Source organism: Sander vitreus, chromosome 18 (assembly GCF_031162955.1).
Source record: "Sander vitreus isolate 19-12246 chromosome 18, sanVit1, whole genome shotgun sequence".
Lineage (NCBI taxonomy): Eukaryota > Metazoa > Chordata > Actinopteri > Perciformes > Percidae > Sander > Sander vitreus.
In genome coordinates, this window is record NC_135872.1 from 25545802 (window position 1) to 25651153 (window position 105352).

The 105352-nt window shown below is 39.7% G+C and overlaps 3 protein-coding genes and 1 long non-coding RNA gene across 6 annotated transcripts in view; 2 read left to right on the plus strand and 2 right to left on the minus strand.

The window, feature by feature from the left end:
• The window catches only part of LOC144533671 (gap junction Cx32.2 protein-like), a 3451-nt gene extending 90 nt beyond the window's left edge, over positions 1–3361 (plus strand). The window contains exon 2 of the mRNA XM_078275201.1: positions 1724–3361. Coding sequence (XP_078131327.1) covers positions 1733–2494 — 762 coding nt within the window. The 5' untranslated portion in view covers positions 1724–1732 and the 3' untranslated portion in view covers positions 2495–3361. The remainder of the gene's footprint in view (positions 1–1723) is intronic.
• A 17886-nt stretch (positions 3362–21247) lies between these two features.
• Positions 21248–52136, minus strand: mcm9 (minichromosome maintenance 9 homologous recombination repair factor). 2 transcript variants are annotated; one of them, XM_078275081.1, is made up of 15 exons: positions 52017–52136; positions 50072–50259; positions 48635–48797; positions 47835–47941; positions 46411–46617; positions 46241–46322; positions 43884–44084; positions 43676–43801; positions 42122–42241; positions 41742–41916; positions 40971–41173; positions 39896–40099; positions 33997–34079; positions 24892–25037; positions 21248–24248 (listed from the first exon to the last, which is right to left on the minus strand). In XM_078275081.1, exons 2-15 carry the CDS (start codon positions 50234–50236, stop codon positions 22310–22312), a joined length of 3921 nt encoding a protein of 1306 aa, XP_078131207.1. In that variant the 5' UTR covers positions 50237–50259; positions 52017–52136; the 3' UTR covers positions 21248–22309. The 2 variants fall into 2 exon arrangements, with proteins under 2 accessions (XP_078131207.1, XP_078131206.1); XM_078275080.1 differs by having other exon boundaries at positions 52007–52136.
• A 16515-nt stretch (positions 52137–68651) lies between these two features.
• Positions 68652–85998, plus strand: gopc (golgi-associated PDZ and coiled-coil motif containing). 2 transcript variants are annotated; one of them, XM_078274577.1, is made up of 9 exons: positions 68652–69180; positions 70460–70624; positions 75545–75568; positions 78868–79043; positions 81384–81549; positions 81639–81734; positions 83337–83501; positions 83582–83747; positions 85308–85998. In XM_078274577.1, the coding sequence occupies exons 1-9, from the start codon at positions 68920–68922 to the stop codon at positions 85421–85423; spliced, it is 1335 nt and encodes a 444-aa protein (XP_078130703.1). In that variant the 5' UTR covers positions 68652–68919; the 3' UTR covers positions 85424–85998. The 2 variants fall into 2 exon arrangements, with proteins under 2 accessions (XP_078130703.1, XP_078130704.1); XM_078274578.1 differs by lacking the exon at positions 75545–75568 and having other exon boundaries at positions 68653–69180.
• An 8222-nt stretch (positions 85999–94220) lies between these two features.
• LOC144533716 (uncharacterized) lies at positions 94221–100235 on the minus strand. The gene is made up of 3 exons (XR_013503458.1): positions 99866–100235; positions 98046–98153; positions 94221–97939 (listed from the first exon to the last, which is right to left on the minus strand). It is a non-coding gene; the product is annotated as an uncharacterized LOC144533716 (long non-coding RNA).
• Positions 100236–105352: the final 5117 nt, after the last annotated feature.

Consider the following 105352-nt stretch of genomic DNA (forward strand, 5'->3'; position numbering starts at 1 on the left):
TGTGTGTAGAGTTAATATATCATATTATATATATATATATATATATAATTTAATTTCATTATTTGATTAATTAAGACATTGATTGTTACGTTGACGTGATTAATGTCTTGGGTAGCAAAATGTTGCAAAACCTTGTTATAAAATGTTATTAACACCTAAGAAATATGTCTTTGTAAGTAATAAGTGTCTCGAGATGGTCTAACTGTGATTTCAGATACAATCAGTCTGATAATATTAGCATTGGTGTCAGCCAATCATTCAAAATTCTTATAGAATAAAAAAATATATACTGGCATTATGCCTTATGGAAATTTGGGACTGCAAACAACATATTTCTATCCTATAGTCCTCCTATCTATAAAACTGGTGTTGATTATTTGATTTATTAGGTAGACTGGCTCCTTAGCAACACTTAGAGGAAGTTTCCCTCACCACCCAAGGTTTCTTTAGAAATTATAGTGTGGTCTAGACCTACTCTATCTGTAAAGTGTCTTGATATAACTCTTGATATGATTTGATACTATACATAAAATTGAATTGAATTAGAATGTGTACTTTCATGTCTTTTGTGGTATCTTTGTAACCTATCTAGAAATAAAGTCTTTTTTCTATCTATCTTGCAAGCTACTTTTTCTTGCAAGCTACTTTTTCTGAGAGAGCTACACTGTATTCAGAGGTACTGCTGCTTTGATTTGTGAGACAAAAAGAAAACTACATTGTATATTCTAAATGACAGATGCATGTTCCAAAAGCCTTACTTTAAAATCCTTTAAAATCACAGTTTAGCGATCAGTTATACATTTTTCTACCATATGACCCATGGTATACATATACATATTCCTATGAATGAAATAGCAATGTAACGTTATAGCAATTATTTAATTTTAAAACTTAGGATACATATACCCCAGTTGCCGATAGGGGGGGGGACAAACGGGTCTGTTGTCCAGGGTAGGGGGGTCAAGGTCAAGGTCAAGGTCAAGGTAAACTTTATTATCCCACAAGGGGAAATTCATGTAGTCATTCATTACGCGTCCTTGTCACAATATATTCTCTAAACATATATACACCACAGACAAGCCAATAAGCATGTATAGAGAAGAGAATAACAATGCTACAGAAATGACAGAAGTCAACAATAACAATAAAAAAAAAACAATACTACAAAAAGACAAAGACAATCCGACATCTGACGTTTATGATATGAAAAGAAAAAGACTAATATTATCAGGTAGCTAAAAATTAAAAAAATAATAACTAGGAGTGGTTATCAAAATTTTTTTGATCTACCATCCAGTTAAAGTGCCAGTACGGGATTAAAGTGCCTGCGATTGTGCCTCATTAAATTATGTAATAATAAAAAAATAATAATAATTAAAATAGGCCTATTTGTGGAAAAAATATATAATATTTGAGTTACATAAAAGCTTTTTATTTGTTTTCTTCCTAATTGTCCTTGAAATAGTGGTCAAGAACCCCCCCACCCCCAACACAAAAATGGTTTGGCCACTGATCAAAATTTGATGTTGTCATTTGATTTTTACTATCAAGATTTTTCTTGTAATTCTGCCATGTTATCTCAATGTCTCAATTTTCACCTTGAATTGTGTGTAAAATGTTCCACACAAGTCAAGTTGGCTCACACTGACTTGACTGACATGAATTCTGCTATGTCTTTGGTCAACTGTGTTCATCATTGCCTTCTTTGTCTTCTCTCTCATAGGCTATCATCATGGGGGAGTGGTCCTTGTTGTCTGATTTGTTGGACAAGGTGCAGTCACACTCCACTATAGTAGGGAAGGTCTGGATGAGTGTTCTTTTCCTCTTTAGGATCTTTATCCTAGCTGCTGGTGTAGATAAAATATGGGGAGATGAACAAGCAAACATGAACTGTAACACCTACAGCCCTGGCTGCAGGAACGCCTGCTATGATCGATCCTTCCCCATGTCTCACACACGCTTCTGGGTCCTCCAGATCCTCATTGTCTCCACTCCAACAATCATTTATTTGGGCCACGTCCTGCTGGTGATTCGCAGAGAAAACAAGCTAAGGAGACGCCTGGAGCAGAAACTTGGTAAAAATGGGAAGGTTAAAGCTCCAAAGTATTCAGATGAACATGGCAAGGTACAGCTCAAGGGTATCCTGCTGGTCAGCTACCTGATGCAGCTGCTGTTCAAGATCCTGCTTGAAGTGGCATTCATCGTAGGTCAGTACTACCTCTATGGCTTTATACTTATGCCTAGTAAGATTTCATATTCCGACTATCCCTGTCCATCATCGGTAGACTGCTTTATAAGTCGTCCCACAGAGAAAACCATCTTCATTGTCTTTATGTTGGCAATGACCGTCCTCTCTGTGATCCTCAACATCATTGAGATGTTCTACCTACTGATCTCAAAAATGAAGGAGAAGAAAAGGAGAAGCAGTGGCTCAGAGATGTACTGCCTCAACAAACCAAACCACAATTCAGCTGAGGGAGTTACATGTTGTTGAAGGACTGTGAACAGAGATATTTAGCTTTAAGTTGGATCCGGATCCTTGCTTCTTGCTTTGCTCAAGGTTATTAGACATAAATATTGAGTTAAGTCACATCCAGTTTTTAATTGTCAGAGTACTGTACTGTATCTTATGCACCAACAGTAATACATCATATATTTTACTTTTACTTGAGGCTTTACATAAATCAGGTATGTGGCAAGTACCAGGATGGATTGTATTCAACCATATCTATCAAATTGTACAGAAGTGGTCGATGTGAACATGACATTATCGGATCCAAGAATATTAAATGTGTATGTGTAATTAATTACCAGTAAAATTGTGTTTTTATTTCAACATCTATCTGTTGAGTTACAATTTTTCTCAGTAGCTTTGGTACATTTCTCAGATCACAAGTGACACTCTCAAAACTGTTTGTTCAACTTCACATGATCTAATCACTTGTGCACAAGATAAAGCAATTCATCATTGTTTTGGTCAAATAGCAATTGCTTTTGTACATGGATGTAATTGATCATGTGCAATTGTCTGCCTTTTTTTTTACATGATCAATTGATTATGATATGTTGATCAAAATATAATCTACTGGATATTTGTTGAATTGTCTTTCCCCCAAAACATCTAGGCATAAATTCATTTTTTAAATGCAAAATGGTTGAACTCATTGTCATAATCGGTCAAGCAAGTTTTCCATTCAGAAAAAAGTGTTTCCTGTGGTAACCTTTTCAATGTTGACATAGTATTTTTCTTCTTTGTGCTATAAAGTAGTTTTGTGTTTTTCTTTCTGAATCCCAATGACACTGTAATTTTTGATGAAAACCAAAAAATAAATGTAAATCCTCTCTTGCAATCCTAATCTCACATACAATAATGTGTGACTTTGTACTGTTGAAATGTATGAATTCCATACAGAAAAAGTGCAGCCTTGTGCATTTTCGATTTTTGTCATCAAAAATGTAGCCATAGTGTCCATCAGAAAATACCTAAAGAGTACAATTTTATATTGACAAAACTAAGCATCTTCTTTGTGAAAAATGACAATGACATTCTGATTAGAGTGCGGATCAGGCCGCATTTTTCTGTCCGAGCCCGGCTCGCGTCCGACAGAGCAGTAACCGAGCCCGGCCCGAGTCCGACAGGCATTAAGATATTTATGTCTGAGCCCGACCGAGCCCTACACAGTTAAAATCCCAAAAAAATTCTCATACTAATGATACATGTACGTTTGTAGGAAGGCATTCGGAAATGTCAACAGATGGGCGCATTGGCGCACACGGGGCAACAAGCGCACGTTAACACAGGCGCGTACCTACATAATAAGCTTTTTTAAATTTAAAATGTTCAATGCCTTATCGCGCTGATGTGACCGAGCCCGACCTGAACCCGAACATCATTTCTAAATAGCTGTCCGAACCCGACGGGCTCGGTTCGGGTATCCATCCTCTAATTCTGATGGCACTGACGTGTTCAGTGACATAAAGATTTACTTTGGAATGGACTAGAGATTTTGAGCAAGTTACAGGCTTTTGCCTGTAACGTTGCCTGTAATGTTGAAACGAATTCCTGAAGTCAAATGTAATTCGAAGAGTATCACATAACAACAACAATCGATACTAATCAAATGCTGAAATTACTATTCAAATGTGTATTTTTGCGTTAGCAAATCTCGCCCTTCTCACACCTACCCACATTTCAAAACGAAATGCTATTGTCACATCACTTCTGATGAACAATACAGTTAGTGGGAGTGAGTGAGTTCCTTTACTTGTAATTTTTATGCACCAGCACCACATATAAATTGTGTTTCACACAGCCACTAGTCAATAAAGAAGTCAACACAAGGCATTGTCATATCTTAGGGCACGGAGCTAACTTTACAGTAAAAAGATTGAGTAACGTTAGTAGTACTGTTTTACGTGAATTTAAAATTGATATCCACCAAGTCAAAATGCTTCGGTTTTCGTTAATTAGCTCATTCTTGTTTCCTCAGTCGCAGCTTAACGTTAATGTTATAGGACCTCAGCTGGGAGCTTCATGTAGACAGCTAATGTTAATCCAGCAGTCAGAATCTGCATCAACTTCATATATTAACATCTGTATTCTAGTTATGCTGTGCCTTGGATGCCGTCAGATCAGATTAAGTCTTGTAGAAGATATTAGAAGTACATTGATGTAAAAAAAACAAAAACAATACTGTTCTCTAAAGTATATTCTTCACAAATACTGTAAAACAAAAATAAATTACAAAATGCTCAAAAGTAATTGCAGTATTTAACTAGAATATATATAAGAGAAATACTGGTCACATCTGAGTCTAAATTTACCAACATGAGCATTAAATTAAAACATTTGGAAAGAGTTGACGTGAAATTAGACCCATCGTGGTAACTCTTTACAATAAGGGTACATTAGTTAGCATTACTTAATGCATTAATAAGCATTAATTAACCATTAATTATAGTTAAATAAGGTGTCTAATAAACATTTATTAACCAGTCCCTCCAGAAAAAAAGTGATTATGCGATCGCATAATTCAATGCATAATCAGCCAAAGTCCGCATTTTTTCAAATACGTCGCACTTTTGCTCAATTGCTGATTTCTTTTTGTCATGAGGGTCAACTGACACTACCTGCAAAGTTTCAAGAAGATTGAAATCACGGCCTAGGACAAGTTCGAAAGAATGTAAAACACATGAAAAATGCATAATTAAAAATGGCCGCCTTCCGGTTGGGCGGAGCTAATGAAGGCAAATGGGAAATATGTCCGCAATGATTAGAGCAATATGTGTATTAAATCTGGTGAAGATCGGAGCAACTATGTCCAAGTTAAGGCCTTCCACGCATTAGGGGGCGCTATGGAGCCCGCTTACAGGTGTTTAAAAAGGTGTTTATGTGGGCACCAATTTTTGTGAGTTTTCGTATATATTGAGGCCGTCAAAAAGCTAAAGGGCTAAAACCAATTAGGGTCCCATAGGCCACGCCAACTTTGACAAATCAGTACCTTACTGTAGGGTTGGCCTCATGAGTGGCACTAGATGGTACCCATCAAATTTTGTAAAAATCGGATGAGCCGTTCATGAGATATAAACTTTATGTACTTGTAGCGCCCCCCAGTGGCCAATTTTCGTAAAATGTGTGGGGCACCTACAGAGGGTCATGGCAAACAAGAATTTTAAGTTTTGCGTTGATAGCAATACTTTTGGTTGAGATATGGCAAAGTTGGTGTTTTCATACTTAGCTACACAAATTTGTTTGTGCGTAATATGTGCAATTTTTAGCCTATAAAAATTCTTTGGATAACTTTTTGTCAGGTCCGTCTGGAGATGCTACCTGCTAAGTTTCGTGCAGATCGGTCGCACGGTCTAGGAGGAGTTTGGCAAAGTAGGTTTTCGATACATTGCAATTTTTCATGCATTAAAGTCTAGGCGGAAATGGGCGTGGCCTAATCAGGAGATTCAGCTGGATCCAGGGAACGTGAAGATATATGGTTTTTGAATGTGCGATGTATGGTTTGAGAGTTATAGGGCCAAACGCGTTTTTTGAGTAATGAGTAATTTTTTTGAATCTTTGCAATTTTCACTAGTTGTGACACGTGTGCAAATTTTTTTGAATTTTCGTGCATTCTAACCCCCTCAAAAATGTGACGAAGGAATCGGAAAAATAATAATCTGACCAAAAACAATAGGGTCCTTGCAGTTTCACTGCTCGGGCCCTAATAATAATTCCTTCAGTTCCAATAGGGCCTTCGCCTCTGTCGGCGCTCGGGCCCTAATAAGCATTACTAAACCATAGCTAAACAGTTATTAATGCTCTTTGATAGCCTTATTAGGGGTTCAAGCCCGAGTCTGCAAGAACTGGCGGTAGCAAGAGCTACGCCGTTTGCACAGCAGGGCTGTGGAACCCTATTGTTTTTCTACTGATTAATATGGTGGCCCTGAAGTGCAAATCACAACAGCAAATAGAAAAACGCAACAGCAAATCATAAAACACAACGGCAAATAGGAAAACACAACAGCAAATATGAAAACACGACAGCAAATATGAAAATACGACAGCAAATAGGAAAACACAACAGCAAATAGGAAAACACGACAGCAAATAGGAAAACACAATGGCAAATAGGAAAACACGACAGCTTTAACAACATTCTTTTAACAGGAAGGACAGGTGAAAAACACGGAAACGCGCCTACTTTTAACAGACAGTCCGTCTGTCCAATCAGGAGGCTCCGTCCTCTGCTAGATAGGCCCTACCTTTTCCGGTAGAAATTAATGCCGTTTTGTTTTCCTATTTGCTGTCGTGTTTTTCTATTAGCCAAAATAAATGCTATCAACGCCAAACTTTAGATTCTTGTTTGTCGTGACCCTCTGGAGGTCGCTCACGCATTTTACGAAAATTGGTCACTAGGGGGCGCTACAAGTACAAAAAGTTTATATCTCATGAATTGCTCATCCGATTTTTACAAAATTTGTTGGGTACCATCTAGGGCCATTCCTGAGGCCAACCCTAGAGTGGGGTACTGAGGGGTCAAAGTCGGCGTGGCCTATGGGAAAAATATAAAAATTACACAGGTGGACCACTAGGTGGCACTATAATGTTTTTTTGCCTTTAACTCCCACATTACACATTGCACATTAGAAAACCTTACAGCCACGTGGTCCTTGAATCATGCTGAATCACATGATATAGGCCACGGCCATTTCCGCTTAAATTTTTTTCTGCAATATCGCGCAATGCGCAAAACCAACTTTTTCGAACTTGTCCTAGGCCGTGCGACGGATCAGTACGAAACCTGGTAAATAGCATCTCCAGATGGGTCTGACCAAAAGTTACTCAAAGAATTTTGCTACGTTCACGTATGCGCATTTTACGATCAAACAAATTTTCCTAGCTAGCTACCACACACATATCATATCATATCTCGGCCAAATTAAATGTTATCAGCAAAGGACTTGGGATCCTTGTTCAGCATCCCACTACGATGCTCCGTACCAAATTTGGCAAAGATCAGCCTTTAGGGGCTATAAGCAACGTTTATTTGTTTTGGCCAATAACTCAATGCATTTAAATGATCGGCCATCCCCCTGATCTTCACCAAGCGTCTACGCGCTATAATCAACGTAGACGAGTTTTGGCCCTTTTACTCAATCTATGTTAATGGCATATTTGCAATGGAAATGTACCACAGACCTTGCAGGTCACACTTCTCAATATTTACTGATGTTTGCCTCCTACCATTAGGTTTTGGTTTTTGCTTTTGCTTGCTCCCCTGGTTTTTTACAATAAACAAACTTCTTAACCCACCTGACAACAGTTTCTACAACCTTCACAGTGGACAAATGCAACTCTTTTCGCTCACTTTTTCAGTCCAAAATCAATACCATTCATAGGCGCCGATACTGCGGGTGCTCCGGAGTTCGAGCACCAAAATACTGAGCACCCACGTGTGCCAGACTGCCAGTATACTACATTCATTTAAAATTAAACATTGCAGTTGGTGCTAAGTAGAGCGTCTGTCATGGTGTGATTGGTTATGTCTGTGACATTGATTCTTAATTTCCCACGAAGCTGATCGCGGTTACGTGTCAGTTAAACTTTTCATCTCCAATCCTATCTGTATTTGTGAGAAGTGGCGCTGTCCTGAGATGAAACCTACTTTACCCACGGAGGAAAACATAAATCAGCGCCTATGACACCATTTACAACAACCTGACCACCTCCCCTGCTCCTTCAACCACCACACCTGCCTCCCCCCCTCCACCCTCTCAGTCACTCTCTCATTTGTCTCTGCTGTCCCCTGTGGTCAGGGGGGTTAAGAAGTTTGTTTATTGTAGAGAATTGTTAAAGGTAGTCTGTGTATGCATGGAAATGAACTGTTAACCACTACATTTGCAACAGCAATGTACCGCAGATGTCGCCGCTCACACCGCACCGCGATATTCAAACCTCTCGATATTCACCAATGTTTGCCCCCCCACGTAATGCTTTAGGTCTTTTGGCGCAGCTCCCGGGTCATCGGGGGCGAGTGGCACAGCTTCCCGGGGCGTCAGGGGCGACTGGCATCGGAGGCTTGGACCCCATCATAACTGCTTGCAGTTCTAGTTGTAAAGTTGAGAACATAGGTGTTGAGTACACAGCTAGCTAGGACACACATGTCCGCCATCTTCAGCACACCAACTGCCCCCCCCTCACCACGCATGCGCTAACCTGCATGCACCGGGAAAAACCTTCTGCCATAGTGAACAGTGTAGAGGGGAAATAACATGTTAACAATCTCCCTATACTTTAAGCAATCAAGAGAATACATATATATATATATATATATATATATATATATATATATATATATATATATATATATATATATATACATATAAAACATATACAACAAAAAACATATACAACAAATCCAAATAAAATGTTCAGTGTTTTTAAATGTCCTTTTGTTCTTAGCTTTGTGTCCACAGTCCTTAAATGAGTGCTTTCAATAGCACCACAGTCCCTCACGGAGTGCTTTTAACAACACCAGATTTATCTTCTTACTCTGTATGAGCTCCTTAATGCTGCTTATTTCCAGCCTTAGTAGTTTTTCAGTGACCTGTTTTGTTGACTTGAGGGCATCAAACAGAGAGTGATTGTCCGTCAGACCAATGGAGGAGCATTAAATTCAGCATTTCCACTTGTGAACTCAGAAAAGAGGGTAGCCAGAAAGACATGGCCAGAGTTCCCCTGCAAGAGTACTCCTCACGACATGTCTAATTCTCTTAGATTGTCAACAGAGAGGAGAAAACTTCCCTCCTTCTCCCATGAGTACAATCAATGTACCCCCCTGTGTACCCCCATCAGGGAGATTTCCAAGAGAAGCATCACTGAAAACAATAACGTGTAGAGCATCACTGTTTCCCAAATGCTGAAACCTGAGAGACACCTTTTCAGATTTAAGCTTTCTGAGGACCTTATTTGTCTCATGAATAGACTAGACTGTGGCATCTTTTATATTGGACGCTAAGTTGCTTGCATCAAACATAATGTCTGGTCTAGTTTGTTTTGCAACCCATAGTATCTGTCCTATTATTGACCTTAGCTGCACTTTTTCAGTTTCATTAAGAGAGGCATCTCTCTGCACTGCACGTGCTGCTTGCAGCTGGATAGGCTGTAGGTTTTCAATGTAACTATGCTGATGTACATGAACTACACCATTATTACTAACAAAGTCCATTCCCACATAGACATTTTTATGTTCCTCACGCCCAACATGGAACATAGACTTTAGTGTAGGGATCACTTCTGTTAAGAATGTTTCCGAGCCTGCCCAAAGAAAGTCATTAACATGACATGCGAGTACTCCAGTCACTTTACACTGTTCATCCAACCAATAAAATACTGCTGGATCTACTTGAGACATTTTGCCACCTGTACTCAGCATTATTTCTTTCACCTTGTTGTACCAATACAGTGATGCATCTGCAAGGCCATAGACACATTTGTTTAGTTTCCATAGAACATTTTCCTTTCCTGCTTCAGGAGGGGGCCGGACATAAATTTCTCTGGACAACTGCATGCTCTGTAAGAAAGCAGACTTGATGTCCATAGAATGGACTTGCCACTTGTTTTGACATACTACTGCTTATAATAACCTGAGAGATTCAGAAGTACAGGTTGGGGAATCTTTCTGTAACTCGTGAATATTAAGCTCTTTAAAACCCCTGGCTACGAGTCGTGCTTTTGGCACTATACCATTAGGAGTTTCTTTGAGACTGCAGACCCATCTGGTAGAGACACACTTTTGACCTGCATCATTAACTTCTTCAAATACATTGTTTTTGTACCAACTCATTATTTCGTCCTGTTTGGCTGCATCAAATGAAATGTCTTTTTTATGAGTACATCAGTCTCCATTTCAGATTCAATGTTAAGATTATCAACACATATCAACTGACTCCTTTTGCCCATCACTGCCATCAGGTTCAACATGTTGTAGATTAAACTAGTTTTTGTGCCTTCCAGAAGCCTTGCCTGCTCTGCCTAAAACCTTGGCTCTCTGTGGACGACTATCATCAGGTTTCACAAATGTTACAGTCTGTCCTGTTTTCAACTTTACACCAGCAGAAGAGACTGAGTTATCACACACATTGTGATCTGTTTCAGTTTGTGTCATTGTAGGATGAACCATTTCTCCTGTATTCTTCCCCCTGTCACTGGTGTTGCCTTGTTCACTGTCTGTATTTTCTTCACTATCTGAGCTTTCTGCTACGTTGTTTAAACTGCCTCTCTTGCTTGCTGTCTCTCTACTGTCTTGCACAGTTGGCTTATCCTGAGATTCCTGTGTGTTTACCTTACAGAGCCTGGATCGGTGCACTCTAACTAGAACTAGAACTGTAATGCCATGTCTTACAAATACAACAGCTCCATCCTGACCAATAACTATCCCTGGTCCCACTCAGGACAGTCTGCTCTTTTGTAATAAACCTTGTCTCCTGTCACATACATGTCATCTGTGGGCCTGAGCTGCTTCCTTATTGTCCTTCTTATCCGCTCAGAAGACTCTGCTTCTGTGAATACTTTCCTAGAAGCATGTAAAGCTGAAATGTGTTCTCCTACTGTACTCATGGTGGTACCCTCTAGAGTAGTTAGTTATCAACTAATACAGATGGAAGGTTAGGATTCCGTCCAAACACTAATTGATATGGACTGTAGCCCTGAACATTCAATACTGTTCTTAGCCATGAGGGCCCAGTCAAGGGCAGCATGCCAGTCACATCCATTCTCTCGTTTGACCTTCTGGATGATCTCAGTCAGTGTTTGGTTATGTCTCTCGAGTAGTCCGTTGTCCCAGGTACTGTATCCTGCTGTTGTTTTTGTTTCAATGTTAAAGTTTTCAGCCATGTCTCTGATCTCTTTCTTGTTGAATTCTCCACCATTGTCACTGTACAGCCTCTGGGGGGCACCATGGACACTAATCCAAGTGTGAATGAAGGAGTTGACAATTTCAGATGACTTCTTTGTTTTCACAATGTTTCTCGCACTGAAACGTGTGAAGTGGTCAATGATGTGAAGATACCATAAACCTAGTTACAACTCATGCAGGTCCATGGCCACTGTCTCGTTATATTCCGAAGCTAAGGGCAACCCCACAGCAGGCTTTGGCTTTGTCTTTTTGTACTTCTGGCATACATCACAGTCATATACTATTTGTTGTAAGACAGTAAAGCATTCTTTGTCCTTATTTCCTGAACTGTGAATGAGCCTCTGTAGTCTGTCTGCAGATGCGTGACCAAACTGTTTATGGAGCTTCAGAAGAACTTTCTGTTACTGTTAGGACTTTCTCTTCAGTTGAACCTTTTTCAGTTTCTCTGTCTATGATGTCGACACAGTAATGTCCAGAACTAGTGAATTCAAGAGGTATGGATCATTTTCCATGTCCAAAATGGTCCCTGCCTTTTTAAGGGACGTTTTACTCAGCAGGAGCGGAATGTCCACCTTGATAACTTCAGTTTCAATGTGGCATTTATCAGTCCTATTTTAACTGGTAGTTTCATATTTCTTGTGGAATACACCAAATTGCCATCTCCGAACCGAAATGGTCTGCAACTGGGAGTTTCTGTTTGCATCAATCTGTTCACTTGATCTTGGATGAGGTCATCAATATAGCTTTCCAGCCATTTCTCCCCACACACAGTACGGGTACAGGCAGTGTCAATAATCGCAGATTGTCCAATCGCAGATTGTCCAATGAATCAGTCATAAATATCTCAGTGTCTGACATGGAGGCCTTAGTAAACAATGTAATGTTACATTCCTCTACATTCGCATCTTCAGTTATTCTTACCTGTTCAGTTTTCTTGTGAACTGAACCCGAACTGAGTTTTCCCCATTGTGTTTTTCCTAAACCCAACCTCCGCCATCCCATTATTGTCGCGTGTCCCCCGCGGCCGTCTCCCGGCATGTGAGGCGTCCTTTCCTCGTTGTTTTTTTTGACGAGGGCGCAGTTTTGCACGATCGAGTCAAACAATCTGAGGTACCTCACATATCAGGAACAACACACACAAATCTAAATCAATAACCAAAAACACTATAATGTTGCTTAAACTTGCAACACACACACACGCTTTAGCACAACATGTACTGAGTCATTTGTCTATTGTTTGACTAAACATAGGCAACTACTTGTATAGAAATTTCGCCCTTCTTTCTTTTAAACTGACAAATTTCAATCAGTAATTTCAATTACTCTGGTTAAAGTCAGTTATTTCAGTTACCAGCTTTTTCTCCAATGAGAGGGTGGCTAAGGCATTCAGTCTCTCTTGGGTCATAGTGTTCCTCAAAAATGTTTTGACCCTTTTTAATGTTGAGAAGCACCTCTCAGCTTCGGCAGTGGTCATGAGTATGGTGATGATGATTTTCAGGAGGGTTACAGTCTCTGAAAACACCTGACAGATTATTGTCCATGAAAAACTGGAAGAGATCCAGAGCACCACAACAGGATTTAAATTCTTCCTTGCTGTAGATGAGCTCGGTCTTCAGCTTGGTTCCATTGAGCATTGGATAGGCCTTCAAGGTGGTGTGCAGTGAATATCCCTGGGTTATCGGAGCCCTCACTCTCATCATGGCCAACTATAACGCTCAGCAAAATTTCACAGAGTCTATGATTTTTGATAAGATGTGTCTGTTTTTTGTCACTCCTTCGTTGTGGTTTCTGATACCAACTCTGTAGCCTTTATCTAGCTGTTCCACGATGCTAACTCGTCCAAAAAGATGTAGCTTCATGCTATTATCTAAGTGGCTGCGGCTGCTTTCATGTCTTTTACATTTATCAGAAAGATGTTTTAAGTCCTGTACCCCTGTGGTTGTCCACAACGTTTCTGTTCCAGGACTTTGAAATAACAGACAGGGAGAGCAAAAGAAGGCATTACTCATACCACATCCAGAAGTGATATATCAGTTCCACTATGCTGTGTTCACTTTGTTCACTATGTTGTGTCACTTTTTGTTAAAATTAAAAATTAAAATAAAAAACGTTTGGGGGAAAAAAGTGACAATAGCCGTCCCATTTTTGAGCGGGTAATTTTTGAGCAGGGAAATATTTGTCACGAGTTTACATGAGAAACAGATATGACATACATTAGATTACATACATACACACATTTATTGGACATACATTACATTACATACATACATTATTATTACTTTTTTTTATTACATGTCATTTAGCTGACGCTTTTATCCAAAGCGACTTACAATTGCTATATAGGTCGCATTATTATTATATCGGTTAGCCATATCGGTGGTTTGTGTCTGGTTTTAACACCATGAAGATAAATGAGAACACTTTACTGGAGGGACACAACGCTGTGTTGGTTCCTTACAATGCAGAGCACGTGCCCAGGAGCATGGCAGCCGAGCACACGCGCGGTTCGGCAGGTGCCCTGTGCGTGCTGTCTAACTCGGTTAAAGCCATCAAAAAACCATTTCCATTTTTTAGTTGGATACCTAATGCTGTTTTTATCTTATGTCTGCTTTTACTAACCACACGGCAGCGTTTATCCATCGAATACAATGCCTGTGCTCCGTCATACGGAAGTCAGTGTCTCCTGTACTCTACCTTCCTAAACAATGGGCAATCCACGCTACAAGAAAAAATCAACCCAGCCAGTAAAACTGTGAGACTTTTACATCTGGCATTTATGGTATTGCTGGCAGGCGACATGGAGATTAACCCTGGCCCTCATCCCATGAACATTAACTTCCAGGCTAATTTAGACTCGCAACAGGCTCAGTTGGCCCACTCTTACTGGCTAACGCAGCCGCATATGGCCCTGGGCTCCTGTGGCCAACATCGGTTTGTTAATTCCTACCATCACCACAGTGTTTCCAGCAGCATGTGTGCTGCCTTTGGCAGCTTACCCCATCCAGCTGCCATGGCAAGTTGCAGCGTTTCATCCTACAGAGATGTTGGGCCGAGGGCTCATGTCACAGAGCCGGGTTTCCAGTGGCTGCCCATCTGTAGCAACTACAGGGGCAGAGATGCGGAACCTACCCACCACCATCTGGATGTTGGCGGTTCACGCAGCTGTACTGAGCCGAGAACCAGCTATGCAACAGCGAGAGCCTAGTGAACACCTGTTTCCACCACCCCACCCCTGACCAACATTACAACAGCGGGGCTGCGCCTAGCTGCCATCGGCGAGACAGGGGCACTGCCCAGCGCGTCAGCAACAGTACTGAGCCATGGGCCAGCGATGCGGCAACAGTGTCTGCTGTCACTACCAGAATACTAAAGAATAACTTGAAATGCAATCAGATCAAATAGCCCAGCAACATCACACTAGAATGCATTGGTGTAAAAATCTCTCTTTCGAGAGAGATGTCTCTGACAGTTATCTGCATCTATCGCAAACCTACTGCTAATCTGGATTTCTATGACCAGCTCAAAGCACTCCTTACGTTATGTAATCATAAAAAAGAAATCCTCCTCTTTGGGGATTTTAACATCAATTGGGATAACAAAAAAGACAGAAAAAACCTCAAGCATTTAACAGATTACTTCAACCTCACTTAGCTAATAGAACAACCCACCAGAATTACACACTGTACTCACTCCAGAATTGACTTAGTTTTCAGAAAGAATCACAAACACCCACAACCTGTTAACAGGTCTCTCAGACCATAATGCAATCTTTTTTTCTAGAAAGATTGAATGTTCAGAAAATCTATGTCATACTTCAACCAACCATACTATTAATATGACAATCCCCAAGAACCAACTAGAAAATGTGGATAGAGCTTTGAAAAATATTGACTGGATTGGCCTTATGGATTGCGAGGATGCAGATGCTGGCAGTGACTTATTTCTCTCGAAAGTCAAAGAGGTTATCCTCTCTTTCTCCAGGAGGGGGCGCCATGGGACAAAGAGGTCCAACTGTCTCCCCTGGCTCAACTATGCCTGTTTAAAGCTAATGAAGCATAGGGATCAGTTACTCAGAAAATCTATTAAATCTGGACTTAATATAGACAGACTTAACTTTACAGAAGCCAGAAATAAAGTCTGAATTACGCAAGGCCAAAGCAAACTTTTTTATTCAAATTATTGAAAACGCTCGAGGTAATAGTAAAAACAATATGGCAGAACATAAATAAATTGACAGGGAAGCAACCCAAGCAGGAAACTAAAGGCTTGTAATTAAAAATTAACAATCAGCTGGTGAGAGAACCTGTTGTCCTGGCACAACAGCTTAATTCCTTCTTCATTAAATCAATAGAAGATTTGGTGAAACAATTCACATCTTTCGAGGGTTCTGATCAGCAGGTTCCTGTTCTTTCTGACAGTGCTTAGTCCAAATTTTACATCCAAGAAATCACAGAACCAGAAGTTATTGATATCGTTACGGCTTTGAACAATTCTAAAGCCAAGGATACTTATGGGCTTGATACTAGCTTTATAAAACCACATAAGGAGGCTGTAGCACCCCCAATCATGCACTTGGTTAATTTATCTATAAAAAATTAAATTGTCCCTAAGGTGTGGAAATTGGCCTCAGTAACCCCAGTATTTAAAGCTGGGGATAAATCTGACATGAATAACTATAGACTAATCAGCATTCTACCTATAACTTCTAAAATAATTGAAAAATGGGTTATTAAACAAATCATGAATTCCTTAGCAATAGCCAAACATCTTTACATCCCATGCAGTTTGGGTTTCGGCCACGCCACTCAACCGAGACTGCATTGGCTATGTTCATGGAAAAAAATCAAATGTTAGCTAGATAAAAATGGATGTGTTGGTGTCGTATTCCTAGAGTTAAAAAGAGCTTTCGACACCGTCAATCACAAGGTGTTGCTATCTAAATTGTCCCGGTTCAATTTTTCTGCTCAAACTATTAATTGGTTTCACTCATACCTGTCTCACAGAGAACAATGCACTATGGTGGGCGGGACTAGTTCTGCTTACATGGGTTGTCCAGTAGGAGTCCCCCAAGGGTCCATACTGGGGCCCATTTTATTTTCATTATATATTAATGATTTACCTGAATACTGTTTACATGTTGATGTCCAGCTTTACGCCGACGATGCTGTAATTTTTACTGAAGCAAAAAATTCTGAGGAGGCAGCACGTGTGCTTCAACAGCTCTTGAACACATACAAACATGGCTCAATAGATTGTGTCTTATCTTAAATGCAAAAAAAACTTTTTGTTTATATTTGTCAAAGCAACCTTCTACTACTATGCTTTTTCAATCTGGGGTGTTCTTGGGCACAGAAGAGTTGGAAGTTGTTAATGAGTTTAAATTAGGGCTGTCAGCGATTAAGGGCCGACGCAATGCGATTATTTTTTTTAATCTCATTAATTGCATTAATCGCATGCCGGCATGCCAAATGGCTACTATTTTGACCCTTTGGTGCTTCCGTACTTCTTCATAAGACATCTTCTGCTACAGAATGCAGGCAGGCTGCCGGCATGGAGAAAGACAGCAGCAACACACTTCTGAATGGCGCTTTTCTTTTAAAAAAACTCCCGGACGGCTCAGTAGACAAGTCGAAAGCCATATGCACATTGTGTAAAGCCAAATTAAAATATAACCGAAGCACGTCAAGCTTGAGCTACCACATACAAGCTAAGCATATTAACGTGACGCAGTTTGAGGCTAGCGGGCTCAGGCAAAGCAGTATTTTGGAGAGTGTTACTTGCCGACCTGTGCATGAAACCAAATCCAAAAAAATTACTACAGCTCTTGCAAAATGGGTGGCAACTAACTGCAGACCTGTCAGCATCGTAGAGGACTCGGGTCTTAAAGAAGTGCTACGGTTGGCATGTTCTGACCCATCTTATACATTGCCATCGAGGGGGACAGCCTGTATGACACGGAGAAAGCAGGTAAACTGGAACTGCTGCCAAGTGCAAACGCTGTCTCATTAACCAGTGATCACTGGACTGGATAATCACAATTATTTAGGAGTTACTAAACACTATATTGACTCTGGCTGGACTTTGCACTCGTTTGCCTTAACGGTGGTTATTAGTGTTACATCTCAGTCAACTGTTCTCAATCCATGTTAAAAATGTAAAGGTTAAATGTCCTGCTGTGGCATCTGGTTTTTGGACCATTTTGTTTGTACTGTATAAGCAAAGTGTTAGTGTTACATCTGAGTTAGGTTAGGTACTTGTAGGAATTGTGCAATAATGACAGATTCACACATTTGTTTACAGTAAATAAATAATAGTCAAGTTCATAAAGTCACTTTCTTTGCATTTGATTCCCAATCAAGATACACTGGTAATAATTGCTTTCCATTGTTATTATGTACTTAAAAACAGTTCTGAAATGCAAAATAATAGAATTTTAATTGTGATAAAACATGCGATTAATCGCGATTAACTATAGAACTTCAGCGATTAATCGCGATAAAAAAAATTGAATCGTTTGACAGCCCTAGTTTAAATACTTGGGCGTGATTATAGACTCCAAACTCTCTTTCAAAAATCATGTTAAATTCAATCTTTGTAATTTTAAGCAAATCAGAGGATCTCTGTCAGATGCAGCTGCTCTGATGTTTCTGCACTCAATGATATTTTCACATCTGAACTACTGCATCACCAGCTGGTCTATGTCGGGTTCTACTATCCTAAAACCAGTTGAGCTTTTGTACAAAAAGGCACTCAAAACTCTAGATAAAAAAACCTTTCTCTTATCATCATTGCAAGATCTTAGAGAAACATAACTTACTGAGTTTTGATAATTTTTGTAAATTTTCCTCAATATGCTTAATTTATAAAGTACTACATGGCTACACTGCTAGAGTTTATTAAATACAGACAGACTCAGATCACCAGAGCTGTTGTAAACAGGGACTGTGAGAGTCCTTTTAGAAAAACCTCCTTCAGCCATAATGCACTATCTATTGAAGGAAGTGCATTATGGAACACACTACCCCCAACTATAAGGGAATGTCCCACTCTGGCCACCTTTAAGAGCCAGGTAAAGGTGTGGCTTAGAACTAACCAAAGGTGCAATCACCTCTAACTGCATGCTGTACAGTATTAGCCCAGTAGAACATGAATTGTGTCTCCGTTTCAACACTTACTAATTAATTGTCCTGTTTTTCTTTTTCTTTCATCCTGTTTTATATAGCAAATGTTACTACTGTATATCTTTTGTCTTAGAGCTGGCTTAGAGCTAACCAAACGTACAATCACCTCTTACTGTATGCTATACCGTATTAGCCCAGTAGAGCATACTAATGAATTGTCCTGTTTTTCTTTTCTTTCTTCCTGTTTCTCCCTATTTTATATAGCAAATGTTACTACTGTATATCTTTTGTCCTTTTTTATTAAAAATAATTTTCATCAGAAGGTCAACACTTTTGATGTGCAAGATGCATTGCATATACGTTGTCAACCACACCACCACACATTTATTAATTTATAGATAGATCAGTTTATATTTGAATGTGTGATCTGCTCTAATGCAATAACAGTTCATGTTAGTAATTGATACCATGCATTTATTAATTTATAGATTAATCAGTTTATATTTGAACGTGTGATCTGCTCTAATGCAATGACAGATCATGTTAGTAATTAATTAACAGAACACCTGCCGAAATACAACTGCACACCACAGGCAATGTTGGTCAGTCAGTCACTGAATAATGTTAGTTATGAAGTGCACCAATATCACATAGATTATTGTGATTTTACGGTAACGTTTCATATTTTATAAAGCCAACTTTTTTACAGGTGTTTATATAGATAGCCACTACCAAATAAATCTGTGATATCTTTATTATAGACCTATAGATTACTTTATTTTATAATCCAAACTAATACAGCCTACTATTTTTTTCCAAACAAAAAAACACCATAGAGGTGGTATGTGGACCTAGCCTGGTCCTACCAGACTCTCTACCAGAGAGTCTGGCCACTCTCCATTGACAAGTGTTAACTTCCTTGAAGGCGGGTACTATTGGATCTGCCCAGAGCCACTCTGGATCTGCCATAACCAATCGCCAACGTTTGGTCGTGACGTCGGCTTAGCATCGCTAGCGTTCACCAACTCCTTCACTACTAAGGGCGTGAGCTGGAAAATCTAACTTTTCCCGATCCCCATGGGGAGGAGGGCCACAACATCATGGCCACCAACAAAACTCAGCAAAGATTGTTCTTGCTCAGGCTTTAACTTCTGGATATTCAGCAGTGATGCCACTACGGACCGAATGGCTTCGCTCGCATCTTTCTCCGCCGCCATTACGGAACTACAACTCAAACTAGCGCACAACCCAAAGCCCGTCTACGGAAAGCCGTTCCACTCCCTATTCAGCCCCATTGTACCGAATTTGGTTGCAGTTCCACCAGAGTTCCACTGTGGGTGATCGCGGTCCAGTGCTAAATGAATGGGACTCTATGGAGCTAGACGGCTAAATTTGTCTCTTTTGCCTGATTGTCGTTGAGGAATCTCAGATTTGATTGTAGTTTTTGCAAGTTCAACATGGATTATAGGTCAAAAGTTGAATGAACGAGTACTTTTTCTTACAGGTTGAGTCGTTGTTGCCCATATCACGCTAGCATTCTGCTAATGAATGCTGATTGGTTAGTGAAGGACTGATTACGATCGGAGATCCCGCTTGACGGCATCCAAAGCAGAACCAGAATGTCAGAGTGAATATTTCGGCGTGGTCTTTAAAACATTAGCAAACCTCTTTCTAGCCTGTGTATTAACAGGGAGAGCCTAACCTGTCAGCTGTGTTGTCGATGCTTCGAGAGAACAAAGGAAGCGACTCAGAGCTTGCCGTAAAGCAGTATCTCTGGCCGTATATGTGTATGACGTTATTGACATTTTAAAAGGCTTTTTAGAACAAAAAAGCCACTTTAAAAAAATCTAACACCCAGCAGTGTGTATTTTCTTAGCCTCCCCTTTCGAATGCAACATTCAAATTACTAGACAAAAAATTATATCCTGAGAAAAGTGGATTTTGAGGGGTATAGCTCCATAGAGTCCCATTCATTTTGCACTGGCCTGTGAGCGCCCCCTATATGGAACTCTGGTGGAACTGCAACCAGTTCAGAAGCCAGAAGTAACAAGAGAGTGGAACTTCTTCCCTTATTAGAAATTATTTGGCACAACCTCAATGTCATCGTTCTCAGCCACTCCCTCTGTTCGCTGATTGGACCTGTAAAGATTTGGGCGGAGAAAACCCACTAATATACCGCAAACCCAGACGTAGTACTGAAGGAAAATGAAAATTGAGCAGAAGTACGTAGGAGGGACTCTTAATACATCCATGGTGTGGACCTGCAGAGGCTGCCACCATTTTTAAAGATTTTCATAACAGCAGTACAGGGGCACACTGTGGCCAAAAAAACAAAACAGGGATGCCATCAGCAAACGGTTCTACTGGCCTGGAATGTCAGATGACACTTGCACTCTGCACATTGTCCGCTTAGGCCTGCAGCTCGTAGTTTGGACACCCCTATATAATACTCTTCTGTGCAGAATGGCATAGTATTTAATAATTATTTTTAAAATGTACTATTTATTCAGTAACTTAGTATTACCTTTCAGTGGTCAATACATGTCACTAAATTTATTACATACTGCGTTTTATTACATAAATGTTTGACAGTTGGACGACATGAAAGGGGAGAGAGAGGGGGAATGACATGTAGCAAAGGGCCGCACGGCGGAGTCAAACCTGCAGCCACTTCTTCAAGGAGCAAACCTCCATATATGGGCGCACGCTCCACCAGGCACCCATGAAGTATATATTTATTACATTGACGTTTTATTACATAATGCATTGTTACTGCAAAATCCATTGTTACAAGGTGTCCAGGCAATATATCCTTTTAATGTTGATTTCTAAAAGCATGCTGAACAGAATATGCCAATACCAATTAAAGAAAAAAAAAAAGGAAATTTGTCAAAGAAAGAGGAACTGTTTAGTATTTAGTTTAGTATGTACAGTGAAGCACCTTTGTGTACATCAATTATTTATTTACAATTATACAGTACAAACAGTAGAACATTATTATTTATACAATTTTAAAGATACATTTGAAGAAATGTTTTTGATTCCTTGATTATGGAAATTCATTCTTGATCTTGGATGGTCTTTCTCTGGCGACGGATGTGAATGGTCTCCTTGACATTTCTCCGGTCACCCACTGACTCCTAGTTGACCACCTTTGACCCCTTCCTAGTCAATGCTTACATTAAACAATGCAGATATACAGAATATGATGTACTCTTTATTGTAGTTTATAAGTAAGTAATAAACCTCGGAAATAAAGCTCAAAACTATGTGCATGTGTGGTCCAAGACGGTTCAGTTAAACCAAAAGTGGTTATGCTGGTTTTGCTTACCGATGCATAATATGCCATCATGAATATCAGTAGCGATCTGCAGCAAACAACACTTGTTTGGAATAATTGTAAAGTGGTCTGAATTCAAGTCATGAACACTAATTGTTACTAGACTAATAAACAAGGTTAAATTCTTGAGCTGCTACCCTGATTCTTAGGAAAAGCACAATGTACAAAATCCAGTAATGTAAACAATTTGTAGTTAATAGACTTAATAATGTAGAGACCCAGAAATGTTCTCTATATTACAACAAATGTATACGTTTTTGGCCAAAACATAAAATTGCTTGTCATGTTGCTAATTAATTTAAAAAAGCACAAAAAAAACAAAAACAAATTCCAGTACAATTTCAGGATCAAAACCTAACCATCTTGAATGATTCAACAGGTTTATTTTCAGACTACAGAAATCATACATCAGGCAAATTCTTTTTTTATCCACACATAAGTCAGCTTTGACTTCCAATTTTGGCTTTCTTTGAAACCTCTTTGTCCCAGTCAGTGTCGAAAACATCATTACCTAACTCAACAAAGCCAGACAGAGACAGTCCTGAGAAGGGACCTTCGGAACCACCAATACTACTTAGTGGAGGACCCAGCTCAAAACACTTTCTTTTTTTCAGAATGGCAGTGGTTCCATAGTCAACAGGACCATCATTCACCATGTTTACACTAACATGGTTGGCAGCATGAGTAGGATCTGTCTGCTTTGCTTTGCACTTGGTTTCAGTTGGTAACTCTTTCCCTTGTTCATGTTCCTGTCCTAGTGTGAGCTCTGTGGCTGGGGCAGGTAATATGTCCTTTACTTTGCCCACAGTGATAACAGTGTTGATCTTCCTTAATAAGGGACTGTTTTCAGGGGGATTTAGAGTTTTCTTGTCTTTGGAATTTGCTCTTGAGCATTCAGCACCATGTCTGTTAAGTGGACTTTTTCCCACTGCAGTAGGATTTTTTTCCACTTTCGTTTGAGCTGTGATCGGGAATTCAGTTGTGCAGTTGAACGAGAAACTTGAGAGTTTAGCCAGGGTTGAAAGGGCCAGAGTGGACTTGGTGTGGCTTGATTTGGATGGTGCTGGATCATTGACGCAAGTGGTTGGTTTTAAAGGTCGGACGCAAGTAAAGATACCTACGTTAGTCTCATTGCAGGTGTTGACTCTGGTTCCTTGTTTTTGACACACATTTTCTGTATCATCACTCCCCTTTATTCTACCCACTTTTGAGCTAAAAGAAATACTGGCTTCAGCCCCTCTCTCTCCACCCTCACTGACCCAGCTCAGCTGCTTTCTGCCTTCCAAAAGATTTTGGTACTGGCTCTGTCTTTTCTTTTTATTCTTCTCTGTGTTTGTAAGTGGGACAGCTGAGTCATCATGACTATCTGGCTTCTGTTTACTTATTCTGCTATCTTTGTAGGTGTGAGGATCTCTGCCGCCTGGGTTACAATAAGTTTGGAACTCTGTGCGGACATCTGGGCTTGCATTAAGGTTGTGGTTATGGACAAAAGATCTCATCTTCCTTGGTTTGAATCTAAAGCCTGATAACTTTGCATTCAATTGTTTTTCTGTTTCAGCTTCCGCTGCCATCTTTTCATTCAGTACAGTACTGATGTTCTTGGTCCTAGCCTGGTCCCTCTCGTCTTCCTTCTCTAATCTACTTTCTTGGCCAGAGAGCAGGTTATCCCGAACTAAGTTATTTGAGAGGCAGTTCTTAGCTGATGACAGTGTGCTGCTGGAGTGGGAATCTGAAGTCGTATTCAAAACATCAGTCACAATTTTACTTGTATCTCCAGACACCATCCTCTCTCCATGTCCTTCTCCTCCTCCCGCTTTGTCAGACTGCTGGTGATGCAGCTCCAGCTCCCTTCTTCTGTCTCTCAGATTCTTAGAGACTTTCTGAATCACACACCCCATTGAATCTGGATGTTTTTTATCTTCTGGTTTCTTAGATTGCTTTATCTCCTTTTGGTTTAAGCTTTTTACTTTGACGTTTTCATTTTTCTCACTTTTTCCCTTTTCTTCTGAAGCAGAGGTGATTGTTTCAATAGGATTTGAAATTACATCGGGGTTTAATGATGAGCCAGTGTTACTTGGAATGTCCTTAGTTTGACAGTTTGGCTGTTTAGTTACTGCAGACATTTCTGACCAACTTTGTTTTCCATTTAGGTTTTCTTGAGCTGATGTCATTATGGATGATGTAATACCATCTGGCAACAGTGATGGAGTGATGGAGAGGAACCAGTCCAAGCCACTCTCCACCGTAACATCACCCTTGCAGTTATTGGTGATGTCAGGGCAGTGTGTTTTGTTGATGACGTTTGTGTCTCTGGGTTGATGTTGGTAATTATTAGCTGGTGGGTCAACTTGGGAGGCCTCTGAGGTGTTGCTCTTCAGCCTAGTGAACAGAGAAAATGCTGATTAACTCCTTTGGCGTCATGTCTATAGCCTATTAGGATCTATAAACACTTCTGTGTCAGAGAAGTCCATGGTAATTAAAAAGCTACTTAAAACACATTAAACATGACAATGACACTGTGCACCATTGCCAGTTGCATGAAGAAATTGTTTCCTCAGATTACTGCAAGTATTAAGATTGTTACGCCTTTCCTGTTTTGGGCTCCCAGACCGTAGTCAGTAAGCACAGGGGAGAAGTTCCCTCCAGGGCCGATGCTTTCGGGGGTAACACCCTTCACTTTACCGGCAGAATAAAGAGCAGATGAAGCCACCGTGTCTTGAGAAGCTTGTTAACTGTAGGCCCACTTTACAACATCTTTGCTAACTCTCTTCCTTCTCGCACTGCTTTTACTCGTACGCTAAGTCACTCTCACCAACATCGCTGACGCTCGCTCTAGTTTTTTTTCTTACTCAACCACTCACTCATTGACGTCACTCATATAACGCACGTAGCATTCTTGCTCTAACTTACACTACTCTCGTAACAAGATATTATATTTTTTTTACAAGATTTAATAAAAAAATAACAAGAGCGGGAGGTAACCCAGCATTAGCATTAGAACAGACTCAACACAGTTACTCACTTGGCCTGTCTGTCCATCTCCTTCTGTAGAAGCAGTGGCAGGTTCAGTCCTTCCAGCAGTATCTGACACTGATTTTGATACTGCTGACTGGGGTCGTCAGGGAATGAGGTGAGTAATGCATTTACATTTCCAAGCAGAGCACCGCCCTAAAAGAGGATCACAGGATGGTGGAAAACAGAGGCATGAGCCAAGAGCAAGATGAAAAATGTTAATCGTCACAAGTGTGTCAATGCCAAAATGTATCACAATAATTAGGTAAATATAAATCAATAGTGTTTCTGCTGAGCTTAAAAAGTAACTTTACACTAGATTCTGGAAGAATAGCTATCTGGCCTCTACAGGTTGAAAGATACGTCTCTTGGACCTCTGACCACACCTAGCTGTGATGTATCATATTTCGCAATACAACCCTGCTCCAACAAGGAGACGCAAAGACAAAGTTTTTTTGTGATTGTTGCGGGCAAAAATCCTTGATTATGCGGCACGTTTTCTTAAAATTAGATTGAATATGAGGGATATTTCTGCAATTTTATGCAATGAAATTGCGGGAACTTGCAAAAACTGCGGTTTCATCATGGCTTCATCGCGGGGTTTGCAGCTTTTGGGTGATGTTCACGTCGCGTAATTACGTCACTTCATAACATTCCCATGGCAACAGGGGAAAATGGCTGCTCTTGTGCGAAGTAAACGCAACATTTCTGCTAAGATATATGTGACTTTTTTGCAACGAAAATGCGGGGATTATGAAATCATGCAAGCCCCGCATATTTTGCGCGGAAATCAGCATTATATGCGGATTTTGGCCGATTATGCATTGAAATCTCATTTTTGTGGAGGGACTGACTTTATGTGGATGTAGTGAGCAGTACAGTATGTGTGAACTGTCCAATTGTATGTCATATCATAGAGGGACTGCGCCACATAAATAATCATAACTTGTTACATATAGGGTTGTATAGATTCAAATACTCCAACTCTTGAATAGCAGAGAGGTGCATTAAAGGTGATCTATTATATACCATTTTCAGGTTCATACTTGTATTTTGTGTTTGTACTAGAACAAGTTTACATGCTTTAATGTTCAAAGAACACTTTCTTTTTCTGATTGGTCAGCAGTCCACATCTCACTCCTGTTGTTGACGTACAGTCGATATATAAAGCTGTAAAGCAGGACTTTGTATCGTGAAAAACACCAATAAAGGCTTATAAACCAAATATGACACAACCAGACATGTTTCAGCAGCAGTGTGACCCGAAATTGGGGAGAAATTAACAACATTGGCAGCCAAGATTACAGGTTTCCCTGGGGTTTGCACGCAGCTACCATAGTTAGCAGTGCACAGTAATGGAATATAGCAGAACTTTCTACCGTCAAAAATCACAGATTAAAGCTTCTAAACCAAATACTACCTAACTATTGTAAACGTTTGTGTCCCCGGGGGCACGGCCAGCCGCTGACCCTGTGCTCACCGTTTGTTTGTCTGTGTTTTTAGACTTGTTTTCTATGTGTTTTTATTAGGGCTGTCAAACGATTACAATTTTTTATTTTTAATCGCTGAAGTTCTATAGTTAATCGCGATTAATCGCATGTTTTATCACAATTAAAATTCTATTATTTTGCATTTCAGAACTGTTTTTAAGTACATAATAACAATGGAAAGCAATTCTTACCAGTGTATCTTGATTGGGAATCAAATGAATGCAAAGAAAGTGACTTTATGAACTTGCCTATTATTTATTTACTGTAAACAAATGTGTGAATCTGTCATTATTACACAATTCCTACAAGTACCTAACCTAACTCAGATGTAACACTAACACTTTGCTTATACAGTACAAACAAAATGGTCCAAAAACCAGATGCCACAGCAGGACATTTAACCTTTACATTTTTAACAAGGATTGAGAACAATTGACTGAGATGTAACACTAACAACCACCGTTAAGGCAAACGAGTGCAAAGTCCAGCCAGAGTCAATATAGTGTTTAGTAACTCCTAAATAATTGTGATTATCCAGTCCAGTGATCACTGGTTAATGAGACAGCGTTTGCACTTGGCAGCAGTTCCAGTTTAGCTGCTGTAACTCAGTGTCATACAGGCTGTGTATGGTGAAACTACTGTCCCCCTCGATGGCAATGTATAAGACGGGTCAGAACATGTCAACCGTAGCACTTCTTTAAGACCTGAGTCCTCTACGATGCTGACAGGTCTGCAGTTAGTTGCCACCCATTTTGCAAGAGCTGTAGTAATTTTTTGGGATTTGGTTTCATCCACAGGTCAGCAAGTAGTACTCTCCAAAATACTGCTTTGCCTGAGCCCGCTAGCCTCAAACTGCGTCACGTTAATATGCTTAGCTCGTATGTGGTAGCTCAAGCTTGACGTGCTTCGGTTATATTTTAATTTGGCTTTACACAATGTGCATATGGCTTTCGACTTGTCTACTGAGCCGTCCGGGAGTTTTTTTTAAAAGAAAAGCGCCATTCACAGTGTGTTGCTGCTGTCTTTCTCCATGCCGGCAGCCTGCCTGCATTCTGTACCAGAAGATGTGTTATGAAGAAGTACAGCAGCGCCAAAGGGTCAAAATAGTAGCCGTTAGGCACGACGCAAAGCCGAGTGAAGTGTAAAATAAAGTAATTGCATGCCGGCATGCGATAAAAAAAAAATTAATCGCATTGCGTCGGCCCTTAATCGCATCGCGATTAACGCGTTAACGCTGACTGCCCTAGTTTTTACAGAGCATTCCTTCAGTTGGATATGTATTTCACTTGCTAAAAATAGCATCTCACTATGGACTCTATCGTCACAAAAATCACTTTTTTATGGATACTACTTTGCCTATCGGCGTTTGGAACTGAGTTGCCTGTCAGGCCGTCAAGACTACCTTACTTACACCCGCGAGCCCCTGCTCTCCCTACGCCCAACTGGTGTAGCCCCACCACTTCCTGCTGACTGTGTGGAAATCCGACGACCTGCTAAATGGCCAGAGAGGAGAAAACAAGGAAAAAGAGAGGCTCAAAGGGAGGTGTGAGGCACCGACTTTGGAGACGCCGCAGTATCAGAAAGGGTTTTATTGCAAAGTACGTTTTTTAACAAGGAATTTGTTTTGGTGTTGTTGGTGCACGTCACACATGAATATGAAACAATATAAGTATAGGTACAAACAATATAAGTATATTTACACAGTATGTATAAATAAAGAATAAATAAATAAATAAATAAGCAGAGAGAGTGGCATGAAGGTAGAGAGTATGACTGAAACGATTCCTCGAATAATTCGATTACAAAAAATCCTCGAAGCAAAATTCTTTGCCTCGAAGCTTCGTTAAATCAATGTAATTAAGGTTGTACGGCTCACTGTGTTTCCGCACGGAGGATAATTACTAGCGCACACAACAAGTTGACGCTTCTGTGGACACAAGACCGTTTATATACTGTCTATGCACGAGACTGACGGCCCAGATTACAAATGAACGAAGACGAAAATAGCGAGGATCTAAGAGAAGAGACAGGCGAGAGAAAACGACAGAAAGTTTGGGATTATTTAAAGCTGCAAACATGCTACCACATCATCTCTGTAGAAAACATCCAGTGTACTCATCCATTCCACGGAGCGAACCCGACACCAGGTAGCTAACTAACGTCTGCTGCTCTCGTCCACCGCGCTGTTTTACACAACTAGCCTACAGCATGCTACTCTGCAAATAGCAATGTATCACCAACAAGCTAAAACGAAAGCTGTTGGTTTGTAGTCTAACTGTTTATTAGTTTGCTACTAATCTTTGGAAATATATTATTAAATTAATTAGGCTTCTGAAAATGTGTCTCCCAGAACAGTGTAGTTGAATAGCCCTGCTGTAAACTTTGTACCATTACATTTACCCTCTGGTTAGTGAACAGCTATTTTGCATATCCAGTGCAAAGAGCCAGAGGCAAGAAGGGGAAGGGGGTGAAAAATATTAACATTTGGGCCACCAAAAATGTACTTGGAATTTGGCAATAAAAAATGTTGCTTTTTCTGTTTCCTTTTTTTTTTAGTACACAGCAATAATAAATATTTACTATTGCTGTTTACTAAGTATTTCTTATCCGATTAATCGATGGAATAATCGGTAGAATACTCGATTACTAAAATAATCGATAGCTGCAGCCCTAGTGGAGAGTCAGGGTGGTTTCCGGGCCTTGTTAATAAGGCTAGTGGCGGAGGGCAAAAAGCTGTTCATGTGACGTGAGGTTTTGGTCCTGATGGACCTCAGCCTCCTGCGGGTGGGAGGGGTCGGCCATAATCTTTCCAGGACGCTTCAGAGTCCTGGTGGCGTATAGGTCCTGGAGCTGCGGCAGATTGAACATCTGCTGAGGAGCAGATGTTCAGCTCCCACTTGAGGTCCTGGGAGATTTTAGTTCCCAGGAAGCGGAAAGACTCCACAGTGTCAATTGTGGAGCCACAGAGGGTGATGGGGGCAGTTGGGGCTGGGTTCTTCCTAAAGTCCACAACCATCTCCACTGTCTTTAGAGCGTTGAGCTCTAGGTTGTTTTGCTTGCACCAGGTCACCAGGTGGTCAGCCTTCCACCTGTAGGCGGACTCGTCACCATCAGAGATGAGTCTGATGAGGGAGGGGTCGTCGCAAACTTCAGAAGCTTGACAGACTGGTGACTGGAGGTGCAGCTGTTGGTGTACAGGGAGAAGAGCAGGGGGGAAAGAACACAGCCCTGGGGTGACCCAGTGCTGATGGTCTGTGAGTCGAGACGTGTTTCCCCAGCTTCACATGCTGCTTCCTGTCAGACAGGAAGTCAGTGATCCACCTGCAGGTGGAGTCAGGTACGCCTAGCTGGGAGAGATTCTCCTGGAGCAGAGCCGGGATGATGGTGTTAAAGGCAGAGCTGAAGTCCACAAACAGGATCCTGACATAGGTTCCTGCGGAGTCCAGGTGCCGGAGGATGTAGTGGAGGGCCAGGTTGACTGCATCGTCTACAGATCTATTGGCTCTGTAGGCAAACTGCAGGGGGTCCAGGAGGGGGTCGGTGATGTCTTTGAGGTGTGAAAGCACAAGGCGCTCAAAGGACTTCATAACCACAGAGGTCAGGGCGACAGGTCTGAAGTCATTAAGTCCTGTGGTCCTTGGCTTCTTGGGAACAGGGATGATTGTTGAGGTCTTGAAACAGGCTGGCACGTGGCATGTCTCCAGTGAGGTGTTAAAAATGTCTGTGAACACTGGAGACAGCTGATCAGTGCAGTGCTTCAAGCTGGATGGGTCCATCTGGTCCAGCAGCTTTCCTGGGGTTCTGTCTTCTAAAGAGTCTGTTGACGTCCCTCTCATGGATGGAGAGTCGTCACTGAGGTGGGTGGGGGGGGATGGAGGGGAGACCTTTGTGGAGGGCATTGGTGGGGAGGCCCAGGGCCCTGCTGAGGTGGGGGAGGTGGAGGTGAAGCACAGTGTCTGTAGGGAGGTGTCGTGGGGGATGGTGTCAGGACTGTCCTTTTGTCTTTCAAATCGACAGTAGAACTCGTTCAGGTCGTTAGCTAGTGTCGGTCATTGAAGGAGTGGGGGGGTTTTAGGCTTATAGCTGGTGATCTGCCTAAGTCCTTTCCAGACAGACGCAGAGTTGTTCGCTGAAAACTGGCGTTGGAGCTTCTCAGAGGACCGTCGTTTAGCCTCCTTCACTGCCTTGCTAAACTTGTACTTCGACTCTTTAAATCTGTCTTTGTCCCCACTCCTGAACGCCTCCTCCTTAGTCAGCCTTAACCTTCTGAGTTTGGCTGTGAACCAGGGTTTGTCATTGTTGTAACTCACCCTGGTGCTTGATGGAACACAGCAGTCCTCACAGAAGCTGATGTATGACGTCACAGCCTCTGTGTACTCATCCAGACTGTTGGTAGCAGTCCTGAACACATCCCAGTTAGTAGAAGCCAAATACGACTGGAGATCCTCCACAGCCTCACTGGTCCACTTCCTTGATGTCCTCACTACAGGTTTGCAGAGCTTTAGTTTCTGCCTGTACGCGGGGATCAGGTGAACCATGACGTGGTCAGAGAAACCCAGTGCAGCAAGGGGGACTGCGTGATAAGCATCCGTGACTGTGGTGTAACAGTGCAGTCCAGAATCCAGAATGTTCTCCTCTCTGCTTGGGCATTTAATATGCGGTCTATATTTAGGGAGTTCATGAGTGAGGTTCCCTTGATTAAAGTCTCCAAGGACAATAACTAGGGAGTCCGGGTTGGTCCGCTCCACACACAGTATCTGGTCGGCGAGCATGCGTTGAGTGTCCTGCACGTTGGCCTGCGGTGAGATGTAAACACCGACCAGAATGAATGAGTGGAACTCACGGGGTGAATAAAAAGGCTTACAGTTTATGATGAAATGTTCCAGGTCAGGAGAACAATGCTGCTGGATCACTGTCACGTTGTTGCACCAGCCGCTGTTGATGTAGAAACAGATTCCTCCACCTTTAGTTTTGCCGGAGAGATCCGTCTCTCTGTCCACTCTGAAAAGCTGGAAGCCTGCCAGCTGCAGCGCAGAGTCCGGTATTAATCCACAGAGCCACGTCTCCGTGAAGCACAAAAACAGCAGATGAAGAAAAGTCCCGGTTTCTCACCAACAGCAGTTGTAATTCCTCCAGTTTGTTGGGCAGTGAGCGCACGTTAGAGAGGAATATTCCGGGAACGGTGTGCGTAATCCTCGCTGGCAGAGACGCACAAGCCCGTTTCCCTCTCCTCCGGCGCCTCGCTGCGTGAGCAAAGGTGAGCGCACCTTTGACCAGAATGTCCAAAATTTCCAGTGAAGGGAGAAGAAAAGTGGGAAATAAGTCCGATGGTGTTGTTCCCCTGAAGCTCACGTAAATCCATCGGAGGGGGGCTGTGTTTATTTGTCGACAATCATTGGCCTGCACAGTATTGCGTTCGGGAGCAGGTGTGCACACCGGACTATGAGATATTGACTGTATCCTTCAGACTATTCTACCTCCCGCAAGAGTTCGGTGAAATTACTGTTATTCCTGTGTATGTGCCCGGACCGAATGACGAAGCAGCAGGGGAAAAAAAAATAACAGAGCTATAATGATGCGCTCGCCCGCTTTGCAGACCAGCCCATCTTCGTCCTCGGGGACTTTAACTCATGTAACTTGTCTACACATCTTCCCACTGTTCATCAATATGTTGACGGTTAAATCCCTGAGGCATATAAAGCGGTGTGCAGACCACCCCTCGGGAAATCCGACCATAATGTAATTCAATTCCTGCCTAAATATAAAGCTATGATCAAAAGGACGAAACCAGCCATCAAGCAGATACAGATGTGATCTGAAATAAACAAAGATCAACTCAGGGACTGCTTTGACAACACAAATTGGGACACCTTCTTTGAATCGGTGCCTAAACGACCGGTATCTGCCGGACCGAACTGCAACGCGGATTTCGGTGCCACTTAAATGTCTTCTATGCTGCTCTCTGATGCTCTGAAACAGACATTAGAGGCAACAGGAGCATCGCTGCACCTGACGCTAGTTAACACTTGACAGCAGGTAACGTTAGCCTACCGTTAGCTAGCAGCTAGACTATTCAAATATTCCCAAATATTAAACCCTAGGTTTCTAAATAATTGAAAACCTTAATCTTAATGAAAGAAAGATTGCCTTTTGCTCAGGCAAACATTTAATATAAAAACAAGACAGAGTAAAGCGGTAACATAAAACAGGCCTGGGAGGGTTTAAACACTTTAATGGGAAAAAGACTCAAAAAAAGACTCAAAAAAAGGTGACAGTCTTGTAGCTTGTAGTCAAAGTCTTTTAGATGAAATGAATAAGTTCTTCTGCAGGTTTGATGCTGTGGATGATAAGGGTGAGTGTGATGACATCTGCAAAAATCTCCCTATAGGTTCACCAAATATTTATCACAGAAGATGCTGTTGCCAAAAGCCTAAAAACTAAACTAAAGCCGAATAAGGCCACTGGCCCAGATTGCCTGAAAGCCTGCTTATTTAAAGATTGTGCCCCACAATTAAAAAGTGTTTTTTCAAGGCTATTTAACTTCCTCCTTGTTGCAGGTGTACCCACGTCTTGGAAATTTTCTTTAATAAAAAAGGCCCATACCTAAGAAGCCTGGTGCAAGTAAGCCTGAAGATTTCCGACCCATAGCCATCACTTCCATATTGTGTTTTGGTAGATCTCCTGACCTCTCAAGTGACCAGCGTGTTAGAGCTGCTGCAGTTCGCTTATAGAAGTGACAGAGGGACTGATGATGCTGTGCTGGTCCTTCTAGATTTCTAGTCCTATTCCTAGACTTTAGTGCAGCTTTTAATTCTATGAAGCTACACATTCTCCTGCAAAGACTAGCCAATATTAACATAGATAAGGGTCTGATTCTCTGGATCAGAGACTTTCTCTCCTGTTGCCCTCAGAGGGTATGTGTAAATGGCATTTTGTCAGGAGTGCATACCATCAGTACAGGCTGCCCACAAGGCAGCCCTCTTTCTCCTTTGCTTTTGTCTCTATTCACAAATGAGTTTTCTATAAATAATAGCACCTTTAAATTGATAAAATATGCTGAGTACATGGCCTTAGTAGGCCTCTTACCAAAAAAAACCTTGGTGAGGCCTCCTATCTAGCACACAAAGGTCCTTGAAGTATGGTGCAACGATAGCGAGATAGAGATCAATATGGCAAAGACAAACGAGTTAGTCTTTTGCAAAAAACAAGACACAACAACAGAGCCAGTTTTACTTAATGCCCTAGCAGTTGAAACTATGGGAAACTTTAAGTACCTAGGTATGGTTCTTGACAACCATCTGAGTTTTTTAGATAACAGACTATATTTATAAGAAATACTCACGACTCAGTCTCTTCAGAAGACTGAGCTGTCTGGGCGTCAGTGATTACTGAGCTAGTATACACCACACACATTGAAAGTGTTTTAAAAGGAGAATTCAGGCCAATTTTTACCTGAATCTTGATCGCTATCTATCTCAACTAACTGTGTGCATGTTTTTTGTTTTGTTTTTTTGTTGTTTTTTTTTTAGAGAGAAGAGGCTGTCCTTTATCAAAAGACAAAGGGAAAAATCATATTGGTGATCGTTGTTCGTGTAGCAAAGTAGGTAATTTTGTTTTCTCCTTACCTGCATGGAGCACTCCATGACAGACACAGCTATGACAGCATCTTCTATGGTCACCATCTCTCTGTACATGAGCCTGGCATGAGCTGTAAGGTTAAAACAATTCTGTGTCAGTGGTACAGTTCTGTTGGTTTCAGCTATTTATAAAACAATTCAATTCAAAACATGTCAATTTGTTTGGCCCAAAACATCACAAGTTCGCCATTTCAAAATGTACTGATTATTTTATTTATATATCTTTATTATTTTTATTTATAGTATACCAACAAAAATGCAGTAATGTATGGAGTAAAGGTTTCAGCCACATCACAACACAATACTGTGCATACAGTACAGTAACAGTTGACTGGGTGCTTCTCTAGTCGAAGCTTTATGAGAGTGTAAAAAGGAAAACCACTTGAATTACATGATATCTTGGCTATATTTTGCCAGAAGGCATGTTGAAGACTCTAAAGTCAACTGGAAGAAGGTACTATCCCTGATGAGAGCTTTTTGGTGAGACTAAACAAATAAATGAATGCAGCACAATACAGCAAAATCCAGAAAGAAACTTGATGGGAGTCTGGAATAAATCTGCCAGTTTGGATAAGATATTTTTTCAAAAACAATGAGCCCAAGAACAAAGTCAAAGCTACACAGGAATGGCTTCAAAACAACAATGTTAACATCTTTAAAAGGAACACACCGACTTATTGAGACTTTAGCTTATTCACCGTATCCCCCAGAGTTAGATAAGTCCATACATACCCTTCTCATCTCCGTGTGTCGTAACTCTGTCTGACGCACCCACCGCTAACCTAGCTTACCACAGATCATGGAGGTAACCGGCTCCAACTAGCCTACTGCTCTAGCCTGGTTGACACTAGACCCTTCTCAGTTGTAACTGAGAGTGGGTCTGGGCAAGCTTCATTAACAGCCCATTTCCAAAGGGGCGTGACCAACGGACGTTGCTCAAATGCCTCTGGGCTCAATTGGATAGTCCTTCAACCAATCAGACCAACGATCCGGGTGACGTAGCAGCGACAGCGGCATCAACGGGTTGCTGCCGCTTCGGTGGACATCACGCTGAATGTAAACAAAAAGCTGCTCGCCATCGCTGCGCTATAGTCATCGTGTAAAGCCCGCCTCAACGGTTGTGATTGGTTCCTCGATTTGGAAAAATTGGAAATGGGCTTGAATGGGCTCTTTGCCAGACTTGCAGAGCAAATGTCAAATTTGCCGGAAGTTCGTCAGGGTTTTCCCAGGCTACTACTGCTGCTCCCAATAAGTGACAAAACAACACCAACATTTCCCAATTTCATTGTTGTGATTTTTATAGTCACATCGTGTACAAATAACAAGGTCACATGAGACACAGCCATCTTCTAACGGTATACATATTGGGAACTATTCTCCACAGAAGGCGAAGCACTGCTACTTCTGCTCCTTGGGCGGAGTGATTTGCTCGCAGCACCTGAGAAGCCCCGTGGTGAGGAGCAGAGTGTAACAATGGTGCTTTTCAGGTGTTGCACTAATCACTCCGCCCAAGTAGCAGTGCTTCGCCTTCTATGGAGAATAGTTCCCAGTATGTATACGGTTAGAAGATGACTGTGTCTCATGTGACCTTGTTATTTGTACACACTGTGACTAAACAAAATCCCAACATGTAAATAGGAAAATGTTGGTTATTTTGTCATTTGTCAGGAGCAGTAGGCTAGTTGGAGCCGGTTACCTCCAGGATCTGTGGTAAGCTAAGCTAGCGGTGGGTGCATCAGACAGAGTTACGACACGCACGGAGATGAGAAGGGTATATATGGACTTATCTAACTCTGGAGGATACGGTGAATAAGCTGAAGTCTCAATAAGTCGGTGTGCTCCTTTAAGTGGTCTAATCAGAGCCCAGATCTCAATCCAATCCAGAATTTTTGGCTGAATTTCAAAAGGGCCGTTTACTCACCATCCACGTGCAACCTGAAAGAGCTCAAGCAGTTTTGTGAAGAGGGCCTTTCCGACCGGAGGGATTTTTGCAGTTCTTAGAACTAAATGTTCCTAGAACACTTTTTTCGTCGTGTTCCGACAGGAAAAATGTGGGGATTTTTAAGTTCCTCTGGCTGCAGTAGCGTACTTTTTTAGCTCCTGCTTCAGAGCAGGGTCTTTTCCCTTTTCCTAGGTGTACTTGATTGGTCGAACTTATAAGTCACGCCCACTGCCAACTCGGAACTTGCAGACAGAGCAACAACGGGACATTTTTAACAATTTTCACCATCTTATTAATCATTAAATTCACTTCTGACAACGTTTTAGGCGAGAAATTATCAGTTTAGAGTTCGAATATAGGCAGTCTTGCGAAAATTGATGCCGAATTGACAATTTGCTTCGATGTTTTCGGAGTTGAGAAGCTCCATGAAGTGAGGCGACAGCCAACAAGCGCCTGGAGGTCTCTCAGACCGCTCTCGTAAATAAGACGCTTTTATTTCACCGTTGACGGTTCGTTTGTTTAAATATCACAACACATGTCCATCATAAGATTAACGGGAAGCTGTGGTTAACTGTCTTTTCGGAGTTAAACTCCACAAGCGTGTCCTGCAGCTCGCCGGCCGTCACACACACAGTCACACACACGTCCACACCGCAGCTTGCGTCACTTCCTTACCCCTCCTACCAGTCCCTATGGCCACTTGGCCAGTGGGAATGCAAACGGAAAAAAAGATTTTGGGGGAGAGTAGTTCTTATAACTGCTTAGAAGTGTACTTTTCCCTCTAAAAAGTACAAGTACTATCCGGTCGGAAAGCACCTTATAATAGTGAAAACCTGCCGTAAAGCTGACAGAGACCTATGCACACTAAGCTCAAGGCTGTAATCCTAAAGGTGCATCTTCCAATGACTGATCTTGAGGGGATGAATACTTAGTGTATGTGTGTGTGTATATATATATATATATATATATATATATATATATATATATATATATATATATATATATATATATATATATATATATATATATATATATATATATGTGTATATATATATATATATATATATATATATATGTATATATATATATATATATATATATATATATATATATATATGTGTATATATATATATATATATATATATATATGTAGTATATATATATATATATATATATATATATATATATATATATATATATATATATATATATATATATATATATATATATATATATATGTGTATATATATATATATATATATATATATATATATATATATATATATATATATATATATATATATATATATATATATATATATATGAAAATAATTAGTCCTATTAACCAGAAACTCAGCTTAGTAGTGTCCCATGCACGAGTAACTTTTAAATCCTGTTAATTACAAACCAATTTTCAATGGATCTGACACCTGATGGGCTATGGTTTTTTCTGACAGTCACTCAGCCTCCCTGGCTTTCCTGCTGCTACCAGGGGACGGCTACCAGGAGCTACATTATGGCAGCTAACGCTAATGTCAACAATCAAGTTTCCCTGGTACGGAGCCTCGCCTCCAACACAGCAAATACACAACAGTTATTACATGTACAATTATTACATTAGGAGGCATTGAGGCTGAAACGATTTGTCATAAACTGAGTAACCATAGTGTTAGCCACGATGCTAACGGCATCGATTACTAAGCCAAACAGTGATGTCACTACTATTTTAGTTATTTGTAAGCAACCCGTTTCTTGCAGATTGTCACGTTACTGAGAATCCAGCTGTTAGAAGGTAATATATGAAGTGGAAGCTAACTCTGACAGTTGTAGGGCAGCTAACATTTTTAGCTGTCCATGAAGCTCCCAGCTAAGCTCCTATTACTCGCGACGCAGTTAGGAAACCAGAACGTGCTAACTAATGATAACATAAGCATTTTGGCTTAGTGGCTGTCGATTTTAAAGTCATGTTAAAACTATTTCCCATTCTTCTTCCGATTTCCAGCCGCAGCCTGTCATCCCCCCTGTACTAATGTTACTCGCTACGTAATGTTCTCTGTGATCTTAAAACCTCACAATGCCTTGTGTTTTCTAGTATAAATTTTTTTACTATTCAAATTATATTAGACTTTCGGAATTCGTTCCAACAGCCCTAGTGCCTACGTATTTCACAATGTCATTTTTACGTGACAATGATTCTGCCGCGTTTACATTAGTAGAGAGATACATTTCATCAAGCCAAGTGCCCCAAGCTGCATCAACATATGACGAAGTGTGTGTTCCTCCACATTAAAAACTGCACAGGCAGAGGGGGGCAGGACATCAATGTAAATACATTTAATGAGTAAGAGAGACAGGAGTAAAAAAAACAGTGAAGGAAAAAACTTGTATCTCCCCTCAAAGTGATCAATGCTACTTAACCAATAGACCATATATTATATACCTAAAATAGAAGTATTTTAAACTAAGTAAAGCTCTGTAACATGAACAGTCTATAGTTCCATAGAACGATAAAATCTGAGCGGCAGTTACTGGTTGTATTTAGCCGCTACTAAGGTTGGGCATCGTTTGGATTTTAACAATTCTGATTCCAATTCCGATTCTTCCTTTCGATTCCGGTTCTTCTCGATTCCAATTCTTTGAGGGGTGGAGATGAAACGGGTTCCATGCTTATTTCACAAATAAGAGGAAAGTTTTATTTTGATTCAATGGTGGGTTGCAGTTTTAACGAGCTTTTTCAACGTAAAATAAAGCCAAATCCTCCAAACAACTCCAATAAAGCAACGATTCCACTGGAATCGTAATTTTTGAAACGATTCCAGGCAGGAATCGGTTCTCGATGCCCAACCCTAGCCGCTACAGAGCTCCGCGACACTGGCTACCAGCGCCAGATGTTTAGCCGTCAATAGGTGACCGTGTGTCTTGTTGGAAAATACCAGCACCACCATTCTGTGTCACTGAACAACAGTGGATAACGATGTATGCATGCGCTGGGTCTGTGTCGTTCAGACATGACTTTCTTTATGAACTCTGTCATACATGGATGTCTACAATGTGTTAAGTTAGCCCAAAAAGTCAATCTTGAGTTTTCTTATAAATGACAGCAACATGCTCAAAAAGTTAAAAATTCACATTTGTAATCTCTCTGATCTTCCTTCTGCTTTAAGAAAAGATTAAAAATCCTTCTTAACACAATGTCATGGATTACCTTTATAACATTTGTGTGGCAGAAGAAACTGTCAATGGACATTCCAAAGCCAGATGTCTGGGCCTAGGCCAATAGTAGACAAGTTGTTAAAATGTTTATATTGAGTTTAAAGCTCAGTACAGACCAAAGATCCGTGACGAGACGAGTGGAAACTGTTGAATCTGCAAAAACACATTTTATTTCTCTAATTCACGGCTTTGTCCTAGGCACTACCTCTCTTCAGTCACTCTCTAGCTCGACCGTACATACCGTGCTTGGGGCGCACGTTGAGGCTCCGACAATCTGCCATTTCAACAAGTTAACAGTTTGTAACTGACTTTACAAGATTACTTTTCTATTAGCTATTGAAACAGGTGACGTCCCTTACGTTCTAAAACCAGCCACTGGTGACTTGACCAGCTGAGTCGCAGGCGCCAACATCAGGTGGCTTGGCTCAAGCTGAGACGGGGCGAGTAGACCCCTGCAACTTTCCTCTGCCGTTCTAAAACGGTTTTGTCTCGTCGCAAATCTTTGGTCTGAACTGGGCTTTATATTAACATTTTAGACTTCCGATCCTTTTAGTTTGAGAAAGATTTTGTAGTACAAATTAACAGTGGTCAACGCGAAAGGCAAATACTTCAGGAATTCACTATTAGGACATTTTAAGAATTGACCACAACCACTAAATATAAGGCTGAGATCAAGTCAAGATTTAAATTGATTTCAAATGAATTAAAATTAAGTCAAAATTCCATCCTTACCTTCAGCCAGTCTGCTAAGACTCTCCAGCATGCGGATGGTAGTGCGGGCAGCGTTGCGGCCGTCACTTTGTCTCTGCAGCTGGTAATAACGTGTCAAGATGCTGTTGGCCTCATCAGACACCTGCGGCTGCAAGCGTTTAATCACACTGAAATAAGCCTTAATTTTCTCCATGGACCACAGGCTGGCAGACTCAGCAGGCAGTCCTAAACGCAAAAGAAGAGGACTAACATTTTACCACTTTTATCATGAAGCCCTTCAGGGAAGGGGTGTGTGATGGGACAACATTACAATTATCGTTACGTTATAATTATCACAGCATTCCATCATTATTGCTGTTACGATATAAATTCACAATAAAAGTATTTAATGCCTTAAATACAAAAACAATATTAATAATGAATCCTTATCCTACAGAGTATTTTTTCAGTGTTCTGCCAAAAAAATATTTTGCAATTTTTTATAAATCTATGATCATAGGCATTGAAGATCTTTTTTTAGTGCATGTATTTTACACTGCATTTATAAATTTAATCTATTCAGCTATTGATTTCCTTGGATTGTGGTGGCACCGGAATCGTGTTTGCAGCTGCTGCCGTGGTCCTGCTCAACGCCCCACTACGCTCTGCTACTATTATTACTAGTCATGGTTCTATTACCTTTATTGTTACTATAATTGCCACGGTCACTTTCTTTGCATTCATTTGATTCCCAATCAAGATACACTGGTAAAAATTGCTTTTGATTGTTAATATGTATTTAAAAACTGTTCTGAAATGCAAAATAATAGAATTTTAATCATGTGATAAAATATGCGATTAATTGCGATTAACTATAGAACTTCAGCGATTAAAAAAAAATGTAATCGTTTGACAGCCCTAGTTATTGATATACTGATTTTTACCTGGGATGATAATGTACAATCTTTTCACTATACCATTGACATACATAATGCTAATGATAATACTGCGATAATTATCACATCAACAATCATTAAAATATTAACACCAATATTCATTTTCTAAATTAGTCGTTTCGCTTTTAGCATTTCATATACAAATTCAAATAATCCCCTACCTCTGTCCTCCAGAATGAAAGAGGAGATGATGTGGTCCCACTCTGCATTTCTGGTGTCCAGCAGAACTAGCACCAGGTCAAAACGACTCAGCAAAGGGCTGGCCAGAGCTACATTCACAGATAGTGGCTCGTTGGGATTGTACTGGCCTTTAGGGTTGGTAGCTGCCAGGATGGTTGTTCGAGTGTTCAGCTTACACACCATACTGGAGAGAGGAGAAAGAATTGTCATCAGTTGTATTTGCATGCACATAATACATTGCTATTCCCTTATTTAAAAATCAGTGACCCATGTAGTTTTTGGTAAGCAATTAAACTCCTTGTTGTGTATAACGTTTTATGTAAAATGCAAAGTGTTTATCTGCATCAGCACAGGTTTTCTACAACACAATCCCCCTTTGCTGTTCACTCTAAATCCTGCCGTTCAGATAACCTTGATGACATGCACAGTCTTGTAGCAGTTGGTAGTTAACAACAGCTACAAGAGTCTTTGACTGACTTTATTTCTGACATTGTTTACTGCAAATCTTACAACTTCACTAAAATAAGTTTAGAGTTAAGTTAAGTTTAAAATACATTTTTTGGGGTCACCTTATTAGTGATCACCATATTTTGCCATCTTTGATCTGGTGAGGGGCAGTGATGACACTGCTATTTTCAAAGACCTTACATACCTTATTACCCCTAATCCCCATTAAAACTAGATGATGTTGTATTTCTTTGACTACACTGGAATTCTATGAGCATGTGAACATGTATGGATGGCTGTCCTACCCAGCTTTGGCCACACTAATAGACTGTTGTTCCATAGCTTCATGGATGCTGATGCGGTCATGTTCCTTGATGCTGTTGAATTCATCAATGCAGCACAAACCACCATCTGACAGGACCAGGGCTCCTGCCTCCAGATGCCAATCACCCCCATCTTTAACCGCTGCTACTGTCAGTCCTTTGACAAATGACATAATGTGTTAACAAATTCAGTTAATGCAGTAATACATAAACTGATTAGATATGTTGCATGTAAGCATGTAAAATTACTAATCATACATTATATGACAAAATCAAGATATTTATGACAAATTCCTGATAAATGGCTAATATGTGGCACTGAAAACAAACTCCTTTAACCTGAGAGCTGACAGTGAACCTACCTGCACTTGTTGATCCAATTCCAGCTGTGAGTACAGAGCGAGGCATAATCTTAGCTGCATACTTCAGGAACTGAGACTTCCCTGTGCCAGGGTCCCCAACCAGCAACATATGACACTCACCTAGAGAGGGCAAGATTAAAGGGTAACTTCCGGGGGGGTTTAACCTGGACCCTATTTTTCTATGTTTTTTGTGTCTCCGTGACTGATGGGAACAGCAATCTTTGACATTTGTCTAGTATTAAGCAAGACCGCTGCACTCGGCAGTCAGCGAAACAAACTACAATGTAAGTTATAGGGCAACTGTGCACCTTCTATTTACATTCACAAAAGTGTTTTGCCACTGACAGGCTCAGATTATTATTCTAAGTGTCTGACAACATTATGGAAAGAATTTCTAAGGAGGTCGACCTTTCTGTTAAAGAGTAAGATCCTTTTTTTATGCATAAAAACATCCGCGAAATTGCACTGGCTAAAGCCACCAGATTTTTTTTAGATCTGGTGGCTATGGAGATATTTACCTCCATGTAAATAAACAGTAATTTTAGCATTGTAAAATACACTTCATTCACAGTCAACAGAAACTAAATAAAACTATGAAAAGCCATTTGGATCGTCTTTCCACTTTTCCAACAATCGGAACTCTACTCGTTTGAAATAAACACATAGTTTACCGATTTACATGTGATATGTTCAAATATGTTGGCTCTATACACGCTAAAAGTATTGTTGTTTTTAATTGAGTCTGGTTGGTTTGGCGTTAGCGATCTCAGCGCTGTTTCTGGTTAAACAAAAAGGTCTTAAAGGGGTTTTAAAAAGGCCTATATCTGTTCTATCCTATAATGTTGTCAGACACTTATAATAACAATCTGAGCCTGTCAACGGCAAAAACAACACAAAAATTGACAAATGCTCATTTGTTCTATAGGGTTACATTGCAGCTCAGTTTGCGGCTGCTGGTCACAGCATTCTCGCTTAATACTGGACCAATTTCAAAGATTGTTGTTCCCATCAGTCACTTACACACAAAAACATAGGAAAATAGGGTCCAGGTTGAAAATCCTTTAACTCCACAGTGAGACTGCATTCCACAGAGAACCAGTCTTTCCACAAACCAACATACAACAAACATTTGTCACAGTTTCCATATTGTCACAGCCACAGGTTGTCACTTGTTTCTGATTGGTTGTAGGGGTGTCACAATTTCAAATTCTAAATTCGATCAAAATGAGCTTTTCAATTTCAAACATTGAAATCAAACACTGCAGGGACCGAGTGGAGTGGTGGCGGAAAGCTAGCAGAGGTCACGGGCATTTCAGGTAGGCCTGCAGTCTTTTCTTGTTAAAGTAACACAGGCATTCAGGTATCTTGTGGCCTGTTTGTAGCAGGTCTGTGGTAATTAAATCCCATGGACCTAAAACAAATTATTTTACCAGTACTACCTGTGCCATGACAATATATTGCATAATAAATATGTAATTCTATGGCTTGGAAATCGTAGAAATTTAGATAGTGGTATCAGTTGCTTAATTTAAACAAATAAGAAATGAGAGATACCCCTGATCTTGGTCCCAGAAGAATCTATTCTTTGCACCCCGCCAGCCAACACCATGGCCACCGCCAGTTTAATCACATACATGCCAAATACCTGTGGGCACAGGCTCAACAAGATCTGGTTCCTACCTACAGAGAGAGGGGAGAGAATAACATTTAAAAAAAAAAGCCTAATATATCTTTTTGTGTTATGAGGCAGATTCGTACATACCAGCTATTGGATCGTGTTTGTAGCTCATCCAGAAGTCGTCGAACTCTTTCTGAACATCGTTCATAAGAAAAGAGGCAGCAGCCTGCTGGTTGTTCACTTCTATGTTGTTAGCTTTGAGGACCAGCTCCGTATCACAGCGAGTGCCATCATAAAAGGGCTTCCAGCGCTGACACATCACCCCATAAACAGTCACATCATCTCCTAGAAGAGCATCAGCATACAGGACTTATAAAAGTATTTTGTATTTTTGTCACAGAAATGTGAACAGCTTTTTATTTAGTCGTCGTAATTAACAAAACACAATGCTGTTTTGGAAAAGTTGAAATTATGTATCCGAATTAGGGGTGTGACGAGACACTAAGCTCACCAGACGAGATGAGACACAAGATTGAGCTCACGAGAATGAGACTAGCAATAAGCAATAAGGCTGCACAAATTAAACCAGGATGCATCCTTACCATCAAACAGGGAAAACAACAAATATAATGGGATTAAGTAGGCTAGTCTAAACTGTTGTGTGCATGTGATAAATCTTTTCTGATTTTATATTTGTGATAGGCTAGGTCTATTTATTAGCTACACGGCCCTACAGTGTAATGTAATACAAGGTTAACCAGAGCTTTTCACATTTTGACTTTTACAGGCCTGAGTAGCTGGAGAGATTAGCTGGAGCCTAAAATTGAAAAAGAAAGCTAAAAGCGGGGATATTGCCAGCTTTTTGCAAAGAAAATTCAATAGTGTAAAGGAGGAAGAGAAGGGGGAAATAAAGAAGGAGAAGGCAATAAACTGGAGAGACCAGGAGGGTCAGAGCAGGAGAAGGCCACAGAAAGAGATGGAGAAATAAGTGAAGGACAAGAGGAAAAGGAAGAATTGACTGAGGGATGAAGAGGATGCTGCAGATTCAGAGAGAGGGTCAAAGGCAGGGAGTGATCAGGAGGAGGCAGATGATGATGACAGGGAGGAAGAGGGTAGGCCTGCAATTCCCCCTGGACCACATGGTATGTTTTACAGTTTTTCCTTTATTTGCCATACAAACCATTTACACATGAGGGTTTCCGTGTACCGTCTTCCAATGCCACCCTGCCAAGACCTTTCGCCACCCCATGTAAAATTTTCTAGGTCGGCCACTGCAAATAAGACAGAAGTGCTCATAACTGTATGTTACTACAACTTTCAAAATTGTTGCAACTGACGCACGGAGCAGCCATGCTGGATTTTTAGCTTGGGGTACTCGGTGGTTGTCTGAGTTCCAAGTTCGGAAATTCAAGGTCAGGGGGCGTGTTTCCGACTTTGACCTCAGAAAATCCAACTTCTGAGTAGAAATGTAACATACTGTAATTCCGCACTTATATCGTAAGACAAGTTTTCACCTCGACAAGAAATATCATGTTTTAATATCGCGAGATCTCGTCACACCTCATTAGAATGTTCTGTTTCCTGATCACTGTAAGGTAGTTGGTGATGTGACTATGGCTTTCCACAGCATCATTACAGGCAGTCAATATAATTACACAGCCTTCTGTTTGATTAGGTACACGTTATGTGAAGATGATGGTTATAAAATAATAAAAAATAAATTACATGTTGCAGTTTAATTTGACCTAAAGTGAAAACCAAATCAATTCAACGTTCAGTCAGGTACAGAGCATGGAACTCTCTCCCAAATACTATCAAAACAACAAAACACTCAGTATGGTTTATAAAATTTAAAAAATAAATAAAAAAATAAAAAAAATCACTTAAGAAATATTATCTTCAAAAGAAATTTCAATATCTAATACCAATTTAGAGAGTGTCTGCTATAGGGCTTTTTTTGTTATATCTTATCTCTTAAAATAGATTTATTCGGAGTAGCGTAATGTCTTTTCTTTTTTTGATTAATTGCGTCAACTGTAAAATTTAAATACGATTTGTATTTTGGAATGTTGTGTAATGTGAAGTAATGTCTGTGTGTGTATGGTGTGTAACGTGATGTCGTAAATTGTATCGTTACATGACAGGTTGTAGGACCCCAGGAAGAATAGCTTTTAGCTTATGCTGAGGCTAAAGGGGATCCAAATAAAACAAACTTACGTGGCCCATTGTAGTTTGGCTTATTTAAAGTAATGTACTTTTATGTCATTCTTGCTGTTCTGAGTTTGTACCTTCATGGTTGAATGCACTTATTGGAAGGTGCCTTCGATAAAAGCGTCAGCTAAATTAAATGTTATGTATGTTTGCGTCCGATTTTAAACTAGGCCTTCCTTTGAGTTGCAGCCACATTATTGGCTGTTTTGAGGAGCTGGTAGTATGTTATTTGTTAAAAAGCAAGTGCATCTTATCAAACCTTGGTATTTACAGACCATTTATTTTCTTACCAGATTTACAACTGTCAACAAGGTCATCCTCCAGAACCACCACCATTGAACGAGGAATACTGCCCACTGACAGCCTCTGCACCTGTGGTGGGAGTGCAATTTTTACACTGACCAATAGTACAATTTGCTGGAAAAAACAAACAAAACAAAAACACCCATAACTGTCCTACTTGCTCTTGTATCTTGATCTCCTGGAAGTCCCTGCAGGCATCAGGCTCAGATCCTCCAGACAAACAGCAAAATTTGTATGAATTGCAGCCATCAGGATTAGGACAAGCCACCGGTGGGACAAAGGTATAGAACTGGTCAAAATCAGCCTGCACGGTGAAAATGTGACGACACTTTGCACACATGTAATCTCGCTCGTATTCCAGAACCTATAAAAAGGTGGAGAAGGATTCTAAGTAGGACTCAAAAGAAAAACATGAAGATGTGCAGGAACTGATTATAGTTGTTTTCACTCACAGTTGTTTCCTACAGACCTATTTACAGGTGTGCATTACTTTTATAATATGCCCGTCTATTTTTATCTTTCAGTGCCCTGCTAGCTACTAGTACTTTATCAAGGATCCCTTCATAAAGAAACCATGTGCTTGCACAGAAATCCTATAAAGTTCTACAGTGAAAATGCTAAAAGAATCCTTCTTTCAACACATTATGATATACTAGTGCAGTGCCCGTTGAAAATGTGCCTGTTTGGAACAGGCCGATTGCTTACAGAAGGACCAAAAACCACTTCATATGCAACTCCCCTTTATACCCTACTACTAACTTACTGATTTACCTGACAGAGAACTTTGCAGATTCAGAATGTAATCACAAAATACCACAATGAAATGTGGAGTAATCAGACATTAGCCTCATGGACTCAGGACGCGGAAGTTTTCCTCACCACTCGAGGTTTCTGCCTAAAAGGAAGTTTTTCCTCACCACTGTTGCACTAAATGCTTGCTGAGTGTGGTCTAGACCTACTCTATCTGTGAAGTGTATCGAGATACTGTAACTCTTTATGATTTGATACTATAAATAAAATTGAATGAATTGAAAGTCAGTGACAGATTTTCTCGTTTATAGGGCTGACCCCGCTTTGCTGCAATCCAGAAAACCTCAAAAACCTGAAGAAAAAAAAATGTCATTTCATTTCAATCCCTTATAATATTCTTATATCTCTGTCCAGGCTTGGAACACATGTGGTACTGTTTAGTAACTTTAAAACTGTTGCTCTTTATGTGTAACCAAGAAAGCTGTTGCTCTTATGTGCAACCAACTAGTCATCACCCTTCTGACATCAATCATCAATCATATTTGAGTGGCTACAACTCAACAACCAAGATCACATCAGTGCTGCGGATTTATAAATGTGTTACAATAGTAGTGTATTAACAAATAATGTAAATATAATGAACAAATGGATTTAAATGTCTAATTGATTGCTTCATTATTAAATAATGAATTATAAATGAATGTAATAACGTTACCAACTTTTTGCTAGTTGCTGCTAAAAGATGAGTAGGAGAGGTGAAATAGTGTGACAATCAGCAATCAATACAATTTCAGCAAATTGATGAACACTGAAGATGTGCCATGCTGTTACCTTGGCAACACTGGTTCGTATGACAGTACCAGTGACAGACAGAAAGTGTCCTACATCTCTGGACCTGGGAATGGTGTCTCTGGTCAACTCTGGACATACTGGCAGACCTGGGCACACATACAAGTGTCAATAAACAACAGAAAAGTAAAACAAATCAATTCAAACAGGCAAATCAGCAGCAAACACTTAAATGTGCAATCTGTAAAAACTTGTATCCAACAGTGGCAACATTTACAATGTCTACATCACACCTAGGTTTTATCATGTGTGCAAATAAACTATAATAAATATAACTGCAATGTCCCAGGTTTGTTTTAGGCCAGGGACCTTTGTTGTATGTCATTCAACAACTCTCTCACCTCATTTCCTGTCATCTCTCTACTGTCTGCCATTAAAACAAAGCATATAAAATGCTTAAAGAAAATATTTAGAAAATAAAATCGATCACTACTCAGACAGTTTGATGATTTTCTTAATATTTTCCATGTTCTCATGGAACCGATTTTAAAAAAAAACAAACAAAAAAAAACACACACACTTCACAAACACCCCATTTTAAAGGATGATTCTTCTTACATTAAAACTAATAAAAAAACAGCTACTAATGACATTTGTAGACAACTAAGTAGACTGCAGATGAATATATTTTTTTAGCCCAAAAATGTATTAATGATATACAAGGGAAGCAGAGAGGAGAAAGTTAACGTACATGACCATCTGAGATACCATAATTCCTCACAATGCAAGCTTTGAGAAACATCTGGTAACATCTGACCAATATTTACATTTAGAGGTCTAACCTGTAATGCGGACATGAAGAGTGCGTCTCATTCTCTCTTTTGTTCTTTGTCTTCCATAGTGCTTGGGAGAGGCACTCTCTGATAACTCCAGGCCTTTTCTGTGTAACACTTTATCAAATATCGCCAGGACATCATTGGGATAGGCATTGAAATAGTCCCCAACCTGTGAAATCGTAGAGAATAGAGATACCATTTAATTATGTGGATTGGACTACAGGAAAAGAGACGTAAATTTGCTCTTTGGGGCATTGTTGGGTCTTTGTAAATTATAAAGTGTGGTCTAGACCTACTCTATCTGTAAAGTGTCCTGAGATAACTTCTGTTATGATTTGACACTATAAATAAAATTTTAATTAAATTGAATGTACGCTGTTAGTTTAGCATGAAGTGTAACTGAATGGATGAGATTATCATTTTCTATGATTATAATCTTAGGTAAGGTGTATTGAAGAAAAAAAACAGCAATGTGTATTTATAAAAAAGAAAAAAGTTTACATAAGAAAATACTGTGCATTTTAGAAAATGTGCTTGTCAAAATGAATGAACCCAAGTAAAATATAATTAGAAAGTAGCTGATGAGTTATTGAAGGTTTTGTGTTAAATATTTGAAGGTTTCTCTTTTACATGATACATAATAGCAGAACAAGTTTATTGAATGAACATCAGTGGAATGTAACTAAGTAGATTTACTCAAGTACTGTACTCAAGTACACATTTGAGGTACTTGTACTTTACTTGAGTCTTTTCATGCCACTTTCTACTTCTACTCCGCTACATTTCAGAGATAAATATTGTACTTTTTTACTCCACTACATTAATCTCACATATTTAGTTAATTTACAAATTAAGATTCTTGCACACAAAACACATGTAGTTCATAAAATATGATGTTTTATTATAAAACAAACTACCCAACAATATATAGGTACATATTTATATATATATATATATATATATATATATATATATATATATATATATAGTACAGCTGAAATGATTAGATGATTGAACACTTAGTTGATCGACAGAAGTGTTGTGGATGATTTCCAGTTCCTAAAATGTGAGGATTCTTCTGCAACGAGAACTTTTACTTTCAATACTTTTAATACATTTTCCTGATGATGATTACATACTTTTACTTAAGTAACATTTTCAATGCAGGACTTGTACTTGTACATGCAGTATTAGTACTTTTACTGAAGTAAAGGATCTGAATGCTTCTTCCACAACTGGAAATAAACATCAATTAGATTATTTTACATGTGATTACATTAATATATTGTAATATAAAAATAAATAAATAAATAATGTCTATTATTATCATACAGATTTTGAACTACATTTGCCGGACTTAAGCAGATATCTAAGTCTCAAGTGCACTGACTTACTTCTAGTTTGAAATACAGTAGATCGTGTTCTGAATTGTTTTAACATTACCTCCATGTTGGCTTCAAACAAAGTCATGGCATTAACAACAACAGGGCGATGGGTCTCTTCGGTAGTATCTTCAATAAGATGGAGAATGTCCCCATGATGATACTCTGTCAGATAGGTTTCAAACACCCTGCCAATCAGGGCCTCCTGATCTGGGTTTATCAACATAGTGACATGTGTGATCTAAACCCCTGAAAGAATAGAAATGAACAATGTAAAAAGGTATATTTATATAGTCCGAAAACATACCAATGTTAAAAATACATTAATCAACCAAGTTCACGGCAGATTTTTATTTGTTATAAATAGGTCCATGTCCATCCAAGAAAAAGAGGTATCTCCTTCTACATGGACTCCATTGCAGGGCTCTCATTTGAAATCAATCGATTGTTTATCCATAAAATGTTAGAAGATATAGAATCTTCAAATATCTTTTTATTATCCAATAAACAGTCCAATTTTCAAAAGATAATCAGTTTATCTAAGTAAAATGTTAAAAAGTAGCACATCCTCACATTGGTAAAAGTGGGACTAGTGAATTTAGATTTTTTTGTTTTTGTTTTGTTGCCAATCAACAAATCAATTAACATACTAGTCAATTCAGCTTTAAAGAAAATAGCCTACTCTCGACCTCTAGAAAATGAAACATTCCATGCCCAAGTTCTTTGTTGACAGGTTTTAAGTACGAAATACACATTCCACTTTACAAGTGAGAGTAGTTTTTTGTGCAAAGAAACTGAATACATTTACTGCTGGTACTAAAAAAAAAAAAGACTGCTAGTACTTTTCCTTATTCATACAAACTACTCCACAAAATATATGATGAGCTCATATAATATGCAGCATTTGTATCGATTAAACCAGTGGTTCTTAAACTTTTTTTCAATAATGTACCCCTTTTGAATTGTTTCTTTAAGTCAAGTACCGCCTGACCAGTGCTAATCATTTTCGGTAGAAAAAATATGTTTTTAAAATATGTATATAAACAGGAACAGTACAGCGTTGTCAGCGATAGATTTACTAAACAACAGTCTAGTTTCTGCTAATGAGAAAAAGAGACAAAAACTGTAAAAAAGACAAAAACTTGGAAAAAGATTGTAGAAAGAAAGAAGGAAGTAAGGCAAGAATAGGTCAAAATAGTATCACAAACAGTGACATGAGAAGAAAAAAAGCGAGAAACTTGTTAAAAGTAGAAAGACAGTAGAAGGAAGGAAGTCTACATAAAGAGGAACAATGTTCTGGACAACAGCCTTGTAACTATTAAACATTTAGTTAAATATCTCACGTACCCCCTGCAGTCCTCTAAAGTACCCCTAGGGGTACACATACCCCCATTTGAGAGACACTGGATTAAACTATACCTGTATACAAAGTAACGTTAGTTGAAATCACATAAACCTCGACCAAGTATGTTAAAATGCTAACGTTAACGTTAAATCCAAGACAGCCGATAATATATTTAGAATGATAGAACACTATTTTGAATGCAGACTCTTTGTTTGTGTAATACAGTATTCTTACTCCTTCCACCACTGAGAGGGTCAGTGAGCATCAGCGATTTTATATTCAGCTGTGGTTTATCAGAATGATGGATATGGTCCAAAATACACAAAAAAGTAGGGGCAGGCCCAGAAGGTTAGTGATATACGCTACATTTGTATAGAGATTTAAAAAAATATCCAACTTTTAATGCAGTCTTTGATAAATGATTAATTATAAATAACAATGCGCACCTAGCTAATCCGTTACGTTAGTCTCAAATTTGACAAAGGCGTAGTGCTCAATTTTAATGAAGGACAACCCGGTGATAAATTAACGTTACGTTAGCTACGAAATTAGTAACCGTCTTTAAGTTAGCCATACAGCGTATTGGTCGTAACATTAATTAACCTCAATAACTGAACGTTCAAATACAAACAAACAAAAAGATTCACATACCATTTCTTACAATGTCAGAAATATTTTTTCGTAAGACACCTCAATCTCCTTCACTGACGTAAACAAGCGACTTAAATAGCGCGGGCAGCACTACTTCTTCTTCTTCTTCTTCTTCTTCTTCTTCTTCTTCTTCTTCTTCGTCTTCTTCTTTTTCCTTTTTCTTCTTCTACTTTGGGCGGTTGGCAAATAGCTTTTTGTTGTGCGTTACCGCCACCTTCCGAAATGGAGTGTGAATCAGAATGAATGAAACAACAACTGCTACTAAAATAAATAAATAATTATTATTATTATTTCATTTTTAATAATGAATAATTCATACATACATACATACATACATACATAAACAACAGACTAATAGAAGAAATTAAAAAATAAAATAAATAAAATTACACTGAGTATGCAAGTTTGAAGAGAGGGGTTTTAAGACGGATTTGAATGTGGGGAGAAAGTCAAGTGTCATGGATGGCTTGCGGGAGTGCGTTCCAGAGATGGATACCTACTGCTACTGGGTACCTACTGTATACTGTAGTTATTTTTACCTACTGGGTACGCCCGCCGATAGGGGGGGACAAACGGGTTTGTTGTCCTGGGCCCAGGGTAGGGAAGGGGGCCAGAACTGGGCCCTCATTAAATTATTGAATAATAAAAGAAATTAGTAAATAGGCCTATTTGTGGAAAAAATATGTAATATTTGAGTTACGTAAAAGCATTTAATTTGTTTTCTTCCTAATTGTCCTTGAAATAGTGGTCAAGAACCCCCCCACCCCCAACACAAAAATGGTTTGGCCACTGATTAAAATTTTATGTTGTCATTTGATTTGAAGTTCAGTACGCTCAAAATGTCCCGTCAGCACAAGTCAGGTGCTCAGAAAAGGAAAGAAAAGAGAAGAATAAAAGAGAGGCCTTAGAGATTTTCTAAACAAATATTTAAAAAAAGGCAAGACTGTCAGCTGGCCTGCCTATGGGTATGATTTCTGCATCACTTACAGATCCACCTTTTCAATAAACAAATATCTGTCCCTGGTCTAGAGAAACCCGAATTGTGAGAAAAAAAAACATACTCTCTCTTTTTCTCCTGCTCCTTCTTGTGTTAAAAACGAACGGGTCAGATTTTATATCTACGGGCCCCGAAGGATCACACGTTATGGATTGCGTTACCTTCCACTCCTTCTGAGCATTTTTTTAATCAAATTAGACAAAAACTATGTTCTTTATCAGAGAGTAAACAAACTACAGCTATAGCCTATTTAGATACATACACTTAAATTAGAAACCACAAAATATGCCGCAATAGACCCAAAATGTTTGAGAAGCCAGTCAAGAGCTTGGGTAAGCTCTTCACCAGCGACCTGAAGGACACAGCTCGTCTCTTGGCTTTCCACTGTGGACAGGTCAGGTCTTCCCGGAAAATTCAAGGCCTGGCTATACCAAAATGGAATCCTGCCCCGAGTCCTCTGGCCACTGCTGATCTAGGAAGTTCCAGTCACCAGCGTGGCGAGTTTGAAAGGAAGATTAGCCACTTCCTGCCCAGGTGGCTGGGCCTTGATAGAAAGAGTTGTATCTTAAAATTAGGACTGTCAAACGATTAATTGTTTCTTAATCGCGATTAATCGCTGAATTTCTATAGTTAATCGCAATTAATCGCATTTTATATCACATGATTTAAATTATATTATTTTGCATTTCAGAACGGTTTTTAAGGTCATATTACTGTAACAATGGAAAGCAATTCTTACCATTCTATCTTGATTGGGAATCAAATGAATGCAAAGAAAGTTGCTTTATGAACTTGACTTTAAGATTTGTATTTGTTTATTATTTATTTAATGTAAACAAAAGGAAAATGTGTGACTCTGTCCTTTTTACACAATTCAGAACATGCCAACTGTAGTACGTCTTTAAGACCCGAGACTTCTACGATGCTGACAGGTCTGCAATTCTGTAATTTTTTGGGATTTGGTTTCATCCACAGGTCAGCAAGTAGCACTCTCCAAAATAGTGCTTTGCCTGAGCCCGCTAGCATCAACCTGAGTCACGTTAACTGTACTACTATGCTTAGCTTGTAGGTGGTAGCTCAAGCTTGATGTGCTTCAGTGATATTTTAATTCGGCTTTACACAATGTGCATATTGCTTTCGACTTGTCTACTGAGCCGTCTGGGAGTTTTGGAAAATAAAAAGCGCCATTCAGAATTGTGTTGCTGCTGTCTTTCTCCATCATGCCTGCAACCTGCAGCAGCAGGATGTGTTACGAGGAAGTATGGCAGCTTGATGATAAGTAAAGGTGCGGCAAAGGGTCAAAATAGTAGCCTAGGTAGATTCTAGTGATTTTAGAACAGCTAAGGGGCGTTGTTAGGCACGACGTGCGAAGTCGAAGTGTAAAATAAATTAATAAATGGCAGCATGCGATTAATGCGATTAAAAAAATTAACGCATTATGCTCGCCCCTTAATCGCATCGTGATTAACGCGTTAATGCTGACAGCCCTACTTAAAATTGAAAGAAGAAAAAAATGGGGGCACTAACATTGCTTTAGATTACAGCCCGTGTGCCCTGTAGTTATGCAGTACTTATTCAGTAACTGACCATAACAAGAGGGAACTAACATTGCTTTAGATTACATCCGACTAGCCCTGTAGGTTATGCAGTATTTATCCAGTAATTTACCAAAACAAGGGGAACTAACATTGCTTTAGATTACAGCCTGCATACCCTGTAGTTATGCAGTACTTATCCAGTGACCTATCATAACAAGGGGGAACTACCACTGCATATATCCAACTTAATCTGTAACTACAGTTAACACTATGAGAACAGTTCTAAGTGTCTGACAACATAATGGAAAGGATCCCTACAGAGTTCAACCTTTTTGTTAAAGAGTAACCCAAACCCACCAGACTCCATTTAAATAGTAATTTTATCATCATAAAATACACTTAATTCAAAGTCAACAGAAACAAAATAAAACTATCAAAAAACCTTCTTGGTTCGTCCTTTCCACCTTTCCAATAATCACTACTCTGGTTTGTTTGAAATAAACCCGTAATATACATGCTAAAAGTATTGTTTATTTGAATAGAGTCAGTTGGGTTTGACGATAGCAATTTCGGTTTGTTTCATGTTAAACAAAAAGGATCTTACTCTTTAACAAAAAGGCTCTGTCTCTAATGCGTTGGTGTGTGAACTATCACATATCTTACTACTACATCTTACCGCATCAATCAGCATCTGGTGAAGAGCCTCAGCCCAGTAAGCACACATACGTTGCCCCGACGCAGGCCAGCTGACGGTCTTGCCTGGGCCCGGGAAGAGATAATCTTAGATTTTCAGGTTATGGGGTAAATTGGTCCAAGTCAGAAATGTTACCTTTAATAGCTCAGTGCCCTAACAGCTTTCCAATCAGGTGCATTTCAGTGGCCAAAGCAAGGTATCGTATATCTGGGTATCTTATTCCCTTCCCTAACCCGGCTACATTTTAATAAATTACAAAGACCGATTGATAGAGGAGGTTTGGGTTTACCAAAGATGTTGTTATTACTTTTAACTTAAGGCATCTGGCCCACTGGTTACTTCCTCCTGAGGGAGCCTCACCTTGGTACTGTATTGAGCTATATGTTCTTGCCTCATTATCACCCTTGCAATGCCTGTCTGTTAAACTGTATGGTGAAAGTCTTTTAGTAATATAGGAATGAGCCACAAACAAAAAATATTAAAGCTATTAAACTATTTAAGCTGTTATCATTATTGTATGAAATGGAACAATTTAATAACTAACAACTTAGCTCAAATCAGGCTTTAAATATTTTTTTAAATGTTGATGGTCTGTCTGTCTGTCTGTGCATGCATCGCTCAGGCCCGTATGTCTGGCTCCCAGTGTCCTCTGCCCCTCCTGCATCCTCAGCTCCGTACTCATCTGCTCCAAGTACATTACAATATTACTAGGAGAAATTATTACACTATAAAAGTATGATTAAGGATGTTAAACCCTATATTTTCAGAACCTGTTTCTGCAGCTCTTTCTGTATGAACTTTAGACTTGAGCACTCAGCAAAAGCAGCAGTCTCCTGCGAGCCAGAGGAAGGCGTCTCATTTCTGTGTCAACTGTTGTCTACTGGACCTAAGGTCAGGGGTCAACCTCTGCTCTGCTGAACACACATAGACACACACACACACACACACACACACACACACACACACACACACACACACACAAACACGCAGTCACATAGGCACTGTATTTTACTTTTACCCGCGTCTCCATGTATCGTTTTCAAGAGCAAATGTAACCCTCAATCATATGTATTGACCAGAGATCCCGCTCAATTTTCACACAAAAGACGTTAGGGTTGTTCATTCATTCACTGACGGTCAAGTGGAGAGGATTGTTATTGCATTCAACGTCTTTTAGTAATATAGGAATGAGCCACAAACAAAAAATATTAAAGCTATTAAGCTTTTAAGCTGTTATCATTATTATATGAAATGGAACAACTTAATAACTAATAACTTAGCTCAAATCAGGTTTTAAATATTTTTTTAAATGTTGATGGTCTGTCTGTCCGTCTGTGCATGCATCGCTCTGGCTCACAGTGTCCTCTGCCCCTCCTGCACCCTCAGCTGCTCCGTACTCATCTGGCAGTGCCTGCTTCCTTCTGGCCCGGGGATTTTTCCCACCACGTCTCTTTTTCCCACGCCCCCGGAAATTGCATTTTCAATTCAGATGAGCGAACAAATGAGAATGAAGGAGACAGGAAATAGATGTGACTACTTTCTTTGAATTTTGAGTGATTTATTCAACTTAGTCATACTTTTCTTGTTTACGATCGAAATAACCGCCATATGAAATGAATGGGAAAGAGTATAATTTTCATCCATACACACACTCCTACAACTTTCCTGTGCTTGTGTGTCATTATACACATGAAACACACACACACACACACACACACACAAACAGACACAGTTCATGTTGTCATGTTGCCACTTGTGCATGTGAACCACCAATGTTCGCACACACATGCACATGAATTTGAATTGATGAATACATAACTTATTTTGTATCATTTTAATGTAACTAGCATAACCACATTGACTTAAAAGATTGGATGTGTTTAATGTGGTGAAAGATGTCAATTTAAAAAAGATAACATAGGAGTAAGTATTTTAGCTAATTATATCAAATATACAAACGTTAAAAAAGATGTGCTTGTGACATTGTTTGTATTAATACAGCTGTTAAAATTATATTTTATTGTTGTACACAATGCTTATAATAGTTGTAAAAAATGTAAGATAAGATTCAACTTAGCACCCTGAACCAAATTTGTTTCTTTGTAAAACGCCAACGTTAAAAGTAAGTAGTACTACTACCTTGAAGTTTTATGACTTCACCAGATGTATTTATGTTTTAGCGACATTGCGTCGTAATTTCCCAATTCAGAATTACCACGACGCCAAACTGTAAGTCTCACAGACAAGATATGGTATGTTCATGACATGAATATGAATTCATGAATACAAAAATGATTTTCCAGAGTGACCGAGGTAGAGATGGAGTGACCCTGCCCGGAGGAAGCCTGGGGCCCCCGTCTGGAGCCAGGCCCAGATGGAGGGCTCGTCAGCGAGCGTCTGGTGGCCGGGTTTGCCACGGAGCCCGGTCGGGCACAGCCCGAAAAAGCTACGTGGCACCTATCTCTCCATCCCACCTGTGGGAGGAACCGCTGGGGTCGGGTGCGCTGCCATATGGGTGGCAGTGAAGGTCAGGGGCCTCGACGGACCAGACCTGGGCAGCAGACGCTGGCTCTGGAGACGTGGAATGTCACCTCTCTGTGGGGGAAGGAGCGCTACCGGTTAGATCTGGTGGGGCTGGTTGTGTCCCAAATTTGTTTCTTTGTAAAACGCCAACGTTAAAAGTAAGTAGTACTACCCGGCATTTTACTCTGGTCTCATGTTATCTGCATTTCAACCTGAGCTCAATTATTTATAATAAAATTAATTATACAATGCAATATGCAACTGACAACTTTGTCTTAATATTTGATGGCCTGTTCAGAGAATGACCGACAAATTATATATCACTTAAGAGCAGAAACTAAGAATTTAAGACCACAGCGTTTTATCCTGTAACAATATCAGTGAAAAGACCCTGAAGGGTGTTGAAACGGCAACTATGATTACATCAAAAACTCTGACTCAAACAAGGTTCTTGTTATTTACTAGAAAAGAGAGGATTTAAGAAAACTATAAGAGATAGTTAAAAAAGAAAAAGATATAGGAAGCTTGTCCCTCCAAGCAAACTGCTATTTTATTTATGAATTGGTATATCCAAATGTGATATTGTTCGACTTTGTATTTCTATTATTGTTATACAATGTTCTGTTAATTTTGTTTTCTATCAACAAAATCTATCAATGTCGGAAGATCTCTCTTGGAGTAGACTAGTTTCTCCCTTTGAAAGAGCAAGGGCCTCTAGCTTGCAGTTGTCAGCTAAGGTCAAAGGTCAACCTCTGCTCTGCTTTCCTAGTCCCATTTTTTAAGTACTTAATACAAGAAACAAATTAACAGTTAATCATGCAACATTAGTTAGTTGCAAGGATGTATAATACAAATTACTGCAATGATTATCTCTCTCCTATATTGAGTAGTCAGGTCAGTCTTTACCTAAACACCTTGTACACCGCTTTGTACAAATTGACATTAATGTAACTTTAAATAAAAACCCCATACTACTACTTTATGAGAAATGTCCAAATAGTTATGAGACAAACTGCAGATTCTAGTTTTAGTGATATATATATATAATTCAGACTTGGGTAGCTTAAGTTGACTGACATTCGATAAAATTACCAACCAGTTGTTGATGGAATGCACAAGGCAACAGGCAACTTTCCCTTCTGTGACATGCTGCCAGAGTGATATAGAGCCAGTGGACGGGTTGTCTAGCTGTAACGTTCACTGTTTATTTTACACAAGTGTAGACGGTGGTTCGCATTCTTAACAGGCCCAGATTCATAAGCATCAGTTCTGCTGTATGAAACGAGCTGCTGTCATGCAAGCCAGAGGATGGCGCCTATAGGTAACAGTTGCTGCAACTAAGGTCAAAGGTCAACCTCTGCTCTACATACATGTATGTTGTTTTATTTTCTGTTTTTCTATTTCTTAGTCCCATTTTTTAGTCTTATGTACAAGAAACAAATTAACAGTTAATTATGCAACATTAGTTAGTTGCAAGGATGTATAATACAAATTACTGCAATGATTATCTCTCTCCTATATTGAGTAGTCAGGTCGATCTTTACCTAAACACCTTTATGCTATGTACAACTTGACATTAATCCATAACAACTACGTTTTAACCAGCTTTATCTTATTATCTTGTATGAACTTTTAGAAATAGTATCATATCATATATGCTGCATGAAAACGAACCGCGAGCCATAGCAAGGGGCCTCTAACCAGTTGCCATAGCTAAGGTCAAAGGTCAACCTCTGCTCTGCTGAACACACACACACACAGACACCAGTGGTATGTCAACAGCCGTACATTTATGTCCACATACGTTCTCGCTTAGTCGTTATCTTTAGATTGGATATGTCGTTAGATTAAATGCCCGTAGGAAAATAATTTCCAGACACAACCAGAACCACTCAAGCTAAAAAGCATTGAGTGTTAAATGCCACACGTCCCACTGTAGCCTTTCATCTCACTATATACACCGTTTGGTTTTATTTGTTAGCCCTGTGTTAACCTTGTTAAGCTGTAAATGTAGCAATTCTTCTCTCACTTTCATAAGGAAAATTGTAGGGTATATATATCCAATTACAAATGCAAAGCACTGCAAACAAGAACAAGAAAATATATGAATGGATTTAAACACCGGTGCAGCTATGAACAATCTTCATCTAGACAACACACACTGGCACTCAGAACATTCTGAAAGTAAAAACACTAGCATCAAACACCAATACAGAAACTAGAAACTTTTAATCTTTACAGTTTGGATAATTTGACTGATTTCACACAAATCAATATTTTCTTTAAAAAGGAAACACACACACACACACACACACACACACAGACACACAAAACTAAACATACAAGACATACTCCAAAACACAACCACACAAAACGACAACAAAAAAGAATAATAATAATAATAACAATCCCACGCTACCACAGTCTGTGGGTTATCCATTATTCAATGTGAATTCATCATTTTAGAGTCTTTATATAATTCAGTACTAAGGACCATGTGGATAAGAAATCTTGCAGTCTTGAATGGCGTTTACTTGTAATTTGTTCAATGGGCAACAAGTCTATTATCTGCTCCAGCCATTGATCCAATGTGGGTCCTGACTGGGAAATCCATGTAGTAAGTATAATTTTTTTTTTAGCAAAATAGGAAAACATTGTAAACACACATTTTCTTGTATAGGGAAACTTATTATCCACATCATAATTCAACAAATATAACATAGGGCATAACTCAAAAGTACAGTTACACATATCTTGAATTGCTTTATGAATCTTCTCCCAAAAGGAATAAACAGCTTTACAATACCAAAATAAATACATGAATGTTCCTAATTCAGTTCCGCATTTCCTACACATAGAAGAGTTTGTATGATCAAACTTATTAAGCTTCACTGGAGTTATATAGTATTTATACAGGAATTTATAATTAGTTTCCTTAACTTTAATGTTTATAGTTAAAGGTGTAGTCAATTCCGTACACAGAGTTAACGATTCTTTTTCACTAAACTTCTTTTTAAGCTCTAATTCCCAATTTGTTCTCAAAAAGAAGAAAAAGAGTTCTGGGAACTTTCAGACAAAATTCTATACAAGTGAGATATCTTACACTTAAGCGAAGTTGCAGAGATAATAAATTGTTCCAGCTCAGTGGGATAGAGTCTAAGTTGTCCCTTTTTATGTAAAGATACAATGATGTGACGAACCTGCAAGTATTTAAAAAAATCTGTTCTAGGACTTTATATTCTGCACAAATAGCAGTAAAGGATTTCAACGGACTCAAGAGTCTTCATCAAACATATCTGAAAGTGACCAATTTCAAAAGTCAATTTGAGAGAGAGCTAGAAAGTCGGGGTTAAATGCAATAGGAGAGTTTTTGCTTATATGGCTCAGATACCTATTACAGTCCTGCCAAGCTTTCAATGTGGCTTGTAAAGGGGGGAACCCCTCTACATTCTTCAGTGACTGCAGTTTGTTAACATAAAGTGTTGTTGTGATCTCCAATGGATAGCATGTTAGTGATTCCAGTGCTACCCAAAGAGAACTAGCTCCCAACTTCCAACTTATAATATTTCTAACTTGGCAAGCCCAGTAGTACCATAAAAAATTGGAAGTCCTAACCCCCCTTTTAAACATGGTTTTGTTAAAGTGGACAGCTTAATCTTTGGGGTCTTGTTGTTCCATATACATTTTGTTAACATCTATTAATTAACTTAAAAAAAGAAAAGGGAATATAACATGGCAGCATATTAAATGCATAAATAAAGAGTGAGTATACTCATTTTAATGACATAAATTTTCCCAATAAGAGACAGTGGGAGAGCAGACCAAGTCTGAAGTTTCTTTTTGCATTCCTCCAGGCAATAATAAAGTATCATCGGGCATAGAGAGAAATTTTGTGATATGTGCCTGCGGTCACTCCCTTTATCATAGGATTAATTCTGCTCATCTCAGCAAACGGTTCTAAAGCAATAACAAATAATAATGGGGAGAGAGGGCAGCCTTGCCTGGTACCTCTTCCTAAGTGCACTGGGGGAGATTCCACATTATTAGTACAGACAGTTGCATTTGGAGTGTCATATAATGCTTTAAGCCATTCAATGAAATTGTAGCCTAATTTAAATGTATCTAGTACTAAAAAAGGAAAACTCCCATTCTAAGCGGTCAAACGCCTTCTCAGCATCGAGAGACATTAATAATGAAGGTGTTTTTTCCTGGTTCAGATAATGTATGATGTTAAACAGTCTAGTATTATCAGATGAGTGACGACCTTTAATGAATCCAGTTTGATCTAAATTTATTAATTTTGGGAGAATTAATTCTAATCTCTTCGATAACAGTTTTGTAATAATTTTATAGTCACAATTTAGCAAACTTATAGGCCTGTATGAGGCACAACTTTGAGGGTCTTTACTTTCTTTCAATATGACAGAGATTCTAGCTGTTTTCAAAGAAACAGGAAGAATGTTATGGCTAGAGAAGTCATTAACCATTAACATAAAAACTAATTTAAGTTGTGGCCAGAAAGTTTAATAAAATGCTCTAGAAAACCCATCCGGGCCTGGAGATTTATTTGCTGGTAGTGATTTAATTACAGAAAACACCTCTTCCTCAGACAAGTTTGTTGATCTGAGACTGTAACCTGAGGTAGATCCAAACTGGTCTAAAAAAGGTTGTTGCCTCAGGGATTGAAATATTTTATCAGATTTATATAAACCACTATAAAAATCAAAAGATTGTTTATTAATTTCTAATGGATTGTATGTTACTACATTTTCAGTTTTAATGGCCATTGTTGTTCTCTTAGCTTGTTCCTTTTCAAATAATGTGCCAATAGTTTACCTGGTCTATTCCCAAATTTATGCATTTTTTGTTTCAAATACATATTTGTTTGTTTAATATAGTTTGAGTGGTCTGAGTTGAAATTTGCTCTGGCTATAACTAATTTATTCCAATTTTCTTCAGATTGATCTTGCTTATGTAACGCTTCTCTAGATAATAATTCTGCCTTTAAACCATCAGTAATTCATTTTCTAGGAGTAGGATATAATGTGTATAATTATTAAATTTCCACATTTTAGTTTTAGAAAATTCATTTAGAGTGATTTCCAAGGAGACCATTGCATGGTCCGATATAGAAATTTCACAAGATGAAACAAGCTTCATACATTTTTTAGGAATGAAAAAATAATCTAAACGAGAGTAAGATTTATGTCTTATGTGTTCATGAATTAAAACAGCCACTCCTTGGCTATTTGTTTTAAAAGATGAAAAGAAAATTTGTCCAACCCAGTCTTTTCCGTAATTTAAGATGCTCTTCAGGTAAAAGGTGAGTTTCTTGCAGTGAGGCTATTCCCACTTTCTCTTTTTTGAGAGCTGTAAGTATTCATTTCCTTTTGATAGGATGTCCTATACCATTAACATTATGGATTAACATTCCATGCAATTAATTTAACTGATTTATCCATAGTACTCTTGCAACCCCTCAGACTAACATGACATCAAATCAGCTGTTTGTTGCATAATCGTTCTAATGTCGCGTTCAGTCTCTTGACGAAGACCTTTCAGTTCATCTTTCAGTTCTTTGAACTCATTGCTTAAGGAATTTTTTAACTCAGCAAACAATTTGTGCATTTCACTTAAGTCAGCCATGCTACTTGCGTCCCCAGCAATTTGTTTGTTTGCCGTTTTCTTCTTTGGCTAATACTTATTAGTCTCCTTATGCGTTCCGGAGCGAAGGTTCATAACTCAGTTTTTCGCTGCCAGGCATATTTTCCTCTTTAGATGTAGGATAAACAAAGTACAAAATTACTTTTGTGGGGAGGTATAAGCGATCTCAATCAAGCTGTTGCCATGTCACCAGAACTGGAAGCACCACCTCCAAAATAATCAATTCTCGTTTTTCCAGTATGTACATACATTACTATAGACAAAATAATCTATCTACTGACGCAAACAGATCATTTTCGTTCCTTCTTGTTTACCTAAAAACTAGTATGTTATGAAATAAAATGAAATATTTTTTCTTTAAAGAAAATATTGATTTGTGTGAAATCAGTCAAATTATCCAAACTGTAAAGATTAAAAGTTTCTAGTTTCTGTATTGGTGTTTGATGCTAGTGTTTTTACTTTCAGAATGTTCTGAGTGCCAGTGTGTGTTGTCTAGATGAAGATTGTTCATAGTGTTTGGCTGCACCGGTGTTTAAATCCATTCATATATTTTCTTGTTCTTGTTTAATAAGCAGTGCTTTGCATTTGTAATTGGATATATATACCCTACAATTTTCCATATGAAAGTGAGAGAAGAATTGCCACATTTACAGCTTAACAAGGTTAACACAGGGCTAACAAATAAAACCAAACGGTGTATATAGTGAGATGAAAGGCTACAGTGGGACGTGTGGCATTTAACACTCAATGCTTTTTAGCTTGAGTGGTTCTGGTTGTGTCTGGAAATTATTTTCCTACGGGCATTTAATCTAACGACATATCCAATCTAAAGATAACTACTAAGCGAGAACGTATGTGGACATAAATGTATGGCTGTTGACATACCACTGGTGTGTGTGTGTGTGTGTGTGTGTGTGTGTGAGGTTCGTTTTCATGCAGCATATATGATATGATACTATTTCTAAAAGTTCATACAAGATAATAAGATAAAGCTGGTTAAAACATAGTTGTTACGGATTAATGTCAAGTTGTACATAGCATAAAGGTGTTTAGGTAAAGACCCACCTGACTACTCAATATAGGAGAGAGATAATCATTGCAGTAATTTGTATTATACATCCTTGCAACTAACTAATGTTGCATAATTAACTGTTAATTTGTTTCTTGTATTACGTACTTAAGACTAAAAAATGGGACTAGGAAACAGAAAAACAGAAAATAAAACAACATACATGTATGTAGAGCAGAGGTTGACCTTTGACCTTAGTTGCAGCAACTGTTACCTATAGGCGCCATCCTCTGGCTTGCATGACAGCAGCTCATTTCATACAGCAGAACTGATGCTTATGAATCTGGGCCTGTTAAGAATGCGAACCACCGTCTACACTTGTGTAAAATAAACAGTGAACGTTACAGCTAGACAACCCGTCCACTGGCTCTATATCACTCTGGCAGCATGTCACAGAAGGGAAAGTTGCCTGTTGCCTTGTGCATTCCATCAACAACTGGTTGGTAATTTTATCGAATGTCAGTCAACTTAAGCTACCCAAGTCTGAATTATATATATATATCACTAAAACTAGAATCTGCAGTTTGTCTCATAACTATTTGGACATTTCTCATAAAGTAGTAGTATGGGGTTTTTATTTAAAGTTACATTAATGTCAATTTGTACAAAGCGTAAAGGTGTTTAGGTAAAGACTGACCTGACTACTCAATATAGGAGAGAGATAATCATTGCAGTAATTTGTATTATACATCCTTGCAACTAACTAATGTTGCATGATTAACTGTTAATTTGTTTCTTGTATTAAGTACTTAAGACTAAAAAATGGGACTAGGAAAGCAGAGCAGAGGTTGACTTTGACCTTAGCTGACAACTGCAAGCTAGAGGCCCTTGCTCTTTCAAAGGGAGAAACTAGTCTACTCCAAGAGAGATCTTCCAACATTGATAGATGTTGTAGATAGAAAATAAAGAGTTAAAATAATCTAACAAACAAAACAAAATTAACAGAACATTGTATAACAATAATAGAAATACAAAGTCGAACAATATCACATTTGGATATACCAATTCATAAATAAAATAGCAGTTTGCTTGGAGGGACAAGCTTCCTATATCTTTTTCTTTTTTAACTATCTCTTATAGTTTTCTTAAATCCTCTCTTTTCTAGTAAATAACAAGAACCTTGTTTGAGTCAGAGTTTTTGATGTAATCATAGTTGCCGTTTCAACACCCTTCAGGGTCTTTTCACTGATACTGTTACAGGATAAAAAGTTGTGGTCTTAAATTCTTAGTTTCTGCTCTTAAGTGATATATAATTTGTCGGTCATTCTCTGAACAGGCCATCAAATATTAAGACAAAGTTGTCAGTTGCATATTGCATTGTATAATTAATTATTATTATAAATAATTGAGCTCAGGTTGAAATGCAGATAACATGAGACCAGAGTAAAATGCCGGGTAGTACTACTTACTTTACAAATTTGGGACAGGGTGCAAAGTTGAATCTCATCTTACATTTTTTTTTCTTTTCTTTTTTTAACACTGATCACATAAGGTTTAAAAATGTTTAATGTTTGTATATTTAATATTATTAGCTAAACTACTTGCTGCTATGTTATCTATTTTAAATCGGCATCTTTCACCACATTAAACACAAACAATCTTTTAAGCGAATGTGGTTATGCTAGTTACATTAAATTTAAATTTTGTATTCATGAATTCATATTCATGTTGAACATACCATATCTTGTCTGTGAGACTTACAGTTTGGCGTCGTGGTAATTCTGAATTGGGAAATTACGACGCAATGTCGCTAAAACATAAATACATCTGGTGAAGTCATATAACTTCAAGGTAGTAGTACTACTTACTTTTAACGTTGGCGTTTTACAAAGAAACTAATTTGGTTCAGGGTGCAAAGTTGAATCTTACATTTTTTACAACTATTATAAGCATTGTGTACATCAATAAAATATAATTTTAACAGCTGTATTAATACAAACAATGTCACAAGCACATATTTTTTAACGTTTGTATATTTGATATAATTAGCTAAAATACTTACTACTACGTTATCTTTTTTAAATTGACATCTTTCACCACATTAAACACATCCAATCTTTTAAGTCAATGTGGTTATGCTAGTTACATTAAAATGATACAAAATAAGTTATGTATTCATCAATTCAAATTCATAAGCATGTGTGTGCGAACATTGGTGATTCACATGCACAAGTGGCAACATGACAACATGAACTGTGTCTGTTTGTGTGTGTGTGTGTGTGTGTGCGTGTGTGTGTGTGTGTGTGTGTGTGTGTGTGTGTGTGTGTGTATGTGTGTGTGTTTCATGTGTATAATGACACACAAGCACAGGAAAGTTGTAGGAGTGTGTGTATGGATGAAAATTATACTTTTTCCCATTCATTTCATATGGCTGTTATTTCGATCGTAAACAAGAAAAGTATGACTAAGTTGAATAAATCACTCAAAATTCAAAGAAAGTAGTCACATCTATTTCCTGTCTCCTTCATTCTCATTTGTTCGCTCATCTGAATTGAAAACGCAATTTCCAGGGGCGTGGGAAAAAGGGGTGTGAACACCAATCCCCGGGCCAGAAGGAAGCAGGCACTGCCAGATGAGTACGGAGCAGCTGAGGGTGCAGGAGGGGCAGAGGACACTGTGAGCCAGACATACGGGTCAGAGCGATGCATGCACAGACGGACAGACAGACCATCAACATTTAAAAAAATATTTAAAGCCTGATTTAAGCTAAGTTATTAGTTATTAAGTTGTTCCATTTCATATAATAATGATAACTGCTTAAATAGTTTAATAGCTTTAATATTTTTTGTTTGTGGCTCATTCCTATATTACTAAAAGACGTTGAATGCAATAACAATCCTCTCCCTTCCTTCTCTCATTGGTTAGCTGTGTCTTAAACATTCACCATTTCTAGTTCTTTCAGTTATATGAGGCGTTTAAATGTATCAAATACTTATAAAGATATGTAATTTAATTCATTCAAACCTTACCCATCTATTTCCTGTCGCCCTCATTTGTCATTGGTTCATTTGAATTGAAAAAGGCATTTCCTGTCTCTGCCCTCTACTGTAAATAGAACGATATTGCATCAGAAACACCTGTTGACCATCAATCAAAATTTTGACAGGTCGTGACCTCTTGACCTGACAGTCATCAATCAAAGACATAAAGCACTTCCTATTATCTATGGCGCGCGCTCTACCAGGTGAGCTACCCAGGTGCCCCTAGAGGTTTTTTTTAAGATTATTTTTGGGGGCTTTTATTTATATAGGACAGCTGACTACATGAAAGCAAGAATGACATGCAGCAAAGGGCTGCAGGGCAGAGTCAAACCCGTAGCCTCTGCGTTGAGGTAAACCTCTATGTATTGATACCTACTCTACCAGGTGACCTACCCAGGTGCCCAAGTTAGAGAGGTTTTAAGACGTTTTTCCTGGGCTTCCCACTTTAGTGATGTCGTCACCCACTCTAAGTCATGCAATACATTTTAAGCACAGAAAAAGCCTGAATGAAACACTAAACTTAAACAGTGATATTAACACCAAAACTGTTAAAGGTATAATGAAGCTGAATACATAATACAGGTAATAGCTAAAGGTTTTGTGAACAGTTTAAAGTTTGAATGACGTCTGTAGGTGAAAGTATGTAGGAGGAGTAGCATTTTCAAAAAGGAAGAAGCCTGAAGAGGATTTGAAGATTGCTCCATTGACTTAAATGTAAAATAAAATGGACACAATTCACATTCACACAATTATAGCTGGCACATTAATCTCCAAAAGATGATAAAAGCTTGTTGTGATGATCTGTGTCTGTCAGCTAATGTTACATTAACGTTAAATCAGCAGTAGCCGCTGTCTTAAGTGTGGGTAACGTTATATTTAAATTATGTTGTTTAAAAACATTTTCTTCTGGCTGTGTTGTAGAATTTCTAAACCGTCTCTGATTCGGTAGATGCTAGATCGGATCCGCTAGACGTGTCGACGTCACAGGACGTGCCTCGTGACCCGCCTCATTTTGCCTTATGATGCCTCTGATTGGCTTACCCCGTTATTCTTACCCTAACCACGTCAACATGTATAGCAGATCTGATCTAGCATTTACCGGTATGGTCTCTCAAAAGATCCTATCCATGGGTGGCGGTAATGCCCCTTAAAGCTAGTTGCCAACCGCCAATAAAAACGCAGAAGAAGAAGATAGATGCCTGATTGGCCTCACAGATCGTGAGTCTGATATTGGACTTCCTGGTCAGGTGATGTTAGTGCATTTCACAAGATAATCAGAAAACGCAATTTGTCAGACTTCTCTCCGCTAACCCAACACGTAATCTAGTCGTCGGGTTTCAACGTTATTTCGCAGTGGCAAACAGGGAGGGGATCTATTAACGTTAACGTTACTCACCATAAAAGCTAGTACGCTAACGTTAACGTAGGGCTCTGTATTACTCTAGCCATGTCCGCTTCGGCTGGATCCTCCCCAACGGGTCATAGCTCGGGCCTTGGCCCCGGTATGTCTATGTTTCGCTGGCTAGAAGTGCTGGAGAAAGAGTTTGACAAGGCCTTCGTGGATGTGGATCTGCTGCTCGGAGAAATAGACCCAGATCAAGTCGATATTACGTACGAGGGTCGGCAGAAGATGACCAGCCTAAGCTCCTGTTTTGCTCAGCTCTGTCACAAAACCCAGACGGTTTTCCAACTGAACCATAAACTAGAGGTTAGTAACTCTTGTAATATGCACGGTTAACGGTTGTAACGGTATGTGAGGTTAATCATCATTCAGTCTTCATTGTAAGACCAAAAACTGATTTATGGTAACGGTTACTGTCATTCTTGTCTTTTGGTAACATTTATGTCATGCCCATCCTGCATTTCATTGGCTCTGTACCTGTACTCTGCTAAATGACAATAACATTGAATCTAATCTAATATATGTCGCCCCTCTTCGACCTACAAATAGCCTAGTACATGAAAATATTATGCCACTGTCACATACCACTGCCCTCAGGAACACAACGATTATTTACTGGCATATGCCACTGCTGACTATTGGAATGTCCCTGATGTGTGCCACATAAAAATGCCATGCCACTTGTTTTTCCCATCACATTATACTTGAAGATAACAACACACTGTAGGCAGCTGTCATTGATAGTTGGATATCGTTTAGGTTTTTTTTCCGATACTGGTGCTAAAACGATTCTTTTGAAACCGTGCCAGTGTCTGAACGGACATTAAAGAACAGAGGTGGAACCAAGTCACTGTTTTGCAAGTCATAAGTAAGTCTTTGCACTGAAGTCCCAAGTCAAGACAGGCAAGTCCGAGTCAAGTTCTAAATCAAGGCTAACAAGTCTCAAGTCAGGCCCCAACTCATAAACTTTGTATTTCGAGCCCTAACAAGTCAGTATGCAATCTTCAAATGTAGATAAGTAATACATTTAATTTGCACATATATTTGGATATATTTATACGCATGTCTTTGTAATATATCACTTAAAATGTGTTTTTGTATGCATTTCACTCTCATTAGCCCCTATAATCTGGATGAAAAAAGTCACCACAAATATATTTTCAAACCCTCCAATCACAGGATTCAGGAAAGATATAACACCAGTTAAAGTGGCATACCACTAAGAATTGGCACACCACTGGTATGTTGATGGACAGTGATATCTGCCAGTAGTGAAACGCTTTTGAGTAGTATACAGCAGCATATCAGAATCAATAAATATATTACATGTCAATAATTGGTATGCTGGTGAGAAGTTGTATGTGACAGTTGACTGTGAAGCCGAAAAGCCAGACTGGCAGTTGTGTTATCAAGTAAATAGTTCCAAAGCTTATCATCGTTATCGACCTGAATTTTTTCCGCTAGTCCTGCTGGGACTGTTCTGTATTTATCTAAAGCCAGCACAGTGTTCACTCTGACCTGACATATCTGACTCTGATATCCTCCCCCCACACTCTTCTTTGCCTCCATCTATTTACCTCTGCAGGCTCAGCTGGTGGACCTCCGTTCTGAGCTGACTGAGGCTAAGGCTGAGCGAAAAGTAATAGAAAGGGAGGTCCATGACCAGCTCCTGCAGCTTCATGCTCTCCAGTTGCAGCTTCATTCTAAGCAAGGTCAGGCTGAGGACTCTGAATCCATCAAAGACAGACTGGTAAGTAGGAGACAGAGATGCTGTCCACAACGTGGCAAGTTTTGCTATAGGGCAATATTCGATAGAGACAGTATAGGTACAAAGAGAAAAGGAGGGAGAGGATGGTATGACATAAAACATAGGTTGGCAGTCAGAGTCAATCTGAGGATGTTGCAGCTAAATGATATGCGTAGTAACCTAGGGGTGTCACTATTCAATTTGATACTTGATTTTAAGTACAAGATCCGATTAAATTTTCAACAAGGACGGCAATGCCACAATGAGAGCCACTAGATAGCAGAGGGGTATTTTGCAACAACAGTTTGAGTTTTTTTTTTTTTTTGGCGCAATTGAATGCACCATTAGCAGGCTACCAGTAACTAACATTACCCTGCGTCTACCAGCCGGTAAGCTACGTTGTGTTTGTTTTTTTCTTTGGACGTGCACACTTAGGCAGGGGTGGAGAGAGAAAATAAACTGGGGGAATTGTCAATCCTGTTTTCTCGTCATGGTTGACCAAGTTGGTTGTTATTTTTATGGATACATTTAGCTACCACACCTCTGAAATGAACATGTAGCAGGCTATTTTTTAACATAGTGCCATGTACAGCTTTTTCTTCTCAGGCAGAGTGACAAACGGGGACGAAAGCCTTGACGGCTGATTTCCCATGAAAACTGTGTTTGTGTGGGTGCCATGAAATATGACAGCTACAGTAGCTTGAAAAATAGCATTATGGGCACTGCATCCAAAAGTGGTACACAGAATCTTGGGTCTCTTCAGGGTAGAGGTGGATCTTTTCACCTCAGAGATGTCAACCGCCAGAGGTCTCAGTCACTCAGAATCTCGTGAAGAAGATTCTGTAGGAATGAGCTTGTGGATGACACCGAAACTTTATACCTAATATCTTATTATCCCGAGGTCACGTGACTTTGTAAATATAAATACTCGACCTGCGCATGCGCTAGATGGAAGATATTCAGTGTTAAGCACTGTTTCTGGTGGTCATCCGGAATTCATAGAACTTTAATTTTTTAAACAAAACTGCTCTATTCATTCAGGGTTTCCCCCAGAAAAGTTATTTAGCCCGGTGGCAAGTGTCTTTTTCTGACGAGAGCCTGGATGGAATTGCGAAATTGAGAATAAAAAAAAAGCTATGAGACAGATTCCATAGGGCCCTACATTAATGGCGTTTTTCCATTACATGGTATCTGCTCGACTCGCCTCGAGTCTACTCGCCTTTTTTGGTTTTCCATTACGAAAAAAAGTCCCTGGTACCTGCCAACAGGTACTTTTTTTAATATCGCCTCCATCGAGGTTCCAAGCAAGCTGAGGCGATACCAAAAGGTGACGTGAAAACCGTCACTAATCACTGCGTCATCATTGCTAGCGACAGACGGGGGTGTCCTGAACAAACCCGCCATTTTTAAATAGTTTAGCCAGCTGTGTTTTTTTTTTTGTTGCTGCCTACAGCTTCTTTTGAACAAAATGTGTCTTCTGGTTTTGGCAACAGCCACATGCCGAGAGTCATAAACAACACACCTTCGACGTTCTGTGTGTGTGTCGCATTAGGTCACGGCAGTTTCCTGCGGCGTCACTATGACGACCAGCCACGCTCGCCTCAGGCATGAGGCGGTACTAAATCTGCAATGGAAAATGGAGGACGGGGCACCGCGGTCGAGCCGCGGTAGAGTAGAGCTGGTACTAGCAGTGGGTAAGCACCATTAGTCGGTGCTGAAAGCTAAAAGGAGACAATAACTAAGTTTTCAACCGAGCCGTCTTACTGTACCTGTAGTTAAAAAGAAATTCTCAAAGACATTAATAAAAATAATTCCCAGTGGCTTAGGCCTGGTGGGGGGCAACTTAGGCCTGGTGGGCCACCAGGCTTGCAAAACACTGGGGGAACACTGGTTCATTCTATTTTCATATTCCTTTGCAAGAAAAATACAGCTCGGGATTTACTGTGTTGCAGAAATGTCGGCGACAGTGGATATTATAGCAGCTCACATAACGTTACTTTAATCAAATGCTGAAATTCTGCGTATCTTTCATTATAAACACGCCCAATGTTTTAGTTATGGATTGGACTGCCCTCTCTGAATCTGAATGGAGGGGCTGTTTAAATGCTGCGGGGAGAAAGAGTTGCTCTTACCCGACCCTCTCCTTGCTCTGTGATGAATATTAGAGTATTGGCGCTAGCATAAGCCACACTTGTTGCCAGCAATAAGTACAATAGATGAGTCAACCCCATGGCTACTGGTCCCATTTCAGACACAGTTGAGCAAAGTACACCATAATGTTCTTAAGCATGCACGTTTACCTAGGTTCAAGCTTAACTTCTCAGAATAGAACTTAATAAATAAATAAAATGTTCCTGCTGCTTATTGTTAAGAAAAAATCTATAACTTATGCGACTCATATGAGGTTTCCAGCAAGTTGTTGTTCTTCAGTGTGTCAAAGTGTCTGACCTGTAAATATCAAACAAAAAATATTTCCCAGTTTGACAGTAAAGGATGTCACCTGGTTTAATTTGTGCAGCCTTATTGCCGTGATATGTGAGAGGAAGTGGATTTTATAGTACTCCTTAACTAATCACATTCAAATGACCAACCGGCACCGTCAGACACCGCCTACCAAGAGCCTGGGTCTGCCGAGGTTTCTTCCTAAAAGGGAGTTTTTCCTTGCCACTGTCACATTAAAATTTTCCCCCAAATATCTTTGGGGAATTTCTAGAATTGTTGGGGCTTTGTAAATTATATATAAGTGTGGTCTAGACCTACTCTATCTGTAAAGATTCTTGAGATAACTCTTGTTATGATTTGATACTATAAATAAAATTGAATTGAATTGAAATGATCGGTCTCAGCAAGCACTGTTTAGTGTGTTGTAATGTAACGCCACCGAAACGGCAACCCTCTGTAAACGTTATGAATTCAAACATGCCAGTTTGTAATATTTTGTAGTATGCTGTTACAAGTCATAAGGGAGTGATTTGACTTTTGGCTAACGTAATAGAGGCGCTGTTGTTGATGCTGACTCGCCTTTAGCATACATTACATTTATTACAAATTTAACTTAAATTAAACGCATGTTTAAACTTCACCTGGGGAAACTGACTTCACCTTCAGAGGCTCGGGGGCAGCTCAGTCGCTCCAGTCTTTGCCGGGATGCAGGGCCACCACACTGCAGCAGACTCGCTGTGTGCGAGCCAGACTGTGCGAACGCCGCTCTGCACGTTTGATGCAGGCACGTGGCTGAGTATTTGAGGGGCAGGGGGCTAAGATTACATCTACAATTATTATTGAAGGTGCCCTAAACGATTTTTTAGGCTACAACATTTTTTTCACATAGAGCAAACATCTCCACACTATCCGCTAGCTGCCTGTCCCCAGAACACACTGTTAAAAAAAAAAACGTGGTCTCTGTAGACAGCCCAGGCTCCACAAACGGCAACAAGAACAAACGGCACCAACCTGCACCACAAAACATAACAAACCGTGTTCTAGCCAATAACTGACGAGAAGGATTTGGGGTTGGGAATACTTTGAATGTCAACAAGAAATGACATCACCCAACATCGCTTAGAGCACCTTTAATTAATATAAATTAATTGTTTCAATGTTTTAAAGCATAACTCTTGCCAAAATGCAACCTAGGGTCTTTTTGTGAATGTACCCGAGTCAAACTTTTGTTTTAAAAGCATATTTGGGACGGAATCGCCACTTTTAAGATTTACCGTATTTTCGTTTTTCGGTCAAATGGCCTTTTGAATGGGAGTGCTAGGGGCACTTTTATGCTAGCCTCATAATAGCTATTTTTAAAACACTAAGAAGGCTCGACCCAGCATGAAACTTTGCTTGAAGCATCACCAGGGGCTCTACACCTTAACGAAAGCATTGACAACATTGTTTGTGTACCCAGAGTTTACTAAAAAGAGAGGTTTTGAACAACTCACCGTAGGTCTTGTTGTTTCTGGCCGCTACCACCTCGGCAGTCAAAACGAGTCGATATGCAAATGAACAGACCCCATATGAGGCTCCTTTTTCAACTACGAGGTCAATATTGTTTTTCAATAACGACAAAACAAGAAATAATCCATGCATGTATATGGAACTAAGCTTTAGGAGCTTTCCATCTTTACTCTCTTCCTTGTTATGTTGCATTCAGAAATCAATTGTTTTTGACTGATAAAATGGCTGCCGCCGGAAACAACAAGACCTACGGTGAGTTGTTCAAAACGAAAATACGGTAAATCTTAAAAGTGGCGATTCCGTCCTAAATATGCTTTTAAACGAAAGTTTGACTCAGATACATTCACAAAAAGACCCTAGGTTGTATTTTGGCGAAAGTTGCGCTTTAAGAAACTTGTGGACATAGTGGCAGTTTGTTTTTACAAGTACTGTTTTTTGAACACCAAAGTTAGGGGGGCAGCTGGAGGGGCAAGGCCCTACAGTGGGGGGTCAGCTGCCCCTCCCTTGCCCCCCTGTAGATCCGCCCCTAGTGGCAAGGAAGCTATTTCCCGTTGCTAGGTAACGCCATGCTGTTATCTTATTGGTTGCGCGTTCAAAAGGTCAGCAGCAACTAGGTCAAAGTTGAAATAATTTGAACTTTGAGCGTAGTGCAAAGCGGCAAATCCAAGCGGTGCGCGATGCCAGGGGTAGCGCCCCGCCTAGTTGGGCGCCACCGCGCAAAGCGGTTTTGCCGCCTATCGTGTAGGCAGCTTAAAGGGGCCAGCTTAGGCTGCTGTTGCTTTGGGGTTCTCTACTCCTTTCCTGTTTCTTCAACTCCTTTCAATTACTTTTTTTCAAGTGATGTGCATGTTTCTTTCCAATATATCTGCCACTTGTATAAATGGTTAACTCACAATCTCTGTTGCCTAAAATTTAGAATTTCTCTAATCTATGACTTATTTCTGTTCTTACTCTGCTTCCTTTCTCCTAAAGCCTGCATCAACTTTGGAAGAGATGGTAAGTTTGTGCATGGGTGTATTTTGCAGGATGTCAGGTTTTTAAAATGAGCTGTTTGGATTTAATATAGATTGTGAAGCTACACTTGTTGCAACTAGTGATTCAATGATACTTAAAGACAGGAGTAGAAAGGACTGGGACATGAATTATACCTGTCTTCTTACTTACTAACACAGCCAGGCGTTCAGGGTCCATGGAAAACAAAGGTAGGATCAGTCACACAATTACAATCACCATCCAATGAAAGTAAAAGAAAAATACACATACACTTTTTAGTACAAAATGCACACTCACATTCACATCTAAATGCAATTTTAGTCACACCTTAACCTAGCCTGCATGTCTTTGGACTGTGGGTTGAAGCCAGGGTACCCGGGGAAAACCCACGCAGGCACAGGGAGAACATGCAAACTCCACACAGAAAGGCCCCAGCAGCTCTCCCCTTGCAGCAAGGTTCTGTAAAGGGAGAGGGAAAAAGGTTAGAATAATGCTCTTGAAGTACCATAATATAAAGAACAATTATGTACCATTGTGATTTTCTTTTTATACTTATACATTTATGAAGGGAGCCTGAGGACCAAGAATTCTGTTGCCATGACAATAAAGAACTTAAACTTAAAACTAAACTATAATAAACAAGTTAAAATAATGGCATGCAATTGCTAAAAGTGGACTCAGTAGATAAAGACTACATTATGTAAGGGTTAATGCCCAACGAGGTGTCCATTGTCAGTTATTAATGTACGACGGCAAGGCGTGAACCGTCTGACGCGCAGCTGAAGTTAATTAATACCTGACAATGGACACCTCGAAGGGCATTTACCCGCTTATACCATGGTCACTTGCCACATATCTAGACTATATATATATATATATATTTTATTTTTATTTTTTTAAACATGCATTCATATTTTAATACGTTTTACAATCGAAATCTAAAGTTTTTCCAAACAATAACTACGTTTCCCTGAGGGTTTGACCTTATACGTTAGCTTCTCCAGATATAGCAAAGAAACAACAGAACTGGAAAAATCCTCCTGCTTCTCTGAAGTCACTGGTGTGCCAATGCTTTGCCTTCCCAGTGAGCAAACAAACTAAAGGTAAAGCATGTGGGCTCCATGGTGCGTTCATGTACATCTCAGTAAACTAATGGTGCTTTCAATTGCACTTTGTTAATAAAAAAAAACAACTGTTGTTGTAAAGAACCATTTGCCATCTAGTGGGAATAATTGTGGCATTGCCGTCACTGCTGAAAGAAAATGTTTATATTGAAAGTCAAATCGAATCGTGGCACCTATAGTAGTTTGGCTTATTAAATATCCCTTAAGCTAAATTTAGTAGTACTTGCATTATGATGATACTCGATGATACTAGTACTAAGTACTAATTTAGAGTAAACAAACATAATAATTCAGGCCACTTACTCTATTTACGTTATCATGCTTCATGTACTACATAGACTACATGGAATCTTGCACATGTAAAACAGCACCTTACTGCCCTTTGTAATTCACTCAAATTTACTCTTTAACGGTCCATACACCCATATTACATGAAATGTATTTGTTTTAGTACATGTGTGTGTTTAGTATTTGATTAAGGAGATCGTTTCAGTTTTATGTGCTGAGGTTTTGAGTTACCTGTCTCACAGATTTCTGCTGCTCTAAAAATAATGTTTTTCTGAAATGCAAATAAAATTAAAAAAAATAATGATCTGGTTTCTTTCAGTAACTTCAGACTTTGCTGTTTTTGAGAGTTACAAAACAGTTTTTGAAAATAATATCTCAACTATCCTGTTCAGGGATGCAGTAGGCTGGATTTACACATTGGGGCCAGAGAACTACTCAATATGTTATATAATAGGTCAATTGACTGTGTAATGTAAAAGGGGTCGCTCATAGTGACAACAGACTATTATCACAAATTCTGTAGCTCCCCTCAGCTCTACAAAGCATTTTAGCTACTTTTAGCTCATTGTTTTGATTTTATAGCCCACAACTTTACTGTTTTGGTTCACTCTCACAGCTCTCATCTGCAACATTTACAGACACAGAAGGCACTCACTGTATACTACCAGCTCACCAAGCACCAAATTACGAAAAATTTGTAACTAGCTGGTGAAGCATTTAGCACCTAAAAATCAAACTTTTTCAAAGGAGTTAGTGAAGACCAAAACTGAGCTTAAAAGACTGAATATTGGACTCACTTATGACTGATTTATTTGCTACATGATTGTAAATGTTGCTCTGTTTCTGTTGGATGTGTATAGCATGCCAACACATTCACTATAAGAACTTTATGGCGATAATATGTAGTTGTAGTGTTTATTGCTAGTCGCACTCACCCTTGGGTAAAAAAAGATATGTTAATTTTGCTTTAAGTGCGTTTTTTTACACCTATTGTTTGTTGGCTCTGGTCCGAATCAGTTGATGAGGTTGTAAACTTGGTTAATTATTTTTTTTTTTTCACACGGAGAAAACTTCTAAAGCCAACCAAAATGCATCACTACAAACTACACGAGAACATTCACTCTGCTTTTTGGTCAGATGGGGCTGGAGCTAGAAAGTAAATACAGGAAGAAAGTCCTGTGTTCTGGCTAGTGCATTTTTCTGACTACGGTCAAGGTTTACGCATCTCCATTGTCAAACTAGCTCATTTCATTTAAATCATTTTCCAGACATTGCTTTGGGAGCGATGTTACTATATCTGCAATATAAGACTTCTCTCTACTCTGCCTGTGTCCATCTCCAACTTTAGCAGCAGCTGGTTTGACCATGGAGATGCGAGCTTCTCATTTTTAAACACCTGCCAGTGTGCAGTGTGTTTTAAAAATGAAAGACATTGTGTTCAATGTTTAAAAATACATTTTAAAGCTGTAATTGCGATACCGCAATACTGTGAAACTGTGATATTTTTGCTGAAGGTTATCATACCGTCAGAATCGTATACCGGCCCGTGCCGAATCTGAACGGGGACTTAATATTAAAAACTGAGACCAAATCTATCTGTCAAAGCCAAATACTGACTTTGATATGCCATTATAACAATAATAACTGGATCAGCTTTTCAGCTGCAACTGTTTCTTCCCATTACTTTTCACAGTTTTCTCAGAGATTTGGAAGTAATGTGTTTGAACCACAGGAAAACATTCAATCCACAATTCTTATTTGATTATCACTTATTCTACTAGAACTAGTGTGACAACCACCTCTGCTAAATGGTACTGTATTATGCTGCCATAGATTAACGTGTGTGTGTGTGTGTGTGTGTGTGTGTGTGTGTGTGTGTTCGTGTTCTAGGAACAGGAGCTTGAGGTCAGCAAGAAGGAGAAATTAGCAGAGGCAAGGCTGGAAACAGAAGGGAGACTATTTAAGAAAGAAAATGAGGCTCTTCGCAGACACATGGCAGTACTGCAGGCTGAAGTGTATGGAGCCAGACTGGCTGCCAAATACTTGGACAAGGAACTGGCTGGCAGGTAAGAAGTTGGAGCTCACAAACCATATGTAAAAGTTGAGGGTTTGCAAAGAAGATACTACGTTAGAATGTTACAGCGGATGATATTATTTACAAGTTATATATTAAGGGGGATCATGTACAAATTCCAATGACATTGGGACGTTGTGTAAAACGTAAATAAAAGCAGAATACAATGATTTACAAATCCTTTACAACCTATATTCAATTGAATACACTACAAAGACAAGATATTTAATGTTTACACTTGTTTTTTTGCAAATATTCACTCATTTTGAATTTGATGCCTGCAACACAATCCAAAAAAGCCATGGACAGGGGCATGTTTACCACTGTTTGTGAACTGAGGACACTAATTGTTGAAGCTTTGTAGGTGGAATTCTTTTCCATTCTTGCTTGATGTACGACTTCAGTTCTCCATTGTCGTTTTTTGCGGTTCATACAGGCCACACATTTTCAATGGGAGACAGGTCTGGACCACAGGCAGGCCAGTCTAGTGCCCACACTTTTTTATTAAGAAGCCACGCTGTTGTAACACGTGCAGAATGTGGCTTGGCATTGTCTTGCTGAAAAAAGCAGGGACGTCCCTGGAAAAGACATTGCTTAGATGGCAGCATATGTTGCTCCAAATCCTTTATGTACCTTTTTAGCATGAAGTGTGCCTTCAAAGATGTGCAAGTTACCCATGCCATGAGCAATAATACACCCCCATACCATCACAGATGCTGGCTTTTGCGCTGATAACAATGTGGATGGTCCTTTTTCTCTTTGGCCCCAAGGACATGATGTCCATGATTTACAAAAACAATTTGAAATGTGGACTTGTCAGACCACAGCACACTTTTCCACTTTGCGTCAGTCCATCTCAGATGAGCTCGGGCTTTGCTTTGCATGTTAGAGTTTTAACTTGTACTTGTAGATGTAGTGACGAACTGTGTTAACTGACAATGGTTTTCCAAAGTAGGGTTGAGCGATGTCCCCTAAATTGGCAGTTGACGATGTTTACAGTAAAACATTTGCGATGGACGATGATATCTATATCTCTATACTATATCTCTTTACATAAATATTTTTTCTACTACTATGGGCTAACAGTTAACAAAGAAACGATCAGACATACATTTAAATGCCCTCTGTAAATCGACAGTATTACATGGCTATCCTGCTGCCTGCTGGTAGGGGCAGTAAATTAGAACTTGACCCACTTTCACTTAACTACGGTGCCTTAAAGTCTATATACTCAATCAGATCTCCGTGATCTGCGTAACGACAGTACAGTGGAACATTTGCCTTTAACAGAGTGACAGTAATAACCTAATGTACCATCATTACTGAGATTAAACTACATTCTCGGTTATATTTGCACTGAATAACGCATTCAATAAACAGAAACCTAACTCTTGCAGCACACATGAATAGATGCACAATATTAGCTTGCACATAAAATAGCACCCTCGTGAATTAGCCTACTGTTGCTAACGTACATTCATAAATCATACATAACATCGTCCCGTACCCACAGGACATCAGACTTACTTACTGATGCACGCACACAGTAGTGTCCACAAACTTAGTCCAATGAGGGGAGAAAGGAAAGTTTGATAGTGTTCCACGTTAACGCCTTTTCTCTCTCGCTCGAGACCATTGTCTAAGCCGAGGCGCAGAGCATGACCTTACTGCATGCTGATACGTTACTAGTCCAGGTAGAGTGAGCTACTACTAACGGGGAGAGAGAGAGACACTATCACTACAGCCAATCCAGTCTGCTCAAAGCGATGGTCTTTTTCACAAATAGGTTGCATGTAAGAAAAAAAAAAAAGGTAGCTTCCACTTAAGGGGCCCTATCTTGCACCCTGCGCAGCGCAAAGCCCTACGCAAGACCGATGCAGTTGTCAATTTCCCGTCCAACGCCCGTGACTAGGATTAGTGTGTGTCTGACAGGGTGGGGGGCGTGTCATGACGATGGTGGCTCTCTGTCGTGATGTCGGTCAGCCATCACAGCACAACCCTATTCCACATCCGTGGGTCATCAGAAAAGTAACTTTTTCTGGCTTGTTCCAGAGATTTCCTGTACCACTGCAATGGCTACTTCTTTGAAATTTTGTAGGGGGCGCAATGAAGCTATTTTGTTAACCCAAGCATGGGACAAAAATGTTGCTGGTTCTGATGCATGTGCATTTAGCCCCTCAGAAATGCGATTTAGTTAAAAAAAAAAAATCTGTTTCAGGTACAGCCATAGAACACAGTACATTATTAAATGTGTGGTAATACATTTCAAACACCATGGTAGGTGGAGGGCGCTAAGTTGTTGTTGTTGATAAACTTTTGATCTGTCTTCCAGGGTGCAGCAGATCCAGTTACTGGGCCGTGACATGAAAGGACCTGCACATGACAAGCTGTGGAACCAACTGGAGGCAGAGATTCACCTTCACCGCCATAAGACCGTCATCCGAGCATGTAGGGGTCGCAATGATCCTAAGAAACCTCTGCCCTCGCCTGTTGGACATGTGAGTGTAAAACTAAAAAGCAGTTAGAAGTGTTGATACACTTCTAGTGTTTCGTGCTTCCAAAGTTTAATGTGTTAATGTAATTACAGGACCCAGACATCTTGAAGAAAACCCAGGGAGTTGGCCCTATCAGAAAAGTGGTGCTAGTCAAAGATGATCATGAGGGTCTTGGAATCTCCATTACAGTAAGAAGTCAGCTGTTTTTCTTCTCTTCCTGAAAGTGGCTATGACAGCCTGTTGAAATTGCAGCCAAGATCTCTTTAAAGTCAGCCAACAATTCCATAAGTTTGAATGCAAACCTGCTTACTTAGCAGGGAATAAACTTATACAGTAGATAAGCCTCTGGCTTATCCTGATGTTCATTTTGAATAGATCGCAGGAAGGTGTCCTAACTATTCTAATTACTATTCCATTCAGATCATACAGATCATGTCTGTGCAGGCTTTCATGCACAGTACCAGCTAAACTTTAATGGCTTTTCTAACATTACATGCTTGAAAATCCTGAACTAAAAGCAGCTAACTAAGGGTCTGTACCCAGTTGCATGATACCACTTAGGCTAAGGTTGCTCAAGGTTGTGCCTGTCCTACAGTCTGTCTCTCTTTCTCTCTGTGCCTGACCGCGGTCTTGCTCTAGACACAGAAGTCAAGACAGCCAAAATCACCATAAACCTGGATGTTTTATTTTGAAATTTGAAACCTACCTGGCTTGATGCATTCGCTCGCTGTTTGCGGAAGAAATAGAGGAGACGCCGAAGTTATCCCTGCAGTATCTAATGCAATGCAACGCTTCTGATGATTGAAATGACAGATTGGATAACATGGGCGCCAAAATGAAAATGTCTCCACTTTGCGGCGCATCTGCGGCCAGTGTGTTTTTGGCGTGAGGATGTCGTAGAAAAAATTAGTTGCATGAAATCACCATAAGGGAATACTTCAGTGGCTAAGGGCAAACGCTTAGGATCTCTGAGGAAATCCTTAGAAGGTCTACAGTAAACATTTTCTTCAGAATATTTTAAGGGACCAATGCAATGCTCCTAAATGAACCTCTGAGCCTTGGAAAATATTTTGGGGACAAACATCAGGTGGTTTATGCAACCCGGTACTGGAAATTAAGAGAATTGACTCTTAGTGACAATACAGGGAATGACTGTGAAAATACTTCAAGCTTGCAGTTTCTACAGGACAAAGCATTAAAGTTGATTTCAGACAGCTTGGTCTTGCATCCACTGCTGCCATTTTCTGCAATGTACAGACTGCTAGTCTTGTGAATCTGCACACCTATTTGCCGCTTCTGTCCGAGTTTGATTATGGTTCAGTTATTTCATGTGACCATGGCAACCACACAGTGGGAAACAATGTAGTAGTTAATTTTACTGGTACCGAAGTTCCCCCGAATTATACACGTCTGCACCAGCAGTGGACAAACCAATATTAATAAAGAGAAATAATTCTGGAGCATTATCAGATTCAAAGTTTGATTATGTGGTATATAAATAACATTAAATGATATGAATCAGCAATACTTTATAGACGTTCTAATCGTGTCATATTGCTAACCATTTCCTCTATTTCAAGCCACAGCGCGCTCTATTTAGCTGCATGAAGAGATTACACTAGGTGATGGTACAGGTCGTTAGTAGGGTTGGAGGTAGCCGGTAGCGGCAGCTGCAGGGGGGTTGCGCCCTGCTGTCGTCCCTTCAAACATAAAACATTCCTGACATCACCAAAAAATAACCTGAAAGAGTACCTGCCCGAATAATTAACTTGTGTATGTTTTCTCACCAGGGTGGGAAGGAGCACGGTGTTCCCATTCTAATTTCAGAGATCCATCCAAGTCAGCCTGCAGACAGATGTGGAGGTCTGCATGTCGGGGATGCCATCCTTGCTGTCAACAGCATAAATTTGCGGGATGCCAAACACAAGGAGGCTGTCACCATTCTGTCCCAGCAGGTAACACAGGCGTTCACACACATGCGCACACTACACCACACTCATTCCCTCAAAGTGCTCATTCATGGTGTCTGTGTCAGCGAGGACAGATAGAGTTTGAGGTGGTGTATGTGGCTCCAGAGGTGGACAGCGATGATGAGAATGTGGAGTATGAAGACGACAGTGGCCATCGCTATCGACTCTACCTAGATGAACTGGAGGACAGCAGCACAGCGGCACCCAGCAACAGCTCGGCATCACTGCAGGGTAAGTTTTCAAAACTAGTTTTGAATGCTCACTTTCAAAACGTTTGATTGTATGAAATACATTGTTTTCATTTTCAATGTATAGAATATTTGTTTTATTTAATAGTATGGAGTTATTAGGTCAGTAGTTTTTAAATCGGTGTGTTTATCGTCGAAATCTCTGTGGGCCATATCCGTGTGAATTTCACTAGACTTTAGTACTACTACTCCCAACAAAAGGACAAAAAACAATCACAGTGAGTCAGGCATCTACGGAATAGGCAGAGAATATAGATAATGTTAGAGTAGTAGTTATCCATTCTCCAGAAATTGACCCTTTTGTAGCATTTTATGATACGTTATACTTCTACTTTACATTTCAAAGGGACATATTTGAATATTTACACCACAGCTATAGTTACTACTTTGAAGATCAAGATTTTACATACAAAACAAATGATTAAATTCTAAAATAAGATGATTAGTGCTACATGGAGCTACGAGGGGAAATGAAAATCCAATGATTGAAAGCAGGTATGTTTATCTGTGCTCTCTAGTGTTGCAAAGAGCTCACAAAGTAATACATTATTATGAGCAATAAATAAATTATCAATCTCTTGTTATGAATAATGACAACCAGGTAGAAGGAATGAAAAAGAGGAATCTTGTAGAGCAATATTACAGCCCTTTTTATTTTGTCTGCACCGCAAGAACTATGAATGATAGTAGTTTTTAGAATACGGTTTTGAGGGACTTATTTAGCTCATACTTTAGAGTAGGTACTCCCCCAGTAGAAGAAAAAAAAAACAGAGATGGCAACCACCATTTTTTAGCCGCTAGCTAAGTAAAAGATTAAAATTTAACAACTTAATGCTTCATCCACACACTCTTGAGAGCACATTGCTATCGCCAGATAAGTGACACCAGTGGAACATGAAAGCATGACAGAATTAGCAAGCTAGTGTTAGCAAACTAGCCAGCCGTCCGCTAGTTGGCTAGTTAGCCTGCAAATTCCACCATACTTTCATGCCACACCGGTTCAGAAAACACCTTACTCCCCGCTGCTAAGAGACATCTTTGCAGCCACCTGTCTTCATTTTAGATCGAAAATGGTCACTTTAAAAGTGTTTTAGAGGCGGTGAGTCAAGTTGCACATTTGCGTATAGTAGCTTGATTTAACTTTATGCAAATGAGGAGCGGGCGACGCTACCAGAATGCATGCCACGTTTGCTTACATAGACAATGAATGGGAAGCGTGAAAATGACCTTTGACAGTGGGCACATACTATCAGGCGGACGGACCGGCCGGCTTACGTCACTTCAGTGTTCCTATTGCCAATGCAAACCGAAAAAAAAGCCCCAGACAGGAGGTAGTTCTCAGGGAGCTCCCCAGTGGGCAGTTCCTCTTATGGAGTCCCCAGAACATTGTGGTCCAAAAAGGGAACCATGCCTCCTCTCCACTTTGAGCTGCTGAATTAAACAAGCCTAGACACCACATGCAGTGTTATGGGTAATGTTTTCTGGTTGATGTAGAACAACATATTTTACTTATTTTACATCTGAAACTGTGTCCACCCTGTAGCTCTGGAAAAGATGTCACTGAGCAATGGACCAGAGAATGGAGACACTGGAATCTCCATTGAGACAACTTCAGATGAAACCCCTTCAAAGCCTCCTGAGACTGACTGCTCTTCCTAAAGGCTCAGCCTAGCCATTGGTATTTGGAGATATAAGGAGGATTTGTGGAAAAAATCCCTCTCAAAGAACTGAATTAAAGAATTCTATGACAAGTCTAGGGACAAGGGAAAATGAACAGAGATCTGTGATCTGAGAGTCTGTTTTCCCTTTTTCCTCTTGGTGTTGTGGGGTGGTGGGATTTGGGGGTCTGGCCTGGGCATGTGGCAATGATTTGGGGTAAAAGTTCACATTTGAAGAAACAGAGGTATACAATTTGTAGAGGAGGGAGCGATACTGAACAATGTGTGACTTTTTCTTGATATTATATTAAGATAATGTAAATTGACAGGATAGCTGTATGTGAGAAAACAGCAGAAGGAAGTAGATGTCATGGAGTAACACTGACCTCATGAAAGAAGAGGTTATTCATTGTTGAAAATGTCTTTCAGAGGCAGCTTTTGGAGAAATGATTGTGGAGTGTTTTGCTTTTGTTTGTACAGTTATTCTATTATCTGTTCTTGACGAAATATTCAAGACTACATTGTCCTACAGGGACCCTGGTGGAAGCCAGGAAAATATCTCAGAAAGGAAATTACTTTTTTACGAAAAGAGAATAAATCTGTTTGATGTGAGTGATCATTGTAGTTAGCAAGAGCAAGGCCATTGATGCTCTTTCACATGATTAAATTTAAAAACCCTGTGAAATAAATATCAACTGGAAAATGCTGTAAAATCTTGCCTGTTGTCACCAATAACACATTTAAAAACCAAAACTAGGTAAATAGTTTGAATTATGTATCCAGGGTCTAAATATTTTACAACCACATGAACAAACATACTAATAATTAAGAGGACTGGGGGGGAACATTTCTTTAAAGATGTCCATATTGAACAGTGCAAAAGTATCTTATGAATATTCTTTTTTCCCCTCTCTTATTCGACTTAGAAATCTGAAGGGCTAGCCCTTCGGAGCCAGCATTTCGCAAAACAATCAAACAAGCTGAAGGCAGCAAGTTCTTTTTCATCCTCTAGATATTTTTAGTTAAAAATGACATTGCAAATACCCTTCCAAGTCCCTGAAGGCACTTGACCTGAAAACCCTGCCCTGGTATTGTATCCTAATTAAAAAGAGGTTACTGTAGGATAGATGCTTCGCCATAGATTTTTAATCACAAGTATATTTTGGCATGTTGAATATACAGGGGTGGGCACAATAACACTTGTATGATATATAATTGAATGCAATCATTCTCAATAATGGGGTCTTTCTTAACTATGTGTTGCTGTATACTGTATTTTTTTTATTTTTTTTTTATTGTCACATTACATTCTATTGTTGCACATTGTATTTTGTTACATCTAACAGTATAATGCAGTGAAATACACAAACTACTTTAAACTTCAGTGTTCAACCCCTATCTCACATGGGCCTAGCCAATGCAATGTTTGATGCAAAGATATTCAGTTTAACACATTATTGTGCCCAGCCCTATCTGTTGTCACCACTGCTACCAACCAGTGTTCCAGCTCAGAGGCACATAAGTGAGTGGAACCCTTAGTATGCCATGACTCTGTGCCCTTATAGCATTCACATGTCAGTTTCTTTACTTGCTTATTGTTATTCTGTTTCCTTGGTGCTTGGTTTGTCTCTCTAAACTCTTCATACATATGATTTGCATGTATTCAAGTCACAATTTATTTAGCCATTAAATAAAGTTTGGTTCCAATTTGGTTTATTTGGAATGCATATGGAGTTTTATTTTGCCTTTTTTTAAAAAAAAATTTTTTTTTTATATATTTTCAGTGCCTTTAAACTCACCTCAGAGTTTGTAAATAAATTATAATTCTAACTACACTTGCAAGCAAGTATGACGGGGTGCAAGCACCCCTACGCATGGAGGCTAATCGACCCAAGGTGATCTGAAAACTATAAGCATCTCTGAAAAGGGCTTCAACAGGCGGTTTCACAAATGTTTATATAGACTGACAGAATATGATGCATTTACACAGTGAACACTGCCATGATGTGATCCAGCCAGAATTTTTTTAAAGCAATATCAAATTAGTATGAATCAAATTCATAATGAAATGTATCAGAAATAATACATGTTCATGAACATTGATAGGTATAGATATAAGATGCAAATTATCCATTCCTTTAGTGCACCTTTACATTCAACAAGTGACCACATAAATGCATAGGAGGTAATCCCCATTGCACCTCTTACCTCAATTTGCACTTTTAAGGTGTAATTTCACCATGTAATATGCTGCAAAAATGACAAAGGGCATTAAAGTCTTGAGCCCCCTTGCATGGCGCCCGAATCCCTCAAGAAATGTGCATGCCCATAGACACGCCACCAGAGGATAGCATCATACCACGAATAAATTGTTATATTTTAAAGTGATTGTTTTTCTGATACAGCACATAAGTACTACATTGAACCGTACTGGCACCGGCACTGCCAACAGATCAATCTAAAGAGCCAAATGGTAATCAGCAGTGACTTAAATGCTTCTGCAAGTGTCTGCCAAACACCTATTACACTACAGATTCACAAAACAACCCTTTCATTTGTTTTCTGTTGGGTTGAACTTGGTAAAGCTGTTCTGTTTTCAGTGGTGGTTGTTGAGGCCTTTTCCTGGTCACATACAGTGTATGGTTGTGAGAGTCCCTTTGTAGTGTGTGCCAGCAACCTCTTGGCTTTGTTCTTTACACAGTCCCTGTTTTTTTTTTGTTGCATCTAATTGAAATACCTGTACTGTCCTGACATCACGAGAAAAATCAATCAATTATAATTTAGTTATTTTTGTGTGCATTAACATTAAATGTTTTGCGCAGTACATTGAATGTATTCCTACATCTGTATATATGGTTACAGTATGAAATAATATGACAAGGAATTATATTAAAAAATGAATGAGTGTAATGTGCATTAAATAAAATTAAGGAAATTTACTGTTGAGGAATAGATACCAATTTGTGAATGTAGAAGCTGAGTAACAGCAATTGATTATATAATTTGAATCAATGGATCACATAACAATAAATCAGAAAAAGTATGGATGATGATAACCACTGCACTCACCCTTCCTAACAAACCAAAATAATAATGTGCCAAAATGGACTTCAGCACTAAGGTTTGTGCAAAAGAACTCAACTAAGTTTATTGTCTCTTTTTTCAGTTTGGTTATGATCCTTGTCGCTTTTACTATTAAGTACATTTGGGAGAAAATCAGTACTTTCACACAGTTACATTTGGATACTCAAGTTGTGCTACTTTTAGGTATATTTTTGTTTTTATCCATATTGTATTCATTGCACATTTTGTTTATTCCTTCTTGCACCTCAAAGAGACTGGTAGTCTACCGATCCCATAAATGTAGAGAGTTGTTGAGAGGCATTGAGGAAAAACAAACAGTTTGCAAAGACGGAAACATTGCGCTGATCTTTTTTTCTGCTAAGCCTACTAGAGTATTATTATACATACTGATATAATAACTTCTTTTGGAAGATTTTTAGGAAGGGTTTAGGTTTGCTCTTGGCTTCAATTTTCATTACAAATATTTTAACATTTTGAGCAACAAAGTATACATTGCCCAGCAAGGGCATTAAATGCATATCCTCACTGCAGTTCAGTTGTCTAGTTCAAGTTCTTTTGTTGTCATGTAGGGTGAATTAAGGGTGACAGTTATGATACATATGAAACATTTATGTAATAAGATGTTACCTATATATTTGTTGAGGAAAGAAGGTTATATCCACAGGTTATATCATATTCCATCACAACAACCCCCTCCCTACCACGAATTCTCCCTTAATTCATGTTCTCTCTCCACTTGTATTTTTTTTCCCCTGTACCATTTAGATCCTTTCCTCCCCCCTAAAAAGGCAATGGAATTCTTAGATATCAGGTTTCATCCAACTGTGCTCTATGGAGTTCAGGAACCTTGGGCGTTGAGTTCCAGATTGAGGGGAACAATGGAGCGGGAGATTGGCCGGAGAATCTGAGCAGTGGGTGCAGCACCATCGTGACAAAAAGAGAGCTGAGTCAAAAGGCAAAGCTCTCAATCTATTGGTCAATTTTCGTTCCTACCCTCACCTATGGTCATGAAGGCTGGGTCTTGAGTCATGACCGAAAGAACTAGATTGCGGGTACAAGCAGCTGAAATGGGTTTTCTCAGGAGGGTGGTGGCTCTCCCTTAGAGATAAGGTGAGAAGCTCAGTCATCCGTGAGGAACTCGGAGTAGAGCCACTGCTCCTTTGTGTCGGAGGAGCCAGTAAGGCTGGTGGTTCGGACATCTGGTAAGGATGCCCCCATGGGTACCTCCCTTGGGAATTGTTTAAAGCACGTCCAGCTGGGAGGAGGCCTCGGGGAAGACCGAGTACTAAATGGAGGGGATTATATCTCCCCACACCGGCCTGGGAACGCCTCGGGATCCCCCAGTCAGAGCTGGTTAATGTGGTTCAGGGGGTCCCCTGCTGGAGCTGCTGCCCCTGCTGGAGCTGTTGCCCCTGCGACCCGACCCAGGATAAGTGTTTGAAGATGAGTGAGTGAGTGTATATCTAAAAACTAAAGAAAAATCTTGTAAGTGGAACAAAATCAGAATGTGCAGCAGGTAAAATGTAGGAGTAAAATATATATCAAATAAAATATAATGTAAAATATAATACTGTGGTAGCCTGGCGAGTAATAGTAAAATGTTTAAACTGTAATGTAAACAGGTTGTGCAGTATGTATATGTAACAGTATGGAACAACTAAGTTGGAAACACGCTCCCCGAGTCGGATTTCCGAGTTGGGAAGTCGGAGAAACTCACAGTACCCAGAGCAAAAATGACATTGAAATTCAACATAGCTGCTCCATGCATTAACAGTAGTGAAAGCTGTAGTAATATACAGTTTATTTGCACATCTGTTTTGTTTTCATTAAATCAGTCTTAAATGCAGTACTGTCCAACTTCTATCTATCTGTGTATGCACAAAAAACTGCCTAATGCGTTGTTATCAACTGGTAGTGCTAACTGGCTAACCTGGAGAGAGCTAACCCCACAGTGAAATCCAACTTTTTTTAATGGAACGCAGTCAACTTGGGTGTGACATCATTTCCAGTCACAATGCGATAGCATTTCGCCACAACACCACAGCATTTCGCCACAACACCACAGCATTTGTAAGACTGAAACGGAAAGGGTAGGTACATATTGGACACTGATCTCTCGTCCTGATTGGTTGCACTGTCTGCAATTTTCAAATGGGTCCATGTACTTTTCTTTTTTCATTTGTACAAAGAAACAATCAAAAAGAATGTTTTTTTTTCATTTTTGTTTCAATTCAAAAACGAATAAATGAAAATGCAGAGCCGTGTTTCCATTTTTGGTCTCTGATTTCAAAAACTAAAAAACTAAGAAAATGACATTACGAGAGGATGTAACAGAATGTAAATATGATTAAATAATATGAATTATATATTATATTATAATAAATATAATAATAATAAATAACAAGTCAATATTTTACTTCCGCGTCACCTCACCCTCCTCTTGTAATGTCATTCTTCAAACAAAGAAAAGAAAAAGTTGCTAAAACCCCAAATCAGAGCGTTTTTAAAATGTGGTTTTCTTGTTTTTCGTTTTTGAAATCAGAAACCAAAAACGGAAATACGGCTCTGCATTTTTATTTATTTGTTTTTTGAAGTGAAACAAAAATCGGAAAAAAGGATATTTGCGTTTGTTTCTTTGTTCAAATGAAAAACCAAACTATCAAAACGTGCACGGACCCATTTGTAAATGACATGGCAACCAATAAGGACGAGGATCAGTGTACATTAGGCTCGTTCAAGATGAACCAGGTCTGCACAGAATTGATCACCGGCGATCGCCACCCAACGCATGCCGGTTAGATTTGTGTCTGACCCGACTTGCTCTGATGTCATGCACACACCGCCAAACGATATCCTCACGAGATCAAGGCGGCTGCAGATTTAAGATGCAGGCAGCCCAAGACCCAGGTGGGGGGAGATTCCAGGATCTTTTCTTTTCAAGGTAGCGCGAACTGCTGATTAGCTTAACGCTAGGCATTCGGGGCACTGGAAGAGTAAAAATAAATCGCTATTTTATACCACTAACAAGGCTCAAAATAGCACCACACTTCAACGGTAGCATAATGAGGGTCCCTACATGTAAACCGAAGCATTGAGAACTTTGTAAGTGTACAGACAGTTTATTAAAAAGATAGTTTATAAAGACATTACCTTCGGGTATCTTTTTAGGGAGGGGGGGGGGGGCACCCCGGGCCTCTAGACCATAGACAGTATATATAATGGACCAACAGATCCCGTTGCTCTGGACAGAGACCAGTGAAGGATATTAGAAGCACTTTTCCGGTGAGTGCTGAGCACAGCCTCCAACTGAGAGAGACGACGTAAATGTGACGTGAGCAACCTGTCTGAAAGTTGTAAGTCTTCTGGTAGCTGTGCCAAGAGAAATCTCAATCATTCCCAATCTTGCAGAGACGGAGAGCTTAGGTTTATGTAAGGAGATAACATGGGCACAGGCTAATTATTGCTAACTAAATTGGTAGTTAACATTAGTAATTAAACTTTAACAGCTGATGTAAGTCGAAACTGCCTGCGAGCTTCTCCTGTACTATATGGTAATTCCTCTACTATGCGACAGTAAGTCGCGTGGTTATGACACAATCGTTAGCCTATTTTTACAAAAACGTCTGCTACGGAGCCATAATGTGAGATAAAAGGTAATTGAGCCTTTTATACATTGTCGTGTTTCTTTAGAAATAAACAATGGACAAATAGAGTCTTTAAACGCTTCAGATGTAAATTTATGCTGTCAAAGTGACATCAAAATGAATGGCAGTCAATGGAATGCTAACGGCGGGTGAGTGCTCGTTAGCATCAAAATGGCGCCATAGGAGCTACAGGTTGTTGACAGACGCTTACCCCCTTGCTCTAGACCCACCCCTACGCCCAGGCGGACCCAGGGCACGCTGGGAAATGCCTGGCTCTCAACTGATCTAACAGCTGATTGGTTCGGAATCGACATCAACATGATGACATTTTATATAAACTTTGTATTGCTTTTGAATCAACGGGATTTTCATTTCATTTCATATATTTGTCTGATTTAAAGGCTTCTGTACAGAACACATGTTGGGTGTTTGGTGTTTTAAGCCCCATCATCTTCCAGGCAGCACTGCCTGGAAGGCACTTGGATTAGGCAATGGTTAAGGTTAGGGTTAGGTGCTTTGAAGTCAACGGCCGCAGCGATGCCTTGAAGTTGACGTTGGGGGCTTAAAACACCATCGAGCCACATGTTGTGTGGCTGGTATTTACGTTTAGAAAGACTAAAGACTAGAGACTAAATCTGTTCAGATTACCGATAATCTACAGTCTGTTGTTCATTAACGTCAGCAATAGATCACGTTTTTATTTTATAAATCTTTTTATTTGCAAAAAAAGAACAGCAATTGCTTACAGACATTTGGCAACAAACATTTTGCATACTGCCTATGCAAATAATAGTTATACAGGAAAAAACAAACATACATCCAACATATATACAGGGTATCATACCAAGTAGGCAATAAAGTAAATAAATACACATAAAATAAAATAAAAAAAAAAAATATATATATATACATATTTAGAGGTACGAATAAAATGTGTCTGTGGATGCACAAGTATATAGGCTAATTTACCATCAGCTCTTATCATTATACTCCAGTATGCTGAGAGCTCAAAACAGTGGAGCAGGGTTAGTTATGGATCAACAGATCACATGTTGAGCATTTTGACAGCTATTCTGCCAAGAGGAGCAAGGAGGCTGATTAAGTTAGTTAAGAAGGAGCAAGTTGATTCATTTTGCAAGCAAGCTTTACTTGGAGGCTTTGACTGGCTCACAATGCCTTAGCTGCTGTCAGATGTTGCTATATTCCGTGATTAGACCATGCTCTGACTGAGGTTAACAATAATGTTGCTATTTTCTCCTTTCACGCACTATAACTCCTGCTCTCACCTGTATTATGCTGACGACTGTCTCTTTTCTTTGTTCCTTGGAGAGAAATAAAAGACCTTGTCCATCTGTCCAGACACCAAATATGGCTTGGTGTGTAATTTATGTGTGTAAGTAATGAGATAAATACATACATACAGTATGTACTTACAGACAGTCACACATAGACAGAGAGGCAAAAAGACAGAGAATGAAGTACTATATTATGTTAATGTATTCTGATTTCAGATTTCTGCATCATATTCTTAATTACATTTATACATTATCTCTTTATTGATACAGACAACCACTAAGTGCCATTAGATAATCATATCAGTCTGGTGCACACTGTTAACAGAGACTTGCTGACTCTGCTGCTTTTAATCCCTACTGTCACTTTACCCTGCAACTTTAGATTTCATGTTTTTAAATTTTACTCTGTTATTTTAGTTTATGTATACACCTCATATTATTTATTATTTAAATTTTTCCATTTATCTGTGCAGTTGCGGTCATTGAGCTACTGCGACAACAGAATTTCCCCTCTGATACAGATAATCTATAAATTCTCACCACCAAAAAGATGCTCTATATTTGGTGCATTGACAAATGTCAGTAAAGATTAGAGTTTAGAGAAGGATAATTAAATATAATACCAATTGTACAATCAATCTTTGGATAGTTAAGCAAACCAGAAATTATTGTAATAAATATTGTAATTTTATTTGGAAAAGCACTCTTAATAATGACCAAAAAGATACATTGACCTGACCGGGTCATTCAATTTTCAGTTGATAATTTGATTTTTCTTTCATAAACGGGTATTAAAAAACAAAAAAACAAGTGGTTGTTTAATTTTCGTTTTAAAATGCAGAATTGAAAATTGAAATACAAGGCCTTTTTTCCTCTTCATGGTCAAACGGGAATGAGAGAAATTTAAAGTATGCTTTGATTTTAATTTTCTATATCACAAAAAATAAACTCACTAGAAAACTGAAATGAAAAAATCCCTGAGACCAGAATGTTGTCATTTCCAAGGCAACAGCTCCATTGTTGCTTTAGCCCAGGCTAACATGGCTTTGGAAACTACTCCAATGTGATCTTAGACATGGTGAAACAAGGCCTGTCATCTGCAGAAGTCTCTGTGCACATATCACAGAAAAGTGAGAGGACTTTCTGCAAGAAATGTGAGATTTTGCACTGAATTTTGTATCAGGCTTGATGGGACTCATCTGACACAATGCTGAAGTTAGCTTCTGATTTGAAGCCTCCAACTTGGCAGTTAAGGGGAAACTTAAGGCTGAAGCTTCTGCTTCACATTCGATTATGCAGTTGAGGGAAACTTGTAGCCTAACTTCCTGAGCGACTGATCCTCAATTTTTTGCACCTCTTTACATAAAAACGGCTATGAAATACATCCTGAAATAAATAAATGAGGCAATAAATAAAGATAAATTAGTCAATATAGTTCAATAGCCTAAATAAATGTTTTACTTTTATTTATTTCCCTCTATTTATTTGCATGTTATATTCAAATGAAATCTTGGCTATCTCACAGACTAAAAGCAACTAGCTAGCCTGCCATCAGCAGTGTTGCCACAGTTACTTTGAAAAAGTAACTTAGTTACTTTACAGATTACTTGATTTTAAAAGTAACAAAAGTTAGATTACTTTATTAGTTACATTGAACAACTGCCGACAACACCCCACAGCCTCAACATAAAAATGACAACCGGTTTACTGTGAGGCAGCTCGGCATTGCCAGTAGTAGGGATCTTGTTTATTATGGCACGAAAGAGTACGAGTCAACCGTGTTAAGGCAGCATTTCCGCTACAACATACTGGCCGATCAACTTCTTCAACTCTCCCCCACTTACTGGTTTTGCACCGAGGTCCAGCTTTTGTTGTTTGGGTGGTGGGGAACCTCCTGCTCTCTGCTTCGCACCACCTGGTGGGACTTGCTCTGTAAGTTTGACTGCAGTGCTGCGACTCCAAGTGTTTCTTCAAATTTGACATAGTGTTTGTAGCTAGATAGCACTTTGTTGCCACCAGCAGAGTGTACAACGAACCTTAATATTGCCGTCTTTAGCTGACACAAACTCAAAATAGTGACTGTATTTCCAGCTAGAAAACGCGCATCTCTCTCCTCCCTCCATTGTTGTTTACGTTTGTGTCGCTGCGTGGTACAAGTGAACTGTCATGCTGAAAACGTGACTTGTTGCATACGTTACTTCACTGCCCGAGACGCAAGAAGAAAGCAAAAATACATATTTTTACTAAGGAAAGTGACAAAAATAGTAACGCACAGTGACTTGGATAAGTAACTTTAATCTGATTACTGGTTTGGAAATAGTAATGCGTTAGATTATTTGTTACTGAAAAAAGTGGTCAGATTAGAGTAACGCGTTACTGGCATCACAGCATATCACTATCTGCCAAAGGAAATAAAACCTTAATACACGAATGTATAAAACACGAGGTGGCAGATTTGTCTGATTCCCAGATAGCTAGTGTGGGTCACGCCAGCTCCGCAGATGGGTCAGTCAGTCAGCACTGGGGACCCGGGTCACAACGGACTGGTGGCTAGCTGCTAGCTAGCTGCTGCTTAAAGGGATATTTCAATGTTGGAAGGATGAATATATCTTTAAATTGGGTCACTTATGTAGTAGAAATGTGAAAATTCTTTAGAAAATTGGTGGCTTCTAGGCCGAGAAAAGCCAGAAAACGTGTTTTTGGCTCATGTGAATTAAAGACACCAAATCCCAGAGTGCACTTGCTTCGCTGCTTTAGAGTCCACTCCTGTTAGGCTGTCCATATTCAGGAGCAGACACAGAGAAAAGGTTGGAACAGGTAAAGAGGTTTATTGAACACAAAAAGTAATTAAAGCTGCAAGCAGCGATGAACAGGCCCTCGCCTTCTTGCAGTCGGGGGTACTGGCAGACGCAAAATCACATGTAGACCACACATTCTAAGTTTCATGTAAATCTGAATAACTTTTGCCAAGATACAACCGTTCATGTTTTAACAGCCACCTACAGGAAGTTGTTCCTCCATAACAGCATTGTTTTAGCTATCAAAATTCTTTTGAGAGCTTTTAGTCATGAGGGTCCACAGAGTCTATATCCAAGTTTTCGTGCAGATTGGACTCACGGCCCAGGAGGAGTTAGACAAAGTATGTTTCCCATATATTGCGATGTGGCTAATTAATAAAAGAAATTCTAACAGCGCCATCTAATGGCTGATTCACTCTAAATTTGGCATGGATGCTCAAGCCCCTATGCGGAACAACTGTCATGTTTGGTGTCAATCAGAATAAATCTTTGTAAGATACGCAACTTCCTGTTTCAACAGCCCCCTACAGGAAGTTGGTCCTCTTTAACTTGCGCATTGTGTTAGCTATCAAAATTCTTTTTATAACTTTTTGTCATGAGGGTCCACTGAGTCTACGTGTACATACATAAAAATGGCCGCCTTCCGGTTGAGCGTAGCTAATGAAGGTAAATGGGAAATATGTCTGCAATGATTAGAGCAATATGGGTATTAAATATGGCGAAGATCGGAGCAACTATGTCCAAGTTAAGGCCTTCCAGGCATTAGGGGGCGCTATGGAGCCCACTTACAGGTTTGGGCCAAATCGCTGTACAGTCTTGCAAAGCTCCCAGGTGTTTATGTGGGCGCCAATTTTTGTGAGTTTTCGTATATATTGAGGCCATCAAAAATGTGCCCAATGGCTAAAACCAATTAGGGTCCCATAGGCCACGGCCACTTTGACAAATCAGTACCTTACTGTAGGGGTGGCCTCATGAGTGGCCCTAAATGGTACCCTTAAAATTTTGTATAAATCAGATGAGCCGTTCATGAGCTATAAACTTTATGTACTTGTAGCGCCCCCTAGTGGCCAATTTTTGTAAAATGTGTGGGGCATCTCCAGAGGTGTTTTCATACTTAGCTACACAAATTTGTTTGTGTGTAATGTGCAATTTTTATCCATTCTTTGGATATCTTTTTGTCAGGTCCGTCTGGAGATGCTACCTGCCAAGTTTCGTGCAGATCGGTCGCGCGGTCTAGGTGGAGTTCGGCAAAGTAGGTTTTCGATAAATCGCGATTTTTCACGCATAAAAGTCTAGGCAGAAATGGGCATGGTCTATATCAGGAGATTCAGCTGGATCCAGGGAACGCGAAGATATGGTTTTTGAATGTGCGATGTACAGCTTGGGAGTTATAGGTCCAAACGTGGGTTTTTTTCTGCAATAGCGCCACCTAGTGGTGCATATGAGTAATTATTTTGAGTCATTGCAATTTTCACCAGTTGTGACGTGCAAATTTTTGTGAGTTTTCGTGCATTCTAACCCCCGCAAAAATGCGACGAAGGACTCGGAAAAATAAACTGATGAAAACACTAGGTTCCTTCGCACTTTCAGTGCAAGGCACCGTTGGGGCTTACAGCGGGCAGACAGGCGAGAGGCAAGTCCAACAAAAAAACAATTCGGCTCAGGCAGACTGGGCTTCCAGGGCTGAAGCAGGAATCTGAAGCAGGAGCAAAAAACACACAAAGTCAAAACTAAGCTTTCAACAGGAAATACAAAAAGGCAGACTTTCAAAAAACACTTAGGCTGGCCGTAGCGAGCGTTACCACTTGGGCGAATGGACGATCTGGCAGAGACTGGTTGGAAAGCCAGGGTTTTAGACAGGAGCAGTGATTGCTGGATATGCTTCAGGTGAGTAGGAAGCCAGAGGTGTCCTGACGAGGAGGGAGAGAGAATCAGAGGCCTGTACTACTAATCAAGATCAACATGCCCTGGATTGCTTTCAGTTATCCGGCTTTATTAACCGTAACAACCGCGTAACATGTGTCACGACGCTGGTTATCAACTAGTTCAATCAACCCAATCCACGACCAATCGCAAACATCTACCAGAGCCGCATATTTTAAACAAGAGCAAATTATAATGTACATAAATATGAAGAACACAAAACACGTTTTACAGGCAAAATGCAGGAAGGAAAGCTGGCAAAAAAAGCTGACGCTGTTTTACGTAAATCACAACGCTTATCCTATCGATATCACTTCCAGTGGTGTAGTCTACGTGATAGTAAGCTAGAGGATTATATATAGGCTACCCACTTAAAAATGCCCAATGACACGTAACATAGGCTACTTTCCATTATATTTGATACATTTTGAATTGTTATCCGTGCTTTTCTCATCTATAGGCTGACAAGAGGTATTTTTACCGTAAATTGGTGCATTAAAGTGTATCGGAATGCAGGAAATGAAGCATTTGATGCTTAAAACTTTCCTGGGGGACGACACCCAGGCCCCCCCCCCCCCACTATGATATGCCCTCTTCCTTCCCCAAAGGCAGATTCTGGCCAATATACAGTAGGCTACAGTACACCCACTATATATTTACAGTAGACTACACTGGTCACTTCCCCCATCAGTCAGGCACAAGATCTGACCATAATTACACTTTTGCTTTCCATGAACTGTCGTTGCTTTAGGCTTTTATTTTAGTTGAAACCCTGGCAGTGGTAAGCGATCGTGAGAGAAAATTAAAAAAAATCTCAAAACATAATTCTAACCGATGTGCGTATTGGCAACACACAGCTGAAGAAGCCGACAAATAGCCTATATGTAATTCCCTCCGCTTAAAAATCGAAATCTTTCATAAAGATACCCATCAGTGAATGTTAACGGGGTTGTCGGTCTTTAAATGTTTTAACTTTTATGAGCGCACCTCTCTTTCTGCGCGCCGAGCTCCACCTGATCTAAGAAGGGTAACGCCGTTATCAACCGAGTATTGATTGCTCTCTAATCTCCAACATAACCTGCTCCCGACCCGGTTAGGTGTTCAGCATGAGTTACCACGGCGATTGAACCCGATAACTAATCCACCTTCGTGGTACAGAAAACCCTGGGTTGAACCTGAAGTTAGCTCCTTAACGCCAAATCTTGCTTTGTAGTACAGGCTCCAGGAGCACGACACCCACTCAGCACACGACAGACAGAAGACAAAACAAAAACAAGGGAGAGGGAAAACAGACAGCACCATGACAACTCCCAAGTCACGCCTACCATTTACAGACAGACTCAACTCAAGTGTGTTTTATTGTCATTTCAACCATACACGAAACGTTTCACCGTGGCTCAAGTGGTGTTACACATTTAAAATATATAAAAACGACATTATATAAAAATGACACAGGCTACGAAACAGTTTACATTTAGTGCAAACACGATAGGCTCCGTAAAGTTCAGCTAACACATACTAGCATTAGGGCTTGGCGGGCTGTAAACACCGAGTATAAACACAGCCGTAAATTTGTGTGGAATGTAGAATGGTCGGCATTTAACAGTCAAACTCCAACAGCAATTTGCAGTTAGTTGGACACAAGCACCCCATTTCTGCACCTGTCCGTGTTAACACAGCCCACCTCCCCTAGTCTTACCTGGCGACAGAGCAGCAGGCCTGGTAGCTGGATAGTCCGATACACTGTTGTTCAGCCACAACATGGAAAAACACAGCAGTCTCTGAACTCGCGTTGGGAGTTTCATTGAAGTTGGATGTAGTCCAGTTTGTTGTCTAATGAGCAGATACTTGCAAGCAGGATTGATGGAACAGGTGGCCGGCTAGCGTTAGCTTTCCACCTAGCTCGCCTCGAACTCCTACACACCGCTGTCGAGGTCCCTTTCCCAGGCTAGCGAGTTCGGACGACACCACAGGCTGAGGTGCTGGTCTCCGTAGCAGGCGAAGCTCGCATAGTGTGCCGAGTATTCTGTCTGTAATAAAGACAAACAAGAACCTCCGAGGTAGCAGTCACAGGTCATTGAAGCTCCGATGTCGTAGGTTGAGTGCGTTGGAAAACCCTCGCCGACACTGGCACCCTCTGCTGGCCAACAGAGGAACTGCTCCACTGAACCCTCTCTCTCCCCCACAGGCGTTTGTCAATCTTGACAGCGAGAGCCACCAATGCATCCAAATCAGCAGGTAAATCCAACGGAGCTAAGTGGTCCTTCATAATGGGGGACAGACCATGTAGAAAAGCGTCAGCCAGGGCAGATGAATTCCAACTGCTCTCAGCGGCTAAAGTGCGAAATTCAATCACATAGTCCGACACCCTTCTTCTCTTCTGACGTAATCCAACTAAGGCACGAGCAGCCTCCCGTCCGGGAGTAACGCCCTGAAATATCTGAGTAAAAGTCTGAGTAAAACACAGATACGAGTCATATACCGTGGATCCCCGGCTCCATTCTGCAGCAGCCCATGACTCCGCTCTCCCCGTGAGATGAGAGATGATGAATGCAACTCTGGCACAATCAGTGGGATAAGCTGCAGCCTGTAGCTCAAAATGAAGCTCACACTGGGTCAAAAAGGCTCTGCAATCCCCCGAATACTTCTCTGGTCGGGCAAGATGCGGAAACGGTGAAGAGGGAAGCCCCACACTGGCAGTATCTCCTCCTGAGAATGCGGGATTTGATGCAGCGGCGGAATTGCTCTCAGCGTTGCCGACGGCAGATGAATCCCTCTGCTCACCCATACCGGCCACCTGGTTCTCCTGCCGATTAGCCATGGCCAAGTCCGTTCCGCAGGACGGAAAGCTGTTCCTCCTGCTTGGTGCAGACGCTGACCCTGGGCTCGCAGAGCTGCTCTTACCACCTTGGAGTCAGCTGGGTCCATTTCTGGCCAGATTGTACTGTTACGGTACAATGGCAGACCCAAATGCACGACTCGGACTGGGAGTCACAGGTACGTAGATTTATTGTTTCTCAGAACAAAAGCAGGCGAAGGTACAGAAAGTAGTAGGCAATAATAAGTCAGGAGTAAGACAAAAGTCAAATAACACTAGAGAACTAACAAGGAAAAGACGCTGGAGAGAGTGACACGAAGTACAACTACAACCTGGCAGAGGTTGAGTGGATACCGGGAGAATATATGATGGGGATGATGATAACTAGGTGATACACATCAGGGATGGGAAGGTAATCACACAGGCGGGAACACAGAACAAAGAGGGGAAGAAGTGACCTGTAATGACAACAAAACAATGCATTACAAAATAAAACAGGAAGTCCAAAAAACACAAAATAAGAGCGGAGCAGGAACGTGACTTTTTTTTCTTCTTCTTCTAACTCTAACCCTAAATGTATTCCTTAGTGAGCGGTAGGCTTGCCATTCTGCTGATTTACTAGATGTGATAGCAGCTTTAAGTAGGCGACAATCTAAAACATAATTTGTAGCCACTAAGAGGCTGAGTAGGGGAATAACTAACTTGCCAGATCCATCCAGTACATCCCATAGTTGTATTACTGGCATACGAAATGGGGTCCAAAAGGCATTAAACAGCATTAGAAAGCATGAAAACAGTGGTCTTTTTTTAGCTAACGTTAGCTAACATGTCAAATGGGGCTAGTCAGTCTTTCAACGGCTCTGGGGATAGTAAATCAGCATGTAGGAGAATGTAAAGTCGCACATCAACTACAAAATAGCAAGGTGACCAAAACTACAGCAGACGACTACCCTTGGCTAATTAAAAAAAAAAAAAACTTACTTTAAGATGCTTCTTCAGGTTGGAGGTGGAGTAATTTGGACACTGAAAGGAGGTTGGATGCTGGCAAGCAGAGGTTGCACTGCACAGTTATATTTCGTTCTCCCTTCTCTTTCTTTAATGTGAAATGCTGTTTGAACTTCCAAGATAGAAACGCATTCCTGCCCTGGCTCTGTTGTGCCGGTTCCGGCTCCATCTCTACCTCTATCACTGATCACGCAAATAGCAAATTTTTTCGTTTTCATTGGGGCTTCTGGGAAATGCATGGAGTTGTGAGAGTAAATAAACTCATGAAACAGAGAAGCATCCTCATGTAATCCATTGATTGATTCAACAATGTAACTGTATTCTAAATACCAACTATTTAAATTGTAACTGTAACGGAATGCAGTTACTCATAATTTGTGTTCTGAATACGTAACGCCGGTACAGACACTGGTTACAGGCCTAGATATACAACTAGTTTGGGTCTTGATCCAGTCTTGTCTCACGAGTCCTCTTCTGTCCGAAACCACTTCTGTTATCCTTCCGATGATCCAGGAGTTGCGGGGTGCAGAATCATCCACTACAAGTATGGTGTCTCCAGGAATGAAATTCCGCTTGATCTTCGTCCATTTCGGCCGTTCCTGCAGTTGTGGTAAGTACTCCTTAGTCCACCTTTTCCAAAACAGGTATTGGACTTGCTTCCATCTTCGCCGTGCATACATTTCCTCTTTCTGAAACAGTCCAGGTGGTAAACATGGTTTAGTTTTGAGAAGCAGAATGTGGTTAGGTGTTAATGCTTACAAGTTGTTTAGATCTGTGTATTCCTTGGTGGTTGGTCTACTATTAAGGATTGATTCAACTTCACAGAGCACTGTGTGGAGTGCTTCGTCATCCAGACCGTAAGTTTGACTTCCTAATAATGGAAACATGTAATTTAACTTTGGCAAAACACCCCATAGCCTGAATTGTTGGATTGGGACACAGTGTTCTCTACGGGTCGCTTTTTAATGTAACGTCATGTTATTGTGGCTAACGTTACCATCGACAGCTTCAAAGTTATGATATGTTGGACAAGATAATTCCCACTTTCTTACAAACTGGCATGCAACCATAATGTGTAATGAACTGACTGTACTGTGTATAGACAAGCTGCATAACGGGTCTGAAAATAGTAGTACCGACAATCTCCCCCTGCCAAAATTGTTCCCCCGCTTCTGTTTAGCGGGCGTAGCCGACAGACAGTGACTGTGCCTTTGGTACAGACGACCATGAGGTTGCGGTCTATTTAGCGGCTGTTGTTGTTGTTACAGTTAGTCGATGTAATGCGACTGTCAGCCAGGTACAGAGCTCCGTGAAAGCACGGGCTTTTATAACAACATAGCAGCATCTAGCAACTACGCTGTGCTGTCGAGTAATGTCTGGCAATGCGAGACTAGCATCAAGCTAACATTGACATTGTGTGACATTGGTTTTAGTGTTCTCAACCTGGCAATTCCTGTGAACATTTGATGCTAGGGAGGAGGGCCGGGGGTAGACGACTCTTTTCAGTATTTTGAATTTGGACTGCAGTAACCATTTTAAACGCTAGCTATCAGTATTACATATTGGACCTTTAATTGTGATACCTACATCCCCTGGTTCAACTTACATCTCCTTTCTTTTGATTTAAATTGTCTTTACCTTTTTTCTCCATGCAGGCTGTCATCTTTTCCTCATGTCTGTCTTTTAATATCTGAAAGCAGTTTAAGTTCCCTGGTTTAAGTGGTTTTGTTTGCTTATGGTTCACAATGTAGGGAAATCTTCAAATTAATTTCAATAACTTCTTAGTACAGTATGTTTGATTTATGTTTGAAGTATTACCTATTGTGTATTATTTACTGCAGGTTATATTTATGAGCATGCAATAAAGCACATTCAATTTACTGGAGCCCAGTCTTTGTTGTTGACTGACATCATTTGTTATTGTGCACATAATACACTGCAAAGTATTCGGACACAAAATTACACAACCTTACAAAAATAATTTTATTTGCCATCTGAACAAATCAAACCTTCATATTGCAAAAAAACATCACTACATATAAACATACTTTTGGCATTCATACATGTTGGCAGTAAAACTAAAAGAATATTAAAGAAAGAGTAGTTTGTTATACAGAGGAACAAGCCATCTGGTGGCTTGTTGCAACATCTACAGGTGGACTGAACACACCAATTAGGACAATCAAAACAGACCTTTGGTTTGGATTGTCATGGTTGGTGAGAGTACTTAAAGGTTACAAACCTATTAAATCATACAGACAAAACATGTCTGATTGTTTGTTTGATATAAATCAAGCTTGGTAGTGGAATTAATTAATTCTCCAACCTGTTTGGTTGCACAGAAGACAAAATTACCAAAAAGTGCATGTTCTGTTTCAGTTTACTCAAAGTTTCAGCTTTCTTTGGCTGCAAGATTTACCAAGGATAATTGGAAACAATAAGCATTTAACGTGACAATTTATATACTGTACAACATTATGCTAAATAAATGTGATGTCTGTACAAATAACCGCTCCTGCATTGTTCTTTCTTTTACTTTTGGTGTCACAAACAGCTGAGTATGACCTGATGAGTCATTAGTGAATTAAGCATCTGCTCATTGATTTTCAGAGTCCTATGGTTGACTTTTATCAGGTGGTTAACAACACATCTGCACAATTCATATTGCTTATTAAGACATTTCAATTCACAGAGATAAGAGTTTCTAACAGTTATCTAACGTCTGAAAGTCTAATATGCATTTCAGTATCTAGCAACAAGAGAGGTGCATGAGAGCCACATACAGTAGCTGAGGCTGGACTTTTGAAGTTAAATGTGAATATCCACTTTGAACGTGCAAATACAGTTTGCCTTGACATTTTTCACATTTATTGTTATCAGTCATACCACAATTACTCTGAATATGCCTGAATGTGCTCTTTTCAAATGATTTATCTGCTTATTCAGGCTCATAAACCAGCAATAAGGTTGTAGTATTTATTTAAAGGCTCTGAACGTTCACACAGACATTTTCAGTTGATCAATCTCATTAAACCTCTTCCCAGCATTGTATGAGTGTAGACTGTAATTTATAAATTCCTGAGTCTCCTGTTAGCTTTTTTATACCTGTTATGACAGCTTTATCATTCTTATTGGTAGATGAAGAATTGTGACCTAATCCATTTCTATCAAAGCTCTGGCCCACCTTCCACCTGAGCAGAGGTCTAATCAGCCAGAATAACTGAAACACCTGTGTGGGTGTTCAGAGGCCTTAAACTATTAAATTAACACATTTTGGGCTACTTGTGGGCAGCAGTGACATATCCTTATCTATATATATCCCTATGAAGCTGATATGGTGAATGTGCTAGCAAACAGTTTGCT

Bases quoted from the DNA above. Each gene is read 5' to 3' on its own strand.
- mcm9 (XM_078275081.1), bottom strand. From the start codon at position 50,236: ATGTTGATAAACCCAGATCAGGAGGCCCTGATTGGCAGGGTGTTTGAA. The intron at 44,085-46,240 runs GTAAGAAAATAA...ATGCTCTTCTAG, and splicing joins TGTTGACAGTTGTAAATCTG to GAGATGATGTGACTGTTTAT. The intron at 24,249-24,891 runs GTGAGTAACTGT...TCTGTTCACTAG, and splicing joins GAGATGGACAGACAGGCCAA to GCTGAAGAGCAACACCTCAG.
- gopc (XM_078274577.1), top strand. From the start codon at position 68,920: ATGTCCGCTTCGGCTGGATCCTCCCCAACGGGTCATAGCTCGGGCCTT. The intron at 69,181-70,459 runs GTTAGTAACTCT...TTACCTCTGCAG, and splicing joins AACTGAACCATAAACTAGAG to GCTCAGCTGGTGGACCTCCG. The intron at 75,569-78,867 runs GTAAGTTTGTGC...TTCGTGTTCTAG, and splicing joins CATCAACTTTGGAAGAGATG to GAACAGGAGCTTGAGGTCAG.